The 144,179-nt window shown below is 40.3% G+C and overlaps 4 protein-coding genes across 19 annotated transcripts in view; 1 reads left to right on the top strand and 3 right to left on the bottom strand.

The window, feature by feature from the left end:
• CAMKMT (calmodulin-lysine N-methyltransferase) overlaps positions 1-3,070 on the bottom strand; it is a gene marked incomplete at both ends in the record, with an annotated part of 220,940 nt that extends 217,870 nt beyond the window's left edge. The window contains one exon of the mRNA XM_082306402.1: positions 2,972-3,070. Coding sequence (XP_082162528.1) covers positions 2,972-3,070 — 99 coding nt within the window. The remainder of the gene's footprint in view (positions 1-2,971) is intronic.
• Positions 3,071-3,934: 864 nt separating this feature from the next.
• On the top strand, positions 3,935-22,026 carry PREPL (prolyl endopeptidase like). Its single transcript, XM_082307305.1, has 14 exons — positions 3,935-4,331; positions 7,059-7,253; positions 7,779-7,845; positions 8,517-8,723; positions 10,711-10,834; positions 13,144-13,360; positions 13,942-14,127; positions 15,589-15,792; positions 16,534-16,709; positions 18,170-18,386; positions 18,583-18,732; positions 19,707-19,833; positions 20,917-20,999; positions 21,925-22,026. The coding sequence occupies exons 1-14, from the start codon at positions 4,113-4,115 to the stop codon at positions 22,003-22,005; spliced, it is 2,253 nt and encodes a 750-aa protein (XP_082163431.1). The 5' UTR covers positions 3,935-4,112; the 3' UTR covers positions 22,006-22,026.
• A 1,700-nt stretch (positions 22,027-23,726) lies between these two features.
• SLC3A1 (solute carrier family 3 member 1) lies at positions 23,727-39,733 on the bottom strand (the record flags this gene model as incomplete). Its single annotated transcript, XM_082306271.1, has 10 exons — positions 39,259-39,733; positions 37,916-38,095; positions 36,642-36,796; positions 35,471-35,596; positions 32,100-32,219; positions 30,959-31,083; positions 29,626-29,824; positions 28,658-28,804; positions 26,024-26,140; positions 23,727-24,167 (listed from the first exon to the last, which is right to left on the bottom strand). The coding sequence occupies exons 1-10, from the start codon at positions 39,683-39,685 to the stop codon at positions 23,727-23,729; spliced, it is 2,037 nt and encodes a 678-aa protein (XP_082162397.1). The 5' UTR covers positions 39,686-39,733.
• A 14,281-nt stretch (positions 39,734-54,014) lies between these two features.
• Positions 54,015-118,153, bottom strand: PPM1B (protein phosphatase, Mg2+/Mn2+ dependent 1B). 16 transcript variants are annotated; one of them, XM_082306084.1, is made up of 10 exons: positions 117,936-118,153; positions 91,247-91,391; positions 90,680-90,772; positions 86,429-86,585; positions 83,515-83,622; positions 78,253-79,116; positions 76,197-76,314; positions 67,834-67,945; positions 63,687-63,744; positions 55,861-57,710 (listed from the first exon to the last, which is right to left on the bottom strand). In XM_082306084.1, exons 6-10 carry the CDS (start codon positions 79,096-79,098, stop codon positions 57,405-57,407), a joined length of 1,440 nt encoding a protein of 479 aa, XP_082162210.1. In that variant the 5' UTR covers positions 79,099-79,116; positions 83,515-83,622; positions 86,429-86,585; positions 90,680-90,772; positions 91,247-91,391; positions 117,936-118,153; the 3' UTR covers positions 55,861-57,404. The 16 variants fall into 16 exon arrangements, with proteins under 16 accessions (XP_082162201.1, XP_082162203.1, XP_082162202.1 ...); XM_082306083.1 differs by lacking the exon at positions 90,680-90,772; XM_082306081.1 differs by lacking the exons at positions 83,515-83,622; positions 86,429-86,585; positions 90,680-90,772 and adding exons at positions 99,196-99,293; positions 101,490-101,605 and having other exon boundaries at positions 55,862-57,710; positions 117,936-118,152.
• Between the last annotated feature and the right edge of the window lie 26,026 nt (positions 118,154-144,179).

The following is a 144,179-nucleotide window of genomic DNA, read 5'->3' as shown; positions in this document are numbered from 1 at the left end:
TAGAATTCTAAGGCAATTCATTCTTCATTAACACTCAAAACATTTAAGAAAAAGCATCACTAAACTGTCTCCTGTTATAGAAAGATTCTAGTAAAATATTACCACAGATCTCAATTGCAGGCCCTCAGCATTTAATGACAATATTAGGACCATATTTAGGACTCCCTATAAAACCTAAAGATGTTTGATCTCTCTTAAAAAACCCAAACAAACAGAAAAAAAAAACATATAGAGAAAGGCAGTGGTCTGAAACTCCCTATATTTCTTCTAATTGTATATAGCCTAGTTGCACTAAAAGACAAATTCAGTAACAACTGACAGTCTACAAACCTCCACGCAGTTCTATGGCACTGACTGGAACATGATATTTTGTACAGGCAAGAAAGTTTCTAAGTAATCAGCTATGGCCTAATCTATAACTACACCGTTTGTAAATATAATCAGTAGGATTGTGCATTATTTATTTTTACAAGTAGTTTATTTACCAAATTGTTTCATTCAACTGTAAACAATTTACAAACTCAAGACTAACAAAACCATGGAAAAAGATCTGGAGCACAGGCACCCTTCACAGAGAGAGGAGCAGGAAGAGAAGAAAAACTGGTTTAAAAGTTCTACTGCTCGGGGTGGGGGGAGCAAGCCACTTCCCTGTCCTCAATTTAGCTTCTATTTTTCAATTCTGGAAGCTAAAGCACATTAGCAGGTGAGCAAGACTTCTGTGAGAAGAGCAAGCGCAAGGTAACAGGTAGGATAAACCTATATAGCTTACAGATTTCAGGAAAGTTTTCATTAAACTTTCTACAGGGAGCAAGTGTACATATAGGGATCAATGCCTATTCCTCTAACTTCCCTGCGAAAGACCACAGACTGGATAATGCCGTCAATTGCACAGACTGGTAGAGCTCAAAGCAGCCTTAGAGAATTTACTCCAGTCATTTATAAACACACACTATGTGTTAAACTTACCTTAGCTTTTTTTTTTTTTAAGCAAAAAATATTTTCCTTGATTCTGACAAGCTAAGTTTAAAAATAGTGCCAAGCTTCAAACTCAGTACATACATAAAACATTGTATTGATAAAGAACACATAGGTAATTATGCAACCCCCTGGTTCTTTATGCTAGCTTCATAGGATACCTGATAAAAGGGCTTTTTTCTTAATTAAATCAGCAAGCACACACTCAAGCATCCTTACCATAGCAAATCAATTTGTGTATGCATTGAACGAAAGCAAATTCAGTATATAAACACACCACAGAACTGATTTCATGTAAGGCATTATTATAAGCAGTATGAAAAGCATTTTTAAAAGCACTGTAAGAAACACTTTGACAGTGTTCTTTTAAAGATGGATATGAAGGAAGGTTGATACCCTCTCCCAATCCATAGATAGATCTGAGCATCACTGTAGTAAAGAGTGCAGAACTGATTTTTACTTGAGATGTACCAGTAAGATTAAATTGATCCTTGCTCATCATACCATATAAAAATCAACAGGAAAGCTACAGAACATGGAAAAACCCAGGGAATCTGCAGAGGAAAAGGTCACGGATAGATGTAGTTTGAGGAAGAAACAGAAGCCTTCTCCCCAAATACCTACATGCACCCCTCGTGCCCCTATTTGATTGTTATGAAAAGTTCCTTATGATTTTAAGAGACAGGGATATGCCAAAGGCAGTGTGTTGAAAAGAAACAACAGCTAGTATAGCTGCAGAGCGCAGCTCGTGTAGTCTGCTAAAACAGAAACCTGTAAAGACAAACCTGATATTCCTACCAATAACTGTGACATATTCCTGCTTCAGAGTATGATAAACCAGAAGTTTGTCATGTTGAACAGGACTGGCGAATTTACCGCAAACCAAAAACACACACAAAGAAAAGGTCAATGTTAACCTCCTCACACCTCCTGCTCTGTTACCCGACTGCAGCCAGGTGCCCCTCTCAACCCCGCTGCCACCACTCCGCCTTCTCGGGGAGAGCTTGCCATGGGCAGCTCCAGGCGACCATTTACACAAAACTAAACGTTTAAGTTAGGGCCGTAAACATCACGTCCGACAACAAAAACAACTGATTGAAACTGATTCAGGTTTTTAAGCCTTTACACATAGGCTCATCTGCAGAGGAATCCTTCCCAACCTTGCACTGCTCCTAAAGGGTCCCAAAAAGTATGGAAGGCTGGAGCCAACAAGCTGCTGTTCACCTGGAGCGCAGGTGTAACCGCTCGCCGCTCCTTCCTCCTCTTCCAGCCACGGCCCCGCCGCTCGCCAGCGGCGACAGACGAGCGGGGTCTCGCCCCAGCTCCCCTGACAGGCAGCTCGGAGGGGTCAAAGGGCGGGAATGGGGCAGCAGCTACGATAACCAGCTCCAGCTCCGGCGACGGACGGTGGCAAACCACAGCCTGGAAACACCAAGCTGGTGCCCGCAGGCTGCAGGGTGCCGGGGGTGCTGGCCCTCCTCCCGTTAACACTGCTTGTAAGACCACAGACTGCTTTTGGGATTATTGAAGGCACGCTTAGAAGAGCCGTGTGTGTGTGTATATATATGTATATATTTTTATTATTACTATTTTTTCCAGGAATAGGACTGCAAAACCCTTTGCAAGCCCCGGCGTACCGTTCCTCGCAATCCTCCAGTCAGGGGTGCGGGCAGCTCTTCGCAGCCCGGCTTCCCGCACGCCTCCAAGGCCGGCAGGATTCCCCGCCGCCCCCGGCACCGGCACCCCCGCCCGCGGCAGAGCCCGGCCCCTCGGGCGCTGCGAGCTACCGGCCACACGGACCCGCCACCGCCCGCCGCCCCCGGGGGCGCGGCAGCCCAGCGCGGAGGGGCGGCAGGGGACACGAACCGCCCCGGCCCGAGGCGCCGCCGCCTCAGGGGCCGGGAGCGCCGTTCGGCGGGGACGCGCTCCCCTCAGGCTGCGCCGCCGGCCCGCCCCGCCATCCCGGCAGCCCCTCCCGCCCGCGGGCTCCCCCTACCTGTCCGAGCAGCCTCCAGCGGGCTCTCGCCGCTCCCGCACCGCTCGCCTCGCACCTGCCCGCGGCGGGGCGGCGCGGAGAGCCGGCGGCCTCGGCCATGCGGCGGCGGGGAGCGCGCAGACACCCCTCCCTGCGCGGGGAGCGCTGCCCTGGCCGGCGGGGACTTGCCGCCGAGCCTCCAGCTTGACGGGGAGGAAGTGGGAGGCCATCTTTGTTAAGGGCAGCGGTGAGGAGCCAGGCTGCCGACGAGGCGCACGCTGCCGCCGCGCTACGCCCGGCTCTTCAGGCGCACGGGAGGGTCGCCTGTGGCCTCCGCGGCCGGCGGCGAAACGGGAGCGACTTGAGGAAACCGTGCCCGCCCGCCGCGGCTCCGCGACCCCGCGCTGACATCAGCGGTGCTCGCCCGCCGCGGCTGCCTGAAGCGCCCTGCCGCCATCTTGGCTACGGGCAGTCCCGCGGGGGAGCCGGGCGCTGCTCGTGCTCGCCTGCCATCTTATCCCGGGCAGCCCCGCCGGAGGGAGAGCGGGTCCAGCCCCGTCTGCGACGGCGAGTCCTTGCCGCGGCGGTGAGGGGCAGGGCTGGCGGGGAGCGGGGCCGGGCCGGCGTCTCGGGCCCTCGCCCGGGCGGGACGGGGGAACGGGGCCGCGGGCGGTGAAACACGCGGGACCTTTCCCCCCGCAGAGCTGCAACCCTGTCAGTTTTCCTGCGAGGGCGAGTTCAGCTCTTGCTGTCAAGTTACCTTCTGGAGATAAAGTGATTTTATTGTTATATGATACTTATAAAGGGGGGAAAAACTTTCCAAAACCTTCCCGGTTTTTGGTCCTTCAACATTTAAACGCGCACAGTTGCACCTTCCTTTCTCTTCATTGATAGTTTCACTGGGGTTAAACTTTCAACCGCCGGGAACCACATTTTGCAGTGATGTAGCAGGTTAATATGCAAACTAAGCTGTGTGTGCTAGGTGTTAAGAAACAGCTTAAGTTTTTCTGTTCCTTCTCATCTGATTTGCCTAATGAAACCATCTCATTCCTCTGAAAGAGAGGAAGTTTTACCTTCAGTTTATGTTATGTATATTTCATACACACAGTGTAAATGATCAGCAGTTCGGGGTTTTCAGAAATTTCAGGTTGACTGTCAAGACATGAAGGTTAGGACACCAAGTGTTGGACTGCGAAATCTTCTCCAAGGGCTGAGCTTCGGTGTCAGATGCTACTCTAAGCATAACCATCTTCAAACAATGTGTCTTTATAGTAAAATAAAACAAAAAAAAAGCCACGTCCTAGACTGTTCAGCAAGTACATGCACACACAGGACTGTGCCACCTGGAAGCATCCTGCTGTGGAGATTCTTTTCCTGCAAGGTATGCCATTTAAGTATAGACTTAACGTCAGCAACCACCTTGGCACATCTGTTAAGGAAGCCAGCCATATTTTTCAGATGTCAAGGAAACACATTTTTCCTAAAGGGCTTGAAGCAGGGGGACAAATACTAGGATTTCAGTTATGTTCAAAGACATATACCATTGTTCAACTTTACTATACTGTTCTGATGTAAAGCTGTGTTTTGGTTGATTTTCCTGCTGTAGCAATCTTTAAAAATTGGTATCTTACAAAAAGATTCAGATAAAGTGTCAGGAGAAAACTGCAGGGATAGAGCAGCTAGTGTAGAGGCAAAGTGTCCAAACTAATGACAGCAGGCTTAACCACTGTGAGCTGGCTCAACAAAACTTGACCTTTTCTGTGCTGACCAGTAAGTCACGGTTTGCACCATATTAAATACTAAAATATTCTATTGACTTTTCATAATTGTATTCACATGTGATAAACTAGACTTTAAAAGGTACTTGGATGTATTTCTGTAAGTAAATATTGTGTAAATCAGTGGCAATGTATCATGCACAGAATCAGAAAATGGTCTGAAATAATTTCAGGTCTTCTGTTCCTGTGTGTCTAATACAGAGTTTGCTAAAGGTATCATAAAAGCTTACTGCAGTGTGACAGCCTGTAAACCGATTTATGTGCATAATGTATAAATGCTGGTAATGCTCTTTAAAAAGATTGGTGTTTTGGTTTATTTTATCTTAAATGTGTTTTCAGATGGATGTGTGGTTGTTCTAAAATTGTTTCAAGTTGACAGTGTTTCTTCAAAGGTGACCCAAAGATCATCTTGTTGTAACCCACTTATTTCTAACTATAATGTAAACAGCTCCAAAGTTTGTGTCTGAAGTGTAAACAAATGTTTCAAGGACAACATAGGAAGTCATGATGGATGAGAACATGTGGTTCTGTTTATTTGTTGGCAGTTCACTAACACAGTTAGAAAAGCTGGTCTATGACACTGGTTCCAGGATACAAACAAGTGGTTTTCACCTGAAAGGAAGTTGTGCCTGTTTGCTTTGGAGCAAATGTTTGCAAACTGATTGTCACTGACATCCTCTGCTGTCCTCCGCTATCTAAAATCTTTCTAGATGCTCTTCTAGGTGACTTGTTTTTCCCTAGGCAGGGAGGTGTACAGTAACTCTAATGTATACCTACACTGTGGCCACCAGCTCTATATAATATTTCCAAATAAATACAATGAGAACTGTTGAAAACAAAAGGAGGGGAATCATCAAAAGATTCATAAAGTGTGGAAGTGGCCAAAATAAGTTGTGGATCAAAAATTTTACATAGGTACAAGGGTAGATGATACATGTACATGAAAGAGACCTTTTAAATATCCAGAAGCCATATTCAGCTCAGGAAATTCCTGAATTGAAATTGTTGAAGGCTGGGGGAATACTTGCCAGGGAATATCAGTTGTGCTTGTCCCATTCTTATGCTTCCCTAAGTATCCATTTGTGGCCCCTGGGGTTTTTGTTTGCTTGCTTCTGGTTTGGGGAATGGTGTTTTCTTACAGCAATTTTTCCAGTGACAGTGGTGCAGTTAACACATCCTGCAATTTCTTTACCTTGACCAATTACACAGTTGCTCCAGAGCTTTTTTAAAAGGGCTTCCTTTGACTTGTGCTTCTGATTTGATATACTAGGCTAGAGGGACTGTTGATCTGAACCAGTAATGAACACCAGTATGCTGTCATGAATTATGTGGTTTACATTCATAGGGAGTTTGGTAACTGGAGCAGATAGTTTCTCCTCCTTTCAAAGTCTACTCATAACATTCACATTTTAGATCACGTACATTTTTGGAGACAAACCAGGAACAAACCATCAGTTCTTGATGTAAAATGAGGATGGGGTAAAAAGCATATGCTGTTTTTTAAGTTTAGACACATTCGCATAATATACTGAATGTTATAAAATGCTACTTTGTGTGATCTGTGGAGTGTTACGTACTGTAATATATGTTAAGCTTATTATTCGATCAAACAAGATTTTACAGTAAGCAAAAAGAAGTAGCACTGTGCTAGCAATTTCAACACATTTTTAACATTTTTACAAGAGAAGACAGCTTTGTTGGCAATAAGGTAGCACTAGCCTGCTCGTGGATCGTGGAAAACCAGATTGTTAAGCTTGTTCCTGATAAAATTATTGCAGAACCCATATCAGTTCACTGCTTCACTTGATTCTGTGCCTTATGAACATTTATACTAACACTTCTGAGGACGTGGAGCAAGAACCTGAACAAGCTGCTAGGACTCCTAGGTACAGGGACAGAGGTGTGGGTGGCATTGCTGTCTAGGAAAAGAAGTAAGAAATGATACTCTTAAGACAGGAAAATTATGCAAAAACACCTCTGAAGAAGGAAAAATAACAGAATTCCATAAAAATTAACTAAAAACTAGTTCTAGAACAAGAACAAACATATTTACATATAATCAATTAAAAACATACATTAGTAGTACCCTAAATTTTGAAGAGAAGACCTCAATAAATGTGTCAAGTAAAGCACATTTGACAATGCCTCCCTAAAAGACCAGGAAGAATTGAAAAGAAAAACTTATTCCAACTGTGGTTTTTCTTTTTAATGGCATTAACTATTGCAATAATGTAAAGTTGGTTTTGGAAATATCATTATTGCCTGAATATATTCATGTTTGAGTACAGAGCGCTGGCTTGTAGCCATTGTTGTCTTCACTTACTTGACAGGAAGGAACAAAAATCCCTTCCAAAAGGAAGGAAAATACATCCGTAATAACATCAGAGCTTTTGTACAAGAATCTTCTGAAATCAGAGCGGGAAAACTGGAATGACATTTCAGCAAGATACAAAGCTATGACAAAAAGAATCAAGGAAAATTTAGAAGAATTGCACAAGTATACATTCAATTCAGGAAGCCCAAGGGTAAGTGGCAAAAAATACAAACATTTCTCATAATTGAGTACAAATAAAAGGCAGCAAAGCCATTCGTGCTGTAAAAATGCTGTTTTACTGACTATTTTCTGGTGACAAGTTTGAATTTTGAATATTTTAATAATTGTGGATAGTAACAGCATGTGTTTAGAACAGCTTATACCTGTTATCATAGTGTATTTATGTTAATTTCTGCATAGACAAAAGCAAGTAAAGATACAATAGTCATCTGACTTCGATAAAGAATACAAGACGTTGTAAGTTACAAGAGCAATTGTGGGTGATCTGAGCCTTTTGTTAAATTTACAGCAAGTATAGGTAGCTTAAGCACCATAACTTTGAAAGAACCTTTCTGATGCGTGCAATTCCTTCTTTAGTATCAAATGTACGTGCTATATTCTGTCATTTGTGTATGTTACAATTGTGTTGTACAGAACAATGATTGAATATAGGGAGTCTAAGGAAATAGTCTGACTATATGTTGGACTTGAAACATGTTTATTTTGTATTGAACAGATCAGGTTTGGAGAGAATGTGTACTTTGAAGAGAATGGCTGCATATTTCTTTCAAAAGCAGACGATGGTAAGGGATTTCTCTTCCTAACATGGTACGATTGTTAAAAATGTTGTGCATGTATCACTTTGTACTTTTCTTACATTAAAGCTTAATTGCTCTGTTTCTTAAAGAAACTAAACTAAAAAAAAAACTTTTATAAAATTCTTTAATGATTAATTAATAATTCTGGAATCCTGAATCTGAAAAGGTGAGGTGAAGAGAGTCAGGGAATAGTATATATATTGATACTAAGGCAAGTTTCTGGAGAGGAAAGAGAAAAGTCACTTCTTTTCAGAGCCCTAACTTAACAGTTTCAAAAATGACAAGCACATTCATGCTTTTTTATTTCTGAGGAGGTGGAAAAAAAATGTACTAATTGTATTTGGTAAAAGCAACTGTGCTTTAGGTATCTGAACTTTAAAATTTAATACATTTATTAGAAGCCAAGATCTACATTTTTAAAATATTTTTAATAATAACTACAAGACTTTTTTTTTTCCTAGAACTGTGACTTTTTGTTTATTTTAACAAAGTGCATTTGCAAATATCTTGCAAGACAAATATTTGGTGTTAATAAATTCCAGTAGTATGCTTGTGAATATTGCAGGCAGACTTGGTAAATACAGGTATTAACAAACACTATTCATTTTGACAGTGCCTTAATCACAGGATTTTTTTGCTGTCTTTTTTTTATGTAGTAGATGAAGAAAATGTTGACATTTTATTCAGTACAGAAGATCTTGGCTTTTCTGATGCCTTTATTCAACGGATCAGAATTTCACCAGATCAGAGATACATCGCTATCAGCTTAAAAAGTAAAAATTCTGAAGAGGCAACCTGCGTTATTATGAAACTTGGTCATTTTCCTGTCATGGAAAAAGTAATTCCAAATGTCTTTAGTTTTGGTAAGTTGTTTATAAATATCCTGTGGATCACACCAGCTTTCAACACAGCATTTTAGACATTTTTAGATTTAATCCTCATAGCTGTTGAATTATTTCGTATTTAAGATTTCTTCCACACTGCACAATTACAAGTTATCTGATGTAGATGAAAGTGGCTGCTTTCATGATACAAGTTTTCCTTCATTGTAAAAGCAAGCATTTATACATGTTTGAACAGTCATGCATATCATTATTTTTATGTAATTCAATAAGCTTCTTTAAAAATTTACTGACATAACTGTTTGCAATATAAAGATCTTTTTGAGAAATGTTCTAGTTACTAAACCCTTACAGCTACTACTGAAGCCACTGATAGCTGAAGGCACTTAGCTTCACTGAAAAGTGTGGAAGTGCTACCTACTATTAAGTATTGGCCGGAATTTCAACTGGACTCTAGGATATGGGTCACAATTCAGAGCCCAAAGAAGTCAGTCAGGTCTTGGGTCAGTTCTTTCAGAATAGATTACAGAGCTTTACATTGCAGAGGTAAACTGAAGTGAATGGGAAATCTTTATTTTTTTATAGTATTGTAAAGAATACAGCAAAAAGAGTGTAATAGTGTGTATACAATGATGTTCCACATCTTGTATTTTGGATTATATTGTTAGATGCCATCAAGTACATATCGTGCAGTAAGCAATTTACCTGGGCAGGGCAAGAATTTAAAACTCTAGGTAAAACTTCCTAGTTACAAAAATGAACAGTAGCAAGAATCTAACGTTGTGTTTGCGCAATTGAAGTTTATAATGCCTGCTGAAAACCAGGCCTGAAAATTTGCCAGTGACATTTTTCACTGTACTTGATGTGAACATGTATCTAGGTTTGTCTGGAAGAATGAGTACATTTAAGAATCCAACTCCCTGTTGCCTACATAGGTGTGACAGATTATGGCAGATAATAAGAGTACAAAAAAATTACTGTCAGAATGGTAGAGATTACACCCATTTTGTAAACTTACTCAGATGTAAGTGGGGTACAGAGGTATCATGAAGTACAGAGGTACCTCAATCATGAGCAAGAGAATAAGGTCTTATGATCACTTGCAAAGTACATGCTTGTATTGCATGATACACAATAGCAGGCAGAGAAATGAAAGTTCTTGAAAATTTACATCTGTGGTTTTTCAAATGCTAGGCTATAGAAGAATTTGGATGTCCCTTCTAAAGGCTCATCTTCATAGTGAACCCTCAGCTGCCTGTGCACCTTGGAGCCACATTGGTGTTCAGATAGCAAATTGTTTGCATTACTTCAGTGTGGTACTTCCTCAGGTTTTGTACTGAAAATTAGTATTTATTCATAAGACAGCATACAATAACTTTTTAAAGCATATGTACTAAACATCATTCTGGTGGCTGTAGGAGCAGCAGTAATTTGGCTGGATCAGTCAGATTACTAAACTTCAGAATAGCAAGGTTCCTATGTTTATACGTTTTTAATGTTGATGAATATATGTACAAGCATAGAAAACTGGAGAATTTTTATCTCAGCAGTACCCATGGGGCACATGCATCATCTGTTTTCTCTAAATGGTTTGCATGTGGTCACATGCAGTGGTGCAGAGCACATACCCTCTTTATTGTCTTGCTGACTCCATGTAAACCTCTGTTGGTTCTCTGCTCAGTTTTAAACGGCCACACATCATCTATTTTCCTGTTACCTCCAGAACCCCCACAGGGTCAAGAGCTTCCTCTTCTTGGGCCCTGGAACATTGTCCTCTGCCTTTTTTTTTTTTTTTTCCCCAAAGATATTACGAGATTCTTGTTCTGTGGGATTCAGAGAAAACATGGAAAAATCTTTTTGTGGCTTACCCCAGCCTCTGGGATGTTGAAGTGCTGTCCTCAGTTCCATGTCAGCTGCAACCATTGGGTCCAGTGTTCATGAAGCTCCATTTTCTCTCAGTAATAGTATATACTGTTCCAAATTTGATATGCATTTGTCTTTTTTCCAGAATGGGCTACAAATGATGTTCTGTATTACACAAGTCAGAAGAACCTTAAATGCCAGAATGTGTTTATGACCACTTTCACTAATCAGAAACATACTAAGTTAGTTTATACAGAACAAGATGCAAGGTAATACTTACCGAAACTTAACAAGTCCTTTACATATGCTAGAGTATTTTATATGTAAAATAGAACTGGTTTGGAAAAAAAATTCTTCCATATCATATTCCAAATGCTAAAAGACATTTTTAAGTTGTGTTTTGCTGTCAGTAGTGCCTTATGCAGTCTGAGAATGCGCTCTGTTCTCCTCTTGATATGTGATCAACAGAGATTTAACTTTCCTCTCTTACCTCACGAGTTCAGCTGAGTTTATAAATGTCAAGGTCAGTCTTAGGTCAGGGTGTCCTTTAATGAATGTGTGGCAGTTTCATAGGGGGTAAATCAGACTGTGGATTTCATTTTGTTTTCTTTGCTATTGATGTCTGATACATCTTTTAAAAAACATAGACATTCAGGCTAATCCTTGCTCTGGGTAACGGATGAGCAAAATCATTACAGCATTCCCAGAGATAGAACTGTTGTTGACTGAATACCCTCTCAATAACCTTTCTTTAAGCAGTGGTTTAGGAAGACAAGAAGGCTCTTGCTAAATTGAGCGCAGAACTAGTTTTTCAGCCACATAGCATGTGGTAGATTTATACAGCATTCCATAAATGTTTGTGATTCTTAATTCGAGTTACATATTCAGTAAAGAAATTTCAGTTATACTTACATCTAAAAAAAAAAAAAAATCTGCAACTGAGATGAAGTAAATAAGATCCTTTTGTTCCAGCTGCATTTGATGCATACTTTTGGAAAATCAAATTGCACTGACCTGACAGTTCCCCACAGGGAAACTGTTGGCATAATTCTGAAGGTCATAGTCATTACAGTAAATCTACTAGAAACTTACTCTAAAGGTTCATGTGCTATTGCAGCTCATAACTGAACTCAGTTGTTCATCGGAGATGGCAAGACATTCTTTTGTATTGCCATTGAGCAGTTCTATTCTACATCTCACCAGCTCTTTTAGGTGCAGAAAAATATTTTTCTTTTTTTAGAAGCTGAAAATTTCTTGACTTCCTTAAAAAAAAAAAAGCTACAAAGACAAAAAAAATGTAATATCAAGGTCAGAGTCCTCGGGGAGAAGTTAACCTGCATTTCAGCTTGACTCTCTTAGAGGTAAGGTCAGCAGAGCTGAACTGTTGGAATCTCTGCTGAATGTAGTGCTGTGTTCTTGCCAAATTTGTGTGTATTGGAGAGGCAGGAGGCTGATTCCTTGCAGACTTTAAATCCCCCGCTGTGCCTGTCCTCCTAAAGATGTCAAGAGGGTGCAATTAGAAAAAACAATAGTACCAAAAAATTTGGACTTCCTCCACCTGGAAATAATTAAAGGCACTGAAAATGCTATCTAAATCATCCTTTCCTTCACCAGTCAAATATTTTGAAGTCTAGAGGGATCATAATTGCAGTCATGTATCTGATCTGTGTAATGCAGATTACGGTGCTCAACCCTGCAAGTTCTTGATGAAATCTTCTGCATCTTCGTGTTGGACAGTTTTGCTTTTAGAGACATCCAGTCTTAAAGATTCAAAATGGCAAAGAAATTGCTATGTCCCAAGATGTGACATTCCAGTTAATTAGGGTGACTTACAGAAATTTGAATCTGTATTTCAGCCTGAACTTGTCTAATGTTAGCATCCAGCCACTGGTTATCATGCTGTTTTCTGTTTCTAGATTTTAGAAGTATTTAAAACCAGTAAATAGTTCCTAGTTTCTTAGATAGTTCCAAGACCAGTTCCTAGTTTTCAGCTTTATCACTGCAACACTGTCTGTCTTGTCTCATATAGGCCTCTGTACTTAAAAAAAAAAAGTCTTTTTTGTCTTACTTGCTTCAGACAAAGTTAGGTCAGTAATACTAAGGTTTTTTATCAGTTTATCTTTATAATAGCTCCTACTTTTCTTTTGTTATTGCTGTTCCCACATGATGGCCTTTATTAATTTCGCTTTCATTATCCATTACTACTTTTTTTTTTTTAAATAGGGTTATGAACTCAATAAAAAGGTCTATGTTTTGCCTGAATTTTAAATCCTATATACTTCAATGAGCTTCCAGTCTTATCTCAGTGATGCAAAAACCTGGGTTCAATTGGGCAACAGCTGAACTGCTTTCCTTGTAGATTTCAGGTTCCGCACACACAAAATTGTGGGTTTTTGAATCCCAGGATAAATGCAGCAGGAGTGGCTTTGGGAACCAAGTAGTCTGGAATTTCTCCAGCCTACTTACAGGCATGCTGTTTCTTACCTTGCAGATGGAAGCCCATGATTCTGAAACAACCAATGTATTTTTAAAATACTAATCAACTTTAACTTTTTTTTTTTTTAATTATTCCTTACAGATTCTTTGTGGACATATATTGCACAAAAGACAGGCGTTTTCTCACTATCAACAGCAACAGCAAGACAACCTCGGAAGTTTGGCTGGTTGACTGTAGACATCCTTTTAAGTTACCTGCTCTTGTACAAGCACGAACAAAAGGGGTCATTTACCACATTGAGCACAGAAATGATGAGTTATATATTCTTACTACATATGGAGAACCTGCAGAATATAAGGTAATTTTAACTGATAGTAAGATTCATAGGATTCATTCAGATACCTGTTGCAGATCATATAGAAATAGTAAGGCTGACTTTTAACTCTGTGCTTCACAGTTTACTGAAATAATTGAAGAGAATTACACACAGCTGCATGGATTGACAGACTGATAGTAGTACATGGAGTCTTGCCTGTAGCATGCCAATTCGAGTCTAACTCCTTTGGTAGCATCAAGAAATGAGTATGCTTTAACAGTCATTTCCCCTATATTAAAATTTAAGTTAGTGATCTCAGTCTATGTAACCAAACCACCTACAGTTCTGCTGGCCACACTGAAAGCACTTATTGCATGAAAGTCTTCTATAGATTGATCTATGAGAATTGAACTTACTTTTCCAAATGTTACTGAATTGTTCTTCCATTTTGCCCAAGTAAAGGGAGGTTAAAAACCTCAGGTTTTAGTCAGGCAAAACGCCCCAATACAAACCAATAATTTTTTGCAATAAAAATGTTGCATGAGCTCACCTGTATGTCTGTACAGCTCTCTTGTAACTCTTACTACATCTTAGTAATGCAGGGTTGGTTTTTGTTTTTATAGTTGATGAAGGCACCAGTAGCTTCCAGCAGCATGGAGAACTGGCAGTTAGTTTATGCACCAGAGGAGAAAACCAAGCTAGTAGACTTGGAGCTGTTCAGTGATCACTGTGTTATGTTCCTGAAGAATGCTGGCCATCTTTACTTAAGTGTGATTTCTTTTGTTTCACATTCAGTTCAGTCAATAAAGGTATGTTTTAGCTTGGCTTAAGCACCATAATATTTTTCCAGCACTATTTCATTTTTTTTTAACATAACATAATGAAAGCAAAGATAAAGTCCAAGAGTAGAAGTGGTTTGGAAACTATAATACTGCCAAGTTTGTCATTATGACTAATTGTATTACCTGTGGCTGTTCTTCAGGATTTCATGTAGTGGCTTATTGTAGCACTTACTTAGAAAGTTAGAGAGCAGCTATCCTATGAGTCTGTTCTTTCTTCGACTTACTGCTGTCAAGCTCTTTACAATACAGCTGATTTCTAATGTAAAACAGGACTTGATTCCCTAAACACTCTACTTAGTTTTACTGGGCCTATTTTTGGTTACACTCATCAGTGTAAGCAAGGAAATAAGCCTGGCCCTCCCACAGCAGAAAGATTAGAACATTCAGAAGACAAATATGGACACCGTCCCATAATGAATGGGAAGAGTTGATATTGCAGTACAATTTGTGCAAAGTATTTCTTCCCTTCTCTAGTTGTTGCTAAATACTTGTGAATTAAAAACAGTGACTCGATTCAAAACCATGATTTCTGGAGACCATTCAGACAAGTTAATTGATTTGTTTGCCTGAAAAATACAATCTGAACTACTCGCAAGTTTATTGCGACAAGCTACCAATGCTGCATTCTATAAGACTGCTACAGAAAAAGGTTTTCAACAAAGTACGCTGTATGGTCTCTGAAACCTTCATTTTTGAAAACGGTCATAGTTTATTCATTCAGAAAGGGCCTGCAGTTACTCTGGAGAACTTGGACTTTTGCTGCCATTTCAGAAGTCTCTAGCAACCTAACCCAAGTAAGCAGTGGCCTGGCAGAGGGTTTGACTATGTCCCTGCTGCTCTCAAAGAATGAATCTTGATTTCTTTTATTCTTAGCAGAGTTAAAAATCTTAAATATAATAGCAGTAAGTGTCTGAGGGTGAATGTGCCAGGAAAAGGTTTTGTTCTTCACAATGGCTGGCACTAGGAACAAAGTTAAGAGGCAGGGGTTTTCAGTGGCTTAGCATTACTGAGCTAACTCACAGCAAAAGCATAACTGACATGGACTTGGCTGTATAACATGTTGAAGTAGGACTGGAAATCGGAGGGGAAATAGGATCTAAAAAAATAAAAACAATGCAGAATAATTTCAAAGAATGTTTTAGTTTTTAAAAAAAACCTGCACTAATGCCCATTTTAAACTGAATTTATATTTATTTTTCTTTTATTTCATTGTTGGACTTGATCCAGTGGCCTTAGGGAGAAAGTTTGCCAAAAAGTCCTTCACTTTTTGACTGTTTCATTACTGAATTTTAAAAAAATACAGATGGTGCTACATACAAACTGAAGATAATTAGCTTGATATTCAAAATCTTTTTCTCTGAAGGACATACTAGGCAAAATTTACAGAAGCAGTGTACGGATCTCACTTGAAATGCTGTGTTTTTTCAGCTACCTATGTGGGCCTGTGAATTTGAATTGGAATCTCATCCTGAACATACCACCAGCACTTGCTATTTTCAGCTCACCTCCCCAGTACACCCCCCTAAGCGTTTTGCATATTCATTTAAAGAAAATAATCTCATTGAACAAGCTGTGCAAGAGGTACCAATTATTACGAATTGTCACACTACACGTTTACTAGCTAAAAGCAAGGTAAGATTTTTCAGTCCTTTTCCCATTCCCTTTATTCTTCCCTTCTTCCCCACCCATTTAAAGAAAATGCATTTGGCAGGGAATAGAGATTAAAAAATATAAAGAGCAGTTGGTGCTATAGTTACTAAACAGTGGGTGTTTTCTTCAGTGCTATAGAGAAGAACAAGAGTCGTGATAACATTTTTTGTCATTAACCTGGCTATGCTAGAGGAGATAACAATACACAATGAGTCAAGAATCTTAGTATAGTATAACTTAGAATTGCTAGTTGATGTATGGTATCATACTCTCCATGATAAATGAAAAAAGATGCCAGCTGTTGAAAAGAACACCCCACAACCAGCTGCACAGTATAGATCCAGAAAGGAAAGTTTTAACAGCCTGAGTTTAAAAAATTGGAGATGTTAATAAAGAGTTTGTGCTGCAGTAAGTGGTAAATTGTTTTGTTAATAATAGATATTCTTGTTGTTAAAGGAGGAAGGAAGACTTGGGTGCTTTGGTAGTTTAAAAACTCCTCAGGTGTTGCACTTAAATGAATTTTATACCCTGCATCCGTAAGCCTACACAGCAGAGGTTCAGTCTCTCGCTTTATTTTTCAAGAGTGCTTTGTACATTCTAAGTGAAAAAAAATTACTGTAATCAAAAAAACACATTTTAAAATAAATAATTGAAGTTTTCATTGCCATGTGTCATTGAGATTTCTGAAATGTCCTTTATTGTAAAATACTCCTTCATTTCCAGGATGAAACTTTGGTGCCAATTACAGTTTTTCATAATATGAATTCTAAAGAGCTACACAGGAAACCACTTCTGGTTCATGTATATGGAGCTTATGGCATAGATTTGAACATGAGCTTTAAAGAAGAGAAGCTGATGTTAATTGAAGAGGGTTGGATATTAGCATATTGCCATGTTAGGTAAGTCAAGTATAAAATGGAATTAAGATTTTAATCTGTGGGATATACAGATATTTCTTGATATGCAACTGAAGAGGTACAGAAATAATTTTTTCATGTAGCTGTACCTAATTCTTCATGCTTCTCACTTCCATCTTGGTTTAGATCTTTTTTTAAAGTATTTTTTAATAAAAAATGAATTTACCTCACGAAAAAAAATTACATGTCCAAGACCACATACTGCATTTATGTTTCTTAAATCAACAGGATGGTTGTATGTAACTTTTAATCTCTTAAAGTCTCATTACTACTTGTCTCATCTTTGCTCAAGAAAAAATTTGATAACATGTTCAAATTGCAATGACATGCTACCTCCCTTTCCGAGGGCATTGTGTATTAATGTTCAGTCTGCGTCTTCTGAAAGCCATTTGCCTTCTACAGCAACAAATAAGGACATAACGCATAGCTCTTTTCTTTTATTGGCTAAATCCTCTGTCTCCAGTTTAGCTACAAATCTACTAGTTTTATAAAACCACTATGTACAACAGGCTTCACAGTTTCATTGAGATAATAATTCAGTAGGTAAAGAAGATAACAAAAGAATCACTTTAGGGAGTGGAAGGAAGGGGGAGAATGAGCAAGTGTTTGAAATACCAGTTCTAGAACAAATTCAGCATACAAATACATTCAGTCTGCTATATTCAGTGGCAAGCATTGTGCTGTTCTTCCTCCCACCCCTCTAAGTATCTTAAGATGCATGTCAGGCCTAGACGAAGATGGATTCTTCATCCAAAGATGAAGAATTTTGGCAGACTGATCAGTTAATTCATTTTAAACTTGAAACCTGAATAAGGAGACTTCAGGTGGCTTAGAACCAAAATTCTGGTTGCGTAGAAAGGAATATAAATAAATTTTAAAATTCTGTATTACAAAATTTAACATTTCAAGTAGTATTTGAAATTCACAAATGAGGAAAAAAAAAAAACAACTGCTTTCTAACAGTCTCAGAATTTAAGCTATGCAGAAGAAAAATCCCAAGAGTCTCAGTGTGGAGCTGAGAAATACTATTTTACTGGTTTTAATAAATACTAGTATTTGTGGTATAAGTATTGAAAGTGTTTTAGGTATCTTAATAGTTTTTTGTTTAAAAAGGTAATATTAGTGTCTGATTTTGTATTGCCTGCAACGATGGTGTCACTTCCTAAAGTGGTGCTTTTCCTGTGAGTTCCAGGACACAAGCACACAAGGGCACGGAGTGCCCTTATGCAGTTAGGATTTTCATCAGTCATCATGCATGGATTTGTTTGCATGTTGTGTATTTTAGCCATAAAGGCGGGTGAAGACAAGAATAGAGAAGAGTTAACTGGGAAGGCAAACTATGGTTTTGCAATTCTGTGGCTGCTGCTGTCCTTTCATTATCTGACGCTTTGCCGTGTGATGTTTTCCAAAGAGACTCCAACTTGAATTGCTTTAAATTTCAGGGGTGGAGGAGAGCTAGGCCTTAGCTGGCACAAAGATGGATGTCAGCATAATAAACTCAAAGGTCTCCATGACCTTAAGGCTTGCATCATGCTGCTGCACGAACTAGGATTTTCTCAGCCAAAATACACAGCACTAGCAGCTGCCAGTGCTGGAGGAGTTCTTGCAGGAGCCCTGTGCAACACTGATCCAGAACTTATCAGAGCCATGGTTTTACAGGTGAGGTGCTGCAGACCTTTTATGGATTATGACGTTAAACTGTATTTTCTGTTTCATTCTACCAGTTTCAGAATTGGAAACGTTCCAATTCAGAATTCACTTTTCTCATTTGTTTGAGAAAACCTTGACCTAGGCATTTGAGGTCCTGTGTCCTATTTGCCAACCTTTTTTTTTTTTTTTTACAACAACTTCTAAGGCTCCTTTCGTAGATGTTCTAAATACAATGATGAAGACTTATCTCCCACTGACAATTGAAGAACAGGAAGAATGGGGAAATCCATTAGCAGATGAAAAATGTATGCAGTATATCAGAAGCTATTGTCCATACGAGAATATTAAGACACAGGTAAAACTATGCTTTCTGTGTGGAATACTGCAGCAATAAAGTGTAGCAGTTTATAAGAAATCAAAAAGCAAATAACTGGAATTTAAAAAAAAAAAAGTCTATTTTACCTTTTCTGTGCCTTAAATCCCAGTATTTTAGAATTGTCTTAGCTGCTGCTTTGTGTTAAAATGAATCATCAATACAAATATAAACTATTTCAGTAATAATCTTAGCAATATTTGGAGTCGTAAGTGACTACTGAAATTAACCAAACACTTTCTCCTAAATAATCAATAGATTTCAAGAACTGTTTTTGTTGTAAGACTGCCAGGAAGTAATAGATTATTCTATCGTATAACAAACCTCAACATGTAAAATACTTTCTCCTTTTGTGGGGGGTTTCTGTTGTTCTGCTGGGTTTTGCAGAGTTTGTCCCAGGAGGAAGGAGGCATTTTCCACTGATTAAATACCATTTCATAGACAATCAAGGAAATGGAAAAGGAGCTATAGCTTTGACATTGTCATCTCAGAGGAAATCTTTGTTTACTTGAAGTAATGTGTTAGCTGTGTGGCATAGCTTCATTAAGTAAAATCTTACTATGTAAAAACAACTACTTCTTATGTGTAGAAAGATTGCAAAAGTAAACCTCAACTACTGTTCTAAGGTGAACCGTTCCATGATTATTACTCCCCTTTTTTTTGTAATTGTCAGCAAGCAGACATGTATCAGACCTTTACCAGTGGGGAGAGGATGTTTTTGGTTACCGTTTGCAAGTAGGTTATCCCCTAATATGAAGTAATTTTTCACACCAAAATACTTCTTGCAGCTAGAGTGATAAAAGTGTTTTTTTAAGAGCGGGTAATTATGTAATAGATGTGTTTTTAGATAAACAATAACAAGTAGTACAGTAAGATAAGTAGAGAAGAATTTGTTACTCACTTTATGAGAAAAATCAGTTGTCAAGTATTTAACTGGTTTTGTTTTTTAATCTTAGTGTTATCCTTCAGTTTTTATCACGGCATATGAAAATGATCAACGAATACCACTAACAGGAGTTTTACGATATGTTCAGAAACTTAGGAAGGCTGCACTAGATCATGCCAGCAGAACAAGTAACAAAGGTAAGAATATTACAGCTACGTGGAGTTAACTAAACCAGAATATTAGTAGTCATGTAATTAAACATCATAGAGATTGACTCCTCCTTAAATGCATTCATTTGTACAATATGATCCAGTACCTAAAGCTCTGAATTAATTCCCGTTATCTGCAAAGATGAGATGTGCAGTCATACTGACAAATAGATAAACCTCAGCTTCTAAGATGCACTCCCCAGAGCCTTAAAAGGGACCAGATACCTCTGTATTGTAAACCTGCCTGAAAACAGTTAAACCCATATGTGTTAAATATTAATAGTGACAAACGACAACAGGCTCAGGAAACCCTCTGAGATGAAAAAAAAATGGAAGACTGGGAGAATGAGTTGGGCTCAGTCTCTCCTAGGCCTCAACATAGCAACTGTTGGACAGGGCTAGGTGAACCAATACCATCTAGTCCAGCTACTGATACAGTCAGACTGCAGTTCTCAACAACACATAGATAAAAGTCTTACTTTTGCTGCTGTGTAAAAACCTACTTTTCCCAGTTTGCCAAAACGGCAGGTGTTAGTCCAAGTTAGAATGACAACAATGCCAAGGCGTAGACGCTTTTATACCTGAAACTTAACACTAGCTTTGGGACTGTTTCCAGCAAAAGGTATGTTCAAGCCTTACTGTTTTCTAGTACCATCTAATCGGGGGAGAGGCTTTTACCATCAGTACCAAAACAGATCTTGAATTAGCTTTTCTAGATTTCCTTATGCCCCTTCTCTGCTAGCAGCACAACTGCAATGGTTGAGAAAGCATAGCAGATGCAATTGCTGTTGCAGTCTTTGCTCAGAAAGAACAAAAGCACATCTTTCCAAGAAGACTTAGAGAGAGAACAAACACGCTACATATATAAACGTTTTTCAAATATGTAGTTAATAGAAATACAAATATTTCATCCAGCAAGCCCCTATATGTTTGTTTTATTTTTTCTTAAGGAACAACAGAAATTCTGTCAGGACAGAAGGCAGAATTATCTATCCCTAAACAACTTACATCCCCACTTACCTTTTTCCTTGTTCATTCAATGTCAAGTGATCGCTAGCTTCATTGTTCCAGGAAATTGGATCCCTAATATCATCTTAGACATCCAGGCAAATGGCAGTCATTGTGATTCATCTTGGGAGGATTCACTGAACGAGGTATGTTCCCTTTTTTGCATACATCCATAACATGTTGGAGGGAGGCGTCCCCTCAATTGATACTTCGACCTTAGTAGTTGGTGCAGTCAATAAATGTATGTTTGAAGTATTAAAAGAAAAAAAACCCCACTGCTGGAATTAAGGTTGCTCTTGCAACCTTTTATACATATTGCAAGAGCAACTGCTAGTTTTCTTATATATATAAATAACGGCAGTTTTTTAGTACATATAAAACTTTAAATATATACATGTGTATATATATCTTTATATATTTTTATATATATATTTTTAATATATATGTATGTATAAAAAAGAGCCAGTGACAGAGCCAGATTATTGAACCTCATTGTACCTTAAGCCTCAAAATAGTATTAAACTCCCACTCATGTGCCGAGAGCTTTGAATGAAAGGTTCCAAGTTGTGCAAAACATTGTTCCAGCAGGAAGAGTCTTGCACAGTAGAGTATTAAGTGCTTAAAATTGTCATGCTGGCTGTTTACTTCCATCTTCCTCATGAGTAAAACATATATAATGGGTTTGATCTTTACATTTTGAAATGCATGATCTGTGCTATCAAAGGACGCTACTACAATTAGGTTTCAACATTTTGCACTTTGTACAAGCGTGCATGCTAAAAGCAACATGCTGCCATGACCTGCCATATTGTTACTGATGTCTCAGACTATCGCAGTTGGATACAAATTTTATTACTGTTAATTTTAACAAATCCTAGCAAACATTATTTGGTCGTTGTGGCAGTTATTCCCAAAAAGAAATCTTTCGGGAAAAGCCTCTTTCTGTCTTAAGGCAAGGTATTGCTTAGCATTAGTATGGGAAAGGAAGATTAGAATAGCTGTGCAAGAAGCTGAAGGTTGATAGTAGAAAGAATTTCTTTATTTTGGAGTAAAATATTTTCATTATTTTAGGTTGCGAGACACCTTGCTTTTCTGAACAAAGAACTTGAGGAAGTATGCCATCTCCAACATCATAGGAAATCCTGCAAATAGCTAATAAACACATTGAACACCTCTGAAGAACTTCGGGTCTGATTTTTATGAACAGTGAACGCCTTCCCCAGAGGATCTCTCCTCTTGGATCCCTGCATTATGGGCATAAACAGGCAACGAATTCAAAGTGGGGTGTGGCATTAGCTTATAAACATACAAACTAAGAGCTGAATTTCTCCCCTGCCAGATAGTACAGAAGCAGCCACCTGCATTAATGAATGCGTTCAGTACAGTTCTGCTCACATAAGCAAGCAGTGCAGCCCTATACAAGTGGAGCTGAAGTGCAACAGTGGGTGCTTAAAGCCTAACGTGTGAAGACATGCACTTCGTACAGGCAGCCTTTCCAGTCTAAGACCTCTCTTCCAAGGCCACATTTTACACAAGGCAGTAAAACTCCCAAGAAGTGTTTGATTTAAATGTCTCACTGGGGTCTTCTAAAACTAATTCCCGTACATAGGTGATGACGACTGTTGCCCTTCCTAGCTACACAGCAGCAATAGTGTACTGATCATACGGTGGGATTGGACGAACTGCAAGGAAGAAACAGGCTCTCAAGAACAGGAATTTTAGCAGAACTCTTTCATCTGAGTAGATTCAAAATCTTGTAGTTACCTGAACTAGCATGGTCATCTTAAAGAGCAGGTGCCAGAGTCCCTCTGGAAGACAAGACAAATGCCCCAGAAGGAGATGCCGGAGTCTCTCCAGAGGATAAAAGAGAAAGAACGCCCCCGCTAAAGGAGCCTGATTCATAGCTTAGCTGGCCTCTCAGCAAGGCACAAAACTGCTACACATTGCTTGTTAAGACAGATGCATGGTGCACACCTAGGAACAGCAACTGGTACAAGCAGGTGGTAGAAAATACGCTATGTGGCCATAAGGTCCTCAAACCAAAACAGAGTTCTCCAGATCATCCCGTGGCCAAAACAGACTGCACCAAGTGAAATGGTTATCCTTCCTTTGTATCAACGTCAGCCACTGTAGGTGCGCCAGATGCAAATCAAAGCCCGTGATCAAGTGTGACAGCAGTAGAGTTGTTCCAGTTGCACACTCTGAACTAAAGTACAGACACCTCACCTCAACCTTAGAGTAGAAAAAGAAATGAGAATGCAAATGTATTCTAACTCAGCAGGGGCGGGAGGCGAGGGAGAATCAATTGGAAATATAGTCGTGAGTGTGGAATTAGACATATTAGCTATATTTTGTAACTCTGAGGATAATCGGAGCTGTTAGAGCTGAGAGAAGAGGTAAGCCATCACAACTCTATATATTAGTCTTGCTTGCTTTTACCTATTTTAACAAATACAGGGCCACCCTTCTAGAGTAAGTTTTACAAATCTACAGACTTCTAAAAAAGTTACTATGAACTGCCACGGGCTTTGGATTCCACAGGAGCTCTTAATGACCAGCAACTGTGAGGGGCAGCGCCCAGAAAGCAACTGTTCTCTTTCCTCACAAAAACACACACACTTAAACAGGACAGTGTTTTAGGACAGGTTTACTTTTCTTCTCCACAGATGCTAAGGGAGAGTTTATACCATACTTTTTCCTTTTCATCACCAATACAGACGCAAGACAATTCGGCATCTGTTTTATTTTTCAGGACACTTATTTTGTACAGAAATAAGGTGTTAAAAGCCAAAGAAAACTGAAAATTTTTAGCATTTCCCTGAAACCAACATTTTCTAAATTAACATGAAAGCTTGGTTATTCTACTCCTGCACTTAACAGTTCGCATAGAGTAAATTGAAGGCGCTGGAATAACAAGCCTTTTCTGCCACAAAACAATTTCCTTGAAAAGCTTCCATGGTATGAACAGGCTTTGCTGTTTTATATTCGAGGACTAGGCCTTCTCCCATTTCAGTTTTAATTACTTTGGTATTGACAGCTTTACCAGCATTGCTAAAATTAGTACTTAGTCTTATAACAGCTTCAGATGGAAGGCTAGGCACTATAGCTTTCAGGTCTATCGTTGATTCCTGCCCAAAATTGAGAACCATCATAAAGACTCTGTCTAACCCATCCAATTCCCTCACATACACAAAAACATTACTGTCATGCCAGACATAGCACATCCACCCCCGATGAATGGGTAGCTCATTGTTGCGAAGTGAAGTTAGCTCTCTGTACAAATTCAGGGTTGAATTGGACCAGGTCATCTGCATCTGCAACAGACAGCAGTAACAGAATCATAGAATCATAGAATCGTTAAGGTTGGAAAAGACCCTTAAGATGATTGAGTCCAACTGTTAACCTAGCACTGCCAAGTCCACCACTAAACCATGTCCTCGAGCACCACGTCTACCCTTCTTTTAAATACCTTCAGGGATGGAGACTTTAACCACTTCCCTGGGCAGCCTGTTCCAATGCCTGACTGCCCTTTCAGTGAAGAATTTTTTCTTCATATCCAACCTAAACTTCCCTGGCGCAGCTTGAGGCCGTTTCCTCTCATCCTATCACTTGTTACTAGGGAGAAGAGACCAACCCCCATCTCGCTACAACCCCCTTTCAGGTAGCTGTAGAGGGCGATAAGGTCTCCCCTCAGCCTCCTCTTCTCCAGACTAAACAACCCCAGCTCCCTCAGCAGCTCCTCATAAGACTTGTGCTCTAGACCTTTCACCAACTTCGTTACCCTTCTCTGGACACGCTCCAGCACCTCGATGTCCTTCTTGGAGTGAGGGGCCCAAAACTGAACCCAGTACTCGAGGTGCGGCCTCACCAGTGCCGAGTACAGGGGCACTATCACCTCCCTGGTCCTGCTGGCCACACTATTCCTGATACAAGCCAGGATGCCATTGGCCCTCTTGGCCACCTGAGCACACTGCTGGCTCATGTTCAGGCAGCTGTCAACCAACACCCCCAGGTCCTTTTCCGCCAGGCAGCTCTCCAGCCACTCCTCCCCCAGCCTGTAGCGTTGCATGGGGTTGTTGTGAGCCAAGTGCAGGACCCGGCACTTGGCCTTGTTGAATCTCATACACCTGGCCCTGGCCCATTGATCCAGCCTGTCCCAGTCCCTCTGTAGGGCCTTCCTACCCTCCAGCAGATCGACACTTCCACCCAACTTGGTGTCATCTGCAAACTTACTGAGTGTGCACTCAATCCCGTCATCCAGAGCATCAATGAAGATGTTGAACAGGACCGGTCCCCAGCACTGAGCCCTGGGGAACACCACTCGTGACCGTCAGGGTCATTTCTTTGCACTGAAGGTAGGAAATATTACGCACCTCTCACACCCATGCAGTCTGCTGAGACCGCACCTATTAGAATTCCGTTTGACAATTATCTCTCTCCAAATTTATATGCAAATTCCACTGAAAAGCTGCTTTTTCTCATGCACTTCCTTGGCACTTGTGGAGTGGCAGAGACAGAGGTTATTAGGCAGGACAGAATTTCCCCAGCACTGACACCATTTCTTCCTCCCACTGTGTCCTTATAGCACCACTTATTCAGGAGAAGGCCACAGCCAAAGCTTGGTACTGAACTGTTTTCATTGAGCCTAAGCTACTGAAGTCACGGGGTTTGTTGTGTGTGTTATTTTTCCTGTCTTCGATTTATTTTTTGTCTTCAATTCTGGTCAGCACTGTAGATCAGGAAAATCTGTTTGATTCACTGCTCAACTGCCTTCAGAACATTTTTATTTACTTATGTTAGAGATGGTCTATGTTAAGTTCTTGTTACAAGGCCAGTGCTTTCTATAGTAATAGAAGTGAAAAAAAAAGACCAGATTGCAATTTAATATGAACATCCTTTTAAAAATTTTAAAGAGCCAAATTGCCACATCTACATTATAATTGCAGTTGCCCTGCTTAAGTGAATATAGATGAAGTAGACTCCTTGCTCGTGCAAGGATTTCCTTTTCTAAAAAAATTTGTTCGGATTCAATGCCTTTTTATTTTCCTCCCTTGAGTTTGTTCTTACCAGCTACACTACCAATTTCCACTCAGTAAAATAAGTCAGAACAAAATAGATACAATTAAAATATTTTAAACCATTAGAGTTAGTCTCACGTATAGATACCTACTTCAACATTTACACTTTGGTAGTCAGAGTTAACAGGTAACCAGCTACTGTTGCCTTCAGTAAAACCAGCGTTCACTTTGCCGTCCCACTGCATGGGGGATTTCTCGGGAAAGGTCACCTAGAAAATAAAGTGGTGTCAGAGCCATTACCAAGAAGTCACTTGTTTTGATTAGTACATTAAAAAGTTATCCCTTGAACAGCATGTTCTCAGAACTTCTAAACCATCACCATTTCAGTATTGCTTTCTTTGGTTTAAGTTAAAATTTAATAAGGAGGATTTAACCCTGCTCCAAATTTAAAGAGAACGTAAGAATCGAGAGAGTTCCTGAAATGGCGGAGAATGGTCGGTCTCATGGAGACGGCATCGCTGGGTAAAATGTGGAATTCCCAAATGACTCTACTAGAGTTGTCTCCCCTTGTGACAGACGGTTGGATAAAAGTTTACTAATGATAGCTGGGATATTCCAATAAACGTCTAGACATGCAGCAAATGAATATATGAGGTAAGGAGTCTTTAAGAAGAGATGCTATTACAACGACAGTAAACAACTAGTAAATGCTATTCAGTGTCTGTTCTTTTGTAACCATCACACTTTTCACCTTAGAACTCTTCAAGCTTATATTTGCAAGAGGTACAATTTGGACAGGATTATTTGTGTTAGAAAGAAAATTATTTCCAAGTGCAAAAAACTTTATTGAAAACCAGCTTTCAGCTGATTAAAAAGTGTCAGTGTAAAAAGTCTGAAATTCTCATTTTGAAGGATTCTGAAAAATTCTGAAAAAGCTTCCTCATTGTTATTGAAGAGCTTGCCAAAAGATCTGACACTTAAATTTAATGATATAAGAGGGCATAAAATATTTTGCACATACTTTAAGTGTTTGTTTTCCATGAAAACTGTTTTTCATATAAAGGGCACTTTTCAATACAATCTGTCAGAACAGCAGCTCAACAATAGAAATTGTCACTTTGCTTTGTGACATTATAAATAATGGGTTTCTCCTTTTAGCATGTTCTGAAAAGCAGGGGGAAAGAAAAAAAAAAAATCCTAAGTTTTCAACACTGGTAACACTCCCTTTCATCTTTACCTCTTTCAGCTTCTCCTGAAGTGTTTCAAAAGCTGGGGCTAAAAACTATACCCAGAGCAAATACTCTCCATCTTTCTACGACACCCATTCATGAGGGATTCTTCCTCTCCAGACTGAACGAAGAGTGGTTTTGCGCTGTTACAAAGCCGTGAGCCACGGGGTAGCCACTAAAAGAGTAAACCCCGAGGAGCCAAGGGCAAGCCACTTTTCTGAAGAGCATCATTACTACTGTCAGCAGTAATCAGCAGCAGGAAGAAAATGCAGGAGGTATTTTGACCTAGGTGTTTCTCAGAGGAAATGAAATTTCCTTTTAAATCAGAGAATCATTTCCCCACGTCTGAATCAGACAAACCTGGTGATGATCCCTGTGCTTCTTCAAGTGTCTCTTTCCCTTCGGTACAGAACTAGCCAACACCATTGGTAACATCATCAGAGGCTGTCTCATTCCCTAACAGAGGCTTTCCACAGTGAGAACAGCATCTGCCATCGGACCGTGTTCTCATGGTCCTCAGAAGTGGTCATAAGAGGCAGAGCTGAGCTGTTCCCTTTCGGGCATGACCTTTTCCAGTCATGCCCGGGCACCTTGGACAATGAGACACAACGGATGTCAGGTATGATCATAGAAGAGACAAGAAATTACAGGGGCTGAACATGAAAACTTTTAAGTTACGCAGGTCAGCACAGCGTGAAAGGCACAGACGCTTTGTTTTAAGCCCTTGACCTTGAATAAACTTACTGCTGAAAATTTCTGTAATCTAACACACAAACATCCTGTCACGCGTTACTTGAGACCGTGATCAAGTGAGCTAGGCACCTGGTTCCCAGGCTGGGGTACCTAGATCACTTTCTATAAAGGATCTAAAAGATAAATCAAAAAACCCTGCGTGACAAGCAAACCCCACTTCTGCTTGCCACCAGGCAATGCTAAGCAGGGGCTGGTCTGTACCCCCGCCCCTTTCTGGAGATCCCTTCTTCAGAGCTCGGGCAGACCGTAGAGGGCTGTGGCGTAGGTGCCTTTGCACAGTCAAAGCAAAGCAGTCTGCAGGAGACGGTGACTGTCGCTATGCTCTCTCATGAACTCTGGTTTCCTTTAAAAAGCAGCCAGGAAATAATGGACTTGGCCGTAGCGATTAGGGTACTTCTGGGGGAGGAAGGAGATAGCGACTCGGTTCCTCTTGCCTCGGATGACCGCAACACACCTCTCAATCACTAGCCCAGGCCCGGTGCTGGCACTTGCTGTCCTTTCTGCTGAAGCGAAGCAAAGCAACACTGCTGCAAACCACGCAAGACTGATCTGGCATAGGACAGAGATCGGGGACCATGATTGCAGTCTAGCAGTTCAGACACACATCGAGGCCTTGGTTCTGGTCTCTGGCCTGGCCATTTCCGCCTGCTGCCCAATGGTTTTGCCATGGGGAACAGAGAAAACCATCTAAACAGTGAGAAAGACTGGGTTTGGTTAACAAAACAAAAGTTCTTGTATTTTTGAAAGTTCTGTTACTTGGAACTAAACAATAACAGGATCAGAGTTTTTAGGCTCTTCACTTACATTTTCTGATGCAATGTTCGCCATGCCTATTTCTTCACCATAGTAAGTTACAGGAGTACCAGGGAGGGTTAAAAGCAGCATGTTTATAACATTGACATACTCCTTCCCAATCCGAGATGAAATCCGAGCAGCGTTAGGGCTTCCAACCTGAAGAAAACATCATTCTGTTAAACACACATTATAAAATTCCATGCATATGTGAAATTGGTTAACTAATTTAACAAGGTAGTAAGGTTTCTTTTCTTTTTTTCTTTCCCCTCCAGGCCTGTGAGGGCAACTAACTTTTTTATCTTGGTGCCAGTACAAACTTCTGCACCAAATAATTTAGCACACAGAAGCCCTGCCAGCAGCACATGAGGCAGAAGTGAGGAGAGATGACAAATAACAACTCTCCACGATTACAGTTTCTCCAGATTTCTGCCATTTTCTCTGCTGTGTGAAGGTGGGGCTTGTTTTGAAAAGATCTCTTGCACATCCCAAACATGCTTCCTAGCAAAGACCAGCAAGGTTTGAAGATAACTGCCCTCAGCTGCCTGCTCTGTTCTTCCCTGGCCCTGGGAAGTTTCCAGAATCCATAGAATTGAGTCAGTTTACGGCCAAAGATAATTGCATCAATCCCATCCTCGCTGGTGGTTAAAGCCAATGCCCTGTACTACATTGGTGACACCAAGGGAGAGGCATGACCATATATTCTCTTCTGTCACCATTGCATGGGCAGCATAACTGTTACTGAAGGGCAGGACAGCCAGCCGGCTGGCCAATGCCAACGGCTGCAGCTACAGCAGCTAGGAGTTTCACATGGACATCTACTGCGGCTCAGCCGTGGGCTCAGGCTGCTGCTGATCCCACTGAAATCCGTGTGTATTTGTGGGGGAGGTTTCTATCACCATGAGAGGAACTATCACCTCTAGGTTTCTATCACCTATAGAAAGAAGCCCTTCCTGTAAGAGTTGGTCTAGAACCCTTACCGCCCAGTTTGGCCATCTTCCTGCAGGCATGTTTTTCATCCACAAGTTGACAGCTTCAAAAACACTGTTGCCTGATAGATTTTTCATGTTAATTAGGTTGAAATTGAAGGGAAAGTCTGCTTCTTGGACAAAAGTTGTTCCATAATACATCATTGTTGCGTCAATGTTTTCCTTTTCATCACCATCAGAACCCATAAACCTACAAAGAAGTATACAAGTACCTTTTTTGGCTCATTTGTGGTTTGCACAGAGCGCAAGGAAGCTAGGAATGGTGTTGGACATACTTAGAAAATAACATAGCATTAAGAATTATGTTTGCTTCCCTCCTCCCCATCAAAAGAGATTAATACAGAGAAACAGTATTTTGTAAAGCAGATAAGGAAACAAGGAGAAAAATTTCTGGAGAAAAATCTACAAGAGTCCCACAAGCTGAACATGAGCTAGCGATGTGCCCTTGCAGCAAAAAAGGCTAACGGTATCCTGGGCTGCATTAGGAGGAGTTGTCAGCAGGTCAAGGGAGGTGATCCTTCTCCTCTACTCAGCACTGATGAGGCCACACCTGGAGTACTGTGTCCAGTTCTGAGCTCCCCAGTACAAGAGAGACATGGAGCTACTGGAGAGAGTCCAGCAAAAGGCCACTAAGACCATTAAGGGACTGGAGCATCTCTCCTATGAGGAGAAGCTGAAAGAGGTGAGACTGGAGAAGTCTCGGGGAGGGAATCTCATCAATGTATATAAATATCTGAAGGGAGGGTGCAAAGAAAAGGGCACAAACAGAAACACAGGGGGGTCCCTCTGAATATCAGGAAACGCTTTTTCATGGTGAGGGTGACTGGGCACTGGAACAGGTTGCCCAGGGAGGCTGTGGAGTCTCCATCCTTAGAGATGTTCAAAAGCCGTCTGGACACGGTCCTGAGCAACCAGGTCTAGGTGACCCTGATGAGCAGGGGGGTTGGACCAGATGACCTCCAGAGGTCCCTTCCAGCCTCAACCATTCTGTGATTTTAACAATCTCTGTGTGTGACATGAACAGTACTATTAATACTATACAATAAATCAGCCACAGGGCTGATTAATTACAGTGTCTCCGTGGTCCAAATGGTCGCCCATTCTGCTTACTTCTGTACAGTCCAGAGATACAGCAGAACGACCAGGGCCAATTCATTTCCTTTCCCTCACACATTGGGGAAGAGGTAATAGAGCCTATGCACTGCTATTTGCATTTGAGGAAGAAAACTTTTTATGGCATATTATGTTACTAAAACAAAAAATTATTGCTAGCAAGAAGGTGACAAATATTAGAGAAAAATTCACTAGCTGTAATAATGATTACCTGTATCGGCCAGGTTCACTGCTGAACTGATTCATGGTTTGACGGAAGCTTCGGATGATATCATGCATACCAACCTGCGTGGTCGTGTAGTCATGGTAGAGCTGGGAATAGGCTGTGATACTCTCCTTGAAGAAGGATGCAATATTTCCCATTAGTTCACCAATATTTTAGATTTCAGAACTCTCCAAATTCTTCCCATCCTTTCCTGAGACAATGCACCAGTCCAGATAAATTTTAACTGAAATGAGCTTAGCATACGAACACTAACAGTGCAGAGCTGAACTGCACTTGGGGAACTCTGAAAGATATGATAGCAGAGGGCTGATTATTTTGGATCCTGTCCTTCCAAGAGGGAGAGCCCAGCCGCAGCACTAACCAACTGAGCCCACCTGCAGCAGCAAGCACAACAGGTACTGTGGCCACACACCAGGCTGGAAAGACGGACAACATTGTTGTCTTAACTTATAAAGGCAACGATGCTTGTGGAGCTGACCGGTTTTATGTGATCCCCAGCTCTGCAGGGCAACAAGTGTCTTAGTGCTGGCACTACTTGGGAACATCACCAAGTTCACTACCTCAACAAAAGCCAATAGCATAAATAACAGGGTGCATACTTCTGAATGTGTCTGGCCACCTCTCGCTGTGCCATATTGCCAATACGAGGTTTTTTTTGTTTTACTCTGATTCCTACTAGCAATGTGGAAGAAATATGTGCTAGCGACTGCTGTGGGATCCCAAGTGGGCAAGAGTTCTGAGCTTACCTCCTGTAGCGGGCTCCCCAAAGACAAGCAATCAACTATTAAAATCTTTTTAGAATATAAATTGAGAAACAAATTATTTTAAACAGAAAATGCGCAGAACAGTGTCAGAACAGAACTACGAAGTGTATGTGGACAATTCTCTTCCCACCCACAGCGCTCCTGCCCGCGGGTATCCCACTGACCTACACCCTCAGCCCAGGGGCTGCTTTCTTGTATGTGCTCCTTCTGCAGAGCGCCCAGGAGCCACCTGCCTTCCAAGGGACACAACTGACTCAGTCTTCCTAAAGCCGTAATTAAGACCCAAAAGAGTAAAAACATACACTCTCTTGCCCCAGTGGGAAATACAGGGGAAAAAAGCAAAGACAGAACATATACGTTACTGGATTCTGGGACTTGTTCACTTGAGGCTCATCTCGGAGATGCGTTGCTTCTAAAAGAAATTTAACAGCGCTGAAACTAAATCCATCGATTCCTTTGCCGAGCCAAAATTTGATAATATCCTAGACAAAGGTAAAAGTTGAGAATTCCAGGTGAGCCCATCCTGTTCAAAATAGTACATACTTAAAAAGAAAACTAAACCTGATGGTAAGTATTAATACGTAATTAGTTTTTTAATTTGTACTTCAAATTTTACTAGATGTTAAAGTGAATCATGTCGATCTAAGATCAAACTAAAATCTAAATAGAGCATGTCTTATTACTTCAGCCAGTATAGAAAAGAAAAAGACTGGTCTGTAACTTTTCCCGTAATTCAGGAGACCAAAGCCAGGGCATGCCTCACTAAAAGCCATTTCTAACCTCATCCATCCAAACAACTGGGCTGGTGCTAAGCGCTGTTGTGGGTGAACACGCGTCATGGCTGCACGCAATTAGAACGCATTGATTCAAATATGCGAGAGTATGTTGTTCTGCACAGACCTTGTGCCACCAATTTTCTTTTTATACAACAGAGCTCTTAAAACATTTGTTCTCTTTTATTTGACTGATGGGAAATGTTTAATTTTATTTTCAGACTTATTTGTTGATTTTGCAGGAACATGAAAAATTATTATCCAAGTTAACAGCTATCAATTTGTAATTTCACTATCAAATTCAGAGGTTAGTCACTCCTAGTAAAATTATACTCTACTTCAGTAGCTATTATATCACTACAGTTTTATTTGCTCTAGTTTTAACAAACAGCTCTAAAGTTCACTCCTTCTTGAGTGTTTTCTGCAAACATTCTTTTAGACCAGATACTTTTCTTCATCTGAGGACCAAACAGTTTTTTTTCAGACAGTTATTGAATTACCTTTTTTAAAATGTATGAAGTACACTTGCCTGAATAGGCTGAAGCAGAACTAGTCCACACTCAAGCTTTACAAATTTTTGTTTGGCAAATAAAGACTCCGCCTTACCGAGTTGGTACTTTCTTGTAGAGCCATTCTGAAAGCAGCAGCTTTCGATATGGTGTCTGTCCAATATTGACTCCACCAAAAATTAACTTCTGTTCATTCATGTGCTCGTCACAAAAGCAACACCAGGTATCAGCGCTGCAAATATCAAGCGCTGATGTGGCGCTCACTGGGACCAATCTACTTTTACTTATGCAAGAAAGCTACAGCACAGTGGCTGCGAAGTTTCCTTGCTCCCACATACCCTTTGGCTACACCAAAGACTTGAGCTTCTCTGGCAGAGTAAATGCTTCCTGCTCAGTCCCACAATCCTAACCTTCTGAAAGAGGATTTTGAATTAAAATAGTAGACAAAGACTATTCTTTAACATGCTGGAGCAATTAGTGATGTTCACAAGCATTTACCAAAGGTTGGTGTTATCAGGCCAAACTTACTAGTTCTCATTTCATTTCTTTGCGTGGGAAATGCATCATCTATTTGCTACTGGAGCTTCAGTAATGTATCAGGTACCATTCAAAAAAAATTAGCCAGGACCATTGAAAAGTATGTGCGACGCTAGGGAAAAAGGTGGGAGTGGAAAGAGGTGGCATTAAGGGAAGTACCAAGATGTAGAGAGGTTACTAGTGGAGCTCTTCAAGGACCAGTCTCAGAGCAGTCTCGTTTCACGCTTTAGTTAACAAGTACGACCAAAGGTCTTTTGTTTCTTCACACACACGCAGTACCCGCCGTGAGGGGAGAGGCCCCAGAGACAGTGAGAACTGGGCAGCTTTGAAGACCCCCGCCAAAGAAATGCACCAAAAAATTCAACAGTACAAAGTAGCAAACACTTAAGGACTAAATCAAAACACTTGATGTAGCTGTACTACCTGATGGGGTATAACTTAAAAGGAGGAAAAAAAACCAACAACCAAACCACCAAGCAGCAATTGTCAGACTCCCCATGTTCCGGCCCACTTCCCCGTATTTTAATGAATTCTACGTTGCCTGCTGGGAGACGTGGTGCAGGCGGGCGGGAGGCTCCATCAGAGCACCACCCTGCCTTGGTGAAGCACTCTCGCTGTGAGGGCTGTCCATCTCTCTCCCCAGTGAAGTCAGAGATGCAGACAGATCGAAACTCGCTATCTTCCCCCTTAGCCACAAGCCCAGGCATTCCTTGTAGTTCAAATCAGCACTGCCTCACTTCCTTGAAAATGCAAACATCTCTTCGCTTAAACAAGGTGCCATCCCCACATTTGACCGGGTAATTAACAGCTCCTTGTATCAACAGAGATAAAAACGTCTCTCCGCTTGAGTGATTCAGCTCTGTTTCAGCAAAGGCTTCAGTGCAAGAGCCGTTTTACCTTCCAGTCAATCCCTCCATTAATTGTTGTCCTCGATACGACATCCAAAGGTGCTAAGTGCCTTCATCCTTGACTCTTGATGGAGACTAGAGCTGATAGCAGTTAACTGCTTCCCCACAGCAGTCATGTTGGATTATTTGACTACTACCACCAACTTCAAAGCAAGTAACAGCAATCTTAGGACACAGAGAGAGAAGTACGTATGCCACCAAGCAAGATTCTGCCCAGACATCTTTTCTGTTAAATTTGTTTCATTCTGGCCATCTGCATTTGAGAAAAAATTCAGGCTGGAAGTGCTGCGAGGAATAAGTAGTGGCTAAACAAAGGGATGGAGAGTCTCTCACTTCAGGGATGACTGGAAAGGCCCACCCCATTTAATCTAGTTTAACAAAAGCTGAAAGGAGATGTTGTCAGAGCTGAAAAATAAATAAGCATAAACAAGGGCGGGAAAAGCTATTTTGGTTCATAGAGAGCTAAGTATGAACAGTTTGCAAATAAGTTTAGGCTGAAAAGTAGAGGGCTCCTGAAGCATCAAAGCAATTTTAAGACAGCCTTTAGTGGGAAGAGAAAGGGAGCTCCTTTTAAAGGGCAATAGCCTGTTCCAAAAACCCGTCAAGACCTTGCCAGGCACTTGTGAGAGCAGGGGACTTAAGCCAGCAACAGTTGTACCTTCTTAAAATCCAGAGGACTGCAACACCACTCACTGCCAGTACTTCCACTCAAGGACAATTTTATTTGGATTTTTTTTTTTTTTTTTGGTTGCTTGTTTGCTTTTAAATTAAAAAGACTTGAAGCAAAGTAGCTCTGATACTGGAAGCATTACAGCATAAAGCTTGAATTTTGCTTATAAACTCAATGTTTGCCTAGACACCTTTTTGTTTCAATTGTTTACATACGCTGCAATCCTTGAATTACTTCCAACTAGATTGTAAATTGTGTAGCACAAACAATCAGAGAGATGAAGTGTAGAAATAGCTGCTTTGCTGTTGGCGCAGCAGCAGCAGGTTACATACTTACATGGATTTCTTGTTGGACAGCAAGGTTGCGAAAATTTAAGTCTGGCTGTTCTTTCCCAAACTGATGAAAATAACACTGCTTCCTCACATCGTCAAACTGCCAGCTGGAATTCCCAAAGACACTCACCTGCCCATACACAGGAGGGGGGAAATAAGCAGAACTCTTAATTTAACACACACTTACTCCTATGCATACTTTTTAGATGTGGTGCATTACAAGCATCTAATAAAGCACAAAATGCCTAATCAAGGGATGAAATTTTGAGTAATTTTGGTACTTATGTTTTACATTTCCTTCTCCTGCTAGTTGCTCTCCCTTTAGTCATGCTTCACCACATGTATTTCTTGTTCAATGTTCTGTTTCATTCTTTTTTTTTTTTTTTAAGTAGACTTTCACCGGGAATCATTCAGAATAGAGGGGAAAACATGGGTGGGAACATTTCTTTTGGAATTGTTTTTCCTAAAACTTATTAAAAATAGCTTTAGTTAACTTAGAGCTTTCTGCAATCTGGTATTATCCCTTTGAAGCGCCAACAACAGTCAGCATGTTAAAATGTTAACTTTATAATCTCTGTAATAAAAGATTCCAAAAGCTAAGATAGAGTCTTAAGACTCTAAGTTTAAAGAGAAATAACACTAGCTGGTACAAAATATTAATTCCATCTTGAGTATTTAGAATATACAAGTCCCTAATCATGCACCCATCAGTTCAAATTTCAAATAAGTATTTGAAACAGGTGACCCACTTTTTGGCCTGATCACCTTCCAGAAAAAGGAAAAAACAAGAACACGCAGTTTTGTTTCCCTCCCCACCAACTACGATTTCAGAGGAGCAGAGACAAAGTTTCTAGAGCAGAGTCCCCAGACACCAAAGAGGCTGAGCGTAAACAACTTGTGCACAACTATCCCTTTTTTTGGTCTGTTTAACGAGTGAAGATTTAACACTGAGGGAAAGAAAAAGTCATTTTTAAAATTCTCTTTGAAGTAGGAACCACTCCACTCGAGCTGGCTTAAATCTTAATCTGCACTAGCTCATTTAGTAACATCAGTTTGTACCTCTGAACGGGCACTTATAACCCAGTGTACATTGGGACAATTATGTTACAGCTGCTTTTGCTATGTGGGAACCTGCATCCAGCTTGGGCTTTGCGGGTGTCCCTTCCCGCGGTTACCCAGTTGTTTGGAGGAGCGACCGAGCCAGCAGCCTGCGCGCAGTCCTGCCAGATGTAGTAGTCCGTGTACTTCCCAGTCCGATTGCGACTCAGCTGAAACCATCGGTGTTTGTCACTTGTGTGGTTTGGTATTAAATCCATTATCACCTTTAACCCTTACAAAAAAAAATCAAACCATAAAAAAAATATTAAATTCAACCTTTTAAGACAAAGCTCACATTTTTTTCTTAATGCAGTATCAGAAGTGTTTGGGCTTCTTCCTTCCCAGAGGTCTGGCAAAGGAGAAGGGCTCCCGCTGGAAGGCTTTAGGCTGGAGGGTCTGGTGAGCACATTACATTTGGAGCCAGCACAGCCCCATTGGCTGCCGATAGGGGAATGCACAAGCAGAAACCAAAAGCCCCAGACTACTGATGCAGTTAGTCGTACGAGAGCCTGCAAGTAGCTGCCACACATCTTGCTGGTACTGTTCTCCCCTGCCCATTGCTGGGGAGGGAAAAGACGGGGAAGAAAAATCAGAAGAGATTTCTGCTGTTATGAACCACTTTCACTAACTCTGACTTCAACATCTGGCTCCCACCTCCCAGGTGGGAAAGGCACTTCACCAGCCTAGCATCGGTGAACACGTTCTTCCTCACCCTTCTTAAAGACTAGATGTTTTTTGAAATCCCAAACATTTTTGGGTCTGGTAAACCATTTTCCATTCTGTAAGGGGAAACACCTGAGCAAACATTTGGTCTAAGGCATAAACGCACCAACCAAGGATGCAATCGCTGGAAGGAAGCATATGTTCCCTCCTAACCCTGTAATTGTTCTCCTGCTTTCTCCAGACGGCAGCCATTAGTCATAAAATTTAAAGTCAGAAACAACTGCATCTCAGCCTTGATCCCATCGGACTACTGATGCCATATGCACCAGGGAGCATGGACAGCATGTCAGCCCTACCACCCACGAACATCCTCGGAGGGGACGGTGTCTCCCAGAGGATGTACCGCAGCCTGACGCTGCTGTTGTCGCCCCCCGCGCCTTCGGTCCTGCTCCCAGCACCACCCCAGCGCCCAAGGGCAGGGAACGGCAATCACAGAGCTTGCCTTGATGTGGAGCTAACGCACACCCTTCACTGGCACCTCCATCTGCTTCTGCTCAATGCCACCATGGGGGAATTGCCAGATGCACAAATTGAAATCTGAGATCGTAACCTAGCACTACAAGGTACACCCGTGTAAGATGAGTGAACGTCTTTTAATAGAGTTATTTTCTTCAGAGTTGCAGCTTACCTCTGTCATGTATGGCTGCAAGCAGATTCTCAAAATCGCTCATTGATCCAAACATGGGATCAATATCATAGAAGTCTTCAGCTCCATATCCAAGGTCTTTTAAGGGGGACTTATAGAAAGAGGTGATCCAGATGGTTTTTATATTCAAATACGTGATATGGTCCAGTTTTTCCTGGATACCTGTTCAAAAGAAAAGGGCATCATCCGTTTAGAAAAGACAAAATACTTCTGTTGAAACACATTTGCTGTGGGCTCTCAAAGATGGTACACAGGTCCCTTTGAAACATAACCATCCCGTTTTCTCTTGATATTTCTTCAGGGATAGCATGAGATCATGGAACAGAAACCATTCAAAGCCACTTTTATAAGGAAGATAAAGCAGGAATTTCATAAAAACATCAGATCAAAGCAAATTTCTACTTTGTATTATAAAAAGATTTCCAATTTCAGTTAATAAATTTAACACTTCTGAAAACAAACTCCTATATTTTGTTAAAATGCAGCAACAGCTTTACTTTCCCATTTCAAGGAACATTGATTAATCTTCAGACCACCCAAAGGGAAACACAATTTTAATGCAAAGATCCCAGCTTTTCCCTGCCATTAGGAAAAAAACTCTTACAGGGTTTTTCTGTTGTTTTCTTTAAGGACACCTCACTTCAGCCTCCTCTAGTATTTCTAAACCCCAAACTCTCCTGTCTTCCTGACATGTTACTACTGGCATGCAACCACAGAAACAGCTTCTTCTCTTCACTTGCCAGTAGAGTATATTATAGCTAGCGCTTCTTCTTTAGAGGTTTATTGTCTATTACAGTGTTGAGCCTTCCCCTTCTGAAACTTAAATCTCAGCTAAGCTACCAGTAAGTGGCATTGCCTCTTAGTATCGGGTACCCCTTCTCAATGCATTCATAAGAGCTCAAAAACACCCAGACCATGAACCAAACAAAAAGCAACACATCTTTCTCTCCTCTTTGTCACTTTTCCTTATGGAAAGGCAGCCAACCTAATATGCCAAAGTGCTCAGCACCACCCGTCCTCCCGATTAACCTCAGTTTGGTGGAGATATTTTACTCTGATGGCAGTTGTGCTGCTGCTTGCTCTCAGCCCCACCGCTAAAGATCCGTTCTAACTCCAGGCTTAGATTTAACAACTTGAGCAAGAACCTCCTAGATCTATTAATGACAATGTGAATTGCCATTAATGATTAGTCAGACAACTTTGATTCCTCTCTTGAGTAGGGTGGCTCTCTCTATCGGGAGACTTCTCTGTATTTTAAGTGTATATACACACACGCAGAGTACTTTTACCATCTTCGCACACACCAAGAACGGAAATTCACCCACCTTTCAGATCCCCATTCCCATCCATGTTGCTGTCCTTGAAGGAACGAGGATAGATCTGATAAATAGGACTAGCCTGCCACCAGTCAAGGCACTTTGGAGAGAGAGCAACAATTGCAATCGTAGCGCACACGAGCACAACGGCAGCGATGATTATGAGCCAGAAGAGAATCTCCCTGGTGACTCTGTACCGAGCTTGGCTGGAGAACTTCAGCAAGACTTCCTTCGGCATCCCCGCGTAGGGCTTCAACGCCAGCTCCTCCGTAGCCGCTGGGTCCGCATCAACAATGCACGTTTTTGGCATTTCTTCTTGGCTACTGGTATCGGTCTCCTTGTCATCAAAAGCCTCATTCTGAACAAATCCGTTGTTGTCCACCCCTCCCTTCTCACTCAGCTCCATCGGTAAGCTCTTAGCTTCCTCCTCGACCATTTTACTTCATGGGTCTTGTCCTGGAGACTCCGGCCGCAGCAAGGAAGTGTGCCAACACACCTTCGTTCAGCGAAATGAGAAGCAGCGTAATTAGCATCTGGGTTTATAATCAATCCTGACCAACTGGTCAAAGTTCAAAAAGATACAGAAAGGGCAAAGTGCTCCCGTTCTTCTGCATAATAGGAACCTTCAGCAACATAACAAAATGCTACAAGAAAGCGCAGTCTTCCAGGGAGGCAAGCCATCGCTCATACCAGCTGAGCAGAGTTACGTTTACCATTGCTCTCTCCGCTACACCAAACTTCTCTTCCTTTTGACAGCAGGGGAAAATTTGGGGTTTTTTTACCAGTAAAAAACGTGGTAAATATGCAGCTTTCCGGACTGGTCATGGTCTCCCCTGCCTAAAGCAGTCTGAGCATTAATGAGTAATTTAAACAGGGACAGCAAGAACAAGGTGTTGACAACTTCTGGCCCAAAAGCAACAATACAAACTAACTAAGAAGAAAAGATACAAAAGCCAGTTGCGCTTCGTTTCTCACCACGTTGAAAAACAGCCCGGCCAGCTAACCCAACCCAGCCCACCCACAGCCCTTAAGCAGTAACCATGATAAGGCACATACCGATCCTGCAATTCACGGCATGTGACAGGTTGCTACACCCAGAGCTATCCCCAGGTCAGGGCAGGATATCTCTGCACAGGTACAAGCAAGACCGGAGAGAAAAACCCACTGCCCACTATTAAAATACTTTTTTTTTTTTTAATTTGTTTAAAGGAAAGTGACTTTTCCTTTCTCCCTTTTTCCCCTTTCTACTGCTCTAGCCAGGAAAAAGCATTGCCCAGAGTCTGCTCAAGCCTGCACAGATTTACACATCTGTGTGCCCTGAGGCCCAGCTGCCCTGAAGCCAGCGAGCCCGCATCCCCCAGGACAGCCCCGCCAGCCAGCGCCCTCTGCCCAGGCATGCTGAAGGGAACACGAAGCAATGTACATTTGCCAAGGAGCTGCCTTATCACGTGTAAAAGCAAACACCTGCCCATGACCATAGGGTCAGGGTCCCAGGGAAACTCCCATGGGCAAACGCAGTGAAAAAAAGGTTGGTTTTGGCCTCAAAGAAGTATTCATTACGTTTGCCTCAAACCATGAAAGAAGTTTATAAACTAATGACTGAAAGAAATCCAGCATGCAATATTCAATTGATTCAAAACCATGTTATTTCTTCTGTAGCTGAGCTAAGAAGAGGTCTTTTTCTCTGACAGATTTAACCCTTCCCATTCCTCACAGCAGCACCTGGCAGCAACCTCAGCCTGAGCAGAGTCAGGCAGTTGCCCGAGCATTTGAGAGAGTGGCAGTAGTTTTAGTGCCTATAATTCACTATTGCAGGGAAATTATTTGAAACAGTCTCCCTTCTAATGACTCTGCAGTCTTAACATCATGGTATCAGTAAGTTGTAAAAGTTTCCAGGCAGGCATGGGCACTCAGGGCATAAGTATTCAGTACCTGGTTTGAATATGTCAGTCTCCGTTTGCTGTATACTTCATTCAGCTTTTCCATAACACCAACCGCTCCCTCCCCTCCCTTTTAAATCACTTCATTTCAATGACTTCATTTCAGATTAAAATAGCGAGTAAATACAGAAAATTTTTATATTGCATCACATACACCTCAAGACCCTAGTACTTCCCGCCTTGCTTTTTACCCAAACTCAAAGAGTTTTAAACAAGCCCGTGGCTTCCTTCCCAAAAGCTCCTTCAAGCACCCAGTGGGAAGCAGAGCAGGTCAGAGGCAAGAGCAAAGGACGACCGCAACGCAGCTGCCTGCCGCGGGTGTGCGGGTCAGCCGAGCCGCCGGGGCTCGGCACGGCCAGGCACACGGAGAGGGCTCAATGCCAGGGCCGGGAAAATCTGGGGACTGATTCACAGCACCCTCAGCTGTGGGATGCTGGGTTTTGTTTGCTTGGGGTTTTTTGGTTGTTTGTTTTGCCTTTTTTTTTTTTTTTCCTAGACCATAAGCATGTTTCTAAATTGTGTGGTTGCCACAATACAGAATCAGAGTTGAGAATATGGATCTATATATGAATAGATATAAAAACATAGGCAGTGATTATCTATGTACACGCACCCCCCAGTGATGCATATGACCCTCCAAAAACCCCGTCACTCACCACAAGAACAAAGCCCAGTCTCCCAGGTCACGACACTGTGCAAAACCAATGCCTATAAGATGAGGCTGGGCTCCTGCTGTGATATTTAGACACAGAGAGTAAGTAGTATGTTAAAAAAAAAAAAAAAGTTGAAGATGGACATTCACTGAAAACCATCAACTAGGAGTAACACTGACAAGCAGACTGTACACTAGTTATCCAAGTCGCTATGTTGTTTTGTTTGCTTATTTGCTTTTTATTTGTTTTTAAAATGCATTCCCAGCCATAGCATCACATCCAACAGGAGCAGCCACCACCCTGCTCATTCCAAGTCTTTTCTACCAGGCTAACGGGGACAACCTGCCTGCATTTACAGAAAATACGAAAGATGTGTTCATGCTGGAAGACAACTGCATGACAAAACAGCAAAGCGTTAACAGTGACATCTAAGAAGATTTTAGTGCTTCTTTTTCCTTTCTCCATTTCCCTCTGTAACGTCACGCCTGACACACGAGCCTGCAGAGCCAAGGCCAGCCGCTTGGTACCACCTCCTGTTCGTGTCACGCAGAACTTGCCGCAAGTCACGGTCAGTGTCTCTTTTGAAGAATGCAGCCTGAGTTTGAGGATCCTCGTGTTTACCATTTTGCAGCATGGGCGTACAACGAGAGAGGGCAGGTGTCAAAGCATTTACGTACTCCAGACGCAGATCAGCACTTCTGCAAGTCCCAGAAAGCATCTCTGGCACATCAGTGGGACACAGACATGTAATTTATCATAACAAATAGCTGCTCAATAGGCAATGCTACATGACCATGACTTAAGATGCAGGTTTATGTTTAATTCACCAGCATTTAATGCTAATTTAATCAACTCTTATCCCTGACTGCTTGTTCCTGCCTTGCATTGCCCCCTGCCTTGTGCCAGGTGAAGTGTTTAGGCAGCTGTGCAGTGAACCAGACTGGGAAACAGATTTGGGTGGAAAAAAAAAATTCATCCTTCAGACAGCTCTATTCCTAATCCACCTGGTCCCCAGGAGACCACATGAATGCTTCTGCCAGCCCAGCACAGGGAGGAGGAGGAGGACAGGCAGGGAGAGGGGCCAGGACACAAAGCACTACTACTCTTCTGGCAAATCATAGCCTTCACGCCTAACATTCGTTTTAGCATGTTCCTGTCTGTCCCTTAGAGAAAGTCAGGGAGTAGAAAGCAGTTAAGTCTCACACCCACAAACGCTCCTGGAATCAAAAACAGGGAGAAGGTTTAAATTCTGTTAATGGCTTACTCACAATCACGCATGAAAACCAGAGAATCAGGGACTTAACCCCCCCTTCACCCAAGTACGACATCACTGGTACCCAAAACTGTTGAAACACTGGTTCCAAGTGAGTATTTCACCACCCCACCCACCCCCCTTTTTTCTTTAAGCCAGTAAACTTAACGGTGATAACTGCCTGCATGGAGGTGTGTGCTTGATCTGAAGATATAGGGGGGTTACCCTTGGTATGTACACTTCTAACAACTGATAAAGGCCAATTTAATATGTCGGTAGTCAGAAGCTGCCACGGCTCTCTGTACACGCGGTTGGGAAACCATTACTTTCCTCTCATTCAAACATCTTGCAGAGGCGCAACGGCCAAGGCCTGCTCTGCGAACCCTGCCGCGCGGGAACCGTGTCTTCAAAAGAGTCCCTCTTGTCCTAATGTAATCCCTAAGTAACATTAAAGGCTTATTTATACCTTAAGTAGGACAGATCGTGACTTAATTGCCAAGCATCTGGCTGAAAAGAGGAGGATTATGCTGCTGCGGCAGATAAACACAGCGTGCACCAACCAGAGGCCATGTATAGATGAATCCGTGTGTTCAACCTTCCTCCGGTGGCTACGTGGCACACAAAGGTACAGGGACACACTCAATTATTTTAAGGTTAAAACAGAACAGAAACCATCCTGGAAACAAACAGGTCGCTGTCTTGGTGAACACATGGTTTTTACAGCCAGACTGACTGCGCTTACAGCCAGACCTCAGTCGTACTTCAGATCACCTCCACATTGCTGTGTAAGAAGAGCCGCAGCACAGGCAGGTACCGGGTTGGGTACCGAAGGTATGCGTAGGCTGGACAGCTGGGCCTTGAACACTAAAAATTCTTCTAGAAAACCAAGAGGGGAAAATAGAGCCACAGAGCTTAAAATAGGTCTGGATGATCACCCACCATGGACGCTGGAGAACAAGCCCAAGAATCTAGTACCTCCTCCTGTATGTTTTTTCCTCATAGACCAAAAATAAAACCACACAGGTATTTTGTTGTTACTATAGACCTTTTTTTTTTTTTTTCCCTCTCCTTGACTTGAGGAGTTGCTCACCTTAAAATTATTTGATAAAGGAAACTGTAAACTTCATCTTAAGAAAGGCAGATCACCAACAATTCCCACTGAGCTTTAACTTTTTCCTTTTAAAATCTGTTTTATGTATGCAGGCATTATGCTTCTGGCTTGCTCTCAAGCAATTCTGAAACCGTTCCCTCCTGAGCAATTTCATAGTTTAGCGGGAGTAACTAGCCAATGCAACCGCGCTAGCAGAATCCACTGAAAAGCATTAAGTGGTAAAGAAAACACTTCACATTCTGTGCCAGTTATTGTGTTTACCTCCGGGTTAGATAGGGAAACAAAACCAATCGGTATGTGGGCAGTAATAGCTGCTATCTCCACACAGATTGCCATGGTTATTTCTATAAGATGGAGGGGTTAATTTCCACAAGTATTTCTTATATATAATTATTTAGATGCACGGGCTGACTAAGTAGTCTGCTGTTTGATGCAATACAAATGCCAAGTAGCTTGCCAGTTATTCGATACCATACATACTACACCAAAAACCACACAGAGGGGTGATTAAGCACCCTAATGTGCTAAGCGTAGGAAGATGTTTATTGTCAAAAAGTTCTCTTGCTTAATGCTTTTTCATTAAATGGTTTGTTACCACTGGAACTGGTCTGACATAATGCACTTTACCTCTAAATATAACCTCATTATTTACAGAGTCAGGGCCAGCTTTACACCCATGTAAAGAGGCAAACACTACGGTTGTCAGCTTCTCCTCAGTGGCTCCCACAAGACTGTTGGATAATCTGACCTTTAAAGCTACATTTCATTCAGCATTAACAAAATCCTCCCTTGACACGGAGGGCAGCCGGCAAGAGAGAGAGACTCTCGAGGAACAAGTTTCTGATGCGGTATCTTTTACCCTGGGCACCCCTGACCGCGTGTGGGGTTTCTGCCATCAGCCTGAAGTCCTGGGGGGTGGCAAAATGTAATTGTGTGGGACGCCGTGATGTGGTTTGGGGGGGTGTTGTTTTTGTGGTTTGGTTTTGTTGTTGTTGTTGTTGTTTTTTTTTTTGTTTGTTTGTTTTTTTTTTAATGCTCTTAGTCCACTAATGGACTATGTGATTAAAGGTTAATGGTGTCATAAAGGCTGTAATTAGCTACTGTCTGGCTCACGTGACGTTTCAGGGGTAGGTTTCAGGGGAAGGAGGCACCTGGCCCCTGCCTGCCGTGGGTGACCAGCATGGCTGGCTTCTCCCACTATTTTTAATGAAAACAATCACCCCCTAGTTCTTGCTGTTAGCATAGCTGCAAGAACAGCAGCACGCAGAGTTGACTCCTTCTGGATGCCCTCCCCTACAGAGGGTCAAACACTATACTGTCACGCATCCATAGAAAAACTTACTTTAGAGCAAACTCCAGGTTTGTTGCCCCTCCAGGAGGAAGCTCGCTCACATAACTGCACCCTTCTCAATTTACTGTTACCACTCTTCCCTTTACAGCATTTCTCCATCACATTTCTGTCCTAGAGGATGACAACTTTCAAAGAATTTGCTTTTCCAGCCTAGTCATTAAAAGCTTTGCCAGTGAGAGACCCAAACCTCGATTCTACCCTTACCTGAGCTGGCAATGTTGAGCACAGTATTAAACCCTGAAAGACTGTTGCTGAACTTTTGATGGCTATACGCTCAAAAGTGACTTGGTGTTATTTAAAGACCTCCAAAACGGGAAATTGCTAATACAGACAGCACGGCCAGGCAGCCCCACAGGAGGCCAAGCAGAAGCTCAAAAATAAAATGGCATTGCACTGCATCACTACCGCATCCATCCTTTGGGCTACTAAGAGACAGCACCCCATAGCAAGCTACATCTATCCATGCTACAACTTCTCTCTTACAACAACCTCCATTCACTGAATAGTAACCGAGGAACAAGTTTTGGTCTGTTGAGCACTAAGCACTTCCTCACGTGGAAGGATGAAAGCATTTTCAGCGAGGAGCTGTCAGGCGAGGAATACTGTGTTCTGCAGGGCTGACACTGCATGACCACAACTAGCACCACACTGTACAAGCTGTACTGCTTTTCACGGTGCCTCAGTTTCCCCACTTGCAGGAATTACGCAGGTAGTATCACACAGCTATGTATAGCACTCCACTGAGCCTCACCACAGCTTAGAATAATGAGTTTACTCCTTCCCTGTCTGCATCAGTGCATATCGACAGGCCTTCCTGAAACTAATTTGCTTTTTTCACATATATCAAATTGGTGGCAGGCATTTCACAATCAAATGTACTCAGGCTGCACTCCCCTGAAATAATTTCCTGCTGAAAGAGCTCGTTTTAGATCAGAAATGTCTAATCTTTGTACAGACAACTTCACACTCTTACTACTGAACTGCATCCCAAGGCTTTTACAACACCTGTCTGTGACCAACAGTTCACCAACTCCACATCAGACCATAACAGTTCAGCAACAGGAACGTGAGCGAGGGAGTGTGTAAAATCAATGCGAACATCGGGAGTGAAACCAAAGAACTGGAAGTACACATTTCTGTAAAAAAACCCAAAAGCAACAAACCCCCACTTCTCCAGCTCAGGTGGACTGACCTAGCACGCTGCGCGGCAAGAGCTGGCACGTGCAAGGTTCTGCATTCAAGGAAGGTGCTCTCTGGCCAGCACAGGCTAGACCTCTGCAAAGAGAGATTTCACACCTCTAGGAAGCCATCGCCAAATAGATACATGTACCATTCAATGTAATAGGTAGCAGAACTTAATTTTAAATTTCACATTAGCTTGAACATACAAAGACTGAAATTGAAGACAATCCTTACTTTCCAGAAGTTAGAAGAACAGCTAAAAAAATAATGTTAAGTATCAACCTCTAAACACGGCCCTACAAATCTCCCCATGGCCCCTCCTTCAGCTGTGTAGCACAACGTGCCTCCCGTTCCCACACGGGCACGCTGCTTGCCTTTTACGTATGCCGAGCACAGCACACTCAGGCCTCTGACCGGCAGCCTCGCTATCTTCCCTCCTGCTCCCCTGCCACCTCGCAGGCATTAACTCCAGTTTCTGTCCTATCCCACAGCTGCTCTACCCCTGCCTTCTGTACGCGTATAAAGCACCTCTCCGTTACACATTTATCATACCGAAGTGCAAAACCAAAGGGAATACAAGAAACACACTTACCACCACCACTAGGAAAACGTCAACGCACACAGTAGGTAAGCAAGCAGTGTTCACACGGTGAGCACGGCGACAAGACCGCTCTTGGAAAAGCGCTAGACAGCAGCACACAAAAAACCTTCCAAGAGGCATTTATGTGATCCATACATTCTAGGGTTATATTACTATTAAAAACTCTTTAGTTCATAAAAAAAATATTCTTGTAATGAAGTGACAGTCACTAGCCATACTTAGTTTTCTATATTGCCTTCTTTAGGGTTAATTTTTTTTTTTTTTGGGGGGGGGGGGGTATTTTTCTTAACTATACTGTTTCTACATATGTACTAAAAATATACAGAATTTACGATGCTTAGCATGGGAGGGTTGTTTTTTTTCCATACACAAGAAATGGCCTAATAAGGCACAAAACTCAGGGCAGATTCTCATTTCCAGGCAGCTCATGCTGCAGTTCTCCCTAGGTCTGTCTCCCTTTACGAATGGCACCCTTCCCGCTGAACAACCCGGTCCGCCTCAGCGCGAGACAAACCATTGTATGTGACTCCATTTCAGCAAGGCCAAACTGCATCTGCAGTGTTGTAATGCCAGAATTGTCATCCTCTACAGCTTTCCAACAGCGCCGCAGATACTACTGCCACAGCAAGGAAAAGAACACCAAAATACTGGACTTTCTTAGTTTTAAGGTATTTCTCCTCTCACTGCTTTTGGAAAGGAGGAGTACGGTACCACTCCTGATTAACAGATGGGGAATGGAAGTCCAGGAGCTAGAAATACTCATTAAAATGTTCTTAAGTTTCAATTTGAAAAATGACTACGCTTTCCCTGGACAATTGTATTTACTCAGCCCAAGCCATGCTGACTAACCCCCAACAACCACCTTTTTCTTTGGAACAGTCTCAAAAACCATTCATATAACATTTCTTACAGCAAAGTCCCCGTGGGAGGAATTTGCCTCTTCCTATGCTGGCTTAAAAGGACTCTGTTCTAAAAATAGTGATAAACAAATGTAGCCAAAGCAGTCTTTTTTCAAGGGTGGCATTTGGTTTCTGGTTTTGGTTTGTGGGGGTCTTTTTTGTTTGTTTGTTTTTTAAGATTATTGTTAGTGTCAGTTTTCCTACAGCAAGAGGAATTTCAGTTGGGTCTTCACCATGGTCTATACCATTTCGGATTATGAACTATACCATAATCCTTTGCCTTGAAATGAAATCTTGACGTGAAACTAAGAAGCTTTTATTTGACAACAGAGCTGTAACATTATATGCCATCTGAATGCATAAGCACTCCTAACAGTCTGAAGTTCTGTTTCAGAATCGCCTGGCATTCAAGGATCCAGTTATCAGGGTGAAAGCAGTTACGTGAAAGGTGAAAAAAGCATCGCCTGCAGCGAATACCAGGCTTTCTATTTTGAACTTAATGAATCCACTGAATTGCGTGGGCTCTTCAAGTGCCACATCTCACATTATGTATCTGCATAAAACAGTTTCAGGCACCTAGCTCGTCTACACTAGCGAACCAGAGAAAAATGTAATCCCACATGCAGCAAGTATTCGCATAGTGCATTTAAATCCCCCCGTCCCCTGTCACTCAAATAGTGGAGTGACAGCTATCACATACCCATTCTCCCCCCCTCTCCCCCCCCAAGATAATTAATGCAAATGTCTGGCTGTCATTATATAGAATCATAGAATCATTTAGGTTGGAAAAGACCTTTAAGATCACGGATGTACTCTCTCATGGTTCTCATGCGTTTAGCTCGGCCATGCTGTCCGTAGCACCAAGTACAGTGGGACTCCAACCCACTCAGAACAAAACCAGTTGGCATTGCAAAGATACCTCTTCCAAATATTTCAGTACTGAAGGCTGAACAGGACAGACATACATCATCTTTAAGTCAGTGATAATACAATACCCATTTTATACATTTTTTTCCTCCTTTTCCTTAATTTCATCCAAAACCCTTTATTGAATGCAGTTCAAAGCATAAGGGCTAAGACCATATTAGAAGTTGTATCTACAAGATATAACTTTTATTTTCTTTTCATTCAGTTCACAGAAGCAGCACTTGAAATACAGTAACTGCATATAAAAGAAAAGTTTCTGCAATTACTCACACACTTGGATCTCTGCATTTTTTCCCCTCTGAAAGTTGAGTGGGAAGTTAAATGCAATAATTGTAATCTCTGAAGCAACAGTATGGAACTTTCTAAATGTGTTTAAGGTGAGGATGAGTTGGAATAAAGACATGAATGTAAAATATATTTCACCATTTTAAAATTTGTCACCCAGTACAATGAAAAAAAGGTGCCCATCACTAAAAGTAGAGACTGAAGTTGTTGTAAAGCATTACACTTCTAATCACCTCGCACATTGTTTGCATCAGCAGAGTATTTCCTACAACTATATCCTACCAAATTACGCAGATTTAGGAGAGCTGGAAAAAGTATTTTGGTTTGATTTCACACATTCTCTGCTCCCAAACCTGAAACGTTTTTATTAAACACACTAGAACACATCTGCTTTACATACCAAGGCCAAAATCCTTACTGCACTGTTAAACTTAGATGTGTTTATGAACTGAAGAGGACCATTGGATAAAGGAGCAAAAAAAAAAAAAAAAAAAAAAAAAAAAGAGTGCATTCTCCAGTTTCTCCTGAGAAGAACAAATTAAATACTGTAGATTATTCGTCCAAGATTAAGCAGACATCCACCTTTTTGCATGTGAATAACCTGCCAAAAGAAAAACAATATTCACAGAATGAATTTGATGGGGATGGTGTTAAGAAGTTTCCTTACAAAAATAATGGGAACTATCTTTTAATTAACGCAATCAGACTTTAACATGTACACATTTACTTCAAAGTTTCCAACCAACTTCTAAATGTAGGATATTTACTAAACTACATGTCCCCCCCCCGCCCCCAAAGTAGCTAAAATACATCAGCGCAAAGAGGTGTTAGAGGTGTGTTTTCATCAGTTTCTCTTTTAGCACATTTTTTAAAAAGACAATTCAGATTTTTCATGGAGAAATTAATACTCTTGCAAGGAATATAACATACCCAAACATTTTTGGGTACCCTTTCTAAGTGCTGGACACTAACTCCTGAAAGTAGTGTTTTGTCTCACAGGACATAGAATTTTCATTCTATGAACTTCTGTCCAATTTCTTTTATTTAAGCTTTGCAGCTCTTTCAAAGCGGTAAAAGCAGATCCCATTTGGTCATTTTCTGGCATAACTTTGGATAGAAGTTCTCTGAAAAATAGGTGTTTGAAAACATCCCATAACTACCCAACAGAAACCAGAAGCTGCCTGAAAAAGGCCAGAAAAATCAGTATTTCTGTATTTACAGACCAGATGAACCTCCAAGATCGTCATGAGGGGGACTCATGAATTGGATTGTTTCCAACTTTTTGAAGGTCAAAGGCAGGGTCCTTACAACACCAAACGCTATTATAACATTGCCTCAACTTTCCCACAACTCACCTTAAGTTCCGAAAGTCTAAGAAAGCAGAAAACCAGGGTAACAGTCACTTCCAAAACAGACTCGACACAACAGGTAAGAAAATTATTTCCAAGAACACTGCTTCAATTAGTTGCCACAAGTCTTCAGAATGCACCTTCCTACTACACAGTGGTTTTCTTCCTTTATTAGCAAGGGCAACTGCTTTCACAGAACGATTACCAAACTGATGGAGAATGGCAGTGTTTTGGCTTTTCTTGCCCCCTACAGAAGCCCGTCCCCATAACTGCAATCCTTATCAGTCTTTGGTACATTTTAAAAGCGGGTGCTGAGGCAATCATTAGTTGATGTTAATTTACAGTCGCTAATCACAGTAACAGCACAGCAAAGCTTTCTCTGTTGGAAAGTCCTAGCCAAGCTGCATATGGACAAATAAGGACAGCCAAGGACAGAAGCTGGAAGTACACGTCAACGGAGAAGGGAGTTCTCAATGATCCAAATCAGGCTTTAAATCCAGGTATCGCAACGAAGGAGAGCTTTAAGAAGGTTTTTGAAGAAGGAAAAATAAGGCATTTGGGGGAACATGACCTCTCGGATGTAAAAAGAGCAAAGCACGCGCAGCAGCACTGATTAAACATGTAACAAAGTGAACGATGGAAATGAGAGATGACCTCAAGCAGTGAGCTAAATGCAAAAAGGAGGCACAGTCATGCTAAAATGCAAAAGCTACTTGTCTTTTGATCAACAGAGAAGCAGCTAGATAGGAATAGAAGACAGTACAAGCAAAGCATAGCTAAGTCAGATCTATACAGCAACACTCCCAACAAACACAAGCAGGACAAGATCAGATTGGCACACAGAGAAAGGGGTTACAAAGACACGAGACCCCACGTGGAGTTTCACCTGCATAAACCGCATACTTACCTGGATTACATTTGCAATGGATGAGTGGTTAGGCCACTCAAAGAATCTCCGCCAAATGCACCACCACAATACTGCAAAATTTCAGTGACTTGGGTCCTTTCTTGTGGCTCTGTCAAATCGCCTTCATCTCTGGGAGCATCCCACGCAGTTGCTCACCTGCACCAGCGGAGCTACCTCCCTCTGAGTTAATTTTTATTTTAGAGCTAAAAAACACCTATAAAGAGCTAAAAGCAACATGCCTTCAGCAGACAATCCTTAAATCTAAAATGTGCTTTTTAGCCCAACAAAACCCAAATTAGTTGAGAGATTAAAAACTACTTGGCACTGTGGGTTTTTTTGCCAGAATAGACCCGATACCTAATGTCAGGTAGCATTTTTTTTTGCTTCATCTTCCAGAAATGAAAGTTGCCCACTAAAGCTTAGTTCAATGCTATAGCTAATCTCGAGTTTCTATTGATTTTGATTTCCACTATGAACCTTCAAAGTGCCAAAGAAAAATGACTGGTTTTCTGGGGCTGATTTTACTTTTTGTTTAAGATTTAAGCCAGTGATTATGGCTCCCAGTGTAAGAAAGCTCACAGATAGAGCGGCTGACTGAACTCCACTTTATGCATGATACCAAGAAGCTACCTAGCCACTAATAGCTAGCTTGTGATGTGTTAAAAGAATTGACATCTTACCTATTTCAACCGTACAGTTTGGTTTGCTTGGTTTTTTTTTTTTGTTTGTTTGTTTTGTTTGTTTGGGTTTTTTTTGTTTTTTTTTGTTTTTTTTTTTTTTTTTTTTTTTTTTTAAACTCCTTCATCAGCCTTAGTTCGCATAAGGGGCATGAAAAGCACGGGTATTTTGGCCAAGTCCTGCAAAGGTTTGCATGCGGGCTCAAATAAGCACATGACGATCCAGCCTCTTAAGACGAGACTTCCATCGTAGTTAACCTCTCACACAAGCCTTTTGAGAAGCTCAGGATGACACCATTTATATTTGCATCCATTTCTTTATTCCCTATTCCATTTAACATGTTAACGAGGATCAGTTAAAAGAAATCCTTATTTTGCTCAAGATTATCAGAGAGCAGACTTGAGAACTGACACAGGCCACTTTGTCTCTGTTACAGCAGAAGTCGTAAGAGACAAGAATCAAGCTGAATTTGACATGTCAGTAAGACCTGAGGTGGAAGAGACACTCCCCACTCTCAGCATTCCACAGAAGTATCTTTATGTTCGTTACCAGGTGGCAATTTAATTATGAGAACATAATTTTAAAACAAATGCTAAAATTGGTAAGTTATGACAAATACATGAACAAATTTTATCAAACATTCAGACTTCTCACACTACAACATCAAAAAGCATATATTTTTTTCCCAGGCTACTGAAATCTGAACAGTATTTTGATTAAACTAAAAACATGATTAGAATTTGCAACCAGTGGACACATGAATGGAAAGCAGTGCTAATTCAGAGCAAAAAAAAAGAGGTCTTGATTTACATTTTGTTGTAGCTGTGCAAGCTATGGTCCTTCTCTTTTAAAAACCTATATGCGGGCTTCATTTCTATACAATAAAAGCATAAAACGTTTTATTTCAGGGAGACTATCCACATGATGTCACCAGTGGAACACGGTATTAAAATTGCAGTTCATGAGGAAAGCATGCAGGGGTTATGCTCTACAAGCAGATGCAACAAAAAAGTTCAAATAACAGACTTAAAGAACTTATAGACTCAAAAATCTACAGGTTGTTCACAAATACACCCATTCCACGGTAACACTAAGTATTCAGACAGGTTATTACTATGCAATATCAATAACATGGAGGATTTCGTTCTCCTTTCTCATCCAGCTAAACAACTTCACTAATAAGTTAATGTTAAAATGTAAAGTTAAAATGTGAGAATGTTAACATTAGAGAAATTTCTATCCAAAACACTGTACAAATTAAAACTTTATAGGTCTAACCTCAGACCTTTTAAGAAACTCCAAGAAATGAGTTGACGATAAAGTCAAGTTTAATCTGAATTTTTAGACTTTAAATGAATGCTCTCCTACAGCTGGCATAAGACTCATTCCAGCTGAACTTGGGATGGATTTGCCCTAGGAGCTCTAAGTGTTGTTTGTACTCTTCTGTCTCCCACAGAGAAGCCCACTTTGAGACTTCTGGCTTACTGTGACAGAGAGCCACATTTGCTATAGAACAAACACAAATCCATCACTAAGAGACGCCTCATAAATCTTATTTGGTTATCTTTTTATATAGAATCCTTGCATCTTCTTGATAAATCCTTCTCAAGAAAATATAAAGCATATCACACTGTTTTAGCAATCCTTTATTGAAGATAACTAGTTATGTTCACTGTATTGTATGAAACACCACAATATCATACTGGGAAGGTACTATCAGTACAGGGTTGGACCAGAGCGGACAGTCTGAACAATAAACCATTTTGCATTCTTCATTCCCTATCTTTTAACAACCCCAAAAAAACCAGTAAAGGGACAAATACCTGTTAACATCATCATTGAGAACACTTTAACTTACAAGGCTAAAATCTAATGAATAAATAAAATATACTGTGGCAATAATCCTCTCTAGACCAAAAAAAAAAAAATCAGATACACAGTGAATCAAAATGATTGGGAAAGCTGGCCTTTGGCACCAGTATGAAAGAGCGTGTGGTTTTTACAGACTCACCATGGGGATAAAGTTACAGAAAAATACCATGAATTCCATTTCACACAAAACCAGTTGATGACTGTCATTAGCTTAAAACTACACACAAGGGCAATTACATCCTCGCTGAAACACAGTTTAAACAAATAGGAAAATGTCTACAAGGCATCCACAGCATGTAAATCATGTACAGATGGATACATTCATTGTTTCCCCTCCCCAATAGCTTTTATTTTAGATAAATACTTTACTCTTCCCCATTTTCAGCATTTACTGGACTCATTACATGCACAACTCAAAGTCAGAAAAAAAGTCAAGGTTATTGCAAAAATAGAATTAAACTAAGAATCTTCAAGTACCTTACATGACAGCCACTCTGTACCATGCCCATTGCTTATAAAATGAAAGGTCATTGAACCCATGAAAATATCTCTAATAATTTCTTAATTTAAAATAGATAATTTTAAGTGTATCTATAATAATCTCAAAGTGATAATTTGAATTTTGAAAATAATGCAAACAATTAAAAATTATACCCATATTACACAAGACTTGTCTGTATCTTAAGCTGAAAAAAATCAAAAAACTATAGAAACCACTTAGAACAAAAAATAATCACAATTTACATTATAATAAAGGCAAATTTTCAGCATTTTTTTAAAAAACCTGCAGCTGTGAGAGATGTCAAAGCAAGTCACTACTAACTATAAATTCATCAGTTTGGTTTTAAAAGATTTTCTCTAGCAAGAGTTTAAGGGTGTGTTGTACACATGCGTAAAATTCTTACTGTTTTTAGATGCCTAGAATCTTCATATATTATTGCCAAATACACTTATCTTCAAGCAAGCAGTAGGCAACATACCACAATTTGGACACCGCAGGGAAACCTAACGGTCTGGTAATACAGGTAAAACTAGAAAATTAAAAAAAACCAACCAAATCTGATAGCGTATTGCCCAATTGAAATTACTTCCAAGCCACGGAGCTGCAAAGCCTTCCAACTCAGTAAAGTGAAATAAGTAATGTCTCAAACAATTACTTGTACTCTCTCCTGCTTGTGTGTTGCACATTTCATTGAGCCATAGTGTATCTTCAGAGTACACCTACAATCCCATGCACCTCAGGTACATATACCAATCTGCTGAGAGAATCCTTCCTTCCTTCCTTCTTAGGGCCAAAGTTCATTACAGATGTAATCAGTATGCCTGAGGCTGGTAAAAATACTGTCGTACAGGCAATGCTAAGAGTGGCAATATCAGAAAACACAAAAATGAACAAATCATGGAAAATTCTAATATCTTTCTGCCCATTTCACAAAATGTTGGAAATCCACCAGAATTTTTCCCTTGTATTGAAGAAAACAGATTTAAAAGTTTTTTTTTTCCCCCTTTCAGAATCAAAAGCATTTTAGTAGATTTGTAAGGCTACCACGGATCTTCTAGATCTCCAGCACCCTACAGGAAAAGAAGAGGAGAAATATTACTACTCACCAATACACATGAAAACATTTTGCTGCACTTTGGATTTAAGTGGCATAATTAAGTAGAACACTAGCATAAGACAGACATTTTCCTTTTTTCCATACCTGCCCACTTCCACACACATTCCCTGTTCCTCAACTTCATGAGGGAATTTGCTTTTATAAAACATGAACCCAGTAAAGCTATAAGCATAAAGACTTAAAATTAAATATTATCTAAAATTGTACCAAGGCATAGCTATCAGTAGATACTACATCTATAGACTACAAAAAAAAAAAATATCTATGAAATACTAAGGAACTCAGCTCTTCAGGTATTCCTGGTCCACAAGAAATACTCGCAGGCTCTTTTTCATTAAGGCAGTGAAATTTGTACCTATTTTGAACAATGACATTTTTGTGCAAGCGTTATATTATGAACTGACCACTGACACAAGAATTCCAGATTTATCTTATTAGCAGATTAGTTACCACCACCGTAAATTCCCAGTATTATCACTGATCTACCCAAATGCATGTACATACATGTGTTGTACACCAAAAGACAAGGAAAAGATTTGGTAGAAGGTAAACTTAGGTAGAATAGCCAGTTTATTCATTTATATGGCTGATGTTTAACTTGAACCTGAGAAATGTTGCTCAAATAGAGGATTATGATGAATGTGCCAAACCCAAAATTACTCAAATATTTGTGGAAACTCACGAACAGCATGAGTTAATATCAGAAGGTATGAAAAGTTTCAAGTCATGTCAGAAGACAGCATTTCAAAGGAAGTTTATTACTTGCTTAAAAGAGTCAATATGCATACAGGTATTATTCCACAGCATATTCTTTATTTTCACTTAAACATGAATTCTTAGAACTTGATACGAGGTACTAAATCTAAGTACATTTTCATTTCTGATATATGTTACGCTACAACCTGGGAAGTAATAATACAGTTGTCTAGAAAATAGATATTTATGATGAACAGTGGATACAATCTAAATTGGAAAAAAAAAATCAAACACATTCATGAAGAGTAAGTGACAACCTAAAATGTAATAGCTTTTGTAATTTAGTTGTAATTATAATCTATACATAGTTCAAATACAAACATGCAGTATACGATGCTGGGGGGGGAGGGAAGACGACTGAAGAATTTGTATAATTCAATTACTTTGCACAAAAGATACAATTAAGATGTAAATTACTCTACAATTAGCAAACATATACCATCAAAATTATTATTTAAGACTACTAAAAAGAAAAAGTTTTAAAATTTATTTTTGCATTAGCATGATAGATTCCTATTGTTGGTGTCACAGGATTTAAAAAGTCAAAATCTCAAATGGGAAGTTAACTGCTTGCTACACAACATAAGATGCAATTACTGTAATATACCATAGTAGTTGAACTTCTAAGGAAAAAAGAGCTTTGTATAAACAATCTGTACAAATAACTAAAGTAAAAACAAACAGAATTCTAGGATAGATGTGACAAATGTTGAGATATAAACAAAGGAAAATACGCCAAGTGAAGCGAAGCGTTAAATCCGCTATGTAAAACATTACATCGGTTTATCACTCATCTCATTCATCCCTGAATCTTCATTTGAGCTCTGTATTTCAGCAAGGTGATTCCCAGAGTCTGTGTGGGTGTCTGGTACGGGGTCACTGGGTCCAGCATGAGTATCTGAAGTAGATGCTGCAGCTGATTCAGCCGTGCACTCTTCTCCCTGCATCTTAGCTAGCCTGTAACTAGACAGTATCTCTTCCAGGAGGTGGCGGTAGTTCCCCCTATGATTAATTCTCATTTGCCTGAGTGCTTCCACCAATTTTCCCTGCGTTCCACTTTCCTCGGCTTCGCCAGGGTCCTTTTTTTAAGATTCAAGACCCCAAAAAAATCAGTAGTTAAACTAGGATATTTTCTAACGACATTTAAAAAAAAAGCACACACAATGTTTCTGACTGAGAAAACATCAGATTTGCTCTGTTTGAATCTAAAACACCTTATACATACATCTTAGAACAGTATCATCCATGCTTGTCTATTTTATACAACATAATAATTTAAGAAATGATACCTATTACAACAGCATTTTTAATTATTTCAATTTATTTGGAGCCAGACAGTGTCAACATGATACCTCCTCCCAACTAACTCCATCTCGTTTCAAATTGTCTTTCGATGAATATAGCTGATATTCCCCACAACTGCGGTCAGTTGTCAGTGAAAAATTTGAAAATTTAAAACTCCTTTAGCCATCAGGTCAGTATTTTTAATTGTGAATTTCTGCACAGCCAGTAGCAACACAGTCCTGTGAAAAACTTACTAAAGAGAATAGGTAACTCTACTGCTAGCAGTTTAGTTGAAGCAGCACATCAGAATAAATGCTCAAAGTATTTTAGAAAACAATTCCTCTACATTAAAGACTGATTTTTGCATGCATGATGCTGCCATGAAAGAATCACGCAGCTACCTATCAGCACCAGGAGTGGTGGTGTTTGAACAACGTAAGACACTATTTTTGGCAGATGTGCATATTGGCTCGAAAAATTAACAGGTAGAACAGCTATTCAAAGTAAAATCTAGCAACCTACAGCACAAAACCTGAGTAATAAGCACTGATTAAGGAATGGAGGTCTCCTCTGCAACAAGCCTTCAGTTGAAAAAAATGGAGATTTTTTTTTTTTTGCAACAGGCTTGCACATCTATTACAGTGCTGAGACTGATACTAGGTATTTTAACTTTCACGTGCTAAAGCAGTACTGTTGCTTTAAGGGAATGGTACATTTTAAATTATTAATATCTAGCAAGTTATCAAGCTAGGCAAATGGAACTGTACCTCTGGAAGCTGGCAGATTTTACAGTACATTAGAGGCAAAATCCAGACTGCCTTTTTCTCATGCTGACCTCATTTTATTGTCATCTAGTCCAAAAGCTTCATAAACTACAAGTATTGCAGTCACTCATCTACAAGCTTAATAGCAGCATTAAGACAATATCTTGGGTTCAGTAGGATCTTGGATGCTGTAATGTTCCTGGAATAGAAGCCCCAAGACTGATTAGCACAGTCTAAGTTAAAAAGGGGACAAATTTACCACAAAAATGAATGTTACTGTATATAATGCTATCCCGCTAAGCTTAATTTGTTGCATAAAGAGAGACATACTTCCACTGTGGTCTGCTGGGCTTAGTTTGAGATGTTTTCACTCCCATGTACTAGCATTTTCATATTCAGGTAGCTCTTCAAGAGCCCAGTGAGGAGAAACAAGGTAGTTTTAATGCACGAAGAGGGACTGTTTTAATGCCTCCTGAGCACAGGGTCAGTGAAAACTCAGGGCATCAAGATGAGGCTACAGATGTATTCTATTTCTTGGGTTTTGACAAAAAATACTATTTATCTAGCTAATACCAAACTAGGCAGCATAACTGAAGAATTCCCGTTTTTTTAAAGTTCAGAGAACATCTAAATTCCATAGTTCCTCCAGCCCATCAGTTTTGCTGTGAGGTTGACATTAGGAAACATGCACCCTGAATCTCCACATTTCACAATATTCAGATCTTTAAATTCTGGCAGACTGAAGTGAATACTTTTGCTCCCATGCAACACTGAAGGGTAAAAGCAATAAGCAATATAACAGCAGCTCCGAGACTCCTGAACAATTCAAATGCTAGCAGGGGCTGAAGCAACAGTGCTGTTAGCGTTTGATATTCAAACTCGCATCCTGCTTTGCTCTGCGCCCTGTTTGATGGTAGGCTATTTTGTGCTTCCCTTGTCTCCCTCAGTGCTAGCAGACAAGAAACCCCACAAGCAGTAGGGCAGAAACTGCCTCTTTTATATGCTATACACTATATATACACTATAACACAGATTTCTCTCTAATGATATGTGGCTAGAACATGTCCCTGAAAACCAAGATTATTGTGCAAAGTTAGCATTTGTCTTCCTTCATGTTCTAATTCAACTTAGTGCTACTGACCATAAAAACAAGAATAAATTTTTGCTAGCTATATTTAACATGAGCATTCACAATTTTTGCACAAGTTCTGCTCTGTTAAATTATGTATATAAAAAGGGCTACTACATACTAGGGACAGGATTTACAATGTTTAAGGGGGTAAGAATTTTGTCCATTTACATTTTCAAAATTATCTGTAGCAGCCCTTAATGACATATGATTTGATTTAGCAAAGTGCCAGAGTATAGTATTAGGAAAAGCAAGAGAGAAACATGATTGGTTTCAAACAAGATACTCAAACGCAGCTTTAAACAAATGCCACTGAAACTATTAAGACAGCCACTGTCATTTTAACATTGTTCCTTGTGTTTAAGAATACATATACACCCAAGTACCCTAATTGGATAGTAGCCTCCTAGTCTTAGGAACACATTAAAAAAGTGAGGGAAGAAGTAGAGCCATTAGAGAAAGAGTAATACTTTAACATGTTAACTAGAACACCCGACTCGGTAGTATTGTAACATTACAGTGGTAACAATTACTTAGCTATGAAGAAGTTCTTTTAAATTCCCTTTAAAGATATGAAAGCACCAAGCACCGATACATAAGAGATTTCTATGATTTCACTTGCACTTGTAAAGGCACAAGCCACCACATTCATAGCAGAAGTCCCTCTGCTGAAACGCTGGCAAAGTTGCTCTTTGTGAGCCCCATTCAGGGCCCTCTCCAGCCCTGCATTTATGAAATACTTGTACTCTGCCAAGATGCTTAAAAGAAAAAAATAAAAAAACAACTTATGACTGCTATACCCTGAAGCCACACTAGTGATCTCTGAATACTGCTGTAGTAAGGATTCTTTCACTCCTCAGTCTCTCGCTCTACACAACATCTCCTTATTTAGGCTACATGTTAAAGACTCTCAGAAAATGCACATGCAAAGAATTGGAAGAAGTTACTCTACAATCACTAGCTTGGATGACAAAAAAATTCTAAGCACAGCACTAACTGAAATCTTTACAATGCTGAGTAAAAATGAAGCTAATCTAGAAAAAGATACCGCCTTGGTTTTGATTTATATACTTTCTAAGAACTTATTAGCAAAGCTATTATGATCCAGTTCACAGTAACACAGGGTAACTAGTTTAAATTGTTCAACGCTAAAAAGCATAGTCTTTAGAAGAATGACATTCTCAATTGCAAAAGTTAATCTGGTTAGTTTGGGCTGTTGTTTTGGTGGGGTTTGTTTTTGTGGTTTTGGGGGGTTTTAAAAATTTTTACTCATGTGCATTAACATTTTAGCAATTTCAAGGTAAAAAAATGGTTCTAGCCTTACATAAAATCATCAGATGAAGATGACTGCCACAGGCAGACTTTCCAGCTAGTAACAGCAGTATTCTGCCCTCCGCCCACGCTCTGACAGACACGTGTGCACTGGTAACTACGCACGGGGAAAGATTCTCAAGTGCAAGTCAGCGCACCTTCGTGCTCTGCAGACTCAGCATCTGTGTCTGCAGCTCATAATTTTTAGTACGAAGATCCGCTCTTGCTTCATACTAGTTTATAACAGGGGCATTATTAGTGAGGTTTTGGTCTCACTTGGAAATGTCATCATTGGGATGTACTGTATGTTTCCTTCCTATCTTTGCTTCCTGTTTAGATGCGAGATGTGTAGCAACATTATCACAGCGTGTAGACATTGTGGGGAGTCTGATGTTGAGCAACTGAACAGCTTCCTTCCCTTTTACCCCCGGCCCCGTGTGCTAGAGTATTCAGTTCAAAAGACTAAGAGATCAGCACATAAATACCTGGAACTGAGTAAGACTAGCAAGGAAGTCACATTTTCATCACCTCAGAGATGAGGCCCACTAAATTCATCCACTTCAAGGACAGTAAGATAACAATTCCTACTTGCTGGGAAAGCGCAAACAGGAATTGCATCCTTCACCCAGTGGCACAGCCTCCTCTCAAACTGCTTTGGGTCAGAATCACTTAGGATGGAAAGAAGAAAAGGTACTGATGGGCAAATGACATCTTACCACAAGATCAAACTAAAATTTAATCCAGTGTATTTAAGACACATCATCCAAATCATTATCGAGATTTGCACTAAATACCAACACAAGGTAAAGTTTACAAAGTAGACTGAAGTGTACTGCTCACGTTTCATATTAAAGAAGCCAATTTAAAAGGACTCAAAGGGATTCTAATGGCAATAAAGGTCAAAGCTATTAATGGTAATAAAGGTTAAAGCTATATTATTTTATGAGCAACTTACATATTTAGTTCTGTTATCTCATTTTATTAAATTATAATGGATGATGTACAAAAAATTCCTGGAAGTAGCCAATACACAAAAAGATGCTGTACTCTATGGTAGGACTTTCAGCAAGTTTGCACAGCTATTGAAAAGTAAATTTGGACTTAAAGATGCATCATAAACGCAACTATGGCATATGATATTTCTAGAAAGTTACCATTAGACAAACTTTTTTCTTGAAAAAAAAGAAAACCAACCAACTTATAAAGCCTATGCCGTAATCTGCAAATAAACCACTTTCACCAATAACTTTACCCCAAAAGCAGGAACAAAATTATGGCTAAATATGAAAAGTAGTAGCAGACTGATAGAGGTGCAGAGTTTCCTGAAGGACTAAAGAAGCTGAAAAGAGGAAAATTTTGCCTAGCTTGTTTTGGGGTCCTGTTGCACAATTTGTTGAAAGTTAAATGAAAAATGCATACTCTATCACTTCCGAACTAAAAAAGGAACAAATCCTAAAAAATAAAAAAAGTTAAGAGATTTCTTCTCTATTTGTACTCTAACAGAATAGTGGCCCCTTCCACCTACACAAACAAGCTCTCTAACTTAAGAGAATAAACCAAATATAGGAAGCTAAGAGAAGATGACAGTGGGAAAAACACGATAATAATTGTGGTGAGGCTGCATATTCACAATCTCAAGGCACACAAGTGATCATTTCAAAGTATTTAGAGTAAAAGTTGACATCTCCCCAACACCATTCATTGTAATGGCTACCTGGCTGAGGACCTTGTAGCCATCTCAAAAGAGAAAAAATAGGATGAAGGATTTACTAGAACATGAATGGTGCCTTCACAGATCAGTTCACATGAACTGTACAGGAAATGACAACATGTGTACAAGCAGTGATGTTTTTTATCAGTTCTTCAGTTTTCCAAAGACTTTTTTTTAAACAACTCTAACCGCAACTGATATGAACACCAGTTATTACTCTTTATACTAATATTAAGAACCACCTAATAATCAGGCTTAAAGTTACAGTAAACCATATTTTAACATACTGTTTAAAATTCAACCTATTAGGAACTGGGCAGAAGAATGTAAGCCATTTTAGAAATCAGAATTGCAGTACATGGGATATTTAAAGATAGTGTGAACTCTGAAAAAGTAGTCAATATTAGTCTTGTTATCTTTTATATTCAGTGTACCAAACTCTTCCACACTTACAGAAGACAACAGGGAGTGTGTTTGCTCCCTCTTCTACTAGATTTCTGGACAGCAGACATAATACCTAGTTAAGTAATGAATATGCTGACCATAATTTTTGATAATAATAAACTACAATTTCGAAAAACCCTGCATTGTTGCCTCACAGGTTTGACTAAAAAAAGCAGGAGTCAATTAAATGTTTAAAAAGTCTTTCAGAATTGGGTGTAAGTTTGCTGTCTTTTTGAGGATGAAGTTCTGTATTAGATCCATCCAAAAGAAGGTCAAAATGAACTGTATGCTACAATACATATTTTGTGTTTATGATACTTTATTGGCAGTGATGTACACTTTTGCTTAATGTATGACACTACTTTGATGTTCTCATCAACAAAGAGGTGTAGCAATCAAAATGGGAACTTACCCCCTCATTCTCTCTGTGTGGATTCAGCCTACTATACACAGCTTCAATAATATTACGCCTAAAAAGAGAAATTTTTAAAAAAATTAAGCACAACAAAGGATTTCAAAACACTGAGAACTTAGAGTTTGAGCACAGTAATAATTTCAAAGCGTTTAAGATGTTTTGCCTTTAACCTGGCCTCTTAAAAAGATGAAGCCCCCTCTCAGTGTCTTTACTCACTTTCAATATGTTTGGGGATTTAGCAGTAGGGATTTGTAAAGACTAAGCAAGGAAAAAAATCTTCTTACCTTACCCTCCCCATGGTCTACCCCTTTACATCTTTACCAGTTCCAGCTGCATAGTCAGATTTTGCCAAGACTACCATTTAAACCTATATTTTGCTTATTATAACAAAATTCTTCAAGTCTGCTGGTTTTCTTGCCTTATTTCTGGATGTGGAACTTAAAAATGGGGGAAAACCCAACTGTCTTCATTACATATACCCAGGTTACTACTTGCCTACGAAATTTTCAAGTGTGGTGCCCAGCATATACAACCTCCGAGATGCCTTGTCTAGTGTCTATTCACACTGTAGAAATTAAAACCCAAATGCCACTAGCTAGACTTTTTTCTGGCAGTGGTGTATAAAGCTGCACCTTCACAGGCAGGCAAAACAAGCACAAAAAGCTTCTCAAAAAATAAAACCCAAAGTAGAAACAGATTTCTGAGAGGAAAAAGGTTATGTGCCTACATCTTCAAGTCACAGTAAGAACCGGGAAACGTTCAGACAAGTATAATAAATACAATCAAAGTTACTGATGCTTCAACCAAAAAGAACTACTACATGAACTAAGACTCTCAGGTCTTGAAGGGGCCAAGATCTATAAAAATGATGTCTTACAGAATGCGGATAAGCACTGACTGTTGACTCTTCCAAACAAACAGCACAAAGGCATCAAATGAAGACAGCAACAAGTGTCTCAAAAATACAGTGATGGCTGTTGATGCAACAGAACTTTCTGCCCCAGAACACAGAGGATGCTAAAAGTCCGATAAGGCTCCTTTTGAACATATTTAACTTCACAGAAGAGAAATTCTAAGTCACAAAGTAGATAAACTATCTCAAGAGTAGGAAGCACCTCAGCTGTAAGAAGTTGAAAAGGGAAATAATAATGATAGGGGAAGTGTTTTACATATTTTCTTGGTTTTATATTCTTCCCTAGGCGCCTACTTTCAGCTATCCTGTGGACAGGACACAGAGCTAGAATGATTCCTGGTCTGATCTAATATGACGAGGTTCTTATGTTCACACCACGGAAGCAAAGCATATTCAAAACAGAAGATTTTGGGGTTTGAATGGAATGCTGCAAGTATGTCGACTTCTGAGACAAAAGCAATAAATCCAGTAGTGACCATATGTAGTGTCCAGCATCAGAATATATTTTTCCAGTCATGATCCAGTACTTAAAACAATACCTACTAAAATACTCAGAAGATATGGGAGATGGTTTGCAGACCAATGAATGCAAGGGACAGTGCATCAAATCTGAGGATGACCACTAACCTACCACACTGAAAAGACAAAAAGACATTGTGCTATCATGTGTTCAGAGGCAATATATGTTGATGATGAAATCAGCCTTTAGACACACCACACCAAGACAAGCAGAAGGCAGGCACAACAGATAGACCTGACAACTCGAAGCCTCAAGACACTGGTGTATATGCAATCTGTGCTTGTTCACACACAAAGGTTTTGGGCTGTGTCTGAATGAGCTCCAGGAAAGAAGTTCAGAATTAAACTGATAGCAGCACTTTCAAAAATTATGTCCGATATGAAAAGTCCACCAACGAACACAACTTCTCCAAGGGCACATCAGTTAAAGTCAATGCTTTAAGAATTCTGGAAGGGTTGCATGGTTGACCTAGCATGGGATCCATCAGCACTGACAGAAGATTTTCCTAGAGAAAAGAAACGCAATCTTCATGCAGATGATACAGGAAAGGGTTCTCTCCATTTAGTTCCACATTTAGTGATGGTGGAATGGCACAGTTCTGACCAAACGTCTGTACTACAGAGAGCAATGGTACCTCGCACCAATGTAACAGAAAACACTTAGCCAGTCCAAGCAAGGCTGCCATAGAAGCAGCAGATAGCCATTGCAGAGAGTTTAAATCAGAGCTAAAACTCAAGCCTTTGGGAATCTTCCTATCTTTGCAATTCACTTCTCTTTCTTTGAACAGCATTGTTCTTTGTACTTTCCTTTGAAGGGGATGTTCAGGAGCAAGATGTTGAGTGGAAGTACTAATGCCCAAGTGACAGGGTAGCTCAGAACTTTTGTTTTCTTCAGCAACAAGTGACCATTCTTTTGGCAGCATTTGAAGTTGCAGGGGGAATCAGAGTCAAGCCAGTCTTTGAAGAGTAAGATCTTAAAGGATAAAACACCACCATTAAGTGACCACAGCAGAGTCGACACCTTTAGATCTCCTGTCTCAAAGAATGAGCCAGTACGGGCTTCTGCACAAGTGGGATGCTTGAAGGAAGTATACAATGCCAGTAGAAGCAGAGTTACTTCAGAGGTTCCTAAGGTTTGCAAATATAGTCTAGTCAAGGTAACATCGCATTGCATTTCTCCAGCTCAGCCATACTAAAAACCAGGAGCAACTGTAACTGGTGCTAAAACCACGGATGTCAGCCACAGACAAGCTCTTTCTGCAACCTGTTTGATCCAGGTCTTGGTGTTCAAACAGAAGGACAAAGTCTGAATTCTTCATGTCCTCATAACATCACAGGATAAGGATCTCAAGACAAAGAATGTTCTCTTGTTAGGACAAAAGTTTTAAGTTACACAGTATGTGATTTTGGGTTGTGTAGTCGTACTTTTTCAAAACTTCCATTCAGGAGCAAAATCCTGCAAGTCAAGTCAATTAAATACATTACTGCCTGTCTTTGTCCCAAGTTTGAAGGCCAAGAAAAAAGTTACTCAATACTCGATGATATTGTCTTAAAAGAAGCTGCAGGTACACCTCCTGAAGTTAGTTTTCTGAAACGCAGGACTTTAAAAGTCAAAATGGAGAGAAAGGCATCAAAAGGCAAATTCTGAACCTAAGCCCATTAAAAATGTAACCTGGGTCACAACAAATTAAAACAGAATTTATATGCAAAGGTTCCAGAATAATGAAGTACTACATGATGCAGTTATTAATAAGCAAAAGAACAAAACACATGAACTCATTCAGCAGTTGGGAGGCACTAAGAAGAATAGGCACACCACAACTTTTCTGAATGCCTGAAATGCACACAAGTGAAAAAAAAAAAGGCCGAGAGCATACAGGTACTTTCAAGGCTAGAAAAAAAAAAAACAATCACAGCAAACAGTGATCATTAATGAGTGCACAATGAGAACAGATGTATACACAAATGCTCAGAGGACAGGACTTCATATTTTGAAAAATACAAAGATTCCAGAAGCAACACGACCTATGCCAGGGAGCAATAACGGGTCCCGCTCTTTGGGGAATTCTACATTAACAATTGTTTATGCAATCCTAAATTCTGTTCATTAAAATCCTTAAATTATAGGTCATTAGATCACCACCATTAGCCTCCCCAGAAAACCAACATCATTTCTGAATGTTTATTCCAATTAAGTTTTAAAATGCATATCCTAGTTCAATATTCTTGCTTATCTAACATTCAGTCTAAGACTAAACAAAGAAAAACAATTTTCTTATGAGAATCTTCACTGAGCAAACAAGCATTGACCCAAACTTATAATGGACACTAGGTGGTGGAAGAAACATGACATCAGGAAACTTGAGCTGGTATTTTGATATTCCAGTTACATTACTGATAGTTCTTAACAAATGTAAAGCAGTAAAAAGCCAAGAATAAATATTTTTTGTTTTTTAAAATGGCCATATGGAAATAGTAAACTAGTACGTTATGTACCAGAATATGATCAAACTGTTTCCTCTTACCATTCTAGAATGGGAACAGTGACACAAGTGTTTATGTACTGCAAAAGATAAACTAGCTTAAAGTATAAAAAACTTTTTTTCATTAATTTGGGTATAGCTATTACAATAAGAAAGCTTTAAAACATTTAAATAAAAATATTTGTTTCAGTGAACTAAACAGTTCAAGAAATTCCAGTTCTGTACTCACTTGCCAGCTAAACCACCTCCTGGTGGTAAATTAGGGATATTCTCCGCAGTTAAAATACGAATAACATGAGCAAGATCAGGCATTCCTTCTTCACCCGATTTTTCCATAATTTCTAATTTAAAAACAGAAAAAGTCCTTAGATTACTGAATTAATACCATCCATTCCTTAAGACACTAAAATGCAAGATACTATCACTTTTTAACAGAGACTAAAAAGTTACATGTAACCAGGAAAACATTCTTTACATTTTAGGTAAACAGTCTTTGCATGGTGGAACAGGGGTATTCAAATCCATAGCCTGCCTTTCCAGTCTGCTTCTAGCCATTCTCTCTTAGAGGAACTCGGAAGCAGCCTGTGAACTGGATGAAATATCCCAGAGACAGCAGCCTGTTCTCTTTCAAAAAGACGACAGCTGGGAGCCTGTTTCAGTTACGTTCCCGTTACATTGCAACACATACTCCGAAGTTCCATGCCATGAAGCCAATGCTTCCCAGGAACTCACTCATACTTCATCGTGAGTAACACCTTGAATTCTCAAAGGCCTGAATCTCCAGTGCGTAAACACTAAGACCATCGTGCAATAAAGAGGCATATATAATGGCCCGTTATCACTCAAGTGGCCAAAACAGAATATAGAACTAACAACAAATAATTAATAATACTGTATTCCATTTTCCAAGCAGAAGTATCACACAAGTCCAGTGCTAGTAATTTCTTCTGCCTTGGAAAAGAACTGCCTAAACGGAAGTAAATCTTCACATCTTATTCATCAAAGCTGCTGTAAGGCAAACATGTAACAGTTGCGTATACGTTCACATAGGCATAATACTACCAGCTTCTAGTCGTCAGCCTCTTGTCATTCAACTACTACCATGGCAGAAAAAGGTTCACTAAGTTATCTACAAATTGTAGTTGTATGCATGTGTCACACATTTTTAGGAAAGATTTTTTTTTTTTCCTGAAAATCACCTAAATTAAGGAATGGAGTACCATTTCCTGTAGACATCGTTCTAGATAAAAAAATTTTTGTTTGAGCAAAACCAAAACAATTAAGAAGAATGAATACTCTCAAATATCCTAAAAAAACCTGTATCCTGGCTACTATCCAAAGATAAACAAATCACTTAAATTTCTTACAACCAGTTGATTATATTCTGGATGCCTGATCTGGAGCCGGCAACTAAACCAGAAGCAGCTACAGTTTGAGTTTCTGAAGTTAGTAGAAAAGCACATCACCTACCCACTTTAAACACTGCATCCCAAGTGTTCTGGTATTCAAGGTTCTCTTGACATCTATCACCTATCTAGAAAGCAAGTGGTATGGAGGCTTCTCTCAGCACTACTAAAAACAACAAAGTCCTTGCAAGGTACTCGCCTACTCTGTGTCAGGGAGATCTGTAGGAAAGCCCCCAAAAGCTACTCTACTTTTAGAATGGTTTTACTACCCTGTAACAAATAAGGCGCTATGCTTCTAAGCTCCAATTTTAAGTCAGCACCATACAGTCTCTGCAATGAATAAGCTAGGTATACTACTATTAGAAGCGATTAAACATTCTTCCATGAAACTTTATGTGTATTATCATCCATCCATCCATTAAGAATGAATCATGGCTAGGCAAAGGAAATGACAGCTGAGTGTGTGTGCTTGAATATTAGAATCTTGATCACTTCTTCCATACACATTCACACAAATCAGCCACAAGTCTTTTTATACATTGCGTCCTTTTGTGCAGTTCTACCTAGTTAGAAGTAGATTGTACCACTATAATGTAATTTTGTTGAGTCACATCTGATAGGAAATGTGTCTTATGCATATACTGCTTTTGATACCAAGAGCACATCTGGTTCTGTACATACCAAAAGCAGACAAATAGCAAGAATTAATAAGAAGAAAGGCTACGGAAGTAAGCAGTTACTAAATATTGATGCAAGCATAAGATTTTTGTATCTTCTTAAAAGGGGATTAAAGCAATCACAACTAGGGATTGCTGTATATTTCTTGGTACTGGAAACTTTTATTTATACTGTATAACCACTTCTCAGGGAGTGCTGAACTGAACCAAACCACAAGCATCTTCTCTCCAGTTCTAGAAGGTGACAAATCAGGAATTCTGGTGGAACTGTCTCCTTTTTCTTTTCCTAACATTAGGGTGAATAATTTCGTCTAGAACGTGTCCCCTCTCTTCAAAAAAGAAAAAAAGCTTCCTAATAGAAAAACCGAGAATAAAGCAAATGACCAAGCATGACCTTTTTTCATCACACATCAGTTAGCAGATAGACACTGTGGATTTGTTTGACAAAGGCCACTAGAGAAAGAAACCAAATGTTTTCAGAAACAGATTTATATGCATTTACAAGGTTTTCACCTTCATCTCTATGATGTTAAGAATAAACCTGCAACTAAATTTTTTCCCTAAATGTGCAAAACGTGATTGCAGAAACTTTTGCATCTGCATTGCTAATATAATTCAGACACTTAGAGAATAATTTCCTGATATTATCATATATGCAAATCTATGAAAGTCCACTATGAAGTCTACCAGTTTACCCCTAAAATGCTTTTCACTAAAAGCCTAACACTTAACTCTGAGAAAAGCGTTTTGCAAATTCAGACAAAATTATTTCAATTTTATATAATGCAAGTCCCCAACCAGACAGCGTTACGAGTATTCTATGTTCCAGCTATATAAAAGTAGCATAGAAATCAAATGCTTTCATTTCCAGCTATAAGATTATGGCAGATCAGTTTTATATACAGTATATATTCCATATATGAAAATGCACCATCCAGCTCACTGTATTAACTGAGTATTCATCTACTATTAAGAGTGTTTAAGCCTATATAGAACATGTGCCCCTATTTATGATCTGGGGGGTTAGTGTGTTTTGTTTGTGTGGGGTTTGTTTGTTTGTTTGTTTTTTGGTTTTTTAACTGCATCTGATATACCCTTTCAAATAAACTGAAACGTATCAGAGAATTGAATTGACTTCTGTGCCTAGTTTTCTCTTCCTGTGACCAAACTTCACATCTCTAAAAAACAAAGAACGGGAAGTAGCATTTGAAAGTGGCAGTAAGAGAAGACTGACCTAGCGTAACTTAACTACTGTCCAACACCTGCAATACTTTGGAAATTAACCAATTCAGTGACTCCAAACAGAAGCACGGCTGTGCTCACCACCGTCAGTGACTGAACCACAAGCTACTGACTACAGCCTCCGAAGTATTTCAGAAGACCCTTGAATGGGCAGCTTTGGAATGCAGTTGCAGACATTCTGTCAACCTCAAGACCCAAACTAGCAGAAGAGCTTTGGTATACAGTTCTTCCACTAGAAATCTCTATAAACTATCACTTGCTGAGTTTGTTTTTTTAAAAACTCTGGTAAAACAAAAATTCTGTTTTGGTATTAAAACAATAATTCTCTTTTGCTTTAATAACTCTGGAAAGATCTTATGGAATTACCAACTCAACTCATTGTACAAATACACAGGATCTCAGCATTCGACTTAGGAATGTACAAAGACAGACTACAAATGTTACATGTGTAAGTATTAAACTGGTTTTGGACAGATTTTTTAATTCTTTTTAAAAACAAACAAAAGCATGCTTCAAACAATGCCTTTCTCTCCAAGCATAGCAGTGAAAAAAGCCTGTTGTCTAAAAGGTTTGATGGGTTACTCCAGTCAGCTTGAAATTTAAGGTCCACAAGAGAACAGAAGAATGTTCCATATGGAACAGTGTACATTCATTAAGAACAAATACCACTGATCAGACTAAAATTGCTTCAGGAATCCCAAAGGGTTTTATACTAAGTGCCAACGTTTAAATTAGTCACTTACTGAAAGACAAGAGCATGTAAGAGAACACATAGCTTGTATTTTTGACAACATCTCCATCTTTGCAGATTAGTCGTTTTATGACAAGCTGATTTTTTTCAGAATGCTTTTATTACAGGTGTAAATAAAATTGTTATTGGCTATCAACCAACTGCACATAACTTGTGAGCTGTTAATCCTTTAACAGATAAAGAAACATTGTTGCACACAATAATTTAACATGAACAAAGTCCATTATTTGCCTTTTGAAAGGAACAGTCATCATCTAGTCTGGTATTTTAAGCATTAGCAAATCTACTACAGCTTCTCACTACATACGATCACTTGCTGTAACTGAACATAGATTCTTGGACTTAGCTGCCTAGCTTGCCACGCTCAGAGCCTCAAAACACATCAGGACTACAAATACATTATAAAGAATATATTTCCCTGAAGCAGAGTATCCTGAGGTGTAAACTGTATTTAGAATACCTCTAAAGAAATACAACTTCTGTCTTTTGAAAATAACTAGGAGATGATTAAATCCCTATTATCAACATCACAACTTAATCTACCAGGCTTTAAGTTTTTAAAATTAAAGGCAGTTTCAACCTTTCAGGCACAGCTCTTTTACGCACTGTTTTCCAGACTACACTTAGTCTAAAGATGAATGCAAAATTGGTTATGGCAGTTGTACTTTCCTGGTCAAAAAGATGTTCCCAACTTCCAAAACTTTTCCTTACTACTCCAACACTTGAGACCATACTCTCCCCTCCCTTTTTTTAGAGTTAACAGTATTTCTGCTCACTACTTAAACATTTAAATTGGACTACTTTTTTAAAAGAATCCAACATATTTCCAAACAATTCTCCGCATGCTGCTTAGTGGTTTGAAACATTGTGTTAAAGCTTCTCTATCATTTCTGAACCAGTAATACCTAAGGCACAAATGTAAGGTGAAAGTCGCAGTCCAACAACTTTTTTTTCTTTTTAAGGAGACTGCATCAAAATGACAATTTCATAGAATTTATTATGAATGCAAAAATTTGTTAAGAAAACAGGTAAATATTTCAAGCTCTTCTGAAGTCTGTTTCCTTTATTTTCTCCACTTCTTCACAGAATTTCCTCAAATATGCTAACTCTCATTTCTTGCTAAATACTTGACATTTAAAGGCATTGCACTCTGTCCAATTAGCAGAACACAGAATGGCACAGGGAACTCATGGGGGGGTGGGGAAATCAAGGAGAGCTGAAGCAACAGTAGTCCAAGCTTTGAAGCAACTCATTTCTCTGGAGCACTTAAGCTTAACAATCATTTTGAGTTACATTCCAAATGGCTCTGCATCACTTCAGACTACAAACTCTCCACTTGGTTTTGGTCTGTGTAGTATTTGTTAAATATGACAATATAGCTAAAATACATTTCTGCCAAGAAGTTATTTTGATACATTAAAGTAGTATCTCAATTATGCTACAACACTGCATGGTTACTAGCAAATAGTGCTTCCTATGTCATTCTCAGTTAATCCAATCACTCTGATCAGACGTTAGCTGACAGCTTTGCTATTAATTTTCTTAACATTCACTTATGAAAGCAATAAAATACACTGCAGTTCCATACATTTTTCACCTATTTGCTAATTGAGAGAGGAGCCACCAAGAAGCTGGGAATACTAACTGGTAACCACTCTGTGCACACCTGATTGCTGTCAGTGAAGGTAACTGCTCCTGGCTCTCTCCCAGAGCCTATTAACAGCTCATGTACTCTGTTCAGACACAGGAAGATAATAGGTATTTATCTTAACTAGTGTCATCTAGGAAGCCTGGGATTTAAGCCAAGTTCTGAGAAACATGCCTAGAGTTAGCATTTGAAGTGACCATTAGCTCTCTCTAATCTCAACAGAAACTACAAACATGCAAGCCATGTCAATTTAGATCCCATTTAAACAAGAGGTAAAGACACCACGCACACAACTCCAGCACATTCAGAGATAACTTGTATCGTGGCCTGAAGGCCTTCTTATGTATATATAATTTATATATATATAAATTAAGGTTTGTTACATCAACTATCTAGATTATTGGGACGCTGACGCAAACACAAAAAAAATTCTAGGTTTACCTCATTTGCTTAAGAATGCAATAAAAAAGATATCTAGACAAAGAACATAAGTGATTGTCACAGCTGTTTCACACAAATGAAGTATTAAATGATAAAATACCTACAGTCAGTGTCATTTCTAGCATTAAAATAAGTTTGAGAATTTTTGATACTAAAGTGGCAAAACTAACAGTTGTCCACAGCAACCAGGTTACAGCAGCAGCACATACATTTCCATCTCACTGTTGCATTTTACACTGAATTAGCATTAAGTTATGAATGGTTAGCTGTCGGATTTTTGCTGTTGTACACTCTCAGAAGATTCCTGATCTCCTCGGATCTACATATTACTTCTCATTTATAGCTAATGCTACTTATTTGGATATGAAATTCTTTCTAATAAAAGCACATCCAATCAGTCCTTTCAGTATCCATTACAGCACGTTAAAAAAACAGTGGGCATCTCAGATATTCAAATAAACCGAAACCAACAAGAAAAACAGAAGTGGCATCTCTCTCATGTGATAGTGCTGGAGTCCTGTATTAGTAATTCTCATCAAATAGTCATAAAAAACAAGATTAAGTATTTTACCTCTACAGATTACACACCCCATACTTGGGTGCCTGTAAAGTTTCTGGATCCATGTTGAGAAAATTTGGTCAGTCATACCTTCTTGCATAAAAAATGCTCAAGCTCAGGCAGTCAGTGGCAAGAGCTGTGGCTTATGTCATTGAGACCTTCTTGCAGTCTCAAGATGGTGGCTTCATGCTGGTTCTGACCTGCAAAGTCCCAAACATCTTGGCACCCGAATTGAAAATTACTTTCATGGAACTCTGCTGAAGTCTTGTAGACTGCCAATATCACATTTTTTAATGTGAACACAGAAAAGTACCATCAGGACAGCAATACTATAATACAAAGCTACACCACTGGTCTCAGCACCTGGAACAAACGCATCTAAGAAGGCTACACAACTCATTATCCATCTACAAAAGGACCACCTCTTCATGAAGCACAGTTAAACTTGGATCTAGTGATCAGAATATTCTAGTCCAGGCCTGAAACAAGTCAAGAAAGGGTACAAGTTATCTCAGATAGCTTTCTCCTCAGTAAACCCTTTCCTTCTTTGAATACTGTTGCTATAACTGATAGTTCCAACAAATGGGTTAATAAATTGCATCACCATAAGTGGGTGACAGTGCTTCAGTACTCTTCTGATGAGATTACAGAAGTTTAAAGAATCGTAACAACAAGGCTTTCAAAACCTCTGATGACTGCTTCTTTCCAATGATGCTACTTCACAGCATTACCCTAGCAACATTTATAACAGCAAGACAAACTGTTCCAAGAACTCTGTTATTTTCACACCTGGGTTGCTTCCGCAAAAACCCGTGCCAACATAAGAACAATATCATAAAAAAGGCAAAACTTTCAATATCAGCTCTGAACTTCAGACAACTCTACCAAACCTGAGCTATAGCTGGACCACTACAATAACTGAGAAGATTGAAGAGACCGGGAGGCCACTACATATAGCTGTCGTCAGACCTTAGAACAGTCTTAGCCAGTGATAAAAGATTTTAAATTAGAAGCAACAGTTTGAAAGGCTGCTTCAAATATCAGGTTTTCTGACATTAAGAATGCTGCAGAAAAGCAATAAATATACAAGGGCAAGTCTTTCATTCTTAGTCAAGCTAACTTTCCTTTCCCTGTTTCTGCTTAAGGGACGAAGTTGCATTCAACCTTTTGTGTAAGTAAAGAGAGTTATAAAATCAGTGACTAAATGAAACTGGTTATGAATTAAGTGTAGTCCTCCATGAAAGTTCTAGATGATTATATGGTTTTTATTCACACATACACAGACACTTGGTAAGCATTCAGAATCCAAAGGGATGATTTAAGGCTCTTGTATTCATAGGTATTTTGATCACTTACACTCTTAAGTTTTCGCAAAAGTGCATTTAAAAAAAGATGTTGGTGTGAAAAATAACTTACAGCTGTGTTAAATAGAAGAGTTAAAAAAGCTTGGATAATTAGATGAATGAGTTGTCCCTTCATGAAAACCCGATACAGCTTTTTCTTTTTGTCAAAAGCTTTCGGAAAAAAAGGGAGCAAGTATCACAAGTATCCCTTTTAATGATATTTTTATAAGCAAGACATTAACAATATCACAACTAGCTGATGTAACACTCTGCAAGGTCAGTGGTTGCATTTTTTCCTATAAAGATAGAAGTAAAAACCTAAAGCTCACATTAAGAAAACACTTATGGAATACCAGGATAAACTAACCACATGGCTTAAAACATTTTTCCTGACACACAAAAATTCAGCATTAGAACCAGGCCTGAATTTGACTCAATGTATAGTGGCCTCTTGGCTTTCAGGCTTTTTGTTTTCATGCTCAAGAAGGTTCTGACAGCATTTCTAATGAATAAAAGATTTCTTACCTTCAACCCGTGATTCCAAGTACTTATCCAACTCGGCATCTTTTTTCACTGCCTCATCTGAGACCTTAGGAGCATTCGAAAAACAAACTAGTACGATACTCATGTTATCACGACTGCCCTATACGTCAAAGAAAAAAAGACGAGTTAGGATCTTTAGTCTTATTTTTCATTTTTCTATTCTAGTCACATCATTACTTGTTCCAAATAGAGTACTAAAGATATACCTGGGAAAAAATAAACTTTGCAATAAAACTGTATTTTCATTAATAAGAACATCTAAGTTTCCCAACTGAACTACTCACTAGAATTAATTTTACTGATTTTTATTGTACATTTAGCATTAACGTTTAAAATATTTAATGGATTTATTTACATGTCAACCATTTAAAAATAGTATCAACAGGTCAGAAATTAGACAGTCGTTTAATGTTACCTTAAGCCAAGTTAGAAAACAACTCATGTTGCAAAAGGAAATGCAGAATACTTATCCTGGACTACTACAATAGCTAGCTCCAGCTAATAATTTATTTCAGTTTGAGAGCATTCATGTAAGACATTACATTGATTACAAATCTGTTCATCAGAATGCACCTGTGTCATACACAGCAACTAGAAGAAAATAAGTACAAAATATGAATTTATTTAGTATGGCCAAGCTGACCTTACAGACATCATGTGCTCAGCAACATCAGCCAACAGCTTCTTCAGATACTAACTTTAATGCCAGTTCTTCACTAGTAAGCTCTGATACCACTTTCCTGCTCGTATTTAATTTTCAAAATTATAAAGCACAGCCAACTTTAAAAACAGTGTCTAAGTATCTTACAAGGAGAGCCAGTAGAACCATAATTTAAACTCCTGGTTTGAAATCAAGATTTTTTTTTTTTTTTTTTTTTTTTTTAAAGAAATTTAAGTGCCATTAGTCTCTGCTTATTGTTTCTTTGTAAAACCAACCTACCGGATAGTTCCTATCATCTATCACAACAACTCCTTCTCCTGAAGAAATTAAGTAAGAATCTGACATTACAATAAATTCCTTCAGAAGTACTCAGGAGATCTTCTACGTTCCCTTTTGTACCAATATGGGGACACCTATCTTTTACAGCATTTAATATTATGTGGTACAATTCACATCCTGAAGACAGAGGACAACATTTCAATATTGTTACAAACTGCAGAGATCCAGGATCTGACTTCGTAAAATAAACACAAGGCCAAGGCTCAGTTTTACTGGAATTACACTAGAGTGACCATCCTTTAACAAGGCCAGTGAAGTGCTTGATTAGCAAAGCCACAGCATTTAAACCAATCATACAATGTATGGTATATGAGGGAATACAATCCTATTTCTGAAAAAAATTACTTACCCTTCAGTGTTAGAATTCTGAATTTTAGTATTTTCCTCAAAATTGCATGTTTGGTCTGTGGCTTAATGAAGGAACTCTATTTGCACTAGTAGGAGTTGCATTTTTCAGGGAATGTTGGAAATAGTATACCTATGAAACATTTGTAGGGCGACTTGTAGTTGCTCCGAACAAACTCTAAATTTGAGGAGTACAAGCAAGCTCAGATGCAAAACTAGTGCTTCTCTGCCTAAACTACAACAATAAGCAGAGGACACCATTTCAGATGACAGACAAACCATACCTTGAAGGGGAGATGGTGCAAACACTGCTTTTATGCAAAGGATATGAACACTGCCCAACTTGGAAGAACAAAAAAAATAATAAAAAAAATCCACACAAAATACCTTGCACAGAATTTATTAATTTTAAGAATTTTGTGTTTGGAAACGAAGTTTAGAGCTGGAACTATATGCAAGCGTTATTTGAGAAAATAAAAACCTTTATTTTTGCAATTGCTATCACCTCTCCAGGCGCAAAGGATAAGGTTGTATATTCTTCAGCAAGGATATATCGTCAAACAGATACAGAAGTTTGAGGGAAGGAAGAGGGAGAAGGGGAAGAGCGGGCCAGGAACTGCTGTTAACACTGTACCTACCCATCTAAACAGAAGATCATTTTAGAACAGCTGCTTGGAGAAAACAGTTACATACCTTATGTAAACAAGTGTCCACTACCCAATTGCACACTTTTTCCAGGTCATCTGATACTTCAAGTCTAGACTTAACAAATTCACAGAGCTCTTCATTGCTCATTACATCCCAGATTCCATCACAAGCCAAGATGATAAACTCATCTTCTTCTGCCCTTAAAATTTCACAAACCTCAGGCTCTGGAGAAACAAGTTGTTCTGTAGGGCCTTTACCGTCAACACATTTGTAGTCATAGTCCCCCAGAGCTCGAGAAACTGCCAATGAGCCATTAACACGCTGAATCATTACACTGCCTCCTGCATTCTGGATTCGCTCTTTCTCCCTTGGGTTGCAAGGTTTGTGATCCTGTGTTGAAAAACAGACTTGTCCATTCCTATAGAGAACAGCACGTGAATCACCACAATTGATAAAGTATACATGCTCAGGTGAAATCATAACTCCCACTGCTGTTGAGCCACTTCTGTCCATCCCATTTCTGAGGTCTGAGAAATTGCGCATATACTCATCAATTTTCAAAAAGCCAGTTCTGATTCCACTCTTGACATTTTCCACTGAAGGTTCAAGAGCAGATCCAGGTTTTTCTGTCGCCCTAAAGTCTTCATTGTTAGTGATGTGTTCTAATAAGTGCGTGGAGCAATAATTTGCAACACGAGATCCCGCGTGACCATCATAGACAGCAAAAAAGGACCAGTCCTCTAAGCCATGGGGAATACCTACAACGGCTGTGTGAGCATCTTCCATTTCCACTCTCCATCCCTGCATACTGCTGAGGCCGTAACGCAAGCCATTCCCTGCACCATGAGCATTATGTTTTTCAGTTTTTGGTTTATCCAAAAATGCACCCATGTTTATGCAATATTGAATCTGGAAAACAGAGAAGAAAAGTCTTATTTATAAAACCACCACTCCATGTAAGCTTTGTTCTCCCTTTCCTGTGTTGTTTCTTTATATAACAAGTGATAAAGCATGCACATGTGCAGAAGTCAACAACTATAATGGGGGGAAAAAGTAAATAAATGACATGAAATGTGAACTTACAGACCCATTTGCATTTTTGGTGGGGTTTTTTTTGATGGGGTGTTGTATCTTTTAAAGAGCTACTTCATCAAAATTAAAGGCTCTCCATATGAAGGCAGAGCAGTTCACATACCTTTGCAGCCCTGCCAATTTTGTCATTCTCTGCAGAAACTAATTCATGCTGGAAAAATAACAACCATATGACTCCTATTTTCTTTACAGTTTTATTGTGGCATGAATAAAAGCTAATACTTCATAAATAAGAATGGACTAGTCTCACTAGCTTTGCATGTACTGTGCTGCTACTGTACTCTTGTAAAGCATGACAAAAGTGACAATAGAGGAATGTAGACCATCTGCCAAAGGAAACAAGAAGGCAAGTCCCACTTCGATCCAAGAAAACCCCTCACCAGATTCTCTTAATAAATTATACTTAGTCCTTTGTAAAACAACATTTCCATTTTTACCATCCCTAAAAGACGTTCATGTGTTTACATGTGATTTTAAGTTCAAAGATGCATTGATCTTGATTTTAAAATGTATCCAGTTACAAGAGATATGAGCTAAGGAAAGAAAATAATCCACAGAAAGTCAGTAGTTCTTCAGTATCTGGAGACCTACTTCAAAATATATGAGAAAGAACCATCTCCAGAGAGCAAGCTTGCAGGTGAAGTGTGAGTAATCGATGTTGAACCTTTAGAGGACTTCTGACTTCCTCTCCTGTACTAGACTACCTTGCACTTTACGAAGTCAGCAGAGAATATATTCTTTAATCCACAGACCCCATAGTACTTTTCTGAGAACTTCAGAAACCTCAGATACCAAAGCCTCTAATCATGCTAAAAACGACTGCCCCATGAAACCCTTAGTGACTGGATGTGAAAATTACAGCAACCTTGATCCAAAAAGAATTTGAGAGAATTCTGCCATGACTGACCCTGAGCAGTCAGTCACTAGGTCTCTGACACACTAGTACCCATCAAGCCTGCAGAGTCATGATAATCTAGTTCTGGTTTAAGAGTTTGTTACCAGGTCAGAAAAAGAGGTTAAGAAATCCTTACTTCTGCCATTCCTCTTATTTAAACACATTTTCAGCATACACAGCTTACTCTGACAGGAGAAATAAAAAGAATAGTACAATGCAATGAGGAAAAGATTACAGTTAGATTCTGCACCCCACCTCCCTTTTTAGGGTAAACTTTAGGACTTTCCTCCAGATAATCCAAACTTCTGCTACAGTGACCTCCGTGAAGTGCTGAGGATCTCCAGCATTCCACAGAGCCCAACAGTTTGCTCACCAGTTATGTCTCTGTTGAAATACATCTCCCACTCTTGCTTTAATACAAATTTAGACAAACTTCCCCAAATACTACAGCAACTCCTTATCTGGTTTACTTTTTAGTCTGATTTTACTGTGTCTTAATTCAAGTTTAATGGCCTTTGATTCAGGTGCTACTAACATTATGCAAGAGGAGCAATGTGGTTCTGTAAGAGAGTGAACATCATATAAGTTGATGTACTTTTTCTTAAAAAAAAAAAAAAAGTAGAGAGAAAGCACCCGGCTAAGTCAAATCAACTAAGAAATGCCAGAATTTAAAACAGCTCTTATGTTTGAGTACTATGCTGCGTTCTAATTGCAAGTCTTCAGATTATCTGTTCTGACGTGGAATAAAACACTAATGAGACTCCAGGTTTAGAAAGATTTGCTAGAGAAGCTGATTTCTTAAACATTCAGATAGAAATTGAGGGTTTGCATGGACAGTATAAATGCTAACACGGTGCAATTACCCCCTCTCGTTCAGCTATGAGATACTACCATGATTTTTGATCATTTCTCATTTATTAGGGAACTCTACACTTGCATAGAATCATAGAATCATTAAGGTTGGAAAAGACCCTTAAGATCATCGAGTCCAACCGTTAACCTAGCACTGCCAAGTCTACCACTAAACCATGTCCTCAAGCACCACGTCTACCCGTCTTTTAAATACCTCCAGGGATGGAGACTCAACCACTTCCCTGGGCAGCCTGTTCCAGTGCCTGACTGCCCTTTCGGTGAAGAAGTTTTTCCCAATATCCAACCTAAACTTCCCCTGGCGCAGCTTGAGGCCGTTTCCTCTCATCCTATCACCTGTTACTAGGGAGAAGAGGCCGACCCCCACCTCGCTACTACCTCCTTTCAGGTAGTTGTAGAGGGCGATAAGGTCTCCCCTCAGCCTCCTCTTCTCCAGACTAAACAACCCCAGCTCCCTCAGCCGGTCCTCCTAAGACTTGTGCTCTAGACCCTTCACCAACTTCGTTGCCCTTCTCTGGACATGCTCCAGCACCTCGATGTCCTTCTTGTAGTGAGGGGCCCAAAACTGAACCCAGCACTCAAGGTGCGGCCTCACCAGTGCCGAGTACAGGGGCACTATCACCTCCCTGGTCCTGCTGGCCACACTATTCCTGATACAAGCCAGGATGCCATTGGCCCTCTTGGCCACCTGAGCACACTGCTGGCTCATGTTCAGGCAGCTGTCAGCCAACACCCCCAACAGTTAGTTGTCTCTATGTACCAATATTCTGCTATCAAGAAGTCTGATGTTATAACACAAGTCTTGTACTTAGTAAATTGTCTTAAGTAGCCATTAAAAAAAAGGAATTGTGTGACACCAAAGAAAGTATGCTGAGCCTTTTATGCTCTCCAAAATGGGCATTCCATGTACAAGGTGCACATCCTCAGCTGTAGAATCTATAGTGAAACCAAAATTATTAGGAGAACATGCTCAAGGGTTGTTGCCAATTCGATTTTACTCCATACAAACAAAAATAGCCCTCAAACTAGATTTTTTAAAGCAAAACCAGAAGTACCAATTTCATAGATAATGGTACATCTAATACAAAAAAGCAAGTTACAGAATGACTTCAAACTACTAGGTCATCTAACATTCTCAAAATACTTTCCATACTTTTAACAACTTGAAAAGTCATTAAGCCCTTTCAAAACACAAACTATCCATCCTAAACTTCACCCGCCTTCCCAATCAGTTCAATTTTACAATACCATCTAAACAATTTCATGCACAAGAAACCACAAATATTATCTTTATTCTTTATCCCCATAGTCACCATCCACTGGCCTCTAATTATATTACCGGGGATAGCAAAGATGAAGATAAAATGACTATACAACCCTATGTTGTGCATTGTAAGTTTCACACTATGTAATTTGCAAGTGAAAGTAGCATGTTACATTCTACTCACAATTATTTGCATCATCATTTTTCCTTCTTTACCTGAAAAGAATATCTGCAATGCTGCTATGCTGGTTTTACCTGGGATAGAGTTAATTTTCTTCATAGTAGCTAGTACGGGGCTATGTTTTGGATTTGTGCTAAAACAGGGATGTTTTCCTTATTGCTGAGCGGTGCTTACACAGAGTCAAGGCCTTTTCTGCTTCTCACCCCACCAGTGAGGAGGCTGGGGGTGCACAGAAGCTGGGAGGGGACACAGCTGGGACAGCTGACCCCAACTGACCAAAGGGCTATTCCACACCGTATGACGTCATGCTCAGCATATAAAGCGGGGGGAAGAAGGAGGAAGGGGAAGGACATTTGGAGTGATGGCGTTTGTCTTCCCAAGTAACTGTTACATATGACGGAGCCCTGTTTTCCTGGAGATGGCTGAACACCTGCCTGCTGGTGGGAAGGAGTGAATGAATTCCTTGTTTTGCTTTGCTTGCTTGTACAGCTTTTGCTTTACCTATTAAACTGTCTTTATCTCAACCCACAAGTTTTCTCACTTTTATTCTTCTGATTCTTTCCCTCATCCCACTGAGGAGGTGGGGGTCAAGTGAGCGGCTGTGTGGTACTTAGTTGCTGGCTGGGGTTAAACCACAACTGTGAATCAGTGGAAGCAACGCACAGCAACAGAAATGAGGTATTCATACTTGGTGAGCTACACAACCAAAATGCTTTTCACAACCCTTTCTCTTGAGAGATCTGATTTTGCTTTGAAAAAACCAAACAAAAAACCAGCAGTGTCAAATGGTGTCATAGAAGTAAAGGCAGGCAGTGCTACACACCACCACAAACAAGTGCTCTCAGCAACTTATGTTCTCCGTTAAGAGCCGAACAAGTTCCACATAGTTTAATAGTTCAACTAACATCAGTAGATTTGTGAAAGGATTTTAATAGCTGATGACCACTCATTCACAAGTTACACACAATATAAGGCTATTTTAAAAGCACGCAAAAACATTCTTACCAGTAGAAGGTAATACACAACTGAAATGCTGCCAAAATGACAGAAGTCCTCCAACACTTCAGACCTTGTAGGAGATTCCTTCAAATGAATTAAGTATGTCCTTATGTTCTTAAAAATCAAAAGTGTGGAAGAAATCATATGACTGAGTAAGGAAAAAGATCAAAACCTACCTAATTGCAAAAGCCTGAGCTCAGTATTGAGTGTTGCATTTTATATATATATAAAATAAAAATTATTATATTATATATATTAAAAATTATTATATTATATATATCTATTATATATAATAAAAATACTGTGTAAAAAACAAACACCAAAAGCACATGTTCCACATCTTAGCTTTACCAATTTCATAAGTGGCTTCACTTCTCATAACACAGAAGGAGTGAGAAACTGAAAAGAAAGATGCTACTATTCAAGACTATATTCTTGATATTCTAAATATCCTATGTAATATTACAAATCTTTAATAAACGATGCAGAGATTGATTTCCAATCAGTAAAAAGTTTAGGAATCAACTTACAGCTGGCCCTATGAAAGACACCAAACGTAGAAGAAATCTTTCTATCACTGTTTATATTATGTAGACTACATAAGGCAGCAACTGGTTTGAAGACAAGCTGAAAAAGTCAAGCCACTTCAGTGAGCATGGAAGAAAAAACAGTGATTTCACTGACTCATTGAAATTCAGGTTTTCAATCAAAATTATCAATGATAGTGAGGCAAAAGACGACTTAAAATGGATGAACACCTGTTCTGTTAAAAACTTTCAGTATTTTAAAAATACTAAGAAGTTACAGAAAATAACAAGCAAATGACATGGCATACATGCGAGTACAGTATATTCCTATCAGGTATTACGCACAAATGTAATGTGAACTTCATATCTACAGTGTCAACGCACACAACTATCTCTAGCAGTAACCTCAGCTGTGTATTTACCTATGTACATCAGAGACATTTTCATGAAATTTGTGGAATCATACCAAACTTTACTTTTTTAGCAAAGCATCTTTTAAAAAAAACAAAACAAAACAAAAAACAAACCCACCAACAGAAAAACCAAAACACAACACAACAAACAAAACACTACTTGTTTTCTCCAAAATGAAAGTTACAAAATAAAATGGTTCCACTGGAAAAACAGTACCCTGGTACTCACATCTAGTTTTGTCCCTCTTAACATCTCAGGCTAGATCAGTAAACAGACCTGAGCACCTAAAAATGGGACTCAGCCAAACTGACCTGCAAAAATCCTACAGAAGGCAAAGCCTATCATAGGTCTAACCTGGTGTTCCCATCTCTTACTTTAAGCAGACTAGGCTAGATACAAGTCAATCTTGACACAAACACCTAAATAACGCTTAAGTCAGGTCAGAATTCACAAATTACAGAATCATAGAACGATTCATGTTGGAAGATACCTCTAAAGCTTATCTAGTCCAAACCCCTATTCAAAGTTCAATAAATATGATATCCAACACCAAACATGGCTCAGGCTGTTCAGATCCTTGTCAAGTTTTGAACACCTCCAAGGATGGAGATGCCATAGCCTCCAAGCAACCAGTTCATGCTTGACCACATTCATAATGAAAACAACTCCCATCAGTGTCCCAACTTGTGTCCTTTGCCTCTTAGTCTTTCATTACACATCTCTGGGAAGAGCATAGCCCTACCTTCTCTATACCCTCCCATTACATAGTTGGAAAATAGCAACTGGATCCACACCTTGGCCTGAGAAAACAATTTAATTTCCTTCTGAGGAAAATATTTACCCCACATAAAATTATTACCTGAAACTTTGAAAATCTGCAAGACCATGTCTACTGTAATTCCCAAAACTTCCTTGGAAATGGGGAAGGCCTTAGTTCTCATCCATGCTCCTCAGACTATTCTCTAAAACAGTATATATTCTTCAGATCAAGAATGGAAACCTAGGATTCCCTTCTTCCAGTAGTCTTCCCATCTCTGGGAAAAATAAGAGAGTAAGAATAATAATTAAAAAAACCCCAATCACCTGGTTATGCCAATATCACCAACACTCAAAGGCTTTTGGAAGGCCTTTAGAGGAAGAAAATACTGGCCTTTCCCCCTCTCTGGCAACGGAAGAAACTGAATCGGAGCAATACACTGCTAAAGCGGTGGCTCTAGCTACCACTCTGCTGTACACTCTTCATCTCTAGTTTTAAATCAATAGCTAAGCCATTTCCAGTTCAGGGCTGTGAGCCTCTAACAGGAGCTGACATCCCTTTCCCAGGGCAAAAACTTAACCCAAGGCTTACTTCTCTGAAGTCCTAACATATATTCTCTGATGCTTCCTACCTGATACAAACCCTATACGAGGTCCTTATCTCAAATACAGGGAACATAAGCAATAATTCAGGCTCAGGAAACCAGAGACATCTACCCTTTTGAGGTATGGAAGTATGAAGACAAAAGCCATGTCCTCAGACATGCAAGAAGAACTCGTGGTAAGTATCCTTTTCCCCACAGCTACACAGTGATGACTTTCTTTGGTATTAGATCAGCCATATTGTAAAGGGTCTTAAAATCAGGTCTGTGCCTAAGTTTGAATTTCTCTGTTTAAAAGAATAAAGAACCACACCCACTGATTTTCTCCCAAGATCTACTTATAAAATGGCAAATGGTTCTTGCTCAGTTACAGGTATCCATGATTTTCTACTACATCCTGAAAGGGAAATAGGCAGCTACTTTAAATGAAAAGCATGCTCCTTTCCATATAGATTTATATTTAACAGGCAGAAATATTTACTTGCTGGTTGTCATTAAGGCAGCCAAAACATAATTAGATTATAAAGGTCTAAAAGCCATAATCAAAGTTTTTGCAGATATATAAAATAATTTTCAGATCACATGTCAGTTTCAAAGAGAACATCAGAACTAGACTAATACCTTGATGGCCAACAGTCCCAAAGGCAACAACGTATCTTTTCATATAATGAGAATGGTCCAACATCAATTTTGGGCTTAGGTCATAAAAGTGTACTGTAAAATGTCTCTTCCTCAGAAGGATTCACTCAATGGGCCAGTCATTTTTAATTAGTCAGTGCTGTGGAAAAGAAACAGTGCCAGAGTTTCCTGTTACAAAGCACATGCGCTCCTGCTATAAAAAACAACATTTCAACAGAGAAAATGCTGCACTAGATATTGAAGGTATAAGTGACGAATAATATCTGTGACAAACAATTTCAAAGCTTATTGAAAGTGCAGGAAGAAATAACTTTTCTGGTTTAAGTAAAAAATTCAAACTTAGCCTTTGTAGAAAGCTCCTGTCTCCATCTTATACTCTCTCCCTTTAGTGGGCGTGTATGTGCATACACACACTCTACACATTACATATGTCTATACACACTGCAGATAGTTTTGACGTTCATAAGGATTCCCTGTACCCTTCAATTTACACAAGGGAGAGTGGCAGAATATTGCAAATAATCTTTTACTAATCTTGTGTTTACTTACAATATACTATCATTATACTATCATCATAGTTACATAATACTATCTATTTATACTATAGGTACACTAAATACAAGTTCATTTGATGAGTGAAACCAGCTTTAAAGATCTTTATTTTTGATCTCCGAAAACTTGGGATCGCTTTTGACTTACTGACCTTAAAAATGTTGGCACTACATAAATTTACATTAGGCAAATAGTTGTTGAATTTTTGAGCGAGAGCTCTACTTGAAGCTTGGCTGTAACAGCTACTCTAATGGCGTAGCCACAAGTACTGGCAGAGTCAAACAGCAATTATTGGAATCTAAGAATGAGATCTGAATATTTTACTTTTACTTAGAATTGAACTACATAAAAGGACAGTGATTATCATTCATGTCCACGCACTATGGGGTTTATTTGTTTTGAGTTTCTTTTTTTTTGTTTTTAAATAATCTGTTGCCATGGGAGTCACCATCAGGAAGGATCTCAGCTGACCAAAGATACTGACACAAAGAAATTAAGTATCAATACAAACCTTTAATATAGAGCCTGCTATCAAAAACTTTTCCTGCCAGGATGACATGAAAGAAGCCCAATAGGCTTTTAAAGCAGGAATTTAAAAATTTTTGCAAGTTTTCCCCATCATCAGGTAGAATACAGGCCTAGGAGCTACAGCTGTAACTTTGAAATGAACTTCTGCATCTCTATTGTTACAACAGTTGGGGGAAAAGAAACAACAACAAAACCAAAACCACAGAACATCCTCCCCACCACACTACTTTTAAACCAGCAAGTTAAAAAGGAGATGAAGATTTGAGAATGTGCTTCAGCTACTTTTAACTGGTCTGGAGGTACAAAACAGTCACAGGTGTAATTTAACACTGTGTATTCACAGCTATTTTCAATGTCAGTAGCAATACCTGAAAACATTATCACTTCTGCTCTGCCTCAGCGACTCACCACTACATTGTGCCAGCAATTTCTTTTCTTTCAGAACTGCTGGCTGAGATGTTTTTGCCCTTATGCTTTGAACTGTTTCACTGAAGAGAAACTTTGTGATTTTGACTGCAGTGGGTTTAGAAGCCAGCAGCTTAGACAGCAGATCCAAGGGGGCAGTAACCTTCAACAGAGAAGAGAGTGGGGAAAAAAACAGAAAGGGGCACCAGGAGCTAGGTTAAGAACTATAACCTTTTTAGCTGTGTTAACACCAGAAGGTTCATTTCATATTCTGCTTTCTTGCACCTTATTAAAACATGGGTGAAGCTAGAGGTAACTCAAATCTTCAAGCTCAGCTTATATAGCAACCGTCTGTCTCTCACGGACAAGTTGCACACTTCTATGCTGTGGCTTCTTAGTTTTCTGGAATACAGTTTGGTAGGTGCAAAGTTAGAGATCATACCTCAGATATTCAAGATGAACTTCAGAGAAAACTTGAAAGTGGACTCTGAATCTAGCTTTGCAATCACAGCAAAGCCATCAGTGCCCAGGTTGATGCATTTTTACAGTCTTTATTGTGCAGCTTCACCCTTACATATATTGCAGAAGTCAACTTCACACAGTTTTGAGACCAAATGAAAGCTTAAAAAAAATACGCAGTGTTCCTCCTAGTTAGCTACACATAATTCTGTGCTTGCCAGTGTGACTTCTGACAGCAAGCAGCCCTTAGTTCACTTTGGCACCACGGCTAGAGACTTACTGAAGAAGAGGAATGCAGTGTCATTGTCAGTAAGAAACACACTACTGTAGTCAATCTCTTCATTAATGTCACTCATCTTAGTTTTCCAGGTAACAGCTTCAGGTTTTCTTTACCAAGATTTCCTCCAAACACTATGAAGTCTGGGAAATTCAATCCTCTGTTATCTGCAAACAGTTTATCTGAACTACAAATTAACCATACAAAAAGCGGTACGTAAGATACATAAATACCCAGGTTGGTTCACCAAGTACAACAACATTGGGCCCAGACAGGGTAAAGCAAAAAGACTTGCTTCTAGCACCTCCATAGGAACAGAATGAAGGTCGAAGTCTATAAGAGCCAAGATAGCTCTGCGTAAGCCAGTATTCATGCTCTTGTACCATTTTCTTGAAGTAAGAGCTTGGTGCACTGGCACCCGAGTGAAATGGGCCTACTTGGTTAAACCAGATATCACCTGTTCAGGCTTATTAACCCTGGAGTAACATTTTGCCCTTAACTCAAACTCTGCAACGGCTTTATTATACCACCTAGAAGACAGCACTGTACTCTTGTTTATCCCTACTGACCATACTATGACAAGATTTATATCCCATGATATTAACTGAAATTCCTTTTGTTTACCTGTACCTGCTCATACTTCCTGTGGCCAATAAGCATGTTCTCACTTCTTCACTGGGCTATTCAAAACAGATGCACGTGTGGCACTTGGATACTACAAAGCAATGACTCTTCCCTAATAAAGTTTACAGTCATTTCTACGCAGAATCATTTTTTTTGTTCTCTAAATTCAATAAAAGACCAACTATTTTGAGTTAAATTTAATTTGTTTCTTTTCAACCATCAATCTAACCCCCACCAGCCAGGCTTTTATTAAAGAAATAGCACCTAAGATTTTGAAGAAAGAGAGCCAATGTTTAGCCATATATTATTGGTATTAAAATTGATGAATTTTTTTCACTCATTAGCATGAAGCAGTATGTCACTAAAAATGAGGTCTCTCTTATTCTAAATTTAGGCATTTAAGACAACTTCTTTTCTTACCCTTTTCAATGTTTGTTTACCAGAAGCTTCAGACACATTTTTGTGAGAATAGGGCAGCAATGAATCACCAATTCATATCATCAATAAATTGTTCCTAAACAGGTCTGAAAGACCAGAATAAGTGTTCTGCAGCAGGTCTGCAAAACCACAGTGAAACAGTAAATCATTTATTTACATAATTGAGGGGTGACTTGTTGATTCACACACAAATCTGAGGAAATCAGACACAAGGGTTGGGCTTGATGAGTACTAGGTCTATTCCAACACAAATTAGTCTATGACTTGCACAGAATAAGAAGAGTTGTGCCTTTTTTCAACATGTTACACCACTGCAAATTAAGTACAAACATTCAATCAAGACTACAGTAACAAAAAAACCTCACAAAACACATTTGACCCCTTCTTTCATTGTAGGAGCAGTACAATCAATGCCACCTCCTCGGCACAAACCTGTCACTGACCTATGCGCCATCCAGCTTCAGAGTAAGATATACTAGACTGCTTGATACCAAGAGTCCAGACTCTTGTCTTGCCCCTATTGACAAGTGCAGCCTAAGTCAAGTAACTCTTCCTGTCAAAGATACCAAAACATGAAAACAAGACTGAAAGGCCTTAACTTGATCATAATTCTGCAGATTCAGCATATGCAATAAAGCTATTTCATGGATAGTCTTCAAAACACATACTCCCTGTTTAAAAACAGAAATAAATTATTTAGAAACATACAAACCAAAACATGCAATCTCTATGACAGGTATTTGAGGTGGTGTGGTTTTTTTTTTTTTTTCATTTAGTTTTGTAGCACTGAGTTTATTTTTTTTTAAAAAGTCATAGTAAAAAACCACTGACTCTTAGTTCCCTACACACAAGTTTAGAAGATAGGGATTAAGCAGTGGGACAAAAGTTCTCTCCATCATTGTCAGATAAAGTTATGATACAAAACCAGCAGCCAAAACATTTTCACTGACCTGGAAGAAGACATCAACCTTTACCCTTGAAAAGGTGATTCAAGAGTTGAAGCTACAGCAGACTTGTAACAAAAATTTAGAGATCTTCTGTAACTGATTAAAAAAAGGTAACTTAAGTAGTACTGCTGCTATTAGCACATTTAAGGAAATACAAACCTTGAGGGGAAAAAAGCCACACACAGATGGTAAGCTGATCTCAACACACAGTGGCAAAACACTTAATGACTTTTACTGACTGACACTGTACAGTCTTTTGTGTGAGAAAATACCTTCCTCAAAATCTGAGTCAGCACACATTTAGGTGTTGAAAAATTACATTTTTCTCCCCTGCTCATTAACAGTGTTTTGTATTATAGCAGAAAGAGGCTATACTTTAAGTTATATTTCCTCCCTATTAAAAATAAGGTTAAGCAAAATTCAAATGCATTTAAAGAAAAAACACATCCTTTTATCTAATATGTTCTGAAATTTATGTTAAATTCTTGGTCAATTGCAAATTAAAACACAGTCAAAGTAAAAGCAATTATACCTTCCCATAAACTTCCAAGTGGTAGAATTTGTTCTTACCTGTAATTGCAACCTTGTCAAGGTTCTAGTTCAGTCCTGAAAGAATTAGTTTACATTCCTGCTGCCAAGAAGCACATAACAGAATGACTTGCAAAACCTTGAGATAACAGTACAGGACACAACATCTGCTTTATTTTGGTATTTCCTAGAAAGAAACAAAGAAAATAGTTAGCTACTCCTGATTGTTTACAACAGATTTGTACATGAATTTTTTCATGATTAAATAGAAGTGCTTGAACTAAAGCTACGCCTGGATGTCAAAAGACCTTTCGGTACACTCTCTAAACACCATAATAAAGATTCATGCTAACAAAGAATCAGATTTATTTTTTTTCCTACTTCCTTCACCAGCACAGACTAGCACTTAAAAAGTAATCTAGTCTATTCCCTGGCATTCAAGTCCCTAAATTCAGTAACAGAAGGAATAGCTTTTGCATGCCTGCTAACGTAACAGTGCTATTTGCTTAATTTTATTCACCTGCTCAAATGACAGAGTACACTCCATGAGTGTTTGATGAGACTTAAACCCACCAAGTGCAGCATGTATGATTTGCAAGCTCTTTATTCTGCTTGCTTAGATGTAAAAACGCACAGAAGTGTAAAACAAAAGCAATAAGCTTCAGTCGCAAAAGTATTTCAGCTCCTCCGAAATAAGAATCATGACATTTCTTTAAAAGTAGTTTCTATAAAATTAACGATAAATTCAGCTTAAGATGTAAAAGTAGCAGATAGCTAACAATTCAGATGTGTGTATCTACAAAAGCATCTAGGCATCTACCCATTGTTTTGAACAGGATGCAAATGCCCGAATTCCTTCATGGATCAGGGACTACATATTTAATCTTATAAACCACTGCACCTTACAAAAGTTACCATGACAGTACACTGGTAGAAGGAACTATCGTGGGAAGAATTCTGGATAACAGCCAGCTTTCTCTGGGGCATGAGGGAAATACAAGCCTTATTGTAACACTGATGATTTTAAACTGATTACAGCACTCTGATGAGCTGAACAAGGGATAAAAGGGGACATACTGCAGACCTTAACTTTAAGCCCGCTGATCGAAGAATGGAGCTATGACATATCGTTACGGCTTGCCTCTTCCAAATGCTAAATAGTGCTTTTCAGCTATCAAAAAAGTGTCACAAGCAAGAAATTGCTCAAAAGAAGGAATACTTTGCTACTGTTTGAAGAAGAATTGTAGAGGTTCAGTAAGTTTTATGCCTGTAACATTACACTGCTGCAAGCCCTGTATTTTCTCCAACATTCTCTCTTTTTAGGCACCACAACAGGATAGATGGTTCAACGAATCAAACTAAGCCAGAAAAAGTCAATTATTTTCTGCCACTTGAGCTCTCCGAAGCAGCTTTGGAAATGCAGGATCGGACAAGTGCCAACACCAGAAACGCAGAACCAGCAGCTGCTGCCGATTCAGATTTGCTCAGAGTATTGTGAAACTACACCTTAAGCAGCATCCACTAAATCATTAATGGACTCTGAAAAGGTATTTTGAAAGAACTAGACAGCAAGTATCGTAGATCATTGTATTGGACTACATGGCAAAAGCCCTCCCAAAAAAGTTAAAAAGCTCATCAGTAAAAAAAGTTGTTTCCACATCCAAGGACTTCAGGAAAAAAAAAAAAAAAAACCAAACCACCACAAGCAGCACAGATTCACAAAGTTGCACACAATAGCTTAATTCCCTCTTCTTAAATACACAGTGACTAGGGCATGAACACAGAATGTGTGACCAGAACGCAACTCTCGAGCACTGCCTCCCACCTTCTGAAGATGCCCTTAACTATGAGGGTACAGGGTGCTTGCGTGACGAAGTGCTCAGGAGCCTCAGTTCTTCTGATGCTACTCCAACAGCCTTTGGAAGTGGCTGACTCACAAAAGCAGACCAGAAGACAAGCATTATGCTTCCCAGAAGCAAGAAGCTTGACCCCTCCCAAATTCTTCTAGTCTACAGAGGATGTGAGAGCATTCATTAGACAAGGGTGACTTCCAGCCCGGAGACAGGTTGCTTACAGTAGGGCAGATTCAAAGGTAGATATTTTGGTCTAAGAGCATCTTACCCCAGAATACACTCCTATTCACCCAAATTCTGTCTACACTAATTCTCAAAAGTAAGAAAATGCAGGTATTTAGTGTCTTGAAACACAAAAATATCTTAAGATACATACTCCACCACTGAACGCTGCACAAAGAGGGGACATTACTCCTACTTACTTCTGCACAGTAGTGACTCTTACTTCTCCAAATAAGCTGCACAATTTTTTTTCCATAGGAAAAATCACTTAGATTCATGATGCAGCTTTGGGATAACCAGCTATCATATCCAGCCCTCAATAATTTGTGAGTAGAAAATGCTCACATACACAAATAAAATGGTTTTATCCATAATTACATCACAAGAATAAAGCTGAATGCTTCCTATTAATGGTTTAATGAAATTACAAGATGTATTAGGCATTTTATTTGGGCTCCTTAAATCTTTGGGATATGTAAACACTTAATATTTGAGTAGGATGAAGTTCAGTAAACTTTTATAATTTTTGCTACTAAGACACCAGTACTCTACAGTAGAGTAGTTATTAATTGAGCACAACTTAAATATTCCTTGGCTAATAAAGAATTTGAATTTGACCAAGTTTACAGTATTTTCTTCAGAAGGGAAAGACTATGCAGCCAAAGCCATCATAAGTAAGCCACTGCTGAAGAACTAAACCCAATATTCAATAGTAAGCACATGAAAAAAATTATGCAGTCTAGAGAAATGCAAAGAATCCTACCATGTTATTTTACAGAAGGGTAGGCATCAAATGCTGGTCTTCCTGATGATTAAATACATACTACTTAACCCCGGTGGCAAAGCACTGATGATACTCAAGCTGAATCCTACTATTTAAAACAAACAAAACCCACTACAATATCCATTCCTTTGCAAGTTCCCAGAGTCTGGTCAGGGAAGCGCCAGAAAAACACTGGCTTTATTCTGCTCCACAACCAGCTACGACCGACTCTGACCTTTTATGGGTAACCAAATCATTGCTGCTTTAAAACAAGTAAACAAACAAACCAACCCACTCCCTGAACATCAACAGAAAGAGCTATAATCTGTCATAATTGACCTTATGACATCACAATACCACCACTGCCAATATCATCCCCCAGAATTGTAAACTGGTTCACGCAGAAGATGGTAAATGATTTTGCAGAAGTAAAAGAGACTAGGAGGGAGAAGGAAAAGAGCAATAGTGTAAGCTTACCACAGGTTAGCTAGTACACTGCAACCTCCCAATTGCATGTTCCCAACATACGGTAAACGTAAGATAACATCCTCTCCTAAAAGATGCATTCATTAGGTTACCTGATTTTTCCAGAACTATAAGAGCACATAGCATGGGACCACGCTAGCTGTGCTGCAAGTTCACACAGTAGTTCTTCCTTGGTCTACATGTATGACAAAGCCCAAACTAAAACAGGAGTTAATTTCTGTGTAATTACTTGAGACAATGTACAACTTTCACCCTAAGGAGAAAGTTGTTCATCCTTTTGTAATAAAAGGATAACAAATTCACTCTGCATTTGCTAAGTGGTTCTTGGTTCTATAAAAAAACATTGTGAATCAACCAAGACTGGGCAAAGCCCTGATTTGTGTTTTTGTGGGCGTGGGGTTTTGTTGTTTTTTTTCCCCCCTCTTCAAATGTGGAAGCTGCATTAAGATGTTCATTATTTCAGCATAATAGGAGACTGAACAAAAGTTCGAAACTAAAAACTCTATGAAGTAATTTAAGTGCTCTATCCTTTTTGAAGCAGTTGATCTAGTATTATGGTTTTGTAAAAAGTGCAACGGTATCTTTCCACTGCATTTTAGAAGTAACACCCAGGGTTTCTTAAAAAGGTAAATCCCTTGAAATAAATTTACTTGGGATTCTGGTGAAAGTTTAGTTCAGCAGTTTGAAGTTTGCAGTTCAAACTTTTATTGCAAGTTAGTAATTTGAATTATTCAAGGCTGAATTTCCAACAGGTACACGCTATTAGACTAGTATTTTACACTAGTCTAAAAGCTTGATAATACTACGGGCTTAGCATTCTAACCAGGTCCATACTTTTAAATATCACCTTGCACATGGTGGACTTAAGCTACAGCATCAGAAAGCTGCCTTTTGATACATCTAGAAAGCAGTTACAAAAGCTATTCTGAACTTTTTCTTGCAGATCTATCTTTAATACATATTTGTAAGGCACCTCTTTAATTCCTAAATTCTCTGTAATTCTCTTTTAGGTAAGCCTTAGATCAGTAAATTCACATTATGGCTATGTAGATGTCTTGGCAGCAGTGGTAGCTCAAGCAATATTTGCTCCCAGCAGCTCGTTCCTGTTTCCATGCTAATGTCTGCTGCTCAGCCACACAGATAGCTACGCTGGTACAAGTGAATGCCTGAAGCAGAGACTGCTCATCTAGCTGATGAGTAACTCCAACTCTGTTGAATTATACAAGCAGAAGATGAAGGAATACCAAAAGCCAGCCTTACTAGAATTCAGAATGCATGTATACAATCTATATTTGCCTACTGGGAGATCGCTGGCAAGCACTTACTCCTCCGTTCTCCTGTACGATATCAGAGTTATGCTTAGCATAACTCAAGCACAGAAATATGGAGTCATCTCTCAATCAGTTATGCTGGACAGGTTTTCAAACACCCAGTTTCAGGAATGCTGAAGAGAAAGGCCATCTAACATGCTTCAGTAAAAATATCCAAGCACACAACTTTTTCATTTTCAGTTACCTGATCTTTAGCTGAACTAAGGAGAAGAGAGTATCTTCAAGAGTTAAAATGTACTGCGTTTATGTGCTAGTGTTCTTTCACAAAAAAAAAAATCTCAATTAAAACTACAAAGAAGGACTGTAAGCAGAGGACTTCTACTTCGAACAAACATGCTTATTGAGACTCCTAGGACTTTCTAGAGAAGAGCGTGCAAAAGTCTCTAACTAGCTTTTATCATATCTTACATTATGGCTATAGTGTAAGTAAAGTTCTAGATATGCCTTCCACAGCAATCCAGGAGTTGCAGACTGAGGAAGATGTGTTTATATTCTGCATGGGTTTCTGTTTCTTTTTTCTTAATGCAAAGGGCAGAGCGTACAAACATCCATCTTCCTGATGGGGATTCAAAATTCCAGCTCAGACACATCAGAGAGATTTGCATGGACAACATAAGATCATGTTTACTATTACTGAAGTGCCTGTCTTTTGAGCACATTCCTAATGGTGTTTCCCCATGAGGTAAATTTATTATCATCTTACTAGCTAGAACACCTCAGCAGCAATAGCTAATGAGTCAGTTTGCAACCATCTGTCCATGTGTTGCCTCTGAACATCTCGCCTTTAAATCAATGTTTAAAAAAATACAGTCACTCCAGGTGGATTACTTAGATTTTGTAAATATCCATCTGCTTAAAACAAGCAGAAATCACAGCCTGAGCACTGCTTAAATGTTCTGAGAAACAATCCACCACACTTGTCATCTGGTAACATGACAGGGCACATCTACTCAGAAGTCCTCTGGGCCAAACCAGCATGTCCCTAAAGCACACCTCACTTCACACAGAAGTGAACTGTCTCATCCACTCTAGCTACTATAGCAGTATTACAGAGCATTCAGAGTTTGCCATTCCTTTCCCCGGGAAGAGAGCAAGGTGTTAGCAAACTCCAGTATTATTCAAATTCAGAAGTAATCTTGCAAACAGAAACTTTCTCTGTTGATTACGCAGTAGAAAGGGCTTAGCCCCTTTCTTACTAAGCCTTTCAAGAAAACATCTTAAGTGTAAGACCATAAAGAACTCTTATACAAGCAGTTGTTAGGAAAATCCGAGAAAGCAACAGATTTTAGATTGGTTAATTCTGTAGCAAGTATGTGCATTTGGATAACAAAGAAACTCCATTGTTACAGACTTCAAGACTTGCTAAGATGGCAAAGGTGACTGAGCTCCAAAATTTTAAGATGCTCTAGCTGTAGGATATAGTCTGGAAGTCTGATAGTCTTCCAAGGATTGAAATCATTGTCTTTTGTAGGAAATGCTCACAAAAGGGGAAGAACAGATTCTCTGCAGAAGGCTATCTTGACTAATTCTTCTCTAAACAGTGTTCAGTGATTTTTAAGCCAGTTAACAGCTAGAGTTCCCAAAAGTTAAACTAAAAGTTTTTATCTACGTGGAGAAGCTTACCCTAGCATCTAGTGGCTAGCAATCCATTTAGAACAAGTCAGGTTTTGAATGAAGTCTTGCTACTACCATTGAAGCCAATAAGGAGTTTTTTATCTTCAATATCACATCTTATACTTCTGCTGCTCCTGACAGAAAAACGCTTAAACCCTGTTTCTACAACATGTCTTTCTGTACAGATCCTGCATTTAGAGCAAATATCCCATGCGGGATTCTCAAAGGCACAACACCAGCCCATTTTGTCTATCAGGGAAATTAAGCCATTACAATATATGCATGTCAACTAATCACATTTTCCCCTATCTTACATGTATAATACACACAACCTTGAGTGGGACCACAAGTATATCCAAAATGTAGAATGTATTTAAACTCCAAAAAGTGGAGTGAAAAATGAGCAAAAAGGTCAAAATTACAGCATTTCAGTTAGCACCAGGTACAGAAAATACAGTAAGAATTCTCTAATATTCATATGTTTGACAACGACAGAAAACAAGTTTTATTGAGTTTATAAGGGATAGCAAGAGTGTTTTTATTGCTTTACACGTGATACATAAGTGATGCTGATGATTAGGGAAAGGGCTTTCCCTCTCTCCAAGAACGCAACTAAGGTTCTTACTCTTCCCTCCTCTTCTAAGAGTAAGTCTTCAGATACAAATTAATTAAAACTGAGCCATCACAGCAGATTAAAAAAAACAAACCTTGGACATTGCTGATGTACCTGTGCAGACAGTTACAGGAGACAAATTCTCTGCCACACTACTTAACCACTTGGATCTATTTGTGGCTTTTTTAGCCATGTTACCACTTGCTAGGTTTATACATAAAAGGAGTTAAATTAAATGCAAAAAAAAGTCATTCAACACCATAATAAAATCACCAGCACATTCAAATCAGTAACATAAGAACACCAGTATTACAAGCTGCCAAATATTAACACTTACTATGCTATAGGCATTTTAATGTTTACTGCAAAGCACACAACTTGGAAAGAGAAAATTCGAGCATCTGTTATGTCAACTAACAGCCTACACACACGCAATCTTCCAAAAGATCTAATTTAAATAATACAGGAACTGAAGCCTCCAAATAGGAATTGGTAAAATACATAGTTATTTTTATACTTCAATTACAGTTTTAGAACATATTTTTTTCCTTAGTCTCTTCCATGTTAAGAAATTTTTTCTACCTATTAGCAAAGTTACTTCAGTAACAGTACTGTATTAGTATGAAGAGAACCAGCACTTAGAAATGTAAAGACATCTTAAAAATTCTGAGAGGGTCTATTTGCTTAGAAAGTTGCTCCCTTATTGCTAACACAGGTTTATCATCTTCCTAAATCAACCCAGTTGAACTGATTTGGTTCATTTCAAATAAGACATATCTCAAAACATTTTAAGGCATTATAAACAAATGTTTAAGAGACACAGCTGATCCAACATGATATGTAATGATACACTGCCATACTGTAACAGGATCAATATACCTGTAATCACGATACATACTAGCTGATCCACAGTATGTTACAGAAAGTTAGGTTTCAGATCACAGATGGCTTGTCAGACTACTTCAGAGAACCCAGTACTCCCCCCTGCACTTTTACAGCATGCTCTACTTCTCCATCAAGCTAGAGAAACATTTTAAGAAAAAGTCTGAAGTCTAATTAAAAAAAATCACTATCTCTAGGAACTGCAGAGTGAAGCAAATTTCCATTACCTTTTTTTCTGGCAGCAGTCTCCAGTATCGTTGCCTGGACACATGGAATCTTTTTCAGGTGTCTGCATTGAGGCTATCTGAACTGCTTCACTTGTCATCTAAACAGAGGAGTACTTGGCAAGAAGCAGCCATCTGGCAACTTGCAAGCTTAAATACTCAAAGTTTTGTCCAATTAGTACTGCAACTTCAGTTTCACAATAAATCAGTTTGACTCCCTTTTAATCAGTACAGTTTAAACTCTCTCGATTTGCAATATATATTTCAATGCTGAAATTTCAAATATACCTATTGAGTAAAAACTGTTTTAATTTTGCCACTATGCAAGTATCACAATACGTGTCGAACTATACCTGCAAAAATTCAAAGGGCAATTTTATCAATAAGAATGTTAAAACTCACATGCAAGAAGACCATGCCAGTTTTCAAGAAATCAATATTAGAGAGGGTGCTTAAGGGCATTACAGGCAGTCAATGCAGTCATGATAGGTCTACACGGACTTGACAGCAAAAAGGATTCCGGGAAGCAAGCATGTTAATAATTCAATATTCACTTTATGCTATTCATCAGGTCAGACATCAGCTGCAGGCAAATTTGGATAAGACAGATTAAGACACCATCTCCAAAGGTTACTGCTCCTGTACACTGTTGGCTGCAAGACATGCCCTTGCTGGACTGAATGGTGATGGGAACATCTTAGCACAAAGATGCATAAAAGAACACATTAATTGTAGCACGGGGGCAGACACACTACTCTGTCATCCCATTTAGAGAGGCAACATGTCAAGATATTTTAAAACTACTTATATCTTCCAAAGCTCGCATGTCAGTCTTACCACTTCACTACATGTAAAGTTTAACCTGTGTGCATTCTATACTAGGTTTAACAAACTCCCTGGATTAAACTAGGTATCCATAAAAAAAAAAAAAAAAATCAAGGCTCACAAAGGAATACCCAAGTATTCAGGCTTTTGCAGAATGACAACTGAGAGAATCTGATGAATTTAGCAGTTCAAAAAGAAAAATAGACATTCAGCTTGGGGATTACACAGATAATTCAGTAAAACCTACTACATAAAACACAGAACCACACAGTCACAACAAATTAGGAATAGGTACATGAATAGAAGACTGCTGATCTGAGCCTTCAAATAAGTGCTGAATTCAGCACAATGAGTGCCAATTTCAGTAGGTCTCCCCCCTGCCCCAAACTGAAGAGCTAGCATTAGGCAACCAGCTGCCTACATTAAGTGCTACTTGTACTTTGCAGTCCCCAAAACATCTCCTACATCCTTCTGAGTGACTCCATGTAAACATCTCCACCATCTGTTCTATGGCTGGATACTACGGCCTTGTACTCCCCTTCTTACACAAAATACCATCTCTGCAAGGGATAGCTACGTGCCTCTCCATTCTTCTGAGCCACTTTTTCAGTTCCTCCCTTTGAGTGCCATGAACACGATGCCAGCCCAGTCAACAGGACAGTCCATCAACATCCTCCCCAAGACTGGTCCCACTGGAGGGATTTCCACTTTGTCTGCTACAGGCTTTATCCCCCTAGTCCTTATATCCTCCACTCTTCCCTGGGGGTGGTACAGGAACGACACAATAAATATTATTAAACATTCTGTTAAACTGTGCATGGAAGCTGAAGGCAATGGTATCACGCTGCTGAATGGTGTCAATGGCTCCTACCACTTGATTGGTGCTCTAACTTGCAGACAGATGACAACTGTACAGGTGCTTGAAGTTATGGCTTTACTGAAAGAAATGCATCTACCACTCCTTCCAAAATGCAGCAAACTTGCCCTCCAACTCACATTTCCTGATATTTTGAAATTGACTGGAAATGTCACTCAAGAGCTGTAATATTGCATTCACAGAGAAATTACGAGCTCAGCACAGAACCTTAAGTAAGCCAGAAAGAGTTACTAAGACACTGCCAATGTAGTAAGACATTCCATCTTACATCATGCAGCTTAGTGTATCAGTCTTAGAAGTGGGAACACCTATGCTACCCAAAAGACAGCTTTGCACAGTAAACATTAGTTACATGTAGCAACCTACTGCACTGTTTTAGTTAAGGAACACAGCCACAGCTAGCTTATATGCCTCTGATCATTAGTGTATTTCCACAGAATTATGCAGAAGTATTTAATATTTAATAAATATTCATAACATTCTGTAGGAATAGTAGAATATGCAAGAAGCCAAGAACTCAGAAATAGTATCGTTTTGCAAGCCTCAGTATTCATGCTTTTTGTCATCTGATCATGGACAATTTTGAAAGTCTTACCTTGAACGTAGTACAAAAGTCAAATTTCTTCCAGATCTTTGTCCTTCTGATAAAGATTCGCTTTAGAGACTCTTCCTTGTATATTAGGGATGAATAAAGCAGAAGAGCCTGTGAGTCTGAAAGTAGCAAGATGGAAGAATTGACCAATTTCTCTCCTAGTTCAACACAATATTCAATAGAAGCTATTAAGCAGTTCTTGAGCTATAGAAACTTCTAGACTGGAACTAATAAAATATATAAACCACTGGAAGTGGCCAAGTTAGTGAAGAAGTTCCTGCTTGTCTAAGGTAATGCAGCAAAAGATCATAGGAATGCCTTTCACTTGTTAGAGACAGAAGTATGAAGTGATCTAAGCTACACCATTCGATGGCCACTACTTGCCAAAAAACTCCCACTATCAATACATACCACCTTCACAGACGTGTCAGCAAATCCATTCCCAAACCAGGAATATGTACAACTATGTGACATAGAGAGAGTCTGCATATACTTATGCATATGCATGCACGTTTAAGTAGAGAGAGGATGGAAAAGTCTGGCATACTAATGCAATCATTTACAAGAATATATCCAGATCCTGGACTCAAAGGAAAAGAAAGACTAGAAGTTGAGATTCAAACTTATTCTAAAGCACAGAAACCATAACAAAGAAACCTGTTCCTAGTCACTACAGATTTCTTTAAAAGGAAAAGCAGAAACACACCTGACTATTCACCAAAATTATCTTGGTTACAAGAAGCAAAGTTGCTTTTCTCACAAACACATGAGAAGGGCTATCACAGTTAAACCCACCATGCCTAGATATACCAGTATGTAATTTCTGCAGCATGAACGTGACTAAAGCCTTCTCCATTTTGGATAGGTCTACATGTAGCATCCAAGATAACAGCTTCTTTTCATAGGCCTGGGCAAAGAGGGAAGTGAACCAATCTCAGAGAAACTGAGATTTAGCTTCCTTTTCCAATGTCTTTCTTCCCCTCCTCCCCCCAGTAACTTCAACCAACGAATGTTGTACAAATTGCTTTGTTTTACTACAAGGTTCAGAATAATGGGTGACAGCAAGTGAGAGACAAGACATATTGATCACTATAAAGTTCTAAAACTTCTTTTTCAACACCGAGAAAGTATTTTTCCTTTCTTTCTTAGATGACAAGAGCTTATTCAAATGAATTTACCTTGCTTATTCAATGCTTACTCAATAGGCAGATTTCAAGTAATCAATGCTTAATATAAAAAACAGTCAACAAGAGCAAATGATTATGTCCAAGCTACTTTATTTAGGAGCAGTAGAAATAAATGCCACTCACACAAGGAACCAAGTTTCCAAATAAGATTATTTTGGCTACTTAGGTCCCTGCCATGAGTGATTCTTCAAAGAATGATTCAGAGTGGAGGGGACCTACGAGGTCATCCAGTTCAACTTCCTTCTCAAAGTGTAGTCCATGTTTAACTTAGTCCCAGTTGCTTAGGGCTTTATCCACTCAGGTCTTGAAAACCTCCACAGAGGCTGACAGGTTAGCTCCTATAACCTCTTAATCATCCTTACAGTAAAAATTTTTCAACTGTCTCTTGTTTTCTCACTGTGCATCTCAGTAAAGAGATCAGCTCCATCTTCTTGGTATCCATCCTTATATATACCAGATAGTTGCTACTGGGTCCCTCCTAAGTATCTCTTCTCCAGGGTAAGCAAGGACACGAAAGGCTCTCAGCATGCCCTCACAGGTCACGTACTCCAGCTCCCTGACCATCTTGGTGGACTTGCCCCAAGTTTATCAATGTTCTTGTTGGGGGTAGAGACAACGGGAGCAAAACTGGATACAGTATTACAGATGCAGTCTGGGAACATCTGGAACAAACGCCAGCTAAAGAGGAATAAAGCTGGCTGTTTTCATCACTAGCAGGGTAAACTGCTGACTTGTATTCAACCTACTGTTCACCAGAACCAGGTCCTTCTAAGCAGAGCTACAATCCAACCAGTCTGTAGCACTGCAGGAGGGTTACCAATCCTGGAAGCAGGACTCTGCATGTGCCCTTGTTGAACTTCGTAAGATTCCTATGGGCCCACTCCTCTAGTCTTTCCGAGTACTTCTGGATGGCCACCCTGCCTTTAAGCTACCCAGTTCTGTGTCCACCACATACCTGATGAAGGTGCGTTCCACCTCCTCCTCCAGGTCATTAATAAAGGCATTAAAAAAAGAGTAGGTCACAGCACACCCTTGAGGAGCTCCAGCTGTAACTGCTGCCCAGGCAGAGTATGAACCATCAGCCACCCTTTGAGATGACTCTTCAACCAGTTTCCACTTGTCTAGTCATCCTCCCATTCAGAATGTAAATAGGAGTATTCTGTGCAACACTGTAAAAAAGCCTTGCTAAGGTCAAAGTACAAAAACATCCACTGCTCTCCCTTCAGCTGAAGACCTGGTAGTCATTTGACAGAAGTCAGTCAGGTTGGTCAAGCATGACTGACCCTTAGTAGAGCCACGCTGACTATTTCCAGTCACCTTCAAGGGCCCCAGAAATGTTTTGCTACAGGTTGACATAAACTACTTACTGATAGTGCTATCCAAGTAAAGCAGTATTTAATGCTTTTAGCAAGTGAAATAGAATGTTTGCTTTATTATATAACATAGCAAGGATGCCTGAAACAGTAAACAGGAACCATCTCTAGGCTTCAACAATTTGCAGAATTCAAATGTTCCAAAGTCTAAATATAAGAACTCTGCATAAAAATAAGCAGGTCTCAACAAGTGAACACAGCCATCAAACAATTGAGTTTCTGGCTAATTTTCAAGGTATCTGGCAACAAGACAGTAATAGCAGAGGTTATAAAAGGAAAAACTTGGTGTTCATAACTCTACCTAAAATTTATTATAGAAACTAGTGGCAGAGAAAGGGATGAGAAAGGAGTGGAAAAGAATAGCAAATGGCCAAGAAAACTTAAACATGTTTCATTATGTGCATTACAAAGAACTTCTCAAATTCAGATTGCTTACATCTTTTCAGACAGTTTGATTTTCTCCTAGAGTGTATTGAAAGAAAATCCACTTTACTGAGACCTCTGAACTTGAACAAATTCAGGAACTCCTGGACACAAAAACCAGTCAGTGCCTGACAAACAACTGCAAATTCTAGTCTCTACCAGTGATGAGATTACTCATGTTTCACCCAAAATACTTCAGTCCCTTTGCAGTTCCCCAAAACTTATGCTGAAAGCAGGGACTAGATGGATACTCTAGCTCCCCATTACGCAGTGAACAATGCCAACACCGCAGCAGATGAGCGGAGGCAGTCCTCTTATCCCCTAAGGAAATTTGCAAATGTGACAAAAAACACAGAAAACCAGCCTCACTCGCTCAGGAACTTTCTGAAAAACTCCTTACCATGACCTTTGCTATATAAAGTTTTGGTTTCTGCTGTATTCTCATGTGCCTACAGAATAAAGATATTTTTGTCAGCAAGTGCTGATATTTAATTAAACCGGAATGACTGCTGTGAAAGGAATCATATGAACATCTGTAGCAGGCTATGCATTTGGGGAAAATCCAAAAGAAGAGATGGGCATTTTTAAATTTAGTTTGTTATAACAGAGTTTTTAATGTCAACATTTAATTGCATGTTCTTTTACTTTAGGATTGCAACATGACTGGTGACACTGCTAACACTGTCACAGTTATGTGACTTCCAGTATGGTCTTCTCTTCATCAGCAGTAACGTGCCAAGTAAATTTAGGACTTCCACTCGCAAGATAGGTCATCAGGCGTCCAAACCATTAGCATTAAGAACCAATGTTAATAACTACACCTTAAAAGAACCTCCTTTGAAATATCTCAGGGTGCAGTCTTACAAATTAGGCTAAGCTAAACTGATAACTGCTGTAAGCCCACCTCCTGCCACACATACTTTCTACTCCAATTTTTGCACCAGTAGTCGCTCTCATATCCTCATGTAGCAAGCTGATTCAAGAAGCTAAACTGAAAGAAAATTAATCTGAGCAATAGATACCCAACATACACATCACATAACACTCTCACCATGAGATGAGACACAGCCAAGTACCAGCATGAGGAGGAAGAGGAGCACATGATCAGAAGCAGAAGACTGCAGAAATACAGCAGCACTAACATACGTAGGTAATTATATGACAACCTCTTCCTTAATGAAACAGTCAGGATTATGAGTGGGTTCCAGAAGCAAATGCCTGAGTGCATGCAGAGGCCTAACAAGAACTCTCTTTTCTGTACTGTATCAACATTGAAAAGTGGTGAAAAACCAAACAATTCTAAGGACCTTTAATGGAGAAGAGGAATACGAGATGCTCACCAACAAGGCAGCATGTAGCAGAAAGCTGTTTGGGTAGAGGGAATGAACTCCCCATAAAGAAGAGACAAAAACAAAGCTATATTGTGTACATTAAGCAAGCCAGCTTCCAAGATGTTACATCCATTGTTTTTAAACAGCTACGAAAAAATAACAACAGTGCCTGGCTGACAAAGGAAGCAGATGTATCTGGTGCCCAGCACTCTCACTGAGGTAGCGTAAGATTTAATGTCTAGAAGCCAACACAGAAGAAATTCAGAATTAAAAACTCAGCTTCAACTGAATTACATGCTAGCTACTTCTTTAACTATGATGGGTTTACCTTTGTCGTGTCTCTAAGAGTTTTGAAGGCACTGCCCTTTGGCAGTTGAACCAGACAAGCTTTATTGCTTTTTCTGCCTCTTAATGGAAAAATTACTCTGGGTTATATCAGCCCACTCTAATTTTCCTTTCCTTCTCTGAACATGGCAGTTTAGTCCAAGTACATCCTTTCAGTCACCCAAAGACCTTCTAGGAATCTTTTCTTCCTCAGCAACAGTGATGCAAGTCTACCAACTCCATGACACCTTAAATTCATAATAAGAACAGATCATGCCAGGCATTAAGTTTTCCTCTATCTGCAGGACTTTTTACACAGTTCGGGGGGGGCGGGGGGGGGGGGGGGGGACGGGGACAACCAACACCAAAAAACCCCACAAACTTTTACACAGTTCAGAAAAAAGCACTATAGACTAAAACTTCTCCTATTCCCCCACAACCCTTCTCAAGAAGGAACAAAACAGGAGAAAACAAGCTCAAAGAAACCACACCAACAAAAATAAGGAGAGAAAATGCAGACTAATATAAAGAAGCTCCTTCCCATCTCACCCAGCAATACAGACATCAGTGGTCAACTTACACTTCTTGGTTTTTACCCATGCCAGTATCAAAGAGCCCTGATACTCCTGAAAAGCAAATAATTCCAGTAGGCTAGTGGCAGACAGCAGAACTTGGTATAAAAGGTTGCATATCTGCTGATAAAAATCTTTCACATGATGAACAGCTGAACGAACGGAACCCTGTGATAAGAGAATAAGGAAGAGTACTCCTCAATGAATAGTGTGCTCTGCCTACTCAAGTAATTCTCTGGATTAGCTTAAGTCCTCAGTGAATTTATGACTTCAGTTCTTTACAAAGCATTGTAGTTTTCTTCTTCACTAAAGAACACTACTTCTCATTTCCTCTTCTGTCTCATTTCAGTTTCTCTCCTGCAGTAACAGTATCAGACTTTGACCCAAGGAAAAGACAGGATAAACACTAAGTGGAAAGAATCAACGGTTCTGAAATTGAACAAAAACTATGCAGAAGAAAGTTTGCTCACAGGTAGTCCAGGTTCACCGATTCTTTTTGTACTAGTGATAGATTAAGATGATTACTAAAAAGAAGATAAATAGCAGAAAAGGATGATTGAGATGCCAATACAGCGTTCTAGGACCATTACCTACTTTAGAAAGGCTCCAAGCACAAATCTGACAATTTGTGACAGATCTAAGCTGTCATGTCTGCTTTGTATGCAAGAGCTTCTGTTTTAATCCGCACTTCAATAAACAAACAAGACCCATAGAGGAAGGGACAATACAGAGAGACATATTAAGAAGTTTTCCACATTAGCTTTGTATTCTTTGTGAAACTGACAACATAACCAGGTTTCAAGTCTGGACAAACCTTAAGACACCCTTCAAAAAAAATGAGTTACTTCACTTATGGAATTGCTACCCCAAGTTTTTGTTTATACAAAACACATATGAATCTGGTAATCCTGAACAAAACAAAACAACAATGAAAAAAGATCACTTCAAGTAGTAACTGACTAGTACTTCTCCTACATGGAGCCCCATTTGCCCTCTGTACAGATTCAGAAACATAGAAGACTTCAGATGGAAAATAGCATGGTCATGAAACATATCTGAGAACATACAGTATTTATCAAGGAAAATATTTTCCAAACATAAATTAAAAAAGGGTTTAAAAAATACAATTTCAGAGTACTTTCCCCAGTGCCATTTTTCTAACCATGTTAAATTCTATGCCCTGACATTGGCAACAGCAGTGCACAAGGTCATTTCAAGAACCCTGAACTAAACTGGAATTTTATTTCTTCCCCACTGACTCTGTAAGTCAAGCCCCATTTTGCTTCATGTTAAAAAAAAAAAATAAATCAGAAATTGTTTTGACAGTCTGTAAGCTTATCCCCTTCTCTCCAGAAGTCAGATATTCTAAGTTGACAGCATTCCTTTTTTTTTCTTTAAATTAAAACAATCCTGCAACAATAGTCAAAACCACATAATAAGCTGTTATAGTTACCAACAGCTACTATTTTGAGTTCATTAAGTACTTTAGAGAAGTTCTTCTCTGGCCTAGAATTGCTTGTGTTTGGTGCATTCTAGTTAAGAGTGATTGGATTTAATGTTACAAGCTAGATACTGATCTTCAACAGCTCTTAACCTCCATCAGTCATACTCAAATATAGTAATAAAACATATAGAAGCATAGACATGGTTCGGCATAAGGCAAACCAAAGGACAAACAGAAGTGAAATAAATTCTATTGTTTACTATGATATAAAAGTAGGCTACAAAACACCAATGTCACCACAGTAGAGTCCTAACAATGCTTTTCTTCCACATCACACACAAGCCTAATTATTATTTCAATAAAACATAGGAAAATGTTAAACTACAGCTTTTACCATTTATAAAAAAACAGATGAGCTCTCAAGGCCCGCCTGCAGAGGAGACTGCACAGCTATTTGACTCTAGCAAACACTGGGAAACATTCTCTTTCCAACATAATCATCCACAAAGGTGGTAGGCTTGCCTCTTCCTTGATCCCACAAGTGACTATTAAAAGAGAAAATTACCTTAAGCTGCTTCCAGTTTCTTTACATTGTAAGAGACACACAAAATCTAAAGGAGGGTTGGTTGGAAAACCTCCCACAAAACAAGCAATTGTTATTATTAAAGCATCTTTTAAATGACTGAATGCCTATGAACTTCTAGGTTATCTTTTAAACAGCAATTTGATTGTGGTGCACTTATGGAGGATTTACAGAACAAGTTTCACACACACCCATCCCCCCAGTATTAGCTCTAGCTATTGTTTTCACAAGATTGTTTTCATTTTGCTTATGTATAAAATCCCTACTATTTGAAGTTTTATGCACCACCTTCTACTAGTCAAGAAAAAGTGCTCCTCAGAAACATAATCAGCCACAACCGAGACTTTGGATGATTCCAATAAATTCATCCACCAGCCTAAGCAATCAGTATGGGAAAGAGCAGAAAATAACAAATCTAGATCAAGTATTGGATAGTTTAATGTTATCATTAGTAATACAATAGTATTTTTCACACACTCCATAAAAGAACATTAAAAAAAGACATCATCTCACAGAAAAGGAAAAGTTAAACAAAAAAATCCCTTGCTGCAATATGTCTCCTGGGAAAGTGGTAAAGATGCAGAAAACATGACAAGCTAGCAAATGGATAAACATTACATCTGAGGAGTCAGTTTGATACACCTATAGGTAGTAGTCCCACGATTACTGGATAACACTCACTAAAGATGCCTGTAAATCCCACCTGTAATTAGACATTGTTAATAACCTTCTTAGAGGTGTCACTTCAGTTCTTACTGACAACACCCAAAGTGAGACTTTCACAAGTCTTAACAGGCTGTATTGCGCACTAGGGCTCTATTGAGATAGATGGAGTTTCTTTGCCTTCTAAGATGTAGGACTGATCACTATCTAGGGGAGTCAATGGACTACCTCTGTCGGGTCTGGATTCAAGTTTTACAACAGCTGAAATAAGCACTTCATGTTTGTCTTGAATACGCACACTAAAGAAGAGTAACCTTTTCTTGAAAAATCAGCTATAAACAACTTTTCTCAAATGCCCCACAGAGAATCAAACTTAATGTTAGACAGTGGAAACCAGTGCCTGCAACTAGTACCATATCTAAAGTGAGGGTTTGTGCACAAACTGGAATGCAGAGTACCTTTTGACCAGAATGAGATTTTCCTGTTGGGAACTAGAACAAATAAAACAAGTATATTATTACTATACTAGGGAAACGGAGAGCAGGAGCAGAAAGGACACGGAAAGAAACTGAGTAACATCTGCGCTAGATTCACCTTTCATACCTTTACAGAAGCTCTCTGAAGTCAGTGCTTTGAGCATAGGCTCACTTAAAATAGAAGCAAAAGGAACAATTTCTTTCGCTTTATACACTGAAGAGAGAACTCTCAGAACTCAGCCTGCAGTACCACATAGCTTCAGTACAGTACTTCTCATCTGAAAAGTTTCAAAGCACATTAGAGTTTCAGCAGCTTTTCAAGGTCACAAGGGTGATCACAAACACAAGTCCCTGCCCCCTCCAATTCCTAATCCACCACCCTCAAAATCCAATGTAGCTGTACTCCAGAGGCTTCAAAACATCATTCATTTTCAAAGCCTTCATTCACTTCTCTCCTAGAATCATAGTGCAAACCTACCACATTTGGTACCAGTGTGTATTACAAAAGGCTACAATATACATCAAAGGCAATTTTAGACCTGTCTATATTTATTTGGAAGTGGTTTAATAAGCATATTGGATACACCAAGAATTTTATCTATCCTATGGAGAAGAGATTTTTAGCATCCCTTAAGAAGCTGCTGTTAGGAAGATAATTTCCTACTTCTAGATATGTTGCCTGAAATGTTGGGGGGGAATACTTTTAACTCTTCCAGAAGAAATTTAAAATAGTGGTAAATACAAAAAGACAGTAAACCAAGAGAGAGCATTAGTGGAAAGCAAATAAAACACAACCTTAGGAAGCCAAGCTACAGGGGGTGTGTCATTCCCCCTTCCCCCCCCAAGTTTTATTGAAACTGGCCACAATTCAGAAATTAACACAAGGGTAAATATTTCAGAGATAATCAGGTCCTATGAGTTTTGTGTAGGTAAACAGTCAGATCAAGGAGAGACATCCAAACCAGTGCCCCTCGAGGACAAGTGCAGCAGGAGCTGTTACCAAAAACAACTTCCCATACAGGACAGCAGGACAGAGCGCGCCCCAAATGCATGCAAATACTTTCAGAGCTTACAATACAGTATACCCAGAAAAATCCAACCACAAGACACAAAGCCACAGGAAGTCAGGCTTCATAACCTGTTGCTCACACAGCTAGTTTCATTCTTGATTAACTGAAGTAAAACCATGAAAGAACTACTTTCCAGAATTTATTATAGTTTTAACACCAGTCATTTTCACACACAATTTCAAAACTAGGGACAATAATTTGGGAACAGAGATTCAGTTACCAGTCAAGATAAACAAACAATCCTTACTCAGAGAGCAGCAGGACAATTTCTGCAGTTCTGACAACAGCACTCAGGAGGCAGGCGAAGGCAGAATCCAGTCCTCCGCACAGCTCAACACCCTCTGCAATGCTCCACGGTGCCGTTTAGAGACCCAGTCGGTACATCTATATTAGCACTTCAGTTTGGATCAGGAGTGCACTTTTGAAGTAAATCTGAGTCACCCCACTTACTGTGCTTTGGTTCACATCTCAAAGAAGTTTCTGAACACATGATCTGGACATGTCTCAGATTAACATAAACCAAAACTCTGGAAAAACGCCTAATACCCGGTGATGTTTGGAGTATACTCGGTCCACAGAACCATACTAGTCTAAAATAAAAAAAAACAAAACTTGTCTAAAATAAAGCCCCGTGAAGTACACACACCGTGGACACTAGGTCTGCCTAACTTACTGCTTCACTCTACGATCTTCTTCAATGGCAGCACACTGCTTGCTAATGTAAATATAATCAATGTGGCAGATACTGCCCACTCATTTAAGAAAGCCTCAAGCACCAGCAACTAAACCCACAGACTTAAGCTACCAACATGCACCTCATTAGCCCTAAAAAGGAGGGCTGCGCTGTGAATTTGAATGTTCCTTTTCCTGGAGTAACTATACCAGCAGTGTCTCACCACTCACCCTCTTTTGCTTCCACCCCTTTACAGTTAGGAGTATCAAAAGCTAGTGGGATACACCTAGGAAAGTTCTCTGAATAAAGTTAAAAAAACTCTAAGATCTACACACTTCATGCATCACCCACATTTACTGTTTTATAAAACTTCTTAAATAACACTGAAAACACAACCCAACAACCCATATCAATGGCTCCACTGTAGCTGGTGATAGGAAAGGAAGAGCGGCCTGTGCTTGATAATGCTTTATATTACTTGCACATCAGCTTAACCAACAGAGCTGCCCAGAAAATAGGGAGGTTTGTTTTTGAATAAGCTGACTAACATAATATTGTTTCAGTTTTCCACCTGAATCAAAATATCAGTTCTTTACAAATAGTTCCATCATTTGATATTTGTTCTCTCCAGTCACCAATTTTTCTTTTGCAATACAAAATTTTAAATAAGATCATGAGTTTTGAACAAATACTACCTGGCTTTAGCAGAACAATGAGCCGGTGAGAACAGGCCAAAGCAGTATTGTATGAATAAATTACAATAAAGTGTTACCTCCTCTACTCAATAAATCATCATCTTACTTCATTACCTCCTTGATAAAAACAATTAATTCATATACTAACAATGCAATGTTTGCTCTACATTCAGTAAAGGTCAACTTCCTACACTGAGGTGCAGACACAGAAGTAGGATTATTGAAGACTATATTTTTCTGCTAACACACTAATCCCCTGAAAACTGCAAAGGAAGACAGATGCTTTCCTTTGTAACTTAACTATAAGTCTGTGGTCATTGACTTGTCATTACCATACACACTAAAGAGCCATCTTAAGCTCTCCAGTAGCCTAGTCTGAAACATCCTTAAGTGACATTTTTCTGAGCTGAGTTCCTGTTAACTCTTGTGAAAACAGACTTAAGCACCTAGTTGTACTATTTATTTGGAAGAAAACTCAATAAAAAGGTTATTTCCAATCAAAGATGCAGGGAACCTACACCAAGAGGTAGTAATGTAGTAATATCATAAAAACAACACACTGAAGTAATGTTAATGAGAAACTAATGGTGCATGGGGAAAAAAGAGTTGCGACTTATTTTTCCCAGCAGAACAATACCTGGGCCTGAATAATTTCCTCCGAAATTATAAGAAAGGCTGTTGTCCACTGACATATGGGGTTTTCCCTTCTATTATTTTCTACATTAAAACATCCTTGTCCCTTCTCTCCCAATGTAGGTTTTTTTAAGAGCCAGAAGACTAATTTAACCTACAGTCATTGGCAGCCCTTATGTTTCATCATGCCAACAATGTCTCAAGAAGTTGAGATGAGCTGAACTGCTCAGTTTGAGATGAGCTACACCAGCTCAGTTATTTCTTACCATCTCATGAAAAGCTTTTCAGATCAGTTTTCTTTTGGAGTGACACTCATTAATTCTTCAGAATTTTTATTTGGCTTTAGCACATGATACAGATATAAAGCAGTTTGACCAAAGTTTCCCATGCTAGATATCTGCCCAAGACTGAAAGATGTCAGCCAAATAGCTGTTTGCAAGGTTGCCTGTTAAAGAAAAACAGTTTTGATGATCTTTTTGGAAACTCAGCATCCTTGTTCTTGCATCAGGGACACATCTTTCATTGTCCATGCAAACAATTTCTCTTTTCTGGGCTTTTATAGTCCGATGTTATTTGAATTTGGGTTGCTTTTTTTTTTTTTTTTTTTTTAAATTAAGAACTGCAATGACTTGTCCAGATTTTGAAATTAAATTTCCTGAAGGCTATATGCATACAGATATGCTGAAGACCAGGGCTAAACCAGACCCCTCCTGAAGTTTCATTCAACATTTATCCTGCATTCACACTGCTAACAGACAGTGAGAAGGAAGAGGCCACAGTACACACCCTGTACATCTATAAGCCAAATCTTGAAGATGATCAAGCATAAACAACTGAAGCATAGAACGAAAAAAGTGACAAACAGGGAAGGAGCCAAGATAGCAAAAATTTTTACTTTAACAGTTTTCCAAAGAAATCACCATTGCTCTCCTCCAGTTTACTGAGAAGACCAATATTCAGATGAAATCACTTGGGTTGCTAAAAGGCCCAAGATCTGAAGGATGCTTCTTCATTTTCACAGAGAACTGAAGAGAAATATTAGTGTAGCCCTGAATTCAAAGAGATGAGAAAACTTCTTGGACAAGGTGGCAAGAATTAAAAAAAAAACAAAACAAAAACCACAACAAAACAGAGCATGCTTGATACAATTAAGGTGGTGGGCAGAAAGAATCAATATTAGAGAAAACAAACAACTATGGACACAAAAATATGCATGACCTGTAACAGTGATCACTCTCCACAATCCACACAGAGTCTAGAGCTTGGATTCTTTCACCAAGGCCTTCTCATTCACTTGGAAGAGACTGTGCTTGCAAAAACCAATGGTTAGCCAGCTATCTTCCAATGCTGACCAGAAAAGAACAGCTATTTACCAGTTACTACACTACAGCTGTAGGCCTATGTGGCAGATTTAAGCATTCCTACTGGATTAATGATCCAAGACACTACCAAATGATCAACTTCAATTTTCATAGGGTTAAACCAACAAAAAACACACCAACAAAAAACCCACACACACACCCCTAGGAACATTATGGTAGCATTTAGCTAGGTGTGCTGCAGTTTGTTTGGAGAGTACTGTCCTTCTTGAACAAAGCACTGTTCTACGTACAACCCCATCCCTTGCTGCAGTCTAAATAAACCCTGCTCCAAAGAGTGATATTCATTATTATAATACAAATACTTCACAGACACAGATTTTTACATCCAATATTAAGAGTGGATTTTTACTGCCTTTCCCTTTTTGTAACGTGGAGGCAACACATTCATGTAAGAAGTGCTCACTACTCTCAGTCGCCCCCTCTGAGAGCAGTAGTTCTTGACACTGAGCACCGTAGAAGACTGTTCAATACACAGATTTCACAAGCTTTAATTTCAATTGCGATGGGTTTATATTTCTGCAAGACAGGGTCTCAAGTTTAGTAAGTCAGAAGCACACATTAGTGATCACCGTTGGAAAAGTTTAAGTGAACAACGATAATTCCACATCAAAGACAAGAATGGAACTGGACTATCCAGGATAACTACTATGAGATTACTCTTTTCTTTCTCTAGTTCCCTACCTAACTGACCAGCTCACAGCTACCGCAATAAAAGAAAAATGAGTTCTGTGTACTCTCTATACAGCCCTCTGCATACTACATTAATTCTGTTTCCCTCACCTTGATGTTACATGCCTTAATTAAATCACTATCCTGTATAACAACCTCCTCTAAATGTCTGTGCAGAATGAGAGATGAGGGACTGTGTAAACAAATAATACATACTGTCACAAACCCACAGAACATGGGATACACAAATGCAATTTTTCCTCATTTCCACCTGAGCCAAACAGCTTTCCATTCTAAACAGATCATCTTTTCACAGATCTCTGACCCTCAAGTGTTTATGCACTAACCCTCTTTCAAACACAAGCATATGTCCAGTCCAAAAGACTTCATACCTTCTGGATGTGTGCACCCAGTTAAAGTGTTAAGGTATGGATAATGCACATAATAAATAAATATGTATATATTTATATAATAGACACATTCAAGCCCCTGTGCCCACACATACATGGGGCTTGTCTACACCACATTAAGTGCTTCTAGTTAGCTGCTGACCTGTCAACACCATTATGAGCACTAGTTTCAGCAAAAGTTTACCCTTAAAGTTAATGGACAATTTACCCAGTAAACAAACAGAACAAAATAAACAAAAAAAGTGCCTTTCACAGAAACCCCTTGACTATTCTGTAACCTCCTTTAATTTGATAATATTCATAATAGTCACAAATTGCCTCATCTTCATTCACTTGTTTAGTTTCCACTGGCTGTCACAACTATAAAACACTTCTCTCCATACCGGGAGGAGCAAAGAACCCCCACAGCCTCCCACCTGCTCAGGACACACCTGGGACCACAGACCCAGTTCATCATCCCTCCCCCACACCATTTCCACTTTTCATAGCCTCAGCCAAAAATGCCTGCCTCCTCTCTCCATACACAGACTAGAGTTCCCACTAACTCAGCAATACGAAAACTCCAGTTTCCCTTTTGCACAAATACCATTCCCCTGATAAACACATGTATATGTAGCCTAACATAATCTTCACCCTTTATATGCATAATCCCCAGAAATTCATCCTACCCCCCCTTTTCAAATGTACACTAACCTTTCAAAGACTTCATCATTCATTTCTACTTCTAAATATCCAGCCAAGCCCCCTCACTTTCTTATAATCTATGGTAATCCCTGGAAATTTACCCATGAGAAGAGTGCATTGATGCCCTTATAGACAGAAGTTTACACTGCCTGACACCTGTCCCAAATATAGATACCTTCAGTTCTACAACTCCCCAGGACATGCATAGACTTTTCTTCAAACAGCACTATGGTGACCCCAACACCTGGCATTTGCTACATGTTTTCCAATTTGTATCCCATGGCTCAAACAACAAATATCCAGCCTTTCAATTTCATCACAGCTGAGACACCAATTCACAGCTCTCTCAGGTTCCCGGGACACAGACCACGTTGCTTGCTGCCCTAGCCCATCTCAACACACAAGGAACAGGCCTCGCTGAGCTGGTGACAGCCAGGCATCTCTCTCAACTCCCCCTGCGAGCAGCAGACAAACCAACTTACACGCAGTAAGAACATGCGTGCCTTTCTGTCCACGTACCATCTCATATTACACACGAAGGTCTCGCACATTAAGTCTAACCACGCTGGCCACAAAACAAAACAAGTTCAGAACCTTGTAGCAACCTGTTACCACTGTGCCTGTAAGTTGTACATAGGCTTACCACCCAAAGCCTCCTTCCTCCACAGCACTTAAAAGCCAGCCAGCTTATCACCTTGCTTCTCACAATGCACACAAGACTGCTTACCTATCGCTCCTAAACTCACATGCCCTCGTGCACCACTGTTCCTAAATACATGTGGTTTCACCCACCATCTGCATGCCCGCGGAATAAACATACCCCTCAACCTACCACAGCACACAAAACAGCACACATACGGATCTCTCCAGCTGCCTGCAGTCCATCAAAATGACTCCCTCCCTTCGACTAGCTACAAATTACAGTAAAAATATATCCACGTTTATATCCGCTGGGTTCGCAGAGCCGGCGAGCTCCAAACTACGAGCGGGAGCTGCCTTCAACTTCTCTCCCCTTGCACGCCGCGGGCGCCGAGGCACTGCCCATCTGCCCGTGACTTCACCCCCTCCGCGCCCCACCGGCCCGCCACAAGCACCCAGGGCCTCACGACAGCTTCTCCCTCCAACGCCGGGGCCGTGCCCGCAGCTCGCCACCTCCCACCGCCCCACCCCGTCGGTAAACACCGGGCCCCGCCGGCCCCCGGGCCCGCCACTCCCCCGGCCCCGGCCAATACACGTGCACAGCCCCGGCCCGCCGGCCGCCCCCCAGCCCCGCGCCGCAGGCAGCCACCGGCGCGCCGGCCACCGTCCGCCCCCTCCCCGCCACCCACGCGGGGCCCGGCCCGCCGGCTCCCCTCCCACCCCACAGGCAGCGGCCGGCGTGCGGGGCCCGGTCCGCCGGCCCCCCCGCCGCCGCGCCAGCCCGCCCCAGCGTGGCGCACAGAGGGCGGGCCCACCGGCCTCCATCCCCGGCTACACCGGGGAGCTCGGCTTCCCCGCCGTCCCTCCCCCGTGCGCCTGCCCCGGCAGCCCCGGCTCCCCTGCCGGGAGGCCGTGTCAGCGCGGCCCCCGGCCCTCTTTTCTCCCCCGGCGGGAAGAGGCGGAGGCCGGGTCTGCGCGGCGCCCGCCCGCTCCCCGGGGACGCACACGCAGCAGGCCTTGCCCGCCGCCCCTCCGGCCCCACGGAGCAGGCCGGCGCCGCCTGCCCCGCTCCCCACGGCACGGCGCGCAGGCCCCGCCGCTCGGTAACACGCGCGCCCGGGCCCGGCCCGGCCTCTCGGCCCCTTCCCCCTCTCCGCCCGGCCCGGCGCGGCCGCGACCCGTTCGCCCGTGCCCCACGGCCGGCCCCGGCCCCTCTACCTGTCGGGGGACGAAGCGCCGGCGTCCCCCGGCGTCCGGGCCCCAGGCGGCCCGGCAGGGCAGGGCCCGGCCCGGGTGCGTGTGGGGGGGCCTGGCTGGGCCTCAGGCGCGGGCTGCCCCGCGCTGGCCGCCGCCGGCCGCAGTCGCCGCCCGCTCGCGCACTCCGAGCGCCGCCAGCAGCGCGGACATGTTGGGAGCCCCGTCCCAGAGGCCGCCGCTGGGCCCGCCCTCCCCGCCGCACACGTCAGAGCGCTACGGGGCGGGCGGGCGGGGCACGGCCCACGGCCCCGCCCCTCCGCCCCGCCGCCGGTCCCGGCCGGGCCGCCCCGCGTCCTTCCCTGCCGACTGGCTGCCGCAGCCGTCGCTCATCCCGTCCCGCCCCCTCCCGGCGGCCATTGGCCGACCGCCCTGCCGGCTCTACCCTTCCTCGGCGTCATTGGTCGATCCGTTCGCCGCTCACCCGCCAGCCCCGCCCAAAAGCTTTTTCCTGATTGGGCATTTCCCCTCCGCTTTGGTAACTATTGGCTGCGGCTTTTGTCAGTCAAGGCGCTAGCGCACGGACTCTTGTCTTTCTCCGCACTTTTTTAATCCGGCCTCGTAGCCGGGGCAGAAGTGACGGAAGCGGCTGTCAGCGAGCGGCCTCGCCCCTCCCAGCCTCCCTGCCCCGCCACATCCTTTCCCTCCCGGCGCGGTTTGCCTGCAGGCCATTGGCTCTCAGCGCCGCCAGTCCCGCAGCCTCTCTCGCCCGGCTGCCGCTGTGCGAAATGGGCGTGAATCGGCCCGTGGGTGCCTTCTCCTGATTGGCCGTCGCCCCTGCCAATAAAGCGGGGCCGGCGGGCGCTGGGGAAGGGCCGGCGGGCCCCCGCGGAGCCGCAGAGCGCGTCCCGGCCCGCGCGCCGCTGCGCGCGGCGATTGGTCGCGGGGCGGGTGGGGAGGAGGGAAGGCGCGCGGCCGCCCCCGCGCCCCCCGGGGGGCGGCAAGGGGTACCCGTATGTTCGCGCGATGACATCACCGCCAGCCAATCAGGGAGCGCGGGGCCGGTCTCCTGGTCGCGAAAGGGCGGGGCTTCGCGCCCGCCTGCGGGAGCTGTTGAGCCTCACGCGCCCGCGGCGGCGGGGTGGGGGGGCGAGGCGGGCGGTTGGGCCGCCGCAACCGGCGCCCGGCTCGGTGGGGGGAGCTGCCGTTTTTACCACAGTAAAGAATGAGGCCGGAGGTGCCTCGGCCCACCGCATTCCCGTCCGCCGTGGCCCGCCTCAGGGAACGTTGGGCCCCTCGGGAGAGGCTTCTTGGGGCGGCCCTTTCTGCCGCCGGGCCCGGGTGGGTCCGCGGGCTTGGGGGGAGGGAACCGGTTCCCGCACCGGGGAGGCTGACGACGCGCTGCCTGAAAAGTAACGGCAGTTCGGGGAGGGCGCGAGTGGCAACTGCTCTCAGCCGTCGGCCCCTCCGGCTCCAGCGAGAGCCTTCCCGTGGGAGGCTATAATTAGCCGGCTGCGTGGGCTCGCCTACCCTTTAACTTCTTTCTCACCCCAAAACAGAAATGTTTATCCAGGGAGGAACATGAAAATCTGCCTCATGATCCCTCGCTATTCCCGTCTCTCTCAGTCAACGCGCTGAAGCCAGCTGGGGTTCATCTCTGGAGAGGGACCCAACTCCTGCCTCGCTCTGCAGCCCTGTGCGGCCGCTCTGCTGGGTGCCGTTAGACACTAGCGTCTTTCCTCCTAAGCTAAACGGCACAGAAGTGATGTCCTTGCCTTACACTCCTGAGTGCCTGAAGTTTAACATACCGTCCGTACGAACGGCGTACAAATTCCCACACGATAGTCTACTGCTGCCCTTGTCCCCTTACGCTGAGGTGTTTCTTCCCCGCACACCGTATACATTAGTGTTAATGAACGCTTGTATGCAGGACTTAAGATCATTGGTCAAAACACAGTTTATGTAGCATTTGTATTTATCCATCTGTCTCTTCTGGAGTGTCTGCAAAGGAGCCGGCCCTGAAAAAGATGGGAGATTTCCCTTCTGGAGTTGGCATTCTCTCCCAGTCTTCCGCATAGGCACACTATGGGACTATTTTTCCAAGCTCTCCAGAGTTATGCCCACAGTACAGAAATTACTATGCAGCTTTTAGCTTTAAGGTCATCAGCACCACCACTCTCACTAGAAAATCCTTGCACAGAGCTCTGGGGGCACTTTGAGCTCCGGTAACGATGCAACTGCAGCTCTAAGAGCTGAAGCTTTGCTTTCTGTGGGTTCGAGTGCATCTGCTCCGCAACGAGAAGATGGGAAAGGTCACTCCAGTGTGATGGTGCTGCTTCCCACGGCTCTCTACCGGTTGATAGAGCTGATTGAGAATGAAACCTAGATTGCCTCAGCACCGGCACTCGTGAGTGAGTTCAGAAACGGCCAGAACACCAAGACGGCTGTTCTCTGCCATAGAAAACTTGCTCACAGAGAAGCTAATTTGAGTGCCCAGACCCAGCTGCCAATCAACCTAGTTAACTTCGCAGCGTCCACATGATCTGGGACTCAAGATACTTTTATATATCTAGCTAGGGATTATTTTTTTTTTTTGCCTTTCCTCAGGCTTATATCTAGTAGTAATTTAAACACAATTCATGTATTATTAAAGCGATGACAAATCTAGCTAAACATTGCTGTATCTTCAGGTTGGTGAATGTAAAATTCAGTCAGCCTGGATAATTCTTGGACTTTGAAACAGTTTTTATTTCAAGTGATTCACTAGGAATTTTTTGAGAGCCTGTCACTCTCTAAGGTAATGGTAAATCTTGTACAGATTTCAGCAGGTACAGAACTGGGCTGTAATTTTATCACGTCTCTGTTTATACCCTCTGCTTTGGTATCTCTCTGGCAGGTAGCCAAGAAGCATAGGTAGCATTAGATAATTTTGCTCAGTATGACCAAGGTATACTCAGCTCCTACTGACTCTTCCATCTAATTTACTGTAGCAGCCATTCTTCCCACAGTGACTACTGAAACAAAACCATACAGAAATACTGAAGGAAACCACGAGTCAGTCTTTCAGTTGTCATTCAAACCTTCTGACCCTGCCTTTCGCCTTGCTTCTAGGTTCGACACTTTTGTTCTTATCCCCTTCATTTCACCTTCGGCTCTAACTGCATATATCATTTTATAACAAATTTAGAAAAAATAAAATACTTCCCTATCATATTGCCTCACTACCAGTACAACCTTTACAGAATTTACTTCCCAAAATAATAAATATTGCCCTACGCTATCTCTAATGTAATAAATCATATCCGCTATTGCTTCTCAAGCATGACCTGCTTAAATGTTAGAGATCAACTAAAAATCCACACCCTGCACACGAGTCCTTAACCCAGCGTAAACAGCACATTCCTAATCACTAGAAAATGTGCGTATCTGGCTGGTTTATGCGGGCCAAAACTAAACACTGGCATTGCTCAAGAGGTGTGTGTGGCAAGAGGCAAGGAGCACAGTGACAGGCAGCAGGGGCAGCGGGTGAAGTAATAAGTAGGTGAAATAATGGTTGTATGTGGCAATGTGGAGTTAATGGCTAATCTAGAGATTTTTGTGCCTTTTCGTGGCTGGCCCCCGTTAAGCTTCATGTGAGATTACTAGCATGTGCATGCCTGAAAGCGTGTGCATTTTTTTTAATATACGCAATGTCCATCTGATTCCTAGTGGTGATCAAAATAACTATGAACTATAGAAATGTTAACCAATAAATGGGAAATAGATTGTACAGGACAAAGGTAATTTGCAAATTATTTTGATACTGCACTTAAGAGGAATGAAAGTGAGTTCTTGCCATACAGAGTTTTTAAGATGATACCCGTTTTTTATGTTCTATTGTTATTGGCGAACAGATTTGTCCTTTTAGGAGTACCTGTTGATGAATCTTAAGAATTAAATGTTTCATGTTCAAATGAATGAGCTGTAAAACAGGTCTTGGCAAAATAGCTGTAACTGTGGGAAGGTGCTCTATCTGACAGTGGTTTTACATTGTTATCTCAACTTTTACCTCTGTTTTTGAGCTTTAAAACAGCCTGTCATCTGAAGCATGTATCCATCTCATGTTTTAACTAGCCTTCACGCTGCTTTGACCACAAGTGGCAACTGCTCTAGTTTCACAAGAAAGCATTCTCAGACACTGACAATATTCATGGTACATGAATATTTTTTATCTGCAAAGCAAACAAGCTCTTTCATTTTCAGCTGAGTAACTTCCCATGGAAATTAATTTACTAAACAACAGTAGTTAAGTTCTTCACCACTTCCCTGTGTACCCCTTCTAGATTACACCATCTGTGAAGAAAGGAAGGAAATCACCACAGATAATAAGGTCCTCTTCATATTAAGAAATGAGTAGAGAAAATTTGGAAAGATTCATGTAATATTTTGCCTTGGTTTTGCTCAACAAGAGGAAGATTAAATGCTAATACAGCAATGCGGAATAGGAAGAATGTGGGATGGGTAGCAAAGAAAAAGGCACAGATACAGACAAAGGCAAAAACCAAGTGATGGTAGTGTGTTAAAACAAAATAACTGAAAAGTGGATATACCATTTCCAGAATTTTGGGAAAAAAATGGAGGAACTTCATAAAACACTTCAGGACATCCCCCTTGTGAAAAATAAAAAGAAAACTCATGGAGTTCCTAACTGGAACACATGGATTAGAGGGGATTTGCAGTTGAGGAAACACAGAAGTGAAAATAAAGATGGGTAGTAACATTCTGAGTTAAGGAAGCAATGTTCTGCAAATAAAACACAGGGAATAAAACAGCTGATATTTTAGTTTCAATTTATTTTTTGGAAAAGATGGTGTATTGAGAGGAGAGGGCTGTGAGATCGTTACAGACCCCTGGGTGGAAGTTTTGGAGGTAGCTAGAAAACTCCATATTATTAAAGAGGTGGTACCGACTGGATGCAAAGAACCAGTCAGTGAGATTTCAAATTCGCAGTTAATAGTTTGGGGAATACATGCTACTCATTGTTGGGGCCAGACATTCTGGACTCTGGTAGTCAATGAATTCCTTCTCCAAACTGTCACTGACCCTGTAAGAAGTAAAGCTTTTGGACGGTTCAAGAATACGCCCTCAAAGGCCTGACTGTAGGTAATAACCCTGGAGTAGGCGATCGCAAGTTGTGTGAGGAGAGATCGGGGTGAAAGAAAGTAGAACATTCTCAATTTCAGAAAGGAAAACTGTGATAAATGAAGGTACCTGACCATAAAATCAGCTTGTATAATGAAATGAGCGATTTGAATGCGGAAGAAGCCTTAGGTGTCTTAAAACCAAAATTGCTGATTCCATTGGGATTCTTTATCTCCCACAAGGCAAAAAGTTTTACAGGTAGAGGCTTCAAGGCATAACTGGAAGAGAAGTGGCATCAAGAGAGAAGTAAAAATTATAAGCAGAGAGCATATAATAAAGCAGAAAAAAAAGTCTGGTTCAGGAAAGATCTCAAACATCAATAAATGTGAGAGTGAAGGCAGAATGTATCTGGAAAATCAGGTTAATTTAGACCTTGCGTATGATGTCTGGAAAACCAGCAAGTGGTCTAGCTGTAACATAATATTGTAAGAAAGAAGTGATGTCGCTTTCTAGTGAAGAAGTGGAGATCAGAGAGAGTCTACATCTGATTCTAAAACTAAATGCGTATTTCGTCTCAATTTTCAGTAAAGATGGTGATGCTGAACGCAGGGTTAGAGGGCAGGATAGCTAATAGCTAAGAGGGAAAGGAAATTGCTAGTATCACATACAAGATGAAAATAACACAGTCTACAGCCTCTGGGCAGAAAGAACAGATAGATAATGCCCGTACCACAAGTCATAAAACAGCATCAGATGAAATCGCTTGTCTCATAGTAAGGTTTTTAAAGTAAGTATAGCAGAAAACGATAAAGAGTAATGTTTGTTTACAAAAGGTGGACCTTACCAGATTAACCTAATAACTTTCTTTGATAATATCATTCAACTTCTAGATGAAGGAGGAGGTGATAGGAATTAGCAGAGCAGTATCAGAGAGTAATGGAGGCGATGGACTATCCATAGAGGGTAAAGCAAAATCCAATGGTCAGAGGTGAACTATCTGAATAAAGGTTGTTCTCCCCCCCCCCCCCCCCTTCAGTTTGGGGCTTAAAACCTATTAGATATTATCCTTAATGACACGGACACAAGAAGGTGGTGGTGGGAAATAAATTTGTAAATGATACAGTGCTCGGAGGAACCAACACTAAGGAGAACTAGGAAACCATACACAATTAAACTGATGGAGAAATAGAACTGCAGCTATCTTCAAGAATATAAAAGCAAGACCTTTGGGGACTCATCAGAAATTTCCTCTAGCAGCTGGGAGCTCATCACTTCAAAAGGATGACGAAGACAGACAGAATATTCTAGTTTATAACAGCAGGATATGAAATGCTGTTCAGTTTCAGCGTTAGAATGACAAATGCAACCTTAAGCATGGCTGGGCAACAGGTTAAGTGCCTTCACACAGGCACTTAATTGGCAGTGTGGAAGTACTTATTCAGAGCTCCACACAGGCAGCCGTGAGGTGGCTTTCAGATGTAACAAACTGAAGGGGCTGATGTGCCATGATTATTTCTGTTGCCTTCATTTGAGCTTTGTTCATGTTGTTAAATTGGGTAGGGACAGACAGCCACAAGCTGTCAAGCCAGTTTGTAATTAAGCCATGACTTAGCATGGCTTAATAAGTTACTACTCCACAGACAAGCTGTAATAACTGCCTGCGTGCATGCTCCCAGCTCGTCCAGCTGCTGAAGTAAAATGTGTTAGTTTAAGCTACTATACGCTGCTATAGCATCCGAGCTGGTAAGCAATAATTGGTAATCGAATCACTTGTAGGCATACCTTCACGCTTTTCCTCCGTGCTACTGGGAAGCTCAGAACTCAATGCAGTATTGTAGGGAGCATGGGAGATAGACTAGAAGTGTTAGTTTTGTTAACTTCTTGCCGAGATGTCTAAAATCTTGGTAAATGTTCTACTTTGATGTTGGAATACAAATTTTTGCTTAGACTGCTCTCACCCATCATCCCTGATGCGTCTTCATCATTATTACTGCCCTGGTTTGTTTTCACTGACTATCTGGACTTTAGATCACTTTTTCTACCCTTTGACTGAAGTATTTTAAGAGAGCTTAAAATGCTTTAAGAGAGCTTAAAATGCTTTAAGAGAGTTCAAAAGCTTAAGCATAATCAACTGTAAAGTACTTACGCTCTTATCTTTTAAGCTTAAGCTATTGAAGAAGTCAATCAGGTTTGGCAAGCAAGGTTGGTTTTAGGCTCCATAAAATAGATGACTTCTGGTAAAAATATCCGCTCAATTTTCAAACATGTTTCAAATGCTGTATAGATACAATGATACATAGTGCAGACCATTGTAATGAAAATTCAAAAATAAGCATGAGATTAAAAAAAAATTTAAATCTGAAGACATTATCATTGAAATATGCAGCTTTTAACCAAGATATATTACTGTCGATGCAATTCCATTGCTGCCTTTTCCTGCCCACTTACACTTCTGCCGCAAGCATGTCTCTAATAGTAGTCTCACAACGACAAGTTCACAGCTTCCTACTTAATCTTTGTGATAGTTTCCTTATTCATATGGAATCACCATCACTGTTAATTCACTATTTTACCCTTCCTTACTGTAACTATAAGTAGTAATTGCCTGGGAGAGTGGCAAAGGTTGCTTCATAGAAATCAGTGACACTTTAAAAATACTTTCCCACATTTCCATTCACTGTCATCTCTCTTTCTCCCCACTGCTGAGGGAGAAAAACAGCATGAGAGCCCCAGTGAGAGAGATGGCTTGTAACACGCTGTTCGCATCTCCCCATGGGTAAGAGAACTAGAACGGGGCAACGCATCAGGCAGAAGCAATCTGATCTCTCCGAGTGGTTTGTATTATTCGAGGACATTTCTGGTGAGGGCATTCTGTTAAGATCAGCCGAGCTGTTAAACTGGAATGGATGTGACTCATCATCCTTCTGAGGGGAAAAACACCAGCAACCAAACTGTGCACAGCGTGAAGCGTTGCCCTAACACACACTTGAAACATAAACGATGAGCAAAGTGGGTCTTGAGAAGGCTTTTTACATTTTATTTATTTTTTTTTTTTTAAGACTGAGGGGGGAAAATGTCTTCTTCTGACAGAAACCTCATGTGTATCCAGCAGGTCACTGAACTGCAGCAGAGGCTGTTGAGTAATTTATAGATGGATGCACTGATGAATACCAGTTTAAGTAGAAAGGAAAGGTGGCAAGAAATCAAACAAGCCAAGTAAAGTAAGCCCACAGCAAGGGAAGGGCCTCTGTTTCTCTGAAATCTTGTAACGTCTAAGCAGTGCTCTCTGGTATCCATCCCCAGTGGTGCACAACCCCAGAAGAAGTGGCCCAGCAGGCCAGAGCTGCAGACGTGCCTGGTTGTGAACTTGCTAATGGAAACACTTAGTGGTGACTCAGTTGAAGAGAGTCACCAATAGCAAACCCATCCAGTAAGATCAACAGGCTGTGCACCAGCTTGCTGGGAGGCAAAGCTAATAAGCATGATTCGCAAGAGGGATAACACTGACCCCAAATGGAGCCCCTCCCTAAGTTGTTACCCCCCCCCCCAAAAAAAAAAAAAATTCTTAGTTAAGAATTCTTAGTTAATTCTTCCTTTTCTGCATTTCGCTAGGGCGGTTTGATAGGTGCTATCCCTGACCAAAGTGGCCTGTGTCAGACACTTTTTGTCACACTGCAGCCATTTCAGTTTTGAGCTCTGAGCCTTCTGCATGCTAAGTCCAGGTACATCCCCTGCATTGTCTTGCAGTATCCACAGTTCAAAAACTAACATTTTAAATGTTAAAACATGTAAGCGTGTAATGAATCTTCACAAAGAAAAGCAAAGCAGAATGTAGGCCAGGTCCCATGTTGTTATTTATTAAGGTTTTTTTTTCCATTAACAGTTTTTTTTCCAATTATATACTAACAGACAGAACGACTGTTTTAAGGTAAATATGCTGTATTTATTTTTGAAAGTATTGCTAACTCCTCCTTTGTCTAGTTATTAAATCCTTCCTAAAAGAGAAAATGTCTGTATTTCTTACTAGCATATCCACATGGAGTTTATTCATGACGAGGATATTAATTTATATAAGCTATTCTTCTGGCTTCTAGAAATTATATTAGTGTCTGGACAGGAAAAAAAAAAAAGACAAACACTCAGATACATTCTCACCATAGTGACCTACGAGAGAACTGTCACAACAGAAGCTGCTGTTGCCACTACAATTTCCAGAGCTCCTGCTGTTCGTGTTGTTGCTGAAGAGAAAATCCACTGCCCTTCACTGCACTTAAAGCTCAGTAAGATCAGATTGCAGCTTAAAGATAGTGTTCACACTTTACTGTACATCAGTATCAAAGGGAAAATGAGATGATCAAAATATGCCAACTATAATAATCGTGTCAACATTAAGTATGCTGTGTACTTCCTTGGAGGTACCGAGCGCTCTGACTCCCTCCTGTTTCAGCAAAGGCAAACTGGCATCATGATCGCAGCCTTTGGGTTCAGCTCTGCTCAAGCCAGAGTGCCACTGATCTTGGCAAGAAGGCAAGCCAGGTCAGAAGTAGAGGATTGATCCCTCTCAAAGGAAATATAAAATCTAGTGGTATTTTTGAAGCACAAAAATAAATTACTAGTTGCAGTTATCAAAGAGAAAATATAAAATAAGAATAGGCATGCTGTCTCTTCGCATGATGAATGTTATGAACTCTGTTCCCACACTCCGCCAAAGGACTGCCAATTAAATAAGCGTGTTGCAAAGGTACCTTTCCCAACAGGACAACTAAGTTGGTGAAATGTGTAAAGCATACCTTTTTAACAGGCTACCTGTCACCCAACTAATTAATTGTATTTCAAATGATTCAAAAAGATTTTCTAATTTCAAAGATAATCTAAAGCTAGTGACAAGAGGATATCGGATTTTAAACGTGAATGTTCAACTCCAGAGAAATGAGCAGTTTAATGAATTTCACACTCTGCAGTACAAAAATGAAACAAAACAAAGTCTTGGTGATGGGACTTGACATTTTAAAAGCAGTATTTCTGAAAGTGAAAGGGCCCCCAGAAGACCTCTGATTAGCCTGCTCACTATCAAGAAACTCTGGAATAAATAACTCTGAGAGGAACTGCTGGAATATCTCTATGGAATATCTATGGAATATATCTATGGAATATCCCTTAACTATGTCTAAGGGAATTAGAGTTGGAAGTTACTATGATAGTTGTAAAGCCTCTGATATGATAAAGTGAGAAAGTAAGAGGAATGAAAATTATTTGAGAAAATGCTCCAAACCCTAAACTGATCATCATTATTAGTAACATCTCATGTGTGAACCCTATGAATAAAGTAATAATTTTTTCACTAGCTGCGAGGTTAGGGTCTGATGCACAGTTGATAGTTTTATTATATATAATTCATAAAATCTTAAAAAACCATGAAATAAAGGTTCATTATAGAAGTTATGCTGTCTGGGAAATGGACACCCAAATCAAATTATAATTCAACTGGCTTTCTAAGCAGGAAGGTAAATCTAAGTTTGGAAATCAGTGTGTCAAAAGATCACTGCGTATCAGAGATGATTCAGTTTGAGACAAGCGGAAACAGATTTCATTTCAATTGATCTAAATAGCTCAGGTTGATCAAAACTAGCGTACAACGTATTAGAATTTTCTCTAAATTGGAGGAAGCAAGGGAAGGGCGATGGTCCAAAGAAGTGTTCTGAGGTTTACCCTCCCTTGCAGTGAGGGAAGTCCCTCATACTTTGGGCAGAGGCAGGCAAAAACCCAACCAAGTACATCCTGAAGTGCCGTTGTACTGGCTCCTTGGCTCCCGGAGGCAGCCAGAACAAGGTACATATTGAAATTGGATTTTCTTGTTTCTATGCTTTTTGTTTGTCTGTTTAAGTTTGTTTCCATTTTGTAATCAGAAACGTAACCCTTGCTTTGCTAGTATAGTCTTTTTTCCTCATTTAGCTTTGCCTGGTAATAACAGCAGTTTCAAGTAACTATGGCAAGCACAAGGCACATCATTTCCGAAGAAGCATCAAGTCCAAATAAATGAGTTGGCATACATACCTTTAGGATACCCACAACCTGGGAAAAATTTGAGAAACCAAGGCATTTCTTAACAAATAGCAAGAGTCAGTGCTACACTATGGGGAGAAGTCTTTCCAGTGGGGCATTCATTGAACACTTGAGATTGCACAATTGCAGGCGTCCAACTAAGATTAAATCTTTTGGAGATTACACAGTGCTCTGGCACTACGGAGAATGCAGTGTATCACAGAGAAGGAGGAGCGAGGCAGAAGAATAGGTGGAACTCCAAGACAGTCAAGCAAGAATGCCACAGGGAACCGCAGAGTGTACGACTGCCAGATAAGCCAAGTGAGTATCTTGCATCTAGAAAGAGATTCAAGAAATGTAAATATTATATTCCATTGCAAAAGGGTACAAGAACAGCAAAATTATGAAAGCTGGAAAAGAAAGAATGACAACAGACACTGGAGAGCACTACTGCGTAAAGCTCTTCAATGGTAACGAGCTCAGCTTTTTCATAAAGTGTTTGGGGAAAAAAAAAGTTGAGAGGCTCCACAAGTGAAATGTAGTAAGTGCAAAGGCAAGAACATAGTGGACACTGCCAAACACACTGCTGGCACTGCCATATCACAGTAGGATACTTAAAACTGGATGCCAGCATTGTATAAGCTATAGGGATACAGAAAACCTCAGTGCCAGTTTATTCAGATAGAGAGCGACCTTTGGATACAGGCTTTGCAATGGTGTATGTTTATCTAAGATAGGCCAGTGTTAGCTGAAGCACCATAAACTGCTTATTTGCATTGCTAGATGGGGCTTGGGAATTTTGACTGCTTGAAAAAAACGTTACTTTTTTCTAATTAGTAGCACATCGCTATTACATTATCATTATATTTTTTGCAAATCAGGAGTAAAAGAAAGGAAGATACAGTATTTGCAGAGACATCAAAAAGAGCAGGGGCATTCAGTCTCCAGTGGCTATGACTTCCAGGTTTATTTATTCAGTCTGTGACCCTCTGGAATAGGCTGTGGGCAAGATGACTAGCTCTGGTAGTGGCAGTAGCCTACTTCTTACCACCATTCCTTCCAGAGGCCCTTTCCCTGCCCAGCAATAAAACACGGGAAGGACCAGAGACCCTTGAGAAAGAAGGCTTTTAGAAAGAAGCTACTGTCAGAACGATTAATCCATGATCACTCTTTTCTCCTCACAGGTCTGTGACGCCACTTGGAGAGGAGACCAACAGTGAGCTGTCTGAATTATTTGATGATACTAATCTACTCTAAGCTGCTATATTTCTTGGGCACTTTTCTCTTCAGCGTGGGAAACTTGCTGCAAGCAACCTGTTGTATATATTCAGTAATTATGGCACTTTCAGGAAATTGCAGCAAAGGATGGACTGCAGTATATGGCCCTCTCCTGTCACTAGAGAAAGGTGTAGCATCTCAAAAGTGGGCATCTACTACAGAGCATCCGACACGAGTTCAGCAGAGCAGTGTCTTTTGTGCATGCCTGTTTGACAGAAATCATGGATGATCTCAGATAAAAAGTAGACCGTTACTGGCAGTGCAACAGCAAGAGAAGGAAAGTTAATAGGCAGAACATACAGGGACTGAGATAGAAACACGTATTTCAACTTCTATTCAAACCTTGTCATACAGCTGTGTGGTTCTCCTTGTATCACGACCCATTACATACAGAATCTTAATGACCACTGAGGGCTGAAGGAACAAAAAGAAGAAGTTATACTTTATTTTCAAGCACATTTAACTCAAACCACAAAACCAACAACTTCTGAATTCTAGTGACAGAACTACAAGAAAACCCTGTGTGAACAAGGATGCGGGCAGGAAGGTGTGACTAAAGACTTAAAGTCTGGGATTTTTGTTTTCCAAAAGCAAAACAAAGGACTGTATATCCAAAGGACAAGGAAGTCAGTGAAGCAGAAGCCACAGGGGATGAAGTGTCCGCTCATCCAGTACCTTCAGATTTAGAGGACAGGGCAATTTAGTGAATCCCAGAGATGAGAAGACAGAATCATAGATGAACTCATGCAGATTAGGAATCATGCCTGACTGGCTGCAGGAGCAAGAGAAGTAAAACACACAGCCCCAAAACACTGTCAAAGCTGACATGCTTTTGAGAAATGACATAAATTCCCGGAGAAAGAGGGAAGGGCACGTGGCTTGGGGGCATCAACTGTCCTTTCAGAACATTGGAAGGGTGGAGACAAGTCTAGAGACCTCAATCAATTTACTGAAGCATTTGGTTGTGTTTCTTTTGAGGGAAGATACATGCATCTCATTTTCTGTTGCTTGAACATTCATTAGTCATTTGTCAGAAGAGTTTAAAAAGCAGATCATGCAGGAGTAGTCCAAGCAAAATATTTTTTTCTCTCCCTTAGTCTTTGTGAGGAGGGGAAAGAATCCCGGGGCGAGGATGAGACTATCATAAATCTTGATTTAACAAATATACGAGTCTGTATCAAAGAATATGAGACTGAAGAGAAGCATTTATTTAGTTCCAAGAGAGAATCTCACTAGCATTCATCTCTTCAATCACTGCAGCTTGTACTATAACAACAAGAATTACTTTTCAGGCTGCTACATCACATCAGATTTTAACCAGAACTCAGAGAGACAAGTAATTGGACTGATCGTGGTCCCATTAAAGTCTGCCGTACAATTCCTATTTATTTCAGAAAAAGCAAAATCAGTCTGAAGATACTTGCAGTAGCATTTAAAGACTTGCTTTCGCACCTAGTTTTATACCATTTAATTCTGTTGACTTCATTGGTGCAATATATGATTTTCAGTCTTAAAAATAAAACCAGAATCAGGTCAATTTGTCTGTTTATTAATTATTCATTGCCTAAGCCTAGGGACTTATCTTAGTTGAGGCCCATATGCATTGCTGCTGAAGCCATAACAAAAAGGCAGTGATTATATATTAGGCCTTTAGGTCCACAGCATCAGTAAATTATCACTGCTTCCATATACCCGCAGTGTTTTCAGACAGACCTTTATATTTGGAAAGTACAGTTGCACTTATCCACGTTATTTTAAAAATTGATTTCAAACGATTCTGCAAAACATAATCTGAACACACTTTTAATAAGACATAAATACAAATTAAGGCAACCATTGAAGGAGTGTATCTGTCTCTGTAGTTAAAGCCTACTAAATTAAATTTTAAAGAATTCACTCAGACTGGAAATCATATCACTGTGTGTGGGCATAGAAGAAGGCTCAGTAAATTCTGCTCGGTGGGTGAGTCAGCATGAGTCATCAGCAGACATACCATCCTACGGTTATATGAATCCGCAAGGTACATTTAGAAACATTTCACAGTAACAAAATAATGCCATCCTCCTGCTTTTTGTCTAGATGACATTAATGACAGCCCCAACTTCTGTAAAATATTGTAGGTGTTCTCAACTCCACATGGGAAGTTAAAAAAAAAAATCCCTCTTTATTTTGGTATTTTCATTAAGCAAAGCTAACACAAATATGAAAAGCCATTAGGAAAGCCTCAGGTTGCAAATAAAATAATTTACATAGTTGCATTACACTGACAGACAACTGAGCAACATCTGCTTTTCGGGTGGATTTCTGATTACTTGGTTGAAACACAAGGAGTTTCTTTTTCTCTCTTCCAATTTTAATTGTTTCCATCACTCAGAATTTCAAGTGGGTAATAGATGCTATGACAAGTGACATCACCAACTGTGTCATAAGCAAAATAGTGTCAATTTTGTTCGGAAAGACTTCAATACAGCTGAACATTTGTAAACCTGAAACTATTCCTGCTTCCTCCTCTTCCACTTTTCTTAATTTCCACGGAAAAAGTAAATTGTTTACTTTTTATATTTCATTTTCCTCTAAAACAGATTTCTTTCTCTTCCAGCATGTCATTCCATATACCATATACAATTACCCAGCATAGCCCAATTTGTACAGGTACATAGGAAATGCTTTTTTCACTCCTCCTCATATTAAGTTTGGGAGCTCTAATACTTACTTTTTCTTTAGTTTTCCCAAAGATGAGGGAAATTTCACAAGTAATATGGCTGCACTTACAATCTAGTAAACGGATTAGGACTGTTCATGAGCATACGTGCACACAGCTATTTGGCCGACTGACCACCTCACAGCCCAGTCTGGAAACCAAATCCACTGCCACGATTAGTCATCCGCTTGGATCCCACTTATTACAGTGATGCCACACAGATGCAGCCAGATCCACATCAGCTAATCTAGTTACAAAACGGAGGCCCTGGTTCTATCAGATATGTTAAAATCTGTGCAAATAGGAATGGCTTATCCTCTTATTTTAGGCTGCAGACTCTTGTTTCCCGCTCTCACAATAGCTTGGCAAATGCAGCCTGAATTTGTTTTCTCATTATTCTCAAGGAGAGGATGTTTCCTGGATTTACTCCTAACTATTATGTTTTGGTTTACTAACTAATTCCTTTCACAGGTAAGTTGTCTCTGTATCACCTACTTAGTATTTCAGGCAGTTAATATTGCCCTTTGTTTGCTATTGCTATGTGCTAGCAGTCTTAATAAAAACTTGTGGATTTTTTTATTCTGTGAGTAATATATTAACACTTTTACACTGAGTAAAGAGGGTACACTTGCTTGTACTGCTGCCTCTGCCTATTTTTGTAAGGTATTAACCATACTTGGAACTTGTCTACTAGATGGGGCCCTTCAGCTGGATGAGGAAACACCAATTTTGCGAATCTTGTTGAATTTAGGAGTGAACCGCTGCCATTAGGACAGGTAGCCTTTGGCACATCGTGCAGAAGAGCGCAGGCCCCTTGAAGGCTTTGTGAGGAGCTCTGAGGGCAGTGTTTTGCAAGTGTCAGAGGCACCTTAATGCTGGATTTGGGCTTCCAGTCTTTAAGTGCAACCACAAAGGCAAACCCAAATCCACATTTACCAAACATCTTTGCTGTTTATTCGCTGGGCAATCGGGGTTGCCAATTCCTCACACACAGCCCAAAGATTTCAGCGCTTAACCCAAGCTGCGAATAAAATCATTAGCAACATGTCTGTTTCTAATAGCTAGCATAAGGCAAAAAATGCACACAAAGAAAATCACAAATACCTTTCTTCAACCATGTTCACTCAATAACACTATTCAGTAATAGTTTTACTTCAAATATTTTACTCAAGGTCAAATTGTGTGGGACATTGCTGCTTTTTGACTATAAACAGTGGAGAACGGAAAACATTTTCTGCAGAAAAACTCATTATTGTAGAGTTACACGTATATGCAATATACACTGAAGTACATATACACATACTTATCTTTTCAGAATATATTCTCAACATGTAGTCTTTCCACAGAAAGTCAATATTCAATACGCTTTGTATATTTTAAGCTGTTTTATAAAAAAAATGTAAAGCAGTGTCTATTTTAGTAAACTCATTATCAAATGCTGCAAGAAAACATTCAGTCTTCTGATATATTGCTCTTTCTTCAGTATTCCCTACAATTAAAGTGGGTTGATAAACACTAATTTAAATTACCAAAAATGAGGCAAATTCCCCATTTCCTTACACTTTTTATCAGCTAGTGAATTTCACATTTTCTGTAATTCTGGGGGAGTTTATTTCCAATCTTGCTATAAGTAGGGGAAATCCACTCTGGTAACTATACAACAGGTTCAGAACAAAGGATTTGTCAAAGATAATTTAATACCTGGTTGCAGCAGATGACACAATGAAAATAATTCTTGAGTTACCTTTGAGGGAGGATCCCTCTTCTAACAGAGACCATCAGAACCTGGAGGAGGTGCATAGAATTTCCTTTTCTTTCACCACAAGTCCTTCCACAAGAAACCTCAAAACTGAAGTGCACAGACTCATACTTAAAAACTTCCAGTCAGACCTACAAAGATAGAGACCTTGTGAATAATCAAGTGAGTAGGCATACAAGAAGGAAAACCACAGGCATATTTACCTCCTTTCCTCCCTTAAATGCTTTCAGGTGCATTGAAAAGCAAATTTCTCTGCCATATGAAAGAGCCCTAGTCCCTGTTCAGTATCTCACCTGCCTGGGCAGTGGAAGCTCCTGAGTGCTCGGGCAGTTTCTGCTCACTCTCATTCGGGCTGCCTGAAACCATGGGGTGGGTTCATTTACAGGTCTTTGGTATATCTTAGGGTTGGGGCTGCTCCTCACTTCAGCTACACAGCCATTGAATGGGTATCCAAAAAAAAATTTAGGTACCTCAGTCCACTTGAGACCTCACATAGGACTCTGAACGAGGAAATTCCAGCCCCTATGACTGGGTAACATGATGATATCGTAAGTCTTCAGGTGGGCTTACTCCAAGGGTTTGGGACACTTATTCTTAAAATTCTGCATGGCCCCTGTAGTATTTTACATAGTGTCAATTTTCTGATTTAAGTCATTCCTGAATGCACATATGATATCACTCTCTGTCTAAATAGACAGTGGATGAATTCAGCTAAAGAAATATGCTGTCATTCTGTATCCTTGTGTTCTGTGTCCTTGCTGGAATGGGACTAGTAAAGCCTTTTTCTATTCTAGCAACAGGAGGATTTCCTAAGATGAAACTGCTGAGTAATCTTGGTCATTTTCCAGTATGCTGCTTCATTTAATGTAATTTAGAGCATCGTTTTCATGCCTGTAGCATTTAGGTAATCGCTAGCTAAGAGCTGCTGATAGCATCAAACATTCAGCTCTGCCATGCAGACCTACTGCTACATTTTCCAGCTTTGATAAATTGGATGTCAAGATCAGGTACAAGTGTTGATGTTTCAAATTAAAAAAGAGAGAAAGTGGGAGAGAGAATAAATGAAAGAAGGAAAGGAAGGAATGAAGGAAGCAAGCTCTGGAGAAAAAGACTAAAGTTTTTCATTAATTAATTTGTTATGTAAAATAGCTGTTTTAACACACACAAATATGTTAAATTATCTTTCAGCATCCTTTAATTTTCCTACTTGTTTGATAAAAAGTCAAGTAAAATTTCTAAAAGTAAAAATGAAGCATGACAGAATCGAACTAAGCTTGTTCATTGATGGTGACCCTTATACTTTGGCAATATTTAATATCACTTTGAGTTTTCTTGAATTCTGATAAAAAATAAACATCATAGCTTTGACTTAAAACTAGCCAATGCTACCTGAGTTAATTCACCTGCATAAGTTTCCCCCCAGAAACCTATGAAAGTAGCCACTGCTTAGCTCAGGCTACTGCAGCTCCAGGCAGAGAGAGTGAAGGGCTGGAGTTGGCAGGGCACCGGGGACATGGACATAAGAGACAGAAAGGCTAGAGATGCGTGGGTGATGATAAGGTCCATGGAGCATAGCTGTAAATAAAAAATAGCTAAATAAATGCCAGTTGTTTCATTTTCTCTTTTTGCACACCAGTATGTTTATGTAGACTGACTGTGGGCAGTGCTAGTGTCTGGAAAAAAAAAAAGAAATTATGCAAGTGGCTGAGCTAGCTTTTACTGGGTGGGAAAGTGGGAGGCAGTGAGGAGGCAGCGGTAGAAATTGCAGATTTTACATGCTTAGGAAAAAACCACGTCAAACACGAGCGTGTAAAAGCTGCTGGGTTTCACAGTGCATAGTGCTGAGCCAACATTGTTCTGCTCTCTGAACTGATTGATGAGCAGATCTGACATCTAGCAACGCCAGTCATGGCACACGGTGAGCAATTTTGGAGCAAAAAAATCCAGTGGGGGCAGGAGAAGGGGGAATACTGTCAAAGCCACATCTCTGATCTTTTCCCAGTGAGAGTCTGACATGGAATTGCTCTGTGGTATAAGCACCATCCTTCCTTAGATGCTACTAATGGTGCAAACCAGTTAATGAAAGGCTTGCGTGCGCTGCAGTTTTTGTGCAGAAAGTGCGAGGACACGGGAAAAAGGAGTAAGAGGAATTTTGTGCCGCTTGTGGGCAACGGGTAGATTGGGACAATGAGGTGCGTAGGATGGCAGAACTGCTTGCAGGACTGTCCTGCGCAGCGCTGCTGGGGCTGAGCAACCCTGAGGCTTCCCCGGAGCGTGCTGATGCACAGGCTCTCCTGCTGACAGCTGCTTTGCTTCGAGGCCAGGATGGAGTGGGCAGCCATGGAGCAGACCCGGGGATAAGGACTCTTAAGGAAGTGCTGACAGAAGACAGTGCAGTGGAAACCAATGCATGTAAAACTGCTTAATTATACAGTGCTTAATTATATATATTATATCTAAATGTAGAGAAGAATGAGTAGGAGTAGCCCATGTAAGTTAGTTGCCTGCAAAGTAAAAAATTCCCTAGGTACTGCAGTTGGGTAAGTGAATTTCATCTTATACGTTTGTTTCTTCTTTTTCTTTTTTTTTGTCAATTCAGAAAGCTTCTCTTGTAAATTTGCATGGCCATCAACTTGCTGAGGGTAATGCTACTATGTTGCTGAGAGAAGTCCTCCCAAAAGACTAAAACCTGTGGGCTTTATTTCTTTTCACATCACTGATTCATTGCTTGCTCTCCTCCCTCAAGATTTACAGTACGTCAGGACCTGACTGGAGGAGCTGTCTGTCATACTTCCAGTTAATCAATGACCTACTTTATTATTACATTTAAAGCATGGGCTCAAAGAGAGGCTTTTTGCATCGAGTGAAGATCTGATCAATAACTGGCCTGAAGGACGCGGCAGGGAACAGGGCTGTGGAAGAGTGAATAGTTTTTACTAAATGTCATTTCATGACACCTCCCCTTGGTAGTCCAGTCTATTTTAGGTACAACAGGATGTCATCATTCCAGTTACTCTTTCAAATACAGATGTGCAGATTGTGGAAATATGCTGGCCACTGAACTGGAAACCTTTCCTATAAATATTAGCACATCAGAAGGAAACAAAACAAATTTTATTTTCATTTCCCATCATTTAATTGTACACATCTTCTCTAATATAATGGCAAGTACAATCCAACTCAGCCAGCCTCAGAAAATTAAGTGGAACAGTGTGCTGGAAAAAACTATTTTCTACTGGACTAAGAAAGGGCAACTCTGGTATGAAACTTATTTTGTAAGACTGCTACCATTTTTGGGGACAGATCTGTTCCATTGTGTCTTCTGTATCACAAACACTTCACTTCATTATCAAAGTAACCATTTGTTACTTTTACGCACCTCTGCAAAACTGCCACGAGTAGGAGAGAAATGAATTGGGTTCTCCTTTGTCTCATGTATCATCAAGAGGATTACTATTATGTTTCTATTACTTATACTTTATATAACTAAAATACATACATATATATATATATATATACACAGTTATGCTTCTGCAACCTCATTTAGCCAGTAGAGTCAGTGGATTTATATTGGTCTCACCAAAGACTGAAACCACCCATGCACAGGCACAGCTGAAGAACGATTTGACAGAGCTTTGTTGTCACTGCCAGGGCAAGAGTTGCAAAGATCTTGAGTTTGAGATCCAGGCTGAGTTTGCATGTTTTGTACCTGAATAATGTCTTAGGTCTGGACTCATCTCACCTAGCTGTAGGCAAATGTTTGAGCCGATCAGAAGGGTAAGTAGTAACCCTCACGTCTGCACAGGGTTAGTCATGAGTGACAGACTGAGTCAGTCCGCCTAAGGTTGATGCATTTTCTAAAGGTGTCTGTCTTTCTCCATGAGTCAACACAGGAAGCCCAGTGAGACCCTGTCCCTAACTGGACACCTCGGGAAGCGTTAGCGCTAGCTGTTACCGGTCAAGGCCTTCATGTGCTCAAGGAATGGTCCTGACCTGGGAGGAGAGGACTGATAGATCCTCTCCCTGTTGTAAGAAAAACGGGAATTCCCTAAAATCTTGTGTCACTGGTAACTTCCCCGGCGATTCTGAAAAAAACCCCAAACCCTTACACTTGAAGTGTGTGGGGTTTTCAAGAGACAAAGCTGGTTCCAGCAGTAACCCCTTTCCAATGATAGCAAACACTATTCAGGAGAATGGAATCTTGTGGAGCCAGAAGAGGTACGTGCTAATGAAATTGGGGTGAAACCATGTTGCTCTTACGATTTTGGTTTCTGCCCATCTTTGCATAAAGGGAGGAGTTCCAACACTTGCAATTTATACTCTGCAGTGCAAAACCTCCTTACATTGTCTATCTATCTGACCTGTTATTCTGCAGCTCGGACTAAAGCAGCCATTCACTAAAGTGCCACAGAAGACAGACATCTGCTCCTCCTTCCACAAAGTCGGAGTAGTTTTGGGATAGGTGAAAGGATGAAAAGGAGCTGAAAGTACGCAGCATCTCCTATTCTCCTAATACCAATATTTAGGCAGGGCAACATGCAATCCTATCACAGGTGACAGAAAAATACAGGTAATACAGGACTGTAATAAGAGTAAGGTCAGAGCTGCTCTCTCTGTTCTTTGGACTCATTGTATGGAGAGAAGAATTGCTGTCAAGGCATCAAAAGCTTTGTATATTAAGAGAAATGCCAATACCTGAAGCTAAGTACCTAAATAAGCATCTCAGTTTCAAATTCTTGCCAACCATGTGGCTTTGGCATTTTGCACAATAGTATTTCACAAAAATGTATTGGTATATAAGCAAACTGTGATTTTAAAAGCCGCATTAAGCTAAGTGATAACAGGAAAACATAAGAGTGCAGTGGTGGAGTGGTTAAAATGGGTTGCTAGGATGTTACAAGGATGACTTTGAGATCATTCCAAAGAGTGTCTCCTCTCAAAACTGTAAACACACAGTTGGGCTGAGGAGTCAAAAGCAGATAAATTAGATGTTAGCTACATGGCTCTCTGGCATGCCAGAAGTTGGTGTATCTTAACTGTTGTAGCTCAAAGGGCTCCAAAGATCAGACAGGCCATGAATGCAGATTATTATGAAATTTATACGATAAGACTATGCAGAAAGAAAGCCCATTTATTTAGTTGCAAACTGAATTATTAGATATGGAAATTAGTAGCCATGGGTCACATAATGCCATCATGTTGAGAATAACCTCATTGTAAGAGCTGATCTAAATTGAAAAACACAAGGAACAACTGAACAGAACATAACATGTTTAACAAAGGAATAAAATGATATTGAAATGACCACATTCCAGGGAAATGAGAATCTGCTCCCAAACTCTGACTATATGTGTTCAGAGTCTCATACGCTAAATCTCCCTGAAGGGTGATTTTTCTTGGACAGCTCAGACAGATGCCCTTCCATGTTGCAAGCCCCTCTCCTATCACTGCTGCACAGAGCAGAGCCACTGATGGTCTGCTTCACCCCGAGTCTGGAGAGACTTGCCAGGAATACATGGTTCATTCCAAAGAAAGCAGACTTATTAGTTGGTTGCTCAGTTAAAAGCAAGCTACTAGGCCTTTTGACCCCCTTTTTGTTTCTACAACTATTCTGTGAATGAGATGTTCTGCCACTGAAGTCATGCAAGTAATAAAAAGGGTGATGTGGTGTCTCCTGTACGTATTCCCTATCTCAGCATGACACAGACCCTGCAAGCTCCAAGCACCTCTTCAGAGGCTTCAGCCTTTCAATCTGATGTCGGTAGAGCATGGCTTCCAGAAGGCTGTGGTATAAGATGTCCCTGAATCTCAACCTCCTCCCTTTTGCACTTCTTGCTCTTTAAATTATTCTCACCTCTGCAAGCAAAAAAAGAGCATGTGCCTGCAAGTCCTGTATTAGCGACTGAACCTTCAAGTTTCTAACAGCTCCTAAAGTGCTGAGTACCCTGAGCACTCACTGGAAATTTAAGCCCTTCCACATTTTCTGCAGCTAGCACCAGTGAGCACCATAGGGAACCAAGATCTATGCCTCACCATACCGATGCAGAAGAGGGAGGAATGGAGCTGCCTTCTGCGCTGCTGGTGGCTCAGGCCAGCATTTCTTAGCTTCCTCAGACCCAAATGGCCTTCCCTATACAAAGCCTTCATCATCAGTCCAGAGCAGGGTCTGTGCAGCCTCTGGATAACTCACCTGCGCACAAAGAACAGCAAGAACAGGTAGCCCTGGAGCAACGGGGAAAAGATCCCGGCAGAGTGAGGAGTATGTGGTGTTTCTGGACTGCTGTTCACATGCTTGGGGTATCTCACAGCACTCACCAGTGCTCTTCTGGACCAAGGCATCCAGAATCCCACACCAGAGATGTGGCCACAGCTGCCCTAGTCCAAGCTGAAAACCCATCAAAAATTTAGGAAAGACACCATTTTTTCTCAGTGTTTGTATCAGATTCTGCATAAGCCCAGGGCTGAATCTCCACCCTGAGGGTTTATCTCCATTTTCCATGGCAGTGATGTTAATCCAAGTGGTTACTGTGATTTACACAGAGCTTCTGAGTTACTCTGTTGTAATGTTAAGGAAAAAGATCCACTGGAAATGCACCAATAAAAATTACAACAAAGGCCAATTAGGTTCTTTTTTCTCTTATTCACACAAAGAACCTTTTAAAAGGTGAATTGCTGACTGAGGCACCACTCCAGCTGGGATGAGGATAATTTGGGGTTGGTAACTGTAATAGCTTCTAAGTGGAATTCATTTGCTGCCAGTAGTGCAGCTCTAACTGATTTTCATCTGCACTTTTAATAAAGCAATTACAAAACAGCATAATCTCCGGTATGTGAAAGTATCCAAAGCTGGGACAGAAATTAATAACGTAATAGGGTAAGGTACCTAGGGTCTGGATAAAGTGTCCTGGAATTAGAAATGCTAATGGCTCGTCTCACAGATAACTGGGTTGGTGTAACAGTGGGCACAGCAGCCTGCTGTGAAGCCCACTCTGCACTTAAGTCACTCCAGAGCCTGGGAGATGGCTCTGCCGCACGTGCGGGTCTTTCCAGCACCACTCACACCTTTACAGAAATACCAGAAGAAGGACTGCTGCAGCCGTTCCACAGCACTGATACTCCTGATGTCTCTCACCAAAAAGACTAGGGTTGTGATAAGGAAAATCTTTTCTGCCTGCTTTTGAAAGGATTTGTTGATTCAGGACTAGATCTAACGTTTGTGCTGAGACTTCCAGAAAGGCTGAACAATCTGATTACAATAGAGATGAACAGAGGAAGATTTCAAAAAGCCTTGCAAATTTCAGGAGTGTTTTGTTGATCAGAAAAAGCTGTTTTGGCAGGCCACAATTCCACGCAAGATACTCATTTATAAGGAGGAAGAATAGGTCAGAAGGAAGGCATAAATGCATTGTCATTTAGGGAAGTTTCCACTGTGACTATATCTTCCTAGACAGATCTTTAACTTAACTTCTAATAAGTTTAACTTCTTGGAATACCCTTCCACTCTTTCAAAGAACATACATTCACTTATTTAGGGATACTGGGCAAGTCTTTTAATTTTGCTGGGCTACAGAGTACGTATTTGTACAAGCATCCTACTTGCCTTACATGAAGTTTGCAACTAAGCCCACTGGTGTCTGTGGAGCATTTAAAATACTTGGGTGTCAGTGAGTCAGACATTAAGAGCATTTGGTATTAGTTATTTGCTATGTTCTTTCTCCCCATATTTTGGTCATATAATATACATGTAAAAGAATAAAAGCAGCTAGCATTGCTTTCCTTAAGACAAGTAAGTCTTCCTTCTAGCAGCTCACAATCTGGCCCTGCAGCTTTGGCTGTCTGCCAGACAAGTTAGTGCTGGTATCATGTAGGCTAATGTAACTCTTGAGTCACTTGACTAAATTTAGACACTTGCCTCAGAATTGCTTCCAAACATTTAAATAGACCTCACAAAGATGCTTTTCAGGTTTTGCGGGGTTTTGTTCTTTAAATCAGATGCATGCTTTTAATTTGGCTGTTTTAATTTCTTCAGTAAAAATAAGTTATTATTCATAGTTACTCATTCAAAAATATTAATTCTAAATAGTTGAGAGGTGCTTTCCTAGCATGACGTGCGTTCAGCAGTGCCGGACGCCTGAGTGCCTAGGTGCAGGAGCAACGTGCAGAGCAGCTGGTTTGTTTTCTCCTCTGGCAGCCCCCGGGAGAAGCGTGCAGGGCAAAAAATGTGCAACTCAGCATTATATAACCCAAAACACGATGGCTGCGGCAGCATTGTCTCTTCAGGGCACGTTCCTGGGGGTACTCATCGGGAGAGTGACTTCAGACCTAAGGGAAATCAAGGGGACCCGTCTGGGTTATCTCCCCTCTATCCTTCCCTCCCTGAAGGTGCGGGAGGTGTGGGAAGGGGGAAGAGTCCAGCAAAGCAGGTTTGCAGTCACACCTCACCATTCGCTTTGAGTGACCCCACACTTCATCTTTGAGCTGCCTTTCTGACTAGTTGATGGTATGGTTATGTTATGATGCACTGTAACTGTGGGCAGTGTAAAATCAACCAAGTTAGCCGTTATGAGTGGATCCCTGCCAGATACGCACCAACTCACTTTTGGGTGGCAGTTAGGCCCAGCGACAGGCCTGACGAGCAGGCAGAGACTGAAGCTTGGTCGGCACAACCCACTCTCTGGTGTGGAACTGAAAGCTCACAGAAAGTCTCACCGGCTCACATGAACCGCTGGGGATAAGACATGACTCCAGGGCATTTCTGAGCCTCTGGGAAGGAAACCCCATTTTCTGAGCTAAGCCTCGTACCATCACTTTTTCTTTAAGGGATATTAAAACAAAGCTGTCCAACAGAGGATAAGCTCATGGATGTTTTAGAGTTCATTATACATTGTACGTATTGGTATCTGGTTGTCAGTGTAAAGACATATCCCTGCTACAGAGTTTCAGAAACTGACAGCAAAGGCTATGTCCTGGTTTCGGCTGGGATAGGGTTAATTTTCCTCTTCATAGCTGGCTGGTATAGTGCTGTGTTTTGGATTTAGCATGAGAATAATGTGATAACACACCGATGTTTTAGTGGTTGCTAAGCAGTGCTTATACTAAGTCAAGGACTTTTCAGCTTCCCATGCTCTGCCAGCGAGGAGGTGCACAAGAAGCTGGGAGGAGGCACAGCCAGGACAGCTGGCCCAGACTGGCCACAGGGCTATGCCATACCATATGACATCATGCTCAGTATACAAACTGGGGGGAGTTGGCCAGGGGGCAGCGATTGCTGCTTGGGGACTGGCTGGGCATCGGTCGGCAGGTGGTGAGCGGTCGCATCACTTGTTTTTCCTGGGTTTTGTTTCTCTCTTTTCTTGCTGTTTTCCTT

This window comes from Platalea leucorodia (genome assembly GCF_965183815.1).
Source record: "Platalea leucorodia genome assembly, chromosome: 3".
Classification (NCBI taxonomy): Eukaryota; Metazoa; Chordata; class Aves; order Pelecaniformes; family Threskiornithidae; genus Platalea; species Platalea leucorodia.
The sequence above is the reverse complement of the archived record's forward strand: the minus strand, read 5'-3'. Positions and strand labels throughout refer to the sequence as shown.

Coding starts and splice junctions, on each gene's coding strand:
- PREPL (XM_082307305.1), top strand. CDS start 4,113: ATGAAGGTTAGGACACCAAGTGTTGGACTGCGAAATCTTCTCCAAGGG. Junction 7,254..7,778: donor TCAATTCAGGAAGCCCAAGG/GTAAGTGGCAAA, acceptor TGTATTGAACAG/ATCAGGTTTGGAGAGAATGT. Junction 16,710..18,169: donor TTAGCATATTGCCATGTTAG/GTAAGTCAAGTA, acceptor TTTAAATTTCAG/GGGTGGAGGAGAGCTAGGCC.
- PPM1B (XM_082306087.1), bottom strand. CDS start 79,098: ATGGGTGCATTTTTGGATAAACCAAAAACTGAAAAACATAATGCTCAT. Junction 76,315..78,252: donor TGGACACTTGTTTACATAAG/GTATGTAACTGT, acceptor TTTGACGTATAG/GGCAGTCGTGATAACATGAG. Junction 63,745..67,833: donor GGAGGTGGTTTAGCTGGCAA/GTGAGTACAGAA, acceptor TTCTCTTTTTAG/GCGTAATATTATTGAAGCTG.